The 137715-nt window shown below is 37.3% G+C and overlaps 8 protein-coding genes and 2 pseudogenes across 17 annotated transcripts; 6 read left to right on the forward strand and 4 right to left on the reverse strand.

The window, feature by feature from the left end:
• Positions 1 to 5530: 5530 nt before the first annotated feature.
• LOC116305314 (frizzled-4) lies at positions 5531 to 8242 on the reverse strand. Its single transcript, XM_031715202.2, has one exon. The coding sequence runs from the start codon at positions 7964 to 7966 to the stop codon at positions 6350 to 6352; it is 1617 nt and encodes a 538-aa protein (XP_031571062.1). The 5' UTR covers positions 7967 to 8242; the 3' UTR covers positions 5531 to 6349.
• A 4069-nt stretch (positions 8243 to 12311) lies between these two features.
• LOC116305321 (transmembrane protein 135) lies at positions 12312 to 22345 on the forward strand. Of its 2 annotated transcripts, XM_031715209.2 has the most exons (15): positions 12312 to 12577; positions 13443 to 13570; positions 13695 to 13821; positions 14228 to 14293; positions 14912 to 14958; positions 15241 to 15285; positions 16021 to 16128; positions 16207 to 16289; positions 17266 to 17345; positions 18200 to 18263; positions 19363 to 19439; positions 19849 to 19947; positions 20221 to 20288; positions 20663 to 20733; positions 21662 to 22345. In XM_031715209.2, the coding sequence occupies exons 1-14, from the start codon at positions 12401 to 12403 to the stop codon at positions 20727 to 20729; spliced, it is 1236 nt and encodes a 411-aa protein (XP_031571069.1). In that variant the 5' UTR covers positions 12312 to 12400; the 3' UTR covers positions 20730 to 20733; positions 21662 to 22345. The 2 variants fall into 2 exon arrangements, with proteins under 2 accessions (XP_031571069.1, XP_031571068.1); XM_031715208.2 differs by lacking the exon at positions 20663 to 20733.
• Positions 22346 to 29573: 7228 nt separating this feature from the next.
• Positions 29574 to 33352, reverse strand: LOC116305302 (frizzled-10-B). The gene has a single exon (XM_031715182.2). It carries the CDS (start codon positions 32757 to 32759, stop codon positions 30786 to 30788), a length of 1974 nt encoding a protein of 657 aa, XP_031571042.1. The 5' UTR covers positions 32760 to 33352; the 3' UTR covers positions 29574 to 30785.
• A 9748-nt stretch (positions 33353 to 43100) lies between these two features.
• Positions 43101 to 49376, forward strand: LOC116305301 (uncharacterized; annotated as a pseudogene). Its single transcript, XR_016121268.1, has 3 exons — positions 43101 to 43854; positions 45219 to 46689; positions 47125 to 49376. The product of XR_016121268.1 is annotated as an uncharacterized LOC116305301 (transcript).
• An 871-nt stretch (positions 49377 to 50247) lies between these two features.
• Positions 50248 to 53495, reverse strand: LOC116305300 (alpha-N-acetylgalactosaminidase pseudogene; annotated as a pseudogene).
• Positions 53496 to 54704: 1209 nt separating this feature from the next.
• Positions 54705 to 94580, forward strand: LOC116305294 (uncharacterized). 2 transcript variants are annotated; one of them, XM_031715175.2, is made up of 15 exons: positions 54705 to 54860; positions 56640 to 56843; positions 57508 to 57606; positions 71737 to 71835; positions 72395 to 72493; positions 72845 to 72943; positions 73428 to 73526; positions 73947 to 74045; positions 74425 to 74508; positions 75031 to 75159; positions 79245 to 79466; positions 80315 to 80421; positions 88924 to 90463; positions 91067 to 91628; positions 92628 to 94580. In XM_031715175.2, the coding sequence occupies exons 2-15, from the start codon at positions 56730 to 56732 to the stop codon at positions 93080 to 93082; spliced, it is 3807 nt and encodes a 1268-aa protein (XP_031571035.2). In that variant the 5' UTR covers positions 54705 to 54860; positions 56640 to 56729; the 3' UTR covers positions 93083 to 94580. The 2 variants fall into 2 exon arrangements, with proteins under 2 accessions (XP_031571035.2, XP_088893667.1); XM_089037541.1 differs by lacking the exons at positions 54705 to 54860; positions 56640 to 56843; positions 57508 to 57606 and having other exon boundaries at positions 71780 to 72128.
• On the reverse strand, positions 60371 to 68590 carry LOC148906825 (uncharacterized). Its single transcript, XM_089037667.1, has 8 exons — positions 68501 to 68590; positions 67982 to 68043; positions 66871 to 66976; positions 66620 to 66737; positions 66098 to 66378; positions 65835 to 66056; positions 63311 to 63713; positions 60371 to 62656 (listed from the first exon to the last, which is right to left on the reverse strand). Exons 1-8 carry the CDS (start codon positions 68588 to 68590, stop codon positions 62454 to 62456), a joined length of 1485 nt encoding a protein of 494 aa, XP_088893793.1. The 3' UTR covers positions 60371 to 62453.
• On the forward strand, positions 75862 to 78435 carry LOC116305295 (uncharacterized). Its single transcript, XM_031715178.2, has 2 exons — positions 75862 to 76635; positions 77134 to 78435. Exons 1-2 carry the CDS (start codon positions 76086 to 76088, stop codon positions 77193 to 77195), a joined length of 612 nt encoding a protein of 203 aa, XP_031571038.2. The 5' UTR covers positions 75862 to 76085; the 3' UTR covers positions 77196 to 78435.
• A 1818-nt stretch (positions 94581 to 96398) lies between the features above and the next one.
• On the forward strand, positions 96399 to 100288 carry LOC116305329 (pyrroline-5-carboxylate reductase 3). Its single transcript, XM_031715226.2, has 5 exons — positions 96399 to 96554; positions 97518 to 97694; positions 98276 to 98414; positions 98716 to 98924; positions 99728 to 100288. Exons 1-5 carry the CDS (start codon positions 96405 to 96407, stop codon positions 99860 to 99862), a joined length of 810 nt encoding a protein of 269 aa, XP_031571086.1. The 5' UTR covers positions 96399 to 96404; the 3' UTR covers positions 99863 to 100288.
• Positions 100289 to 100397: 109 nt separating this feature from the next.
• LOC116305328 (D(1)-like dopamine receptor) lies at positions 100398 to 121394 on the forward strand. Of its 7 annotated transcripts, XM_031715218.2 has the most exons (5): positions 100398 to 100436; positions 102990 to 103094; positions 109708 to 109777; positions 118253 to 118492; positions 120002 to 121394. In XM_031715218.2, exons 4-5 carry the CDS (start codon positions 118308 to 118310, stop codon positions 120891 to 120893), a joined length of 1077 nt encoding a protein of 358 aa, XP_031571078.1. In that variant the 5' UTR covers positions 100398 to 100436; positions 102990 to 103094; positions 109708 to 109777; positions 118253 to 118307; the 3' UTR covers positions 120894 to 121394. The 7 variants fall into 7 exon arrangements, with proteins under 7 accessions (XP_031571078.1, XP_031571076.1, XP_031571075.1 ...); XM_031715216.2 differs by lacking the exons at positions 100398 to 100436; positions 102990 to 103094 and adding an exon at positions 104035 to 104103; XM_031715215.2 differs by lacking the exons at positions 100398 to 100436; positions 102990 to 103094; positions 109708 to 109777 and adding an exon at positions 112095 to 112760.
• The last annotated feature ends 16321 nt before the right edge of the window (positions 121395 to 137715 follow it).

The raw sequence follows: 137715 nt of genomic DNA on the forward strand, positions 1-137715 counted from the left end.
CAATTTAAAATATTCACGTGCATTTCCCATTCACGAGAAATTTCCTCTGCAATTAAAAAAAAAAGTGAATTTTGAGCTGGTTTTTACGTCGAAATGCGAGAGGGTCAATTGGATTAAAATATCTTGCCGTTCTCGAGAGATTTCCGAATCGTAATGAAGTCTGATCCCCTTTAGGCTTATCCCTCTTGAATAATCCCGTAAGTACAAATCCTCTTGTGGATTTTTTTGTCTGATTTGGATCAATGTTCTGTTGAAGCCGACAAAAACGATATCCGGGAATCAACTAAGGCTCTAGAAAACATGATAACACTACATATATATATTATATATATATATATTTCATAATTAGTAACGCTTCGAGTTTTTATCTTGTGTAACTTTTCTTGAATTTTCGCTAAACGAGAAGTTTCAGTCGACATGACTCATTTTCAAACTGACTACATCTTTTTTCTCTAAACTTTTTTAATCAAAAAAAGTGACTTTTTGCCGCCTTTTTATAAGACAACTCTACGTCCCATCAGTCTACAGCTTGACCTTCTGATTTTAGCACAGTAATATGGGAATATTTTTTAAAAGCTTTATTGCTAAGTGATAGACATATTCATCGATTAAGCAAATGTCCATTGCTTGAATATTGAAACCGGAGCAATATGAAACTCACAGCCATTCATAGAACACACCTTACCGAACTTGTCGTATTCACTTTATTATTGCGTGCATTAACGAGTAGTAACGACGAAAAAGCTGAGCAAACTTCAATGTCAATATGAATGTTGAGTAACCAACGCTTCTTTGTTCTAGTCTGGTGTGAACGAAAAAGGGTTGGGAATTGTTTGACAGACAGGGATTTGTTAGTTTTACGACCTTTTAGACCGAATCACGAGTTTTTGTCTCGTGTTTGGACTACGTTTGATAAAAAAATTCTTAAATTACGCGTCGTTTGCTTAGCCTCCTAAAGTATACATTCTCAAAGATCTTTACGGCCGCCTTTAGTTGTGGCTTTCCACTACGCCCTCGCACTCTTTCGTCTTTTTCCATTTTTTTTTTTCCATTTTTTTTTTCCATTTTTTTTCCCCCACAAGTCCACGGCCTTGTCTTTTCCCTTGCATTCTCACTCAGTTTTCTTTATATATTCATTTTATTTGTTTCATTTCCACCGTCCTCTCAACACTGTTAGTTCCAACTGTCCACACTTTATTAGATTCGTAAAACCAGGCAAACATGATTGGCGTCGGCTGTCACAACGTTGTCAGTGGCTCTTTTCATTAGTCCACAATTCAAAGACTTACTAACATCTACCAAATTATTTGTACAAAATAATCCATGACGTGATTGAAATCATTTTTTGAAAGTCTGCGTCTTTTGAAAAAAATTATAGAATCAATCACAGTGCTGAACGACATGTCAAACGTCCCAAGAATATTTCATTCCATAACGATTATACTTTATATCCACCCAAATTCGAAGCAGAGTACGTAAATAATTATCAAAAAAGAGCACCGTGTCAATCAAACAAAAATTCTGTTTATCAGAGGTAAAAAAGATTTCAAACAAAGACGGGTTCTGTAACAGACAGTTCCTGCACCACTAAATGAAAACTTACAACAGTGTCGGAAACCATTTGAAGGCAGGTTGCTGACGTGACATGCAGGAACCCATTCATTTGCCCTTGTCAAGTGGCATACCTTTATCTGCAAGAACAACTTCCTCCGATTGTAGCTTGAATTGGAGAAAACTGATATTAGAAATTTGTTTAGTTTTTTGACTTTTGTCTTTCAAAGAGAAAATTGGAAAGCTTAATTCGTTAAGGACATTTATGAAATGTTTCCTGTGGAGCTATTTATGACATCAATAGGAGAAAAAACTACGTTTCGAACTGAATAAGAAAGTTCTAGTAACTTTCAGGCGGAAACCACTTCAATGCTGAAGCCATTGCACTGCAGACTGAAAACCCTTCTAAAGCATTTCAAAACTTTCATCTATCATTTTAACACCCTTTCCATAGTTCACTTTCAGGAAAACCACTTAAATGCTGATTGGAAGCCATTTCGCTGCAGACTGAAAACACTTCTAAAACAGGTCTAAACATTCACCTATCACTTGAACTACTAAGAAAACCATTTGAATGCCATTTGCGTGGACATTTTCAGACGGAAAGCCATTTTGATGCTGAAAGGACGCCTGAAGGGACGCCTTTGAAAGCTCTTTTAATTTCAAATCAGGGAAGCCATTTCTCTATAAAAGCCATTCATCAGTCAACAGTTGTGAAATGATTGTAGATCAAGCTAACTTAAAAATTAAGGAACCCCTAGTTTCACTAAGGAAAGCCATTGGACTGCAAGTAAAGCTATTATAGAGCACATTTAGAATTCGTCTCTACACATATCATTACCAGCTATTCTCTAGACTTATTTGACAAACTTTGACGAATTACTTCTCAAATCGATCTCCATTTTCTCCAAAGCGGTCTAATTTTCGAAGAGCACCATAAGCACCTCTCTACTTCATAAATTAATTTCACTGTTATCATGTGTTTTTTCCTTGCCATATGCGAGTCATTCTCTCCATGCTCAAGGCAATCAGTGAACAGTAATAAATAATCTTGTGGAAAATGAGGGTCCACTTTTAGATTGAGGGCGTGGCTAATTCTTAGTGAAGGGGGAAAGGGGTTTTTAAAGGTGTAAATCTAGTTCCTTGTATGCCATAGAAGAGTTTGTCTAAAGGTCGTGGGTCGTGGGTACAAAGTCGTGGGTCGTGGGTAAAAAGTCGTGGGTCGTGGGTAAAAAGTCGTGGGTCGTGGGTAAAAAGTCGTGGGTCGTGGGTACGAAGTCGTGGGTACGAAGTCGTGGGTTCCAATTTTTTTCCAAATTTCACAAATAAAGTCCAGCCGATCAGACCCATGATCCTGGGGAGAGATGTGATGTTTGATTTATAGTCAATTAACATAATTGCTATAAATTAACGTTGTTGTTGAAATTCTAAGTACTGTTTATATTATAGGTTTAAATATCGACTCTACTATGCAAAGTGGTTCTCAGTAAGGTGGTTCTCAAAACTGTGCAAGCTCCCCGCGTTATAACTCAGGGTTTTTCCTTTTTTTTGAAAAGGCAAACCAAGCTCTGAACCAGGATTAACCGGAAACGTCTATAAAATCCCCAAACTTTGCTGTCCTCAAAATTAGCTAGTCACGCAAATCTTGACCTCTTGGGTCATATATTTCTTGTTTGTCATTGGTAGTTGTTAAAAGCAAATATTTTGAGAAAACGAAAGGAGCATCTTATCAGATAATTTCCATAAACTTTACACCAACAAATAGAAGCAAAAATAGAAGCAAAAATAGAAGCAAAAATAGACTATGTGGAAAGCGCTCGAATTAGAAGTGTGTTGAGAATGATTCGAAATTCATAAAAGTTTTTGTAGTGTCCACACAGCGTGAGCCATGCAGAGTAAAATATTTCAATCTATGGCATAGCTAGGCTCTTTCTAGTCGCACCCAATTCTTGGTTTTCACCTACGTCATCATAAATTTCAAAAGCGTAAATTCGCACTATAATGAAATAGAAGTTTTATATTCTTGTAAAGCGGTCCAAACTACATATACTGGCCAAATTTTAAGGCTGTAAAGCATTTCGTTACGGAACTATAGGCGAGTAAACATGACGCAATTTTTGGTTAAAATGTATGGGGCGGCCATCTTGGTGTTCCAAGTTGGTACACCATCATGGCGCACGAAACTCCAAAGGCTTAAAGTAATGGAATAGTTAATATGTTTGACTACATTTCACTTAAATATACTTTAAATAGATATTTTGAACGTGTCTAACGAAAAATCTTTCAACTAAAGTAAATTGTTTTAATATTTTCATCGCTATTTAGATAGACGTGACGGTATTGTGTGAAACAAACTCAACCTTCATAACTCGGGAACCAAACATCGAAATGACTCGAGATTTTTTCTTGTGACTTATAAAACTGACTTCTAAAACATACTTTAGAAATGTCTTTATACGATCTATAGTTTAGATTTTCATGTTTTGATGACGTCATGTGAAAACCGGCAATACGAAAAGATACTAGATCTTTCGTATACATTAAGACATAAAATTAAAATTTGGTTCCAATAAAACTGAATAATAGGTTTGAGACTGGTGATGAAGATGAAGATGGAGACACGTGTTGGAATCTCCTAAACCGGCGATTATTCATCATTCCATGTAGTTGGTGGACATGATTTTTTAAAGAGCTGACTCTGTTCGAATTTCTACTTTCCTTATAATTTAGGTATGGACCCGCAAAGTCAAGAATAAAACATCGTTTTGATTATACTTACATCAAATCGGTTCTTTTCCAAGAAACTGAATATAACTGCTTTGACCTTCTTGGTACTTAAGCCCAACTGGTACGCTGCCGCTGCATAAAAGCAGTCCCTATCAATCTTGGAGTCGTGGGTAATGGTAAACCCCGCACTTTCAAGTCGTTTACTCAGAATTTCCATACTAACACGGAGAACTGCTAAGCAATAATGAAACAAGCTTTTTCGCAACGACAAAACACATAGAAGGAGGAGAAACGCGATGCCGAAAACGCGAATTTGCTGTCCATCAACTTCACACGTTTGCAGCGGCTTGTCGCTCCAGTTTCTAGGTAACATCTTGATAAAGTCCAAGACTCCATTGAAGACTCCTCGTTGAAGCGAGACAAAGTAGAAGACTAGTTGTCGTTGTTGTTGTTTTCTTTTCCTTTTTTTCTTTTTCTTTTTTTTCGCCAAATTTATGTTTCAACAGCAAGGCCAATATAAATGAAATGTAAGAAAGTGCTAAAAGGTTTCCCAGGCCACCAATTTTGGTGTATTTTTATAACACTGTCGCGCAAAACAGACACAGACTACCTTGCACAACCCACAATTACGCCGAATTTACAGGAAGAAAGCCACACAATCTCGTTTTAGAAGTATAGTGAAGAAATGATGAATTTGGAAATTTTGGAAAAAAATTGGAACCCACGACTTCGTACCCACGACTTCGTACCCACGACCCACGACTTTTTACCCACGACCCACGACTTTTTACCCACGACCCACGACTTTGTACCCACGACCCACGACCATTAGGCAAACTCGTCATAGAATACATCTCGAATCTGTTCTTACATAGCTCATGTCGCCAGAGATGCTTCTACCTGTCTAAGGTGAGGTTGCTCTTCATACGAAAATAAAAATTTGTTCGCCATAAAAACCCAATTCCAAAACTCAACTTCCTTTCATCAAATTTTTGCATTCAAGCCGCTTGCCTAAATGTCTTGTTGAAACTACAAGGCGTAATGAACACGAGCCACTCTGCGCTAGTATAAAGCGGTACCTTTGAACTTCAGACAAGGTTCTTGACGTTACCCTAAGGCTAGCAGAATAATTAAAACCAACCTTTTAGATTAACCATTTTTCGACAGCAATGACCAAAAACCTACCATAAATCTATGTCTCGAAAGGGCAGCATGGCAGACAGCTAGGACAAAACCAATTTTCAATAAAATATTTTCTCAAATATAATTTGTTTAATTTTCGATTTTGATGAAAGATAGATGAAAGCCTTCTATCAGGTCTTGAAATCTTACGACAGAATAACAATATCTGCCCAAGGGGCAATAAATACCAAGGCTTGCTACGAACGTCAACACTAGGGTATCTAGAGCTTCTAATAAAACCACTTGTCACTCGAGTTGTCAAACACAGAGAAAGCTAGCTACAAGCTTACCCTGATAACGAGATTTAGGAAAGGACAGGCAATGCTTTTCTAGAGTAATACGACCGCGACCAACACAATAGGCACGGCTTTTCTCTGATTGAACCAAATTAATTCCATTTGGTAAACTAACAATACGAGAGCTAAAAGACACGAGCCGCCAGAAGGGTCAAGACCACAAATTCTTTCGTAAAATTTATAACTGTTTATTTATAGGAATTTTAAACTACAATTATGTCCGGTTTTGGACTTGTAAACTAAGCTGTGATTTCAGCACTAATTTCAACGACCTTAAACATACTGTAGGTTCAATACGAACAATTTGGAGTCAGTCGCTTTTTTTCTCGTAGTTAATCCTAAATCAAGCGATAATTAGCCGATGGCAGCTGTCTTGTGTCTATACACTTCTTCGTGGACGCGTCTCTCGCTCTATTCTTTTCTTTCTTGAACGTAAACATGTCAAACTCTCGTCTCGTAAATCTGTGTTCTCCAGTACTTCGCAATATCTCTAGTCAAAGTAGTGTTTTTAGGATCTAAAACGATACGTTGTTTAGTTTAGCTCGGCTTAGTGAATTAAAGCTCTTAGAATGACCTTACTCTTTTAAGACGTATTATACCGTTGTCTCGTTTGGATTAGCGGGTTTTGGAGCTCGTCTCGGAGGCCTTTTCCCCCTCATTTTGTAATAAAATTTCTTCCACGATTTGACAGTCTTTGGTGTCCATACCCACATGCCTGAGATAATGCCAACAAACAAAGACATGAAGAGTTTGATAACAAAAATACTGAAATTAGGCTCAGCAACAGCCTCGTCTCTCTTCCCATAATACCAGTATTCTTTGTTTGCATATTCGTAAAAATAACAAGCGATTACTGCTGTGGCCGGGATCGTCGAAAGGACTGAAAATATTCCTATTCGTACGATAAGTCTCTCTAGTTTATCTGTCTTGGCCTGATTTGTTCTTTGTACCGTAGAACGGACCCGAAATAGGGCAACAAAGCCTGCGATCAAAAACAGAGTCCCTATAATAAGATATGTAAACTGCGGTCCAAGGACAAACGCGGCCAGTGCTATCAAGTCTTGGTTACCTACATAACAAACACCAGTAAGTTCATCCCCGTCGACTTTCCTCGTTATGAGGATAAAAATGGTCTTGATACACGGAAGAATCCAAGCGATAACGTGAAAAAGGTTGGCATATGATCCAATGGCTTCGTAGCCCCACTTCATGCCCGCCGCGAGAAACCAAATAAGAGCCAGAACGACCCACCAAATCGTAGCTGCCATGTTGAAAAAGTATTGAATTAAGAAGATTACAGCACATCCTGTGTTTCTGAGCCCATCTTGGATATGAAATCTGACATTGGTCGCCGGATCGACATCGCATGATACAGCGCTTCTTCCAGCAGCCAGACGAATGATGAATGATATGGAGTAGAAGTTGTAGCACAAAGCGAGCCAGATGATGGCTCGTTCGGGGTACTTAAACCTGGTTGTATCGATAATAAAGGTAGAAAGCGTCACTAAAGTCGAAAGGAAGCACAATATAGACCAGATTGTCATCCATAACTCAATAGTCTTTTTATCCGAGTTCTTAAAAATCCCTTCTTCATTACATCGCACAGCACACGATTCAGTGCTACGAACATAATAATAATTCTCGCTGTTTTTAAACCTTCGACATTGTTCCGAACCTTTCTTCTTTAAATCCGGTGAATTTGCAGTATCGTTGGGCAGCACTCGACCAGGGTCTACAGACGTTGGCTGCTCTGTAAAGTTTGGTCCTGGCATACACATATGTTTCTCGTTGTTTGTCGGCAAGAAGCGCGAGCAGTTGAGAGGATGAGGCCATGGAATCCCAAATTCAGTTAACACAGGGAGGCACGAAGTTCGTACATACTCACAAAGCGGTCGACAAGACGTTATCACCACGTCGAGTTTTTCCGTACAAAGAGGAGCGTACGCCGAGCAAAGAAAAAAAGTCAAATGTTGTTTAGCACAGCCATACTGAATAAGAGGAAGAAACTGTTTGAGTTGGGCTTCTGCTTCTCTTTGAGACTCGTGTCCGATCAGATTAGGCATCCGTGTAACATTGTAGCCCATGTTTCGACATAATTCAATTGATACTTTCTCACATTGCCAAGTTCTTCTTGATTGAGCTGAACTAAGTGCAATAGAGGCTGCCAATATTAGCAAACCAAGACACAAAGGTCTTCTTCGTCTTGACATGATGTCCACAAAGTTTTAGTCAAGGGTTACTGACTGCGATCGTATTCCTGAGACGTGAGTGCGAATAGTGCTGGCGATTTAGCGCTTATAATTCTAACTCACTCAACCCACATCTGTTATAGAGGACTTCTCGTGGATTCAATCTAACTGAGCTCGTTTCACGAATGGTAGCATTTGAAAAACACGAGTTATTTTGGCCAAAAGCTTACACTTAGTTTTCTTACTTCGTGATCCGCGACCATCAACAGAATTGTAATACACTTCATCTGCATATGAATGCGTTTCTGTGTGTTTTCAAAGTCTATTTGATCCACAGCCAATCAGCGACGACCAGACTAATAATAACCACGCCTACCGCAAGCTCTATCACTGGCACCTGTCAGTTAACCTAATTCAAGGCCAAGTTCCATTGGCTAATGAAATAAGTAAAGTAAACTTGCAAAATTCGTCTCTGTTGTTTTTTAATGCATGATCCCGAGATATTTACATAGCATTTGTTTTTTGACAAGTCGGTCTTTTCTTAGCTTTATTGACGAAAATAGGCTAAAACTGAACGAGTCATTTCGGATCTCTTATCCAAAGTCTAAAATGATGGACATTTTTTTGATTATTTTGGAGAACTCTCGCGCTGAAAATTACGAGTCACACATTTTTTGAACCACGCGTACGTGGGAGAAGTCAATTTGTAGGCCATGTTTTGAATGACAGAAATATGATCGCTGATCGAGGCGCAATCATTTCAACACAGCATTTGTCGGCATCGACTGTGCTTTTTCGCGCGCAACCTTGTTTATGTAATTTTAACGCTAAATTGCTCAAGTGCATCGATATGGATAAGCCGTTTGGAAAACTGCTAGACAAAACAACAAGAAACGAACCAACTTTACCGAAAATTGTTTCTTTTCCGTTACATACAACGATGGGGTCATGATGTGATGGCATGGTGGTGGCTTCGTGACCAAGCTGTTTTATTTTTCACGATTGCCGCGAGCGGTGGCTTTTATCAAAGGAGCCGCTTCACACTCCCTTATTTATACTGACACACTTAGCTAAGAAATGAATTGTACGCTTCGCTTCTGAGTACGCTCTCAACACTACACTTTTTTTGTCCTTAATCATTTTTTTCGGGGTTTGTATGTTTTTGGAGGAAATCTTTGTCTATCGAATCGAAGGCGCCTTGTTCCTAATCATCGTAAAAGTGATCAGTTGATTACATGGGTCATAAAAGACGCCGCAGACAGTGGTCCACCAGGCCACGCTACAATTCAAAAATAACAGCTCCTAATTTTAAGACAAGACTTCCATCTGTGCCGTCCGCAGGGGATCCAGTCTGAGCAATTCAATCCTAAAACGAGTCTGTTACACGAATATTAGCTCTAGAAGTAATAACATGGTAGTTATCTGGAAGTATTGCTCGCGGTGTGTTGATTAGCGGCGAGGAAAATGCCCGTTTTTACCTCGTCAAGTTGTCGTGTTACAATTTGACAGACAATTTTTCTGCTAATGAATCTTTATTCTCTTAGTGTGCGTCTCGGAAATATTCGTTGTTAATAAGTCTAAATTTGCTTTCAATATTGACGACTGGATCATTCTGAGGGCTTATTTGCGGGCGTAAAATTTCACTGTCAAAGTCTGGGGCGCTTGAACCCTTTTAACTTCAAAGCCTCCGAGGACGGTGCTGACAACTTGCGCTGTAATGCTTTTTGTTATCTTATAAAAAACAGAATCTCCTGATCTTAAACTAAATGAATTACAAACGAAGTATTCACTTCCGGTTTGATGTATGTTGAACTTTATCTGTTTATCGATTTTTGGGGAAAAGCCAGAAGTTCGGGCGGATGAAAAAAACAAAAATATGTAATTTCACGAATTTGGTAATGACAATGATGCGCAAAGTCATGTAAATGAGTGATAACACTATTTGCATCGATTTTTTTCTAAGCAGCGCGCATCCGAAAGTCTTCTACTTTGTTCGGAATGACGGTAGGGTGTTGCTGGGCAATGGAATTCTGAAATGCCATTCACTCATTTTTTACATGTCATGGTTTGAACGCGGGTGTTAAAGTTTGTTGTGAAGCGTGATCGTTCGGGTGAGTGTAGTTTTAAGAAACTGTAAAGAAAGGATGTAAAATAACTGCACTCAGCACTCACCCGGACGAGCACACATCACAAAGTAGCAAAAAAACTTATTTATTTGAAGTTGAGAGAGTTTCCTTCAACCAGCTGGCGAGCACTACGTATTTAAAATGTAGTTCCAAAAAAGCGAGAAAAATCTCTATTATATTTAACCTTACCGATAACACTGTCTTTTCTAGATCTTTTGATTTTGCGCACTGGCTTAGTAATACTGAAATGACACGCGCATCAGACACATTTATCGTTCCATCTGAGATCGGCTCGTCTGGGAATGGATAAGTCTTCAAAGTGGTCAGCAAAAACCCTTTTGTTAAAACAATCAGAAACTGGGTTATCAAGGCAGCTGACCATGCTAGTACTGCTGTTTTGTATGTCGTCTATTTGCTGTGCTGTGATTTGCGAAATTAAGGGCGGGCCCTGTATATGAAGGAATGAGATACTACTGAGTCGACGATGAAGGATGACGTCAAAAGAGGCTAGTTCGGGAATGATAGAACTCTGGCGGGATTCCTGTGGATTTGGCGGGAAAATGGGACATTGCCCCTTTCGAGACCTCGCTACGTTATGCTAGCCTGCCTTACTCGCACAGAGAGGCTGGGAGTGAAATTCTATCATTTTCTAGCGGTTAATGCATGAAGGTATCGCCTCAATCTAACCCTCGATAAAAAGTTAACTTCAATGACTCAACCATAAACGACTTGAAGACAAGTAAACTGAGGCGCTTCCCCCTCCAGCCACCACCTCTGTCATGCGACACTCAATGGGCTATACATGATTTTAAAAAAAGCTGAGACTGGTGAAGGCAGCTCGTGGCATACCAAGCCCGAAACTGACACTATGAGCCGTGTGAATCCAATCTGCTAAAGGTCACAACGATATGAAATTTTCCTAATCTTTGTCTGCATGTTTATCTGGTATTTCTTCTGTGCCGGCATTATCAGAAACATCAATGATAACAGTGAGCAAAATGCAGCAAAATTTTCACCAACCTTTTTTGAAATAGCTGTATCTTTTTTTTTTTTTTTTTTTTTCATTTCCCGTTTCTTCACCGATTACGTGTTCAAATGTGTACTGTACTATATTGTTCTGCTCTCGCAACGACTGCTGCAATTGAGCAATCAATCATTCCATCGCCGATGATGTCACTTCGTCAATCATTATGACAAACTTTCAACCTGAAAGAGAGCGAAAGGAAACTTAACACCCAGAGCAAGTGAACCGCAGTCCCGCCACACACTTCAAGGTGGTCCGTTAAGGATACTAAATGGGCCGATAGTAAGTTTCGTTGTTTTTTTTAGTATTTAATAATACTTTATTCAAAAAAAATGCAGATTACATATTTTGAAAAGGAAGACATTGAGGTTAGCCCTATATAAGTCCCCTAATTTAAAATAAATAAATAATTTTAAGAACTAATAATATATATATATATATATATATATGTACAATACTAACTTCAAAAAATGTTCATGTGTTTCTTAAGTCTTGTTTTAAATTTATTTACGTTGGGTTCATCTGTATGATTTACTACGTTATTAGGAAGATCATTCCAAGATTTGATTATTCGCACAAAAAAAGAATATTTGTAACAATTTACTCTAGCAGATTTGGTCTGTATTTTAAATTGGTGATTAGCTCTCGTTTTCGTACTTTTACAAAGTATATGGTCATATCCTTGGGGTCAGATTTGGAAGAGCTCCGATGTGTCAAAGAGTTCAAAATTGTTCAAAATTAAGACAAAGCGAAATAGAAAACTCGGTGCTACTGAAAAAGGGAAGTTGTTCGAGCCAAATCAAAGCAACCGGCGGATCTGAGCTACACGGATGATGCTGCTGCTGCTGCTGTTGTTGTTGTTCATCATCATCTTCTTTTTCTTCTTCTTTTTCTTCTTCTTCTTCTTCTTCTTCTTCTTCTTCTTCTTCCTCCTCCTCCTTCCCGTTCGTCCTTTTGTTCCGCTTCCTTCCTTCCTTCCTCAGTTTCTTTCTGTGTGTGCTCAAGGACGAGAAATTCCTGAAACCCAAAGCAACGTTTTTACCAAATTTACGGCTAATAGAGTTGTAATGATGGGACCTTCGCACCCAAAAGCCCTAAATGGAGTTAAAAAATTGAGTAGATTGCGGGTTTCCTGTGTTACGGATAGCGTGACCAACACGTGACGGATGTTGTCACAGAAGACCCCTAGAACCCATTCTTCTTATAAACCCATGAATTAGGCCTTGCATAATGACTTAGCTTGCTTCAAAGAAAGATTTCTCCAGCTTATTATAAGGTTTTAGCAAGTCCTCCCTCTTAGAAAAGATGTCAGATATTCCATTGAGCTTAGAAGCTATCCGTCAGCTTCTGACGCCTTTGTCTTGTACAGATACTTGTTATGAGATCGCGCACACTTGGACGCCATCTTGTTTTGAGGGTTGCTTCTCTATCTTCAGGTCGATCATGAGAGAATCTCTGAAGATTTATCCGCCATTGTACTTGGTAAGTACTAACGAAAAAAAGATAATTTTGTGCAGGAAAATTTTCTTTCAAAACTTTCTTTAATCTTAGGAATTAAATTTAATGACACTGCTGAACTGAGCTGACTGCACATATACATGTATGAAGTTTAATAATACAGAATTTTTCTGACCAACATTATCTCGAGACGTACTGCATTTACTAAAATGATCCACAACTTCTAAGTTTTTGGCTATAATGTAATGTTTTTGTATGGTAGAAGTTTTTCTGTTAATGGTTCTCTCTCCCCTCCCTCCCCCCTTAGTTTAACTTTGCCTTTTGTGTTATTTACCCGCGACTTTGGGAGCAATTTGCATTACCGTCATTTGCATTGCTACGCGGCCACCCCAGACAAAAATCGTGACATGCACTTTGCAATAGACAGCCGTCAATCAAACACTTTGACATCATTTACACGCATTTGGATCAGCCCGGTGAGCGTGGCTCATACTGGAAATACTTGTAAATGTAAACAATCAACAAGTTTTGGCGCGTTTTGAATCACACATGTGTGTAAATGACATCAACGTGTTTGATTGACGGCAGTCTATTGCAAAGTGCATGTCGCGATTTTTGTCTGGGGTGGCCGCGTAGCAATGCAAACGAAGGTAATATAATAACTCTTTATCCTCGAAAATTACTGTCCCCTCTGTGGGGGAGGTATGGATATTTCTGGAACTGCACAATATACCCTCCTCAGACCCTCCCCACACCTTGGAAATCCCAATCCCCAAAAGGTATGGAAATTTCTGGAACCACACTACATACCCTCCCCATATCTCTCCCCACCCTCCCTCTGTGGGGGAGGTATGGATGCTGTAACTTTTTATCCCTTTATTTGTCTTAGGTTGCAGCCATCCTTAGAAAAGAGAAATTTGAATACTTTACACAACGTTTCTTCCTAGACGTTTTACAGTCTGCACTTGCTATAGCTGTCAATGGTAGTTTCTTTGTTGGATGGGTTTGTGTAGTTAGGTAAGGAAAGAAAATTTATTTTAAAAAAATTCAAAATGGTCATTTTGGAAGTTACAGACTAAGACCCAAGAAACTGTGGGACAAGATATTGATGTTAATTAATCATATTTCTTTGTTTTTAAAGAAAATGTTTAGGGAAATTCTATTTCCTGTCAATGGGTTTGTTGCCAGGCTTCCTGGCCTCTGTGATGGGAATAAATGTTGAGAGAAAGGAAAGACGAGGGATCCTATCATTATACATGTTTAATCTGGTATGTCTTTGATGTATGTATTTATCTTGCGCGAAATGTTTTCCTTTTTCAGCTGCAAAAGGGGTGGGACAGGGCAGAAGGGCGTCTCTTATAATTTTATTCTTAGCCCCCCACGCCCCCAACACACACACTTTTTAGGGTGCTTCACAGCCCCTGGTTGGTGAGAGGTAGTTGCTCTCACTGTGCTCACGACGCTGGTGACAACCATCTCCAGTGGCCATGCTAACAATACAGAGCCCACAGTAATTGGCTATGCTGTGGTGCTGACCCTGCCCTCACAGAAAAAACAAAATACAAAAATAAGATACAAAAATAAAATACTAAAACAAAATACGAAAATAGAAATAAAGATGAATAGGTTATATTAGTTGTATGATAATGTTTTGTTTATTTTCAACACTATCAGGCAATTGAGATGATATACAATGTTCTTAAAAAGCGTGGTTACATTATTCCTGTTCCTTATGGAGAGGTAAGATTATGGGCTGACCATCTATAGTTGCCGTGCCATGCATGTCTGAAAAAATTTAGTGAAGAAATAAAGGAAATTGTTGAGGTGAATGGGATTGGTAAATTTTGATAATTCAAAATCTTGCAGCATTGAGACCTGTTCATCCTGACTGATTCATTGAGTAAAAAAACACACGAAAGAAGTGTAAGGAGAAACACGAGCCGTAGGGGAGTGCTTCTCACACTCCTTGTGCTTACGTGCTTTATTACTAAATGGACCACGGAAAAAGCTGTTTTATTTGTTTTATTATATAGTTACCAATTTTTTTCAACATTAAATTTATTTATGGAAAAAAAGACAGTGGCAGGATCTAGCAGCGCTGTGCTCCATTCACTAATAAAGCACAGTTTTGGACCAATCAGAGCGTGCATGCTATCCTAACTATATAATAATTTGTAGTAAATAGTGTAGAGATTTTTTAAACAAATGTTTCTAGACCTGTGTCCCTTCCTCAGTGTAAAATGATCAACTTGAATAAAACCCATCTTATCACTAGAGGCAATGAAGTAAAACAATAAAAACATAACTGATGCAAGGGTAGATAAAGCCAGCTGCTCAGCACATTTCTTGTTTTCATAGGTGTGGATATTGTGTGTAACAAGTGCCATTATGATGTATTTATACAGGTAAACAATAATGAAAAGGTCAAGGCCTTAAAGTAATGGCCAATCAGTTGCCGGTCATGATCACAGGCTAAATTAGTTTTAGCTTAGTCATACCTTATTTCTGGCTTAACCTTACTGGTCAAAATGACCAGCAAGGCAAAGATTTGGCCAGAGAAGCCCCAGTTCTGGACGGACATTGTCAGATGTCCATCCATTATTTTAAGCCCTGAGGTCATAATAAACTTTAATGAAAGTCACACTCTATCTTTGCTTTTCTTATTTCCTGTGTATAATACTTTTCAGGAGTGAAGATGGATTAAGAAGAGGAGCCCTGAAGTCACTAATTAGGTCAGTTGACTTTTTCTTTAAAATACGGAAATCTAAAATTGTGTTACTGGCTGGGAACATTGGACATAGTTCACCTAGGCAGAATATTTTTGCCATTTCAAACCATGTAGTATTCTTTTGAGGATAAGATTCTTTGTAAAAGTAAATGGTTTGAACCCAGGTGTTGAAGTTTGTTGTGAAGTGTGATCCTCTGGGTCAGTGTAGTCTTGAGAAAGACTGTTGTTGGTAGTGACTGTCGTTTTAACAGCCTGAGTGGAGTCCAGAAAACAAGAGAAATCTTTCTTTTAGTCATATCCATATTCGTGTCTTCTCATGCACAACCATTAAACAAAGAAATAATACTCTTGGGAATGACACATGGTCTGAAATGGGAAAAATCTTATTGTACCAAGGCGAACAAGGTCTATTATTATGTACTTATTGACTGAGTGGGAAAGCTGGATGGGAAAAATATTTTGTTTGAGGTCATGCTGTAGGGACAGAGTGCAGCGAATCATATGTTGCAAAAGAGGCTGAAAATTCCTGCAAAAAGTAATAAATACAGCATACATAAACCAAGGAGGGAGGGCTGGACGGGTTTTTCTAGCCCGCTTACATCAACCTGTCCGGCCCCTAACATGTGGCTTTTTAAAAAAGTTTTAGTAGAGTGTGCAAGCAGGGCCATGTGGGTCATATGATAAATACCAGTATAATTTCCATTTTTTTATTCAACGTCTGTACCTTGTCATCCCACAGGTTTTTTGTTGGCTCACAAGGGCCAGAAAATGTCAAAGGAATCAAGAATAATCAGAATGTACCTCCACAAATTTGTAATAGGATTCAGTATCAGCTGTCTTTAGACTGGTAAGAAAGGGATCAGTGGAGTTTGTCAATGTATTGATGAATTTATTGAATGATTTCTTTTTTTCCCCTCAATTCCAGTATAAAACAAAGTTTGAAAGCTTTCACTGTAGGATTCGTGCTGCAGCTTCTTCCTCAATTACCGAAAGCTTTCCGAACGCCAAGTAAGCAACACATAAATCTTAAAACTTTGTCATGAAGAAATAGAAAATGTGAGTGTGCTGCGTGTAGTGTGCGGTGTGCAGTGCTGGGGGAGAGGGCCTTCAAGAGCTAGAGCTTGATTCTAAGATTAAATGTCGTGCTGACTCCTAGCACTTCTCTCTTGTACTGCCAAACCCCGTTTGCTTTATAACGGCACACAACAAAACACACCTTTTTTATATCTGTGTTACAGATTATTAGTGAAAATAACACACTATTAGTGAAAATTCTTAGGCATCTCATTAAATAGTAAAAAAATCCACAAAATACATGCATGTGCTGACAGTGTGCTCTTATGATTCACACATGCCATTCAATAAGAACGCAAGATTTATAATTTTGCAGTTAACATTATTCTATGGGGTTTTTTTTGGCAGCTACATGCATGATTGTATACCTAATAACTATTATTATTATCTGACCTTAAATCTACCAATAGACCGTTTTCTCAAGGTTACATGCTCATCCAAATTTAAGGAACTTGACATGACAAGATACCAGAACAGGAGCTTCATAATGAGAATAAGCCTGAAACAAGATGACGTTTTACCCCCATCTCTAGACCATAATCCTTTTCACATTGCTTTTGTTCTTTAATTATGACTATTGTTCCTGTATTCTCTAAGGAAACAAAAATTTTAATAATAAAGGATTTTAAAAACTATTATGGTATAGAGTCGGGGGTAAAACGTCATCTCGCTTCAGGCTTATTATCATTTATTTCTATGTGATTTTTTGATAAGAATTCATTAAATCGATTATTTTCCTCTTTAAATATAAAGCTGGCTTTTCAATTTTACTGAATTTGCATTTTTCAATTTTGTTAACCATCAAGTTGGATGCGCATGCAACCTTTAGAAAACAGTTTATTGGTATATTTTTAACTGCTCCAAAACTTTGATAAGAATGTGTTTCAAAGATAAGAATGTTGTTCTTTAGGTAATTTCCCACAGAGCTTGTATAGTCCAGACAATTTCAAATGTGGTCTGTTTTTAGGAAGTTATGTTGGGATATTTAAGGTAAGTGAAACTAGATAATATTGTTTTTATGCTTTAGAACCCTAGTTTTTGAAAGGGTGGACTGTCTTGTGAAAGTTTATTTGGATATTTCAAAAATCAAACAGAGTACAACTATTTCAAAAAAGGTGGAATACTGAAAACTGCATACTGAATAGTGCATTCCAAGACCAAAGGGCATTGTGGGTCTTGTTAATTTGAAATAAAATTAAGCAAATATACAGCAATTAACTCTCTACATGTAGTAAGTATATAGTTTCAGATATAATAAACTAAAAAAAGAATAGTAATGATGAAAAGGTAAATTATACACTGTGAAAAAGATGAAAAAACGATGAAGGACTAGCGTCCGAAATGTCAGTAAGTTTTTTCATCTTTTTCACGGTGTATAATTTACCTTTTCATCATTACTGTTTCATTAGAAACACAGACGCAGCTCACACTAGTTTTTAGCTAGTTATATCTTCTTAAAAATAGAATAAATAATAATTATTAATTCTACTTTAGACAATGTCGCTGACCCTCAATGCGCTTAGGTCTTGGAATGCACTATTCGCTAATGCAGTATTCAGTATTCAACCTTTTTGAAATAGCTGTATGCCAGTTTAAACAAAAAAAGTAGTAAAAATCAACAGGTGAGTTAAGTGTTGTAATTTGTAAATATAAAACGTAAGATAGTAAGTGTATAAGAGCCCTTTACGGGGAGTAATGGATGTAAAATATAAGTTTTAAAAAAGTTTTTTGGTCTTGTAGCATTGACCAATTATCACCGAATATTGGAATACACTTTTTCATATGTTAGCTCAACATTTAGTTTCTTATTTTCACTGATTGTAATATTTGTAATGATGTTTCAGGTTGTAGAGTATTTACTGGCTGTATATCGTAAAAGACAAGATAATTTAAATGCATTAATTGCTGGTAATTTCATTTTATTTCATAACGATATTGTGTGATCAATTAATCTCCATTATCGAGTCTTCAGCAATCACAATCAGTAATTTGGTCTTTTTTAGGGTGTTAAAATGATTGAAATTTAGAAGCTCAGCATTTCTTGGAATCTTTTGGGGGTATACAGTAGAGCATTTTCACGTGACGTCACAGTGGCCATTATGGGGTACCAAAACAATACATTTTCTATCCTCCAGGAATTGAACTCTATTTTTATGCAAATACTGTGCAGAAAGTTTCTATTGTTTATGGCTGCCTTCTCACGTGAGTGAAAACGCTCTATCTCTTAGGGGTGTTCTGGTTGTCCAACCATGCCCTTTGTTATCTTTTAGGGGTATTTTTGAAAATGCCCAAAGGGCATACCCCATACTTTTACCCCGGAGTCCCCACCCCAATTCCAGCCTCAATTTGGAGCCATTGTTGTGTGGTCACTAAAGTGAATTCAGGAACAGCATATAATTAACTAATATTGTCATCAACCAGTCATCAAACATCAACTTAACGATTGCCACAAATCAATCATTTACATGTACCACTCATTATGATCAATGCTTTATTATAAACCAATCATTGTCATCATCAGACCAATTATCATCATTATCATCTTCATCAGCCAATAATCAATCAGACCAATTATCATCATCGTCATCATCAGCCGATAATCAATCAGACCACTCATCATTGTCAGCCAAAAATCAAATCAATCATCATCATTGTCATCATCAGCCAACAATCAATCAGACCTATCATCATCATCATCTTCAGCCAATAATCAATCAGAGCAATTATCAACATCGTCATCATCAGCCAACGATCAATCAGAGCACTCATCATCATCGTCAGCCAACAATCAGATCAATCATCAATTGTTATCATCAGCCAATAATCATTCAGACCAATCATCATCATCATCATCTTTTTCATCAGCCAATATTCAATCAGACAAATTATTACCATCTTCATCATCAGCCAATAATCAATCAGATCAACCATCATCATCAACAACAATATTAATAATCAATCAGACCACATTTTGTTAGCATTCAATAACCATCTTTTTATCTCATAGGTGGTCTGTCAGGTCTATCTATGATGTTTTATCGTAGCTCAACTATTGCTTTATATTTAGCATCCAAAATAGGAGAGGTAAGAAAATAATGGAGAACCAGAAAAAGACAGTGCTATATATTCTATAACTAAAATGTATTAAAACGTTGAAGGGGAAATTGTGAGGCTTGTTATTCATTGACAGACATAGAGATATAGAGGTTATTTACCAGTCCAGGTAGTCCAGATAGGGTAAAACTTTGCCAAGGGCACAGTTTTTTCCTATCTAGACCGACTGTAGGATGGTAAATAACTTATTTACTTTTTTACCATTTCTTTTGCAATGTTTTTTTAGCAAATCTTAATCTTACGTACACTCTTGAATGACGTAAGCAACCAGGATACCAGATTGAAGGCAGAGAAAGGAAACAGAAATCAGAACACATAATATTTTTAAAATATCAGGCCTGGAAAAAAAAGCTTAATTATTTGTTTTATCTTTCTATAGATTATGTACAAAAGAGGAGTAAGGCAAGGTATTTTGCCAACCATTCCTCATGCGACAATCTGGGTGTACAGCATCAGTACTGCATTGATATTTCATTCTGTGAGTCACATTTATTGTCTAGCTAAAACTATGATTCCTGTATCTACTGTACATGTTCTGCTCTACTCTTTGGCTCCTCTCTTCCTCTCTCCTCTCTCCTCTCTCCTCTCTCCTCTCTCTCTTCTCTCCTCTCTCTTCTTCTCTCCTCTCTCTTCTCCTCTCCTCTCCTATCCTCTCCTCCCATCTTGCTATTCTCTCTTCTTCTTTGATCTCTTCTCCCATCCTGTTCTACGGCATGTTAACTACCTTAAACATGACATCATATTTTTGTAGGCTTCCTTTGAAGTAGATACTGTACGCCCCTCTTACTGGAAGTACCTCAATCAAGTAACTGGAAAAAGGTTTGTATAAAGTATCTTTTACAGTACTTTTTGAACACAAGTATTTCATTGCTACTGTATAACAACCATACCTCCACCACAAAGGGGGGGATGGATATTTCTAAGGGGTGGGGTGGGGAGGGTCTGAAGAGCTTATACCTACCCCACCAAGGGGGATTAAAGAATAACTGCGAATATCATCATATTGGCAGCAGCTTATCAAACTTAATAATCATTGGCATCTCAAAGGATGTTTGATTTCAAAGAAAAGAAACTTTCTTGTAGCCTTTAGGGATAAGGATAGAAGGAGACAGTGATAGTAAAAGGAATGTAGCATATCGAGCTGAGGTCCCTTGCGTTTAACCCAGTAAGATCAAACCTTCTTTTTTCTGTAGATTTTTCAAGATGAACAGACAGCGCCTTGCTCAGGTTTTTGGAGCAAAAAGCCTCAAAATTTATTGAAAAAGCAAGTCTAAATTTATGATGACTAAGATAACTAATTCTAGCACTAAAAATAAATCAGCAAGGACGGGGACTAATCATTGTCTTTCTTTCTCTGTAATATTTCATCCTTGACAAAATTTTCACCTCTATTCTTTTCCTCTTAAAGTTGGGTTACCTGTGGTAAGGTTACTGAGAAAGACTGGGGCAGTCAGAGCCAGTCTTCACTCTACATTGCCATCAATCTCATACCCAGAGTCCTCCAGGAACTTCCTGTTTTGTGTTATTGGCACCAACCCGCTGACAAAAATGCCAGAGGACTCAGGGCTCGAGATTGACTTTGCCATATGAAACCCATCATGTCCACGAGCACGAATGTCTAGCACAAAGCATGATGGGAAACCGAGTACTAACGGTTTTTCAGCTCCTCTAATGAAAATCCCTTAGACAATCTTTTCTTCAACATTTTCTATGGAAATGTGAGCATTTCAACAGAAGAAAATAACAGTATTTTTCCTCTGATAATTCTATTGCTTTCCTCGTTCTGTTTAGTGTAGTACTCAGTTTCCCATCATGCTCTGGGCTAGAGATTCGTGGTCGTGCACATTGGCTATTAGCCATTCTGAGGTTGAGGAAAAAACAGGGTAGCGTTGGCATAACAGTGCATTAGTGGTGCTGTTTTAGGGGACATGTTTGTAAGATGGCATCAAATTCTTCCTCAATAAACACCTCAAAATGCACTCCACTGCCAACTCAACCCAGTTTTTTTCTCAACCTCAGAATGGCAAGTAGCACATATCTGCTATTTGCACACCTTTTTCGCCCGTTTTACTGCACTTTTATATATTTTTTATTTATAATTTTAGTCTCGTATTCCACTCCACCATTGTGACGCGAAAATACCTTCCTTTTGTTCTTTGCAGTTTCTCAATTTATACCAATTTTTGTTTTAGATTCTGCGAAATCAACCGACAGAGACTAGGTGATATCTTTGGGCTCGACTCTGCCAAGTTGTTCCCTCCTGATGATCTGTACATGTCTTTAAGAAGATAATGATTTAGAGAGGAAGAGAATATCATCTTTAGCAGGTGAAGATTTGACAGTTAAAATGGACTAATTTTCAAATTGGGGTAAGATAGGGGTTCTGGACCACGCCAAGTCCTAAGCAAGATATTTTAAGCAAATCGGCAACAGTGGATTGGTATTTAGGCCACACTCGTTTACTAATGATAATTATCCAATTGATTAGAGTGTCATTTCTAACTGGGAACTTTCGTAGTACACGAGCTAATTTTATAATTATAGAAGTTGAAAGCGAAACGGTCTTAATGAAGTAATACCTCATCCCTTCATTATCAGCCATAATTATCTAAATTAATCATGTTATTTCTAACTGGAAACTATCGTAAGACAAGCTAATTTTATACACTAGTAGATCAATTGTAGAGGTTGTTTGCACAGCAACCACAGAGGAGTTATACCTTGATCATACACAGTTACTCAACATAATTAGCCAAATTATTCATGTCATTTCTAACTGGGAACTATCGTAAGACAAGCTAATTTTGTACGCTAGTAGGACTAATTGTAGAGGTTGTAACCTTGATCAAATCAGTCACTAAACGTAATTATCCAAATCATTCATGTCATTTCTAATTGGGAAATAACGTAACACACAAGCTAATTTTCTACATTTTTTCAAGAGAACATACACAAAATATCCTCATTGAAATGATATACTCTGCAAAGATGTTACATCCAGTGCTAGTCATCATCGAGTTTTCATCTCATACCACGCATTTGCTGTGGAAGTCCTCCAGATATTGACTTCTCAGTACAAAATGATGAGGATTACTTGAATTAAGCTGCAAGGCTCTTACAAAACCCAATGTTAACGAGGTGATTTTATATAATCAAAAAGATTGACAATTCTTGATTCGATTTTTCAATGCTTTACTATGTGAAATCCGCATGTCATGAACTGTCTTGATATCTATCAATATTTATAATAATTTATTAATATTCTTATAATAAAGGGAAAATCAATAATTAAAAATCGGATCGAGAAAACTCCTCTGTACCACTCTCCACTCTTGGTAGCAAACAGAGGTCTCGTTTGAGTTTCCTTTTTATTAATTTCGTTATTTTTATTAATTTGCGTCTAGCAGCTCCTAGCAAATTGACGTTAACTTTAAACCATCACCGCATTGATTTCATTTTCGCTGCCTGCTTTTGCCATGACAACGGCATATGTATTACTATGGTAACCATTGCCATGATGACCACTTCCATAACTTTAGTGACAAATACCATCACCGTGGATGTTCCATAACCAATGGTTGTTTCCGAGGAAAACTTAAGTTTCTTGAAAGACTCTTGAATGTTAGCCTTAATAGAAATTATATGAGAGCGCTTCACTGAGTCTGAAAATGTAATGATAAAAGTGTAAATTTTTCACCGTGAAAAGATGAAAAAGATGAAAAAACTTACTGACGTTTCGGACGCTAGTCCTTCGTCGGAGTAAAAGAGAGTTTGAAAATGGTTTGGAAGAGTTGAATTGATTTTTTTAATGCTTCGCATTCTTGAATGCACAAAAACAATTTAGACGTTGGAGATTTCTGAGACCGCTTCCACATCTTATGCAACATTGCTCACGTTAAAAATGTTGAATGCTAGTTTCATCCTAGATATGCAGCTTACGTGTTTTCACAACTCGTTTTTCAAAGAGATTCAAAATTAAAACAATTACTTTACACTGAACACTCATTCTCTTCCCGAATATATTGTGAAATCTTTTCTTCTTTTCCAATGTTCAATTTTTCGAAATAGTCTTTCCTCTGGACCTGCAAAGGCTATTTTCCTTCTAACTTTTTCAAAAAATGACATTTACCTCTCTTCGTGGGACTCGGTGAACGAGAACTAATAGCAAAATGACTACTACTGGAAAAGAGGTATCTTCTTCAAAGTTACCCTCTCTTGATGCCTCTACTGACTTACCGTAACAAGTTGCATGCTGGTCTAGCTGGGGTACAAACATCTTTTTTCCATCATTAGTTCATCATGACTTATATAGTGTTGGTTTCTACTAAATATAGACCACAATGCACTTCTCGTGTAAATGAAAACATCCTTTGAAATGATTGTTATATTACAGTCGTTGCCTCCGGGATTTTTATAAGTAACTTCATTTCTACCAAATTAACTAACTATCTAAGCCAATTTAGGTATTATATCAAAGCTTAGAAAGAGTCTCCAATCTTATAAGGTCACAACCTTTCCAGTCTACTTCAATCTTCTCACGTTTTTGTACCCTAAAACGTTTCTGGCTTGTCTCACTTAAACGAAGGCTTGTATGGATTCTTCCGGTTTCTAAAACAATTTTTAGTTGCGTAGTCTTCATTTCACCCTATAATTTGCTGAAACAAGACTATCTGGTTTGTTTTTCCGTTTAAACTAGAAATAAAGTTGCCGAAAACCGGTGGACTTTTCGGATGTCGTAACATTTTCTCGTCCCACTTTAGCTGCGTTGAATCTTTCGATTCATTGACGCACGTGTTTTCTGTGACACGATTCGTGCACGCAATCGACTCCAGTTCAGTGCTTTCTGACCTGAACTCCTCTGTTTTGCCCTAAAAATGGCTAAAAATTGTTCAGAAATAAACTTAGCCTAATCCCTCGAATCCACAGGAAGAAACTATGCACCAGAATGCTGAAACACGCCAGCTAATATTGTCGCCTACGGCAGGGATCTCTCAACGAGTACCTACTAACCGGCTCTCCTCTACTTCTAGTCGGTGCGGTGAAACTGTAGAATAATCACGAATAATCCTTTTTTGTTTAATTTCTCTGCTGAAGAGGTTTATAGAACGAGACCGATTCAATTCTTAACTATTCATAACTTTGCCAAGTTGGTGTCTGTCTTTTGAATGAGAGCTTAAGACCGCCATTTTGTTTTAGTATGATATTTCATATAGTTTTTTTTTTTTAATTTTAAATTTTAAATTTTTCGATAGCATGCTGAATTGTTCGTCTAAATTATGTTTCCCAAACTCTATTTTGTGCTTTGTATTGAACTAGGTTTTATTTTTCGTTTTATTATCATTTACTAAAAGACTTTTCATCTTTCAACTTTAACAAAACTATAAATATAGTTTGGTTTTCACGTTCTCAGCGTCCAAAATTACCTTCAAGTAACTCAAGTCTTGTCCGTTTTTTTTTTTTAGGAATTTTCACACGAACTAATCCTTGAAAGATGTTTTTCATTTTCATGTCAAAATGTGTTTTTAATCTATTCATACTAAAGGCAATAGAAATCTAATTAATGTAGTTATAATTCAATTCATATTTAGCCCTTCATGTCTAGTAATTTCGTGTTGAAGGATGTGTGTGTTGTAAATCCGATAAATCCATCTCATGTGTGAAAATAATTGCAATTCCACTCGGATAGTACAGTTAAATTTGATTTAAAATGGCTTTAAATCGGGGTCAAAGCTTCTCTACTATTATGTTCCTTCGAGCTCTAGTAGAATAGTTTTAAAATCAACTTCATGTTCGTTTTTGGCCAAAATTGGTGTTTTTCGCTTTAACCTTTTTTGAAAGACTTCGATTTTGAGTTCCCATTCTGCCGGCTTCTGAAGTGTGACAGATTTTTTTTTTTTTTTTTTTCTTTCTACAGTGTGCTAAAGATGTTCCACGTTATTTAGGACAAAGCTTATTTTTTCAGATGCCTTTCCGGCCAAGGGTTAATGTGGTCCATTTAGTCGATCCCACCATATCTTTTCAAAACGTTCGTAAGAATTCCATTAAGGAAATCTTACCCCTCGTTCAAAAGCTATTTCAAATACACCTCAAACCTATTAAACATGCCCTCTGTGGCACCGAGAGGAAATGCTTGAATCATTTGTAAACACATCGGTAATTTCTAAGGTCTTGAGGAAGGAAAGTAGTCTTTTTGGTACAAAATTTCCGAGGACGTTGGTGGTTGTTAAACCGGCGTCAGTCAATTTAAAGCTAAACTATACCGAAAGGGAAAATATGGTTGAAATGAGGTTAGATAACTTGTTGAAAAACATACAGTTTAAGAAATACTTACTTTAGGAACTACGGAGAAAACTGAATTTAGATGAAGCTTAAAATTAGTTCAGCATTTTCAATTCACCCTCAACATTATTTTCTTTTTCATTCTTTCTTTCTTTCTTTTTTTCTCCAGTTTTCTTTTCTATTTCTATATAGACATAGATATAAATTAAGAGAAGTTCGACAAGCTCTTTTGGGTCCGACATGACAAATATCTTCGCTTCCCACGTTGTCAAATCACCAAGATTTTCATTAAAAATTCTAGTTTTCATTTGGAGATGTGTTTAGACACATGGCTTTGTTCATTGATAAACTTTGTCGTTATACAAATGAATCCAATCTGTCATTATCATCTAATGCCCTCATCTTGACACAAACGCAGCCTATAAAGCTAACAAAAATAAAGCTCAATGCTTTTACTCCTGTCTCGAGAAAAACCATTCTGACGTAGTTGAATGTCTATGTCAATAAAGTCTTAACTCCCCTAAAAGAATTCCCTTTATTAAGCTAAACACTTATTGGTTTTTCAACGCTAATTTTAAAGGGAGTTGGCTGGAATCATCGAATAAAAACAGATGGTTGTCCATGGATTATTTTGAGGTCAGTCTAGGATTCATTGCATTGGCGCGCGCGTATCTGAAATGCTTTCCCGCGGGAAATTTTAGCTTCGGGACATGCTGCACTGAAAGATTTATGTAGGTCTAGTTCTATCAGTTACAATCAATCTTGTTCAAAAATTCAAAAGTCCGATTTTTATCTATGAAGTTCTAGGCCATCAAATTGTTGACTTGATCCGACGCCTTTAGATTCATTTGGTGGCTCCCATCTTCGTAATTTTGACAGATCTTTCCCTCGAAGCTAACAAGATCTATATTTCCTATTTGCTCTCTGACTTTATCATTCGAGAACTTGATCTCAATTCTCACTCTTATCGAGTGATTTCCCCCATAATTTATCTTAGGAGCTTTCTCTTTGTTCATTAACAGATCCCTTCAAGTGTGCCTAAATTGACATAAGTTTAAAAGAGAAAACATTAAAATCCAACATCATTAATGAGCCTTCTTCCCTTTGTTGTCTGCTTATCATTTTTGACGTATTTAAGGTTGTATCTATTCACGAATTATCGCTATTCCCTTCCTTGGGCTGCGCCACATCATTTACAAATGTCTACTATGTCTCCTTTCTGTAGCGTGGTCCAAACACTATTAAAAAACTTGTCTTACTGTCAACCAACTTAATTTAGAAACCCCCTTCTTTTGGCATGTGTCAGACACTCCTATTTCATTAGTAGACTGGAAATTCACTCTCAAACCTTATGTTATTACTTCATGACAACTCTTTTTCCTTTCGATGCCAAATTCATTTCGACTGGGCGTTTTGAAAAATGACTGAGACTTCGTATCGATTCAATTCTCCCGCTATATCGATTCTCTTTTCGCGAACGCGAGAAACCTAATTTAGTTCTTGACCGGCCTGGACTTGAAGAGTCAAAACGCGTGTACGATATCTATAACAGGTCTTATTCAATCTCTCTTTCGTTTAATTCTCGAATCCAAACAAATTTAGAGTGAAATAGAACGTTTTTAACGAGACCTCTTTGAAAAGACCCGAATAGGCTAATGCAATTATCTTTGCGGTAGCAATCGTTTCCTCCACCATTATCATTCATCTAAGACACATTAGTTTTGAGGCTCGTAGATGAATTCATTTTCATTTGGGTGGGATTTTATTTCTGTTTATTGGTTTTTGTGTAATTGAAAGTATATTTGATGTTTACGATGTTTATTCTCCTTTCTTATTGTTCCTAAATATAGCTTGGGTACTTGAACGGCGCGCGTCTTTTTTCCCGCCAAAACAAAATGGCGGAGAAACAAGTTTTTTCATTCCCAATTTTTTGCTTTAAATCTAATTTCATGGTTTTTTCCCTCGGCATTTTAGCAAATTATAGAGGCTTACAAACACGCAAAGATGTAGTCTGAATGTCGTCTGAAAGGTTTTGAGGATTTGATTTTGTGTGATGAAGATAAATAATTAGTTTAGAAGTTTGCCGACAAGATAACATTAGTGAATACTTTTTTTACAGCAGTTTACAAGTATGGGATGGTAAAATTTGAAAAATCCACGGAATTGCTTCGAAAATTAAAAGAAATTCCAATCGCAAATCCTTTGCCAAATATCATTTTCTTTGTAAATAAATCCAAATGGAGATAACATTGTTTTCCTTAATTTCTTTGATTCAAAAGACCATGTTTTATTTGTCATATTTACGACGCCATTGTGGCGCCAAGGACCGGCTGTGTTCCAACAAACCTCAATTTCTTATCCATAATTTCCTAACTATTTTCCTTAAAAGAAATTTATTTTTCAAGGAAGTTGTGGCAGGATCCGGCCCCAAGCGCCTTTTCTCTGTCGATGAAACATCATTTCCTACGAGAATAATAAACAAAATATACAACCATTTTTCCACACGAAAAAAAATTCCTCACGCAATAAGCTTAAGCTGGCTTTGATTTCTTCAGATGTTTTGAGCAGTAATAACTTAGAGCTATGAATTATTTTTTTCACCAGAAACAATTAGGAAACATTGCTAAAGGTCTAATTGTTTTGTATTACTTTAGTAGCTCTCTGTAGCGTGAATACACCAGGACTCTTTTGTTTGCTTTTCTCGTTATGTCGTCCCATGGTCACGGCACCTCATGTAAAAATCCAATACCAATGATTATACCTAGTCCTTGTACATCCATAAATTTGGTCTCAGAAGATTAATTTTCACAATTAACTCAAACTTTTGAGCTGAATATGATGTCATCTTGTCTTAAATTACTGTACGAAATTTTAAGTAATCAGTTATATGACAAGGATTCCTATTTCAAATGAATAACTTTCTATTCCTTCGGCGTCCAATATAACTAAATTTGTCCCTTGAATTTACTACAAAGAACCTAAATCGTCTTCTTTTTGTATTAATAATTCGGACTAAATAGCAGCTGTTCGGCTATCGATGTACTGATCAAATTCTGAGAAAGTTTCTAAGAAGCAGTTGACATATTTACTGACCCGCCATCTTTGAAAAAACTATCATCGCTTTAATCAATATGAGTATCTTCCATATCTGCAGTAGACTTTTTCTGCTTCTCTTAGAAATCTTTTCGACTCCTTTTGTGTGTTTTTGAGGTCAAAGGTAGTTGTTTTTCTTTCGGTTTGTATCAATTATGGGCTCCTTACATTTCACACAAGTGTTTTTAAGTTTGAGGTACATAAAAAGCATAAAGGCATGCGAAAAAGTAGTCGGGACTTTGAAGTCTTTATACCATCTGTTATCAAAACAAAAAAGAGTGCACGAATTCGAATTTTCGCCGATGAGGGATCAGATTCCTCCTTGGGCCTGACAGACATTATTGCTTTCGTTCAGCAATTATTTCTTGTCGTTGAGCATATATCATCCCTCGCTTGATCCACATTGTCGATACGACAAAAATTGAATGAATCTTAACCACAACACTTTTTCCAAATTAAATTCACTTAGCAAAGCATGTCGCATTTAATTAAAAACATTAGATTTCTTCAAGATATATGCATCGAGTATTATTATCTCGTATTTTCCTTTAATTTCTAGCGATAAACCAAGAAATTTTATACTCCTAGGATTCTGCGATGGTCAAAGTTCGAGTGATCAGCTCCCTGAAAAAATATCTCTCAAAAACACAATTTCCCCTTGAAGTTCGATGTCAAAGCAATTTGTCAAAAAGTAAACGAGTCTTATTTTTATATGATGAACTTTTGAACTAATAAGAGATATCAGTGTTTAATGTCCAAGTAAAATGTCTATAAAACTAAATCACTTTAGCGTAGGAAGTATTTCATTTACTATAGAATAACATTTTTATGAGATTGTTATCGCCATCTTTGTCTCGAAAGACTACTTCAATAAAACGTTTTTTTCTCTCTCTCTCTCGTAAAAAGTTTGTTTTTTGAAGCTATGAATAACTCAATCTTCTGATTGACCTAGCAACTTCATTATATTATTTTACGTTTCTTTTATAAATATGACCAAGCCACGAGCGAAATGAAATGTCATTGTGGAAGTTGTTGTCTAGTGGTGTTTTTCCGGCCGGATTAACTGCAAATATCATTCGTATGACCAAACCTCATAATATATACTATATTTCACATTTTTACATTTATTCAAACTGTATTCAAAGATAATATTTTTAAGACGATCTAAAAAATTATGTTCATGGAAAAAAAATTGGCTCTTTTTACAAGAATTAATGAAATATCAGAGCGTTTTTGATGACTTAGTTCTACAACAGACAAAGAGTGTCATTTTACTTGCAAATGAATACGTCTGTAGGGAAGAACACTCCCAACTAAAAGAATGAGTTCATGTAATCAAATGATTTGTTATGGAAAACATTGACTATAAATTCACAACAGGAGATTGAATGGTGTTGGTTTTGGAACTGGGAAAAGTAACAAACACTGACTTGAAATAAGTAGTTTTCATTCGCATTATCAAGTGTTTGGAAAAATCAACCAGTGAAAAGAAAAATTAGCATTATTCTCTACAAAGCCTGGAAAAAACAACAAAAGTCTTAGTCACAATAGGGATTGGATTACGTTCAACAATGGTTGTATTCGTATGCTGTCCAACGCAAAACTTTGAGTTATCTTAAATAAGTGCTTTCATGGTTTTCGACAATGTGAAGTCATCTTAGTACCAAACAATGGGCTTCTTGGAACACTTTAATGAAGTCAAATTCGTATTTCAAGTTTTTTTCTATATTTCTCGGATATTTCATTCGTTTTTCATAATATTGTGGAGAGTTCACTCGAGTTGGAACTCTGGTGGCTTTGTTAAACGTTGCTTTTAGCTTCACTGGAGTTGATTTAGTGTCCTAATACATGTCTTCGTCAATGACCCAAATCGTTAGCGGTCATTCTTTGACAAATCTGATAGCGAAATAGCTCGCCTAAAGGCCTTGTTGGACTGAACAGCTGTCAAACAGTAGCCATCGGCGACAGTCCACTTGCTTTGCTTTGCTGAAATGACGGGTTGTTAGCAGCGGAGCTTGATATTGAAAGCGGAGTTGGTGGAATTAAAGTAGAATATTGATTATTGATAGTTTGTGGTTGCGGTTGAATTACTGGAGGTGGCTTACGAATCTCGCTCGCTGCAGCAAAGTCCATTTTCTTCTTCTTATGCTTCTTGCCCGTTTTCTTTATATAAAACATCCGCCACGATTTGAAAGTCTTCGTTGACCATATCCACATGTTAGAAGTGATTCCAATGATTAACAACATGAAATACTTTACTACGAAGACTTCTGTGTTCGGACCGTAGCTCTCTAAACACGCGCTGTCGTCCCGGCACATGAGAACGTAAAGAGGAGCCATAATCTCCCACGTTTTCATATTATTATGTTCATAGAAATAACAAACAACCACACAAGTCACAGGAATGATGTACAGCACGGAAAATACCCCGATTCGTACGATTAATTTTTCCAGTTTGTCCGTGTTGGTTTCCTTATTTTTCAACACTGTTCTAATGCGGAAAAGGGAAAAAAATCCCGCGAAGAGGAAGATTGTTCCGGCAACGAGGTACAAGACGAGTGGAACGATGACATAGTGTGCTAAATTTTTAGGATCAGTGTTGCCCACGTAGCAGAGCCCTGTGAGTTCGTCCGAGTCAACCTTCCGCATTATGAGAGCGAGGATAGTTTGTATGGCGGGAATCGTCCAAGCTATCACATGGAAGTACGTCGCTTTTCTCTCTATTGCCTCTTGACCCCACTTTCTCCCAGCAGCAAGAAACCAAGCTAAGGTTAAGACTACCCACCATAGAGCAGATGCCATCCCGAAGTAGTACAAAAGTAGAAACACCACAGAACAGCACGCGTGGTCGGCAACATTCATCCCAGACCTGATCAAATAGGTTTTCGTTGAATCACAAATCACAGCCTCCCGACCTGCGGCCATCCTGACTATATATCCCAGTGAATACAGATTATAGCAAACCGATAGAAATATGATCGGCCTTTCGGGGTATTTAAACCTAGTGGTGTCAATGGCAAATGTTAACACGGTGATGGCCGTGGATATGAAGCACAACACGGCCCAAACGCTTATCCAGATGTTCGCAAATCGTTTGTTTTCTTTAGAAAAGAGCAACTCACCCGGACACTTGGGAATGCACTGATCGTACTTAGACACATGAGTGTATTTGGTCTTCAAAGGTCCTGTATTGTTCGTGCAGGCCAGAGAAGCGTAAGTGTACGCAAGAGTCGCGTTCGGCCTGCTATAATACCCCCCATCTAGAGAATCAGTGGGGTTTACTTTGTCTTTATCATCTTTGGGCTCCGTGGGGATCTTTCCCGCTAGATTCTTAAAAATCTCTTTGAACTCCGGGCCCAAATTATCGATCGCGTTCAAAATAGTGCTATCGTTGACGGGCGTGTGTTTCATGTTCGGCGCTGCCATACAAAGTCGTTCAGGTTCACTTTTCGCTCTCGGGTCGTTCTTCTGGGAAAGACGGCTGCAGTCTAATGTATCTGGCCAGTCAAAGCCAAATCGACGCATCATCGGAGTACAACCACTGCGTGCTGCTTCGCACATCGAACGACACGCGTAGATCGGTGCTTTCACCTCTTTGGTGCACATCGGCGCGAACACCGAACAGAGAAAAAATCTTAATTGCGGGGCACAGTTCACGGCTATCAAAGGTTTGAACTCGTGGATCTTACTTTCCGCTTCTTTTTGATTATCTTGGCCAAGAAAATTCGGATACTGGGTATAATTGTATCCAATACCAGTGCACAATGGAATCGTGATCTTCTCGCATTTTGGTTGCGATTGCTTGGCGGTCTTGGTTTGTTGGGCGGCTGTGTTGAGACTACATCCAAACGAAGTCAGCCATATAATCATAAAAAGAAAAGTGTAGCGACGTAACTTGATTTTCCAAGCGAGCGCCATGTCGGCCTTCAAGCTGTGCTCTAAGAACAACAATATTCTGGAAACTTTGAAGTCCTGTATTCACTGGTGGTTGAACCAATCGTATCTACCTCCCCATCATATAGTGCGGTCTGCACTTCTACAGCTCGGCAGCTTTTTATCTAGTGGAGTTATTATTCCATGTATTTCATAAATGTCAAGCATTGATCCTACGTATCTGTCACTGTTGTCAATTACGCTATTCAACCAGGCGCAATTCTGATTGGTACATTAAGAAGAGTTAATCCCTCCGCCAATCCGAACAAAGCGACAGAGATTAAAGGAAACCGTCCGATGCTCGAGATGAGCCCTAATTGAAAGCGTGATGACATAAGATGGGATCATTGTTCTACAGTCTCTACTTAAAAACCAACTCACACCTAACCAAAAGACCAAGCCATATTTTGCCATCTATCATTTCAGGAAGATCACCCAGAAAATATTTCACCAAGCTATTAAAATGCGCTTAGACTATGTCTTATAATTATCGCTCGGTCTTAACCTACGCTTGATTGGAAAGGCTTATGCTCGACCAATTTAAACGATCACTTGTGGTGATAATTCAAGCATAAGAGCTCTTAGTGTGAACGACGGACTTCTTTAGCTAACAATCCTCGTTTCGCTGCTTATTCCCTTCTTAAATTCATGCTGGGGGAAAAAGTTCGTGACCTCAGAGAATCGAATTTCGGTGTATTTTGGTTTCTTTCGTCGTGTGCCTAAAACAACAAATCCATAGAGTCAATGTATTCCGCGCAAGCCTCATTAGCGTCGCTAAAACTCTCTAATCAAATAAGAGATCTCGCGCTCAGTTCTCAAGCAAAATTATCGCGGAAGCTTGTCAATGAAGATTACCGCGAATTACGATACCGCTGCATTGTTGGTATTAATAAGAGAATACGATGAAATTCGAGGTAATATTTCAATCCTGTATTCAAAATAAAGCTTTACGGCTTTATAGGTGCTTTTACGCCAAGCCTTCATACATGCTACGGTATTTTGTGGTGTGTTTGTTTGGGAATAGTGAATTTGTTCCGAAGTCACGTCCGAGTTTCGGCTTCAATGAGAAATAGGAAACAGAGGTATGACAACTTGGAATACCTACTTGTGTATTATTTACCCAGAGGCCTGATGAAAAATGCTTCGAGCAGAACGACTCTCGACTTCTGGTCCTAAAAACTTGAATTTAGAAACGGCGATGGTTGAAAAAGTGTTTTGAAAAAGGAACTCTTTGTTCCGATTCAATTCAATGAATCAATCTCACAGTACGATGGCTGCATAACAACATAGCGTTCGTTGTTCGTCTACAAAGACATATTATTTGTTAGTTATAACCCCTAAGGATATTTATCCAAAACAGAAGTGCAATTAGGAAATAAATGGCTCATTTGAGAATTACTCGAACAAATTTGTGTTATATTTTAACAAGAATAGATAATGGAGTTGATTATTGTCAGCTTAGGGTAGTTGGAGATTATATCGCTCGCTTCCTTTAGCGTTTACATTGTGTAAAAATGACGATTAACTTTGTTTCTTAGAAACCGAAATGATTTCAATTTGTTACTTATTTAGTTTTCTTATCTTTATTTATTTATTTATTATTATTCTTTCTTTCTTGCTTGCTTGCTTTCTTTCTTTCTTCTTTCTTTCTTTCTTTCTTTCTTTCTTTCTTCCTTCCTTCCTTCCTTCCTTCCTTCCTTCCTTCCTTCCTTTCTTTTTATTAATACTAATACTCTTCCTTCCCTTCCTTTCCCTTCCCTTTCCTTTCCTTTCCTTTCCTTCCCTTTTCTTTCCTTCCCTTTCCTTCCCTTCCCTTCCTGTTCCTCCCCATACAAACTTTCTAATCCAACTTCAAATTTCAAATCTTCGTCAACTGCTCACGACACACACATTCCATTCCTCCAGACTTCAAAAGGTTAAACGACCAGTGAGGGATCTCCCACCAGGAGACTACAACCACAACGATTTCACTAGGAATTTTATGAGCTAATAAGTAGCGACTTGTTTGTTTTCATGCCGTATCATCTATATCATTTCCGTGTGTCGGTTCCAACATCGCATTTCTGTGGTGTATATATTTGCCTTTTGTTTAGTGGGGTAGGGTGGGTCACTTTTTGTCGCTATTCCGGAATTGCTTTGTGTGGGTATATGTATTTTTAGCCAAATTATGTGACGGGATTTTACCTAATTAACCTTTTTTTTTTTTTTTTTTTTTTTTTTTAGCTAATAAACTTACAATTTAAATTTGAACCAAAGGGGGTAAAGAAGTAAATTGAACGTAGAGTTTCTTTTAGCAGTGCTTGCCGTGTTCTAAGGGTCATTGGTGTGTACTTGACCTCATCCCCCCCCCATCTCTGTCAGGGTAAACACGTATACGTTTGAGATAGAGAGTTGTAAACATCGCAAGAGAATATGAAGACCTTCAGAAACATCACTACGTAATGATATTACAAAAATGCATTTTTTTCCTTTGTGGTTTTTTTAAATTCATCAAATTCCTTGTCTTGTACAATAGGCAACAGCTGAAACTTCCCTGCAGCTCCAAATTTTTTACACACAAAAAAAAAATGGCCGAAAGAGATTATAATCTTCGTTCATTGATCCTCCTCGAATCCAACAAAACTTAATTCCAATTTCAACCGCCCAGAAGACAGCCGTTCCTTGACTCAAATAATCTTCGTGTACAACAAGGATTTCATGGGGTTAACCAAATAAATATCAAACCTGCAGGACCCTGTTTTCAGTGGATAGATTCCTGTGTACCCGCAAATGTTTTACTGGAATTCTCTACTTAATAATAGACCGATCCTGGCTATGCTTGAGTGCCCACCCAAACAAAAGGTATTTTTTCCAATGCAACACAGAATGTCCAACCAACAAACTCGAATTCATAAGATTTTTTAGTAGTTAGTGATTATTTTCTTAATGTACCTCGGCTTTAGAAAGCATTGATTCTAAAGGCCGGTTTAGACGGTACGATTTTAGCCTACATCTATCGTATACAACACACTCGTGTCTGTCGTAGGCGAGTTGTAGGCTTGATTTACACGCTACGACTCAAGTTGTAGGATGGCGCGAGCGTGTTGTATACGATAGTTGTAGGCTAAAATCGTACCGTCTAAACCGACCTTAAGACAGACATTTACAAATTTAGCAATCGGTGTCAGATCCATACTGTATATCTGTATTTTGTGTCCTCAATTAGCTTTATAGCTAAATATTTTGACTGTTAATTAAATTTATTATTATTATCATTATCATTATCATTATTATAATTATCATTATTATTATTATTATCATTATTGTTTATATCAAAACACATTTTAGCTTTCCCGACGTAGCAACAGTAACTAGGAAGGTAGAACAATGAATAGGGGATCGATGTTTTTCTGCCACATCCATCCACTCTTTTTTCAACAACGGAATGTGGGTGGCTGAAACTTCACCGCCGCGTGGTTATGGGATTAATTGAGGGTCAACAGACATAAACAAAAAGTATTTTTAAAAATCAAATTAACCTTGAAAGCATTTGGTAAAACGAAGTACCAATTTAGATAACTGATATCAGTTGGTTTCAGTAGCTCTATTGCTTTGTTTAGTCTAGAGATGGTAATCATTCTCTGATAACCGGCGCCCTAGACGATAGCGGGGAATGAAAGAGGATAGGAAATGTTGTTGTTGCTATCGGCATTGGTGTGTAGCCATTATTGGAGTTGTCTTTTGGCGGTATTTTCGATGACAGGTTCAATGCTTTTGCAGACTGTATTAGTATCATCATTTTCATCATCATTACCATCGACTTTATCAACGCGCAGTCATCGTCATCTTCATCTTTCTTATCGTCATTACCGCCACCACCATCGTCATTGCTACCATCATCGTCGTCATCATCACCGGCCATCATCAGCAAAAAGAAAAAAAATGGGGGACATATAAAAGAACCTGTTGAATTGTTCATATAAGAGCAGGGTCTCCCGGTTCAATAGCCTATACCAATTTGGAGGCATAATACTAATCTACTAACGATTCACACTCATGATTGTAAGCTGCATGGCTGCTAATAGCGCCTTAATATGCAGCCCGTAAAGTCCTCCACTGCTCATAAATGTAAAGCGCATTGAGATATTTGAAATGGGCTATATAAGAAACTCCCATTATTATTATTATTATTATTATTATTATTATTATTATTATTATTATCATCATTATTATTATTATTATTATTATTAGCATGATCATTCCCATCATGATCAATATCAGCATCATTATCAACATTGTCATTATCATCATTGGCGTATAACAATCTATTCTGTATTAGCATACTTCTCAATCCCAAACAGCTTGGTCTATACCAATTCCCACAAGAGGAACCATCATAATAGATTACGCTATCCTCTTTATGCTCCAACATTTCCTCTAGTATCTCTGTTTAACCGGTTGTCGGTTGAAATCTAACCCATCACCACAACACAACAAACAGTATATCCATAACCATTACCGCTATCGAGCTATGTTTTTGGATTCTTTCAAACCTTTTAGCAAGGCTTGTGATGACTCCTCGATGCGCGAGGAGGACCACGACACATCCTCACCGACAACGCGTGGGTGGAATATGGATAAAACCGTGCGTATCGTCACGTATATTTACAAAAGGAAAGAGTATCCAAATGGGAGCTTAACTGACGGATGTTAGCGGTGTGCTAAAGAAAGAAGAGAAAACAGAAAAAGACTTTCTGGTTGGAGAAATTTCCTGGGGCTTTGATTCCGCGGCATTCAGACAAACTTAACTCCGCTTAGCCAAAGCTTGGAAACAAGAAGATTTGCTAAATACTCTGCGCTTTAAGTCTGATGATTTCCAGATTTTTTTTCAATCGAAATATATTTGAGTAGCAATCATATTAGTACATCTTTTATAGCATTATCAGTAAACAAAGAAATGATACAAAAGAGAATGACAAATGTTTTTTTTCTGTATGATAGTCTGAGAAATAAGATTCTTTGAGTAACATACCACCAATTCAATTCAATTTAATTTCAATTTATTAACACTGTTTTTTCAATTTTACATAGTAGGATTACAAGAATATATATAACTTGAATAATATTTAGAAATTTTAATATAATTAACAATATAATAGGTGTAAGTGTACGACAGCCAAAGGAGCTAAAGCTTTCTCTTTGGCTGTCGTAATTTTCATTTAGGGTCAAAATCACCAATACGAAGGGATCTTATCTGGCAATATTCGCTGATAGACTGATATTATTCTCATGAGCATCATCAGTAAACAAAGGAATGATACTAAAGAGAATGACGAATGGTTTCTTTGTCTTAGAAATAAGATTCTTTGAGTAACATACACCCGTCGAAGGAAACTTATCTTGCATCTGAAGTCAGGTTCTTTGGTCTACAGCGCCTGGGGCAAATGGATGCGGTAGTACAAAGCCTTAGGCTAGGATTAATAAAAAAATATTTGGACCTTGTGATCAGAGCACAAGAATTAATAGGCCAGGAATCTAGGAAAGAGCTTATAAGTGAGATTGATCATGAGTCAATCCATTCTGGTTACGTCAGAGCCAGCCAGTTGAAACTATTGCTTACTATGAATCACGTGACTTTTTTGAGTTTGCTGGGGGGCAAACAAGCGGTTGACCGAGGGGCAACTAGCGGATGCTAAGTCAAAACATGTCGAAATAAGTCGTCAAACTATTGTATTTGACTATTTTCACGACATCAAACCAGAAAACAAGAGATATCAAAACAACCTCCAGGATTCTACAAGCCATCAAAAAAGAGCTATTACCGGAAGTGACGTCTATTGATAGCAAACTATTCGTGCTATCTAATCCCCAGTTTCGTTAATTTGATGGTTAGGCTGCGTTCATAATGTATGGCAGAGGGGGGGGCAGGTGAAAATTTGAAATGTCCAGAATAATTCTTAACACCCCCCTTAAAGTCATGCAAAAAAATACGATCCCCCCTAAGCAAGACTTGTAGCTTCTTCCAACAATCGTGCATCCACCCCATTTTTCTGATAAAAATTTGCCCATCCCCCCTTTTTCCTATCCCCCCTCAATTTTACCTGTTCCCCCTTCTACCATACATTGTGAACGCAGCCTTATTACACTAATATAGGATTAGCCTATAGAGTTAATTTCAACTATTAACTTCTATTAACGCATAACAATGTGTTATAGTACACTCAACAAAATTACTCGATTCTGATTGGTCGAGAGGAGTATAATTATAGCGTTAATTGTACTCGGTAATAGTACCGAATTAAGTCGCTATGGAAACACGGCCAAAACAATGTCAACAGCGGAAAAAGAAAAAAAGCCGTAAAAACTAATAAGAACTAATCTTTTTTATGCATTTCAGTTGCGCGATGGACTGAAGATCGGACACCAAATAGACAAAGATGAACGGCGTCGCTTCGCATTTTTTACTGAAATTTTGTTGAGTGAACTATAATTTCCTATACTAATAGCGCGGTTATTAGAGAGACAATTAAAGTATTCATGCAGTGAAAGTTTATTGGCTGTGTTCCATTACTTCATTGTTTAAAGTCTAATGAGTAATAACTCAACTAGTTTGTGTTAATGATTATTAAAAGGTCCTAAAATTAGTAATTAACAGTTGACTGATATTTCATTATTTGGTTAATGATAGAGTGGTTTTCATAAACTCGCAAAACAGATATCACTAGTTAGTGTGTAATAGTGAAAATAACAACAAAAGAACGCAATGGAATTAGGGTCTGCTCATTTGTATTAGGCTGGTGTGTAACGGGTTTATGAAAACCACTCTAGGAATAAGAATAGACATGAATTGGATTTAAGAGCTTTGACTGCATGCAAACACAGTTGTCAGAGAAGTCCATTGTCTTCCATATCGATTTTTCCAAGTCCACGCGGACCAAGATTGAAAAACATTAAATTAAATTCCATCATGAGTGATGTAACATTTCCGGCTCGATAAATTATAGATAGCCGTGTATCAGTAACATCTCGATAACTTTAGTGATTTTTGCGAGTTTGGCGTCCGTACAAATAACAATGGCTCCAGCGCTACTTGTATGTTGATGGTTTTATCTCGTTTTAGAACTCCTAAATTCGTTATCAGCGGGATTCCAAGGCAAACGAATAAAATCACGCCCGGTGCAATCACTTACGGCTGACACACCGATCCCCTATTCATTGTTCTACCTAGCTCCCTAGTTACTGTTGCTACGACGGACAAGTTAAGATGTGTTTTTATATACATCATGGAACACATACCGATTGCTGGAAATTGTAAATGTCTTAGAATCAATGCTTTCTAAAGGTACATTAAGAAAAAAATTGATAGCTACTAAAAAATCTCATCAATTCGAGTTTGTTGGTAGGATATTCTGCGTGCCATTGGGAAAACTTCCCATCCGTTAGGTGCAAACTCAAGAATAGCCAGATCGGTCTAATACAGCGGAGGGATTTTCACGTTGACTGTGCCGTTGCATTGAAATTTTTGGTGCTTGATCAGTTATCGTCTCGCAAGCCGAAAAAAGAAGCTGTTATCTTATGAAAACATACATTCTTTTCCAGTGGTCCCCAGTCTGCCCGAGATATCGATAAACCTAATCGACTTGTGCTAATTAAATCACTTTTTTGAACAAAAAAAGATAAGACAACCGTTTAAACGGTGTGAAAACATTTTGTTATTGATATCATCAAATTGGCTCTGAAGTAATCTAGTGATTGACGATCAGCATTATGGTACCCAGCAGGGAGCCCGGGGAGAGCAACTTTTTAAAAAACTCAAAAAGCGACCTTTCCGAAGAAAACTGGTACCGAGTAGGGCGCGCTCTGAATCATGGGTCGGTTTTTGGGGACACCCGACCATGTGGAAAGCTAGCTTGGCAAACTCTCATGAAAAAGCCGGACCTACAACCAAAGATATGATCAATCAATACACCCAGTATATCGCTTACAAAGCGCGACAATTCTTTAACAGTCAAACCAGCTCATGCGTTCCCATCGAGGTTCAAACATTCAGCTTGTTATTCGAAGTTTGATTTCCATCTTGTTTTAAAAATTGCATTAATGAAACGAATGTTGTAAGTTTAAAATCTGGGATTGGATTAAGAGTTTATTTAGTTCTTCACAGATTCGTGCAAAGCCAAAAAGATATCCACAGTTGTGGCTACCCTTTTAAAGTAATTTATTTGGTGTGATTTTTTGTTCGAAAAATCCTTTCACAAATGAACATTCTGCTGTTTTGAGGTAAAGGCCGGGATTGAAATTTATAACGTTCGTTTCATTAATGCAAGCTCCAAAGCGAGATGGGAATCAAACTTTCAAAATTAAAATAAATCTTTGAACGTCGATAGGAACGCATGAGCTGGTTTGACAGTATGTACGTGATTATGTCATATTAAAAATATTGCCTGACCTCTTCACTCTAATAATATATAACTGGTAATGATGATCAAATTTAGAAAAACCTATTTCTCGCACCAGTAACGCCATTCCATGCTATATTTAATACCCACTGACGCATATAGTATTTTTAACGCATGGTCACCGTTATATATACACGAACACAACAGCAACGCTGTAATTTATTATCGTATTTAAATAAAAGCCATTAATAATTATTATTATTACTATTACTATTACTAGAGTGCAAACAATTAATCCGTGAAACACTAATTACTAAATAGTACAAAATAGCGCTAATTAAACCATAGAAAACAATGGAATTTGTATGAAATTGTGCTATTTAGTATTACCAAAGTTTCACGGTTATATTGTTTGCACTCTATTTCTATTACCATTACCATTACCATCACCATCATCATCATCATCATCACCATTACCATCACCATCATCATCATCATCACCATCATCATCATCACCATCACCATTACCATCACTATCATCATCATCATCATCATCATCACCATTACCATCCCCATCACCATCATCATCATCATCACCATTACCATCCCCATCACCACCACCATCGCCATCAACATCACCATCACCATTACTATTACTATTATTATAATTATGGACATTTTTATTTAATCTGTGAGATAATTTACACTTTACAACTTTGCGGGATAACCTAGGCTAAGTTGCTATCAGTGTCTTTCGTGATATCTTATTGTCATTCCTTATCATTCTAACAATTACACAAGTTCTCTTTTCCATTGTTCTCTCTTGCAAGAGTGTTTTTAATAGCGATAAAATTGGTTGATTTCTTGAGGGTAGGCGGCTTCTAGTGTTGCAGTAAACAAAAGCCTGTGTTTTTGTCGCTTTTCGTGTCCTAAAACGAGGCATTAAAGGAAGCATGGTTATCGCGTGGGCATGCATGGTTACGAGCTAAAAATAGCATCAATGATTCTAAAAATAGCATCAAAGTGTGCACATGATGGGGCACGGGGATTCCTTCTCTTAGTTCATTTTCTCTTGGTCATGAGCTATTTACAATTACCATCAATTTAAAATACACCTACTTACAAGAAGGTATTGTCATACAAGAATAGAACATTACTATTCTAATGAGAAAGGAATACATTAAAAGACAAAAGAAAAAGTTCAGCTTCAGTGATCTTCTTTTGTTTCTTAACATAATTCCTATCCCACTAAATCATTAATGTTCTATTTTCGTATGACAACGTTCTTGCAAGTAGGTGTATTTATATATGTACATGTATAAAATGAATCTCTGATTAGTAATTTCAAAAGAAATAAATAAATAAAACAATTCTGTTTAAGAAACTTAACGACAATTTGTAAATGAATTCATTCAATATGTCTCTAAAATGTTAATAAATATCTAATATCCCTTAATTATTTTTATTATTATTACTATTATCTTCGTTTATTTAAACTTTCAGTATGGGTAATACTTTACAAGAATAAAGCGGAACTAGTTCTAGGCTATATCCTTAGTGTGTCACTAACTAATGTCTATTCAAAGGTGTAGAATTATTATTATTATTATTATTATTATTATCCCTTCATTGCATAGCAAAATAAGAATGTTATTTTTATTTTTATTATTTTTATTTTTATGGCAGTAAATACTTCTGGATGCCCAGACCTAAGGTAGTTGGGCGGAAGTCGTAGCCAACACGTGAGCAGTATGATAAAACCTAAAAACTCCTAAAAATAAAGTGCACTTAAAATGATTCACTGTTCATAATTATACACTGGCAGTCCAATATAACACTTCACTTCTAAAAAGTTATGGCCGTTTTACGTAATTGTACATCATTTTATATTTCCGGTACAAAAACTGCCCCCTTGAAACAATCTTTCGTTCGGATAAATACTCCTCCCTATGCGTTCCTTGCCATTCAGTCTGTTTTACAAAGCAACAAATATTTTCCGCGCAAAGCTATCAGATCATGGCCGAAAACAATCTTGGTTTTTCCGAGGACAACGAAAGTCCTCTTAACTTACACAGCTTGTTTTCACAACAGGCGAAAAAGTTCCCAGCTAACGTTGCAGTCGAGTACCAAAACGTTGAATACAGTTATTCCTATCTCGATGAACGAAGCACTCGATTAGCGAGGTTTCTTTTGGAAAAGTTTCCAGTACGGCTTGAGAGTGTTGTAGCAATTTTGCTCCCTCGTTCTGCAGAGTTATACATCAGTATGCTTGGCGTGCTGAAAACTGGAGCAGCGTATGTGTGCATTGATCCACAGCACCAGAGAAGTCGTCTTGATTTTATTTTGAAAGACACCAAAGCAGTTTTGCTCGTTACAACACATGGTGTCCAAAAAGAACTAGGCGTAGAGCCTGAGGATACAAGTGTCAGTTGACATCAAGAGTGCTTTGGTTAACAAAGAGATCAAGTCGTTTAGTGCCGATCCGCTAAACGTCACAGTACAACCTTCAAATCTCTGTTACATCATCTATACATCTGGATCAACGGGAAACCCAAAAGGCGTGGAGATTGAACACAGAACCGTGTTGAACTTTATTGACGCGGAGTTAGAGATCTATCCTGTTGGTGTACGGGACAGAGTTCTGCAGGGATTTTCTCCGAGTTTTGATGCTGCAGTGGAAGAAATCTGGCTCGCCTTCAGCACAGGTAATCATTAGAACTATCAGACATAGTATCAATAGCTCGTATCTACTGGCAATAAATACGATCCCAAGAATGAAAAGGAATGAATGGATGAAAGGAAGGAGGGGAAAGGTAGAAAGTAAATCATTGCGCATAGCTGTGTTCCAGTGTCAGACGGGACTGGCTAACAGAGGCGCCTCATTGCTTTCCGTCCCTCCGCGTTGAGCTGCCCCACTGCTGTATACTTGAGGTGGTGAATATGAAAAGCCGGATAACGCGTTTTTATACTTCATGTTTTTCACGACAAGATACTGCAGACTCGAAAAATATCCACCCTTACTGTACCCTAACATGTCTAATAAGATATATATACACATTCGATTGCAGAAAGGTTGTAGCATAAATATATATATGCATCCTTCAGTGATACATTATGTAATAGGCAAGAATAGGTACATAAATCAGACACTCATAGATAAAGTTGAAGGAACTTAAAGTGCTTATAAGCCTTTGCACAATATTTTCAGAATTGATTCTTTAGATAGCGGATAGTTGATTGTGAAGATATTTCGTCATTTGAATGTTGGGTCTTTGAGATTACGAAGGTTTATATTCCCAATATGTTAATGACCATGACGTAACATAAGGGATCATTTAATATACAGCATTGCACTCGTTCTGGAATACAGTATTTTAAAAGCATCACCCTTTTACTCATGACTCACGTAAAGGTTCTTACAAATTTGTTTTCAAAAAATGTCCAGTATTCAATACTAAAAGTTGCCACAAAATAACTCAAATCCCTTATGTTACGTCATAGCCATTAACATATCGGAAATATAAACCTTCGTATCTCAAAGACTCAACATTCAAATGACGAATTATTTTCACAATCAAATATTCACTATTTAAAGAATCAATTCTGAAAATATTGTGTAAAGGCTTATAAGCACTTTAAGAACTTTTCATTGACCTATATTGGCATGACATACGAATTGGCAGTGGACGATTCAAGGCAAGTGATTGTTACCCAAAAAGGCATCACATAGTGTCCTTTTAAGGACTTGTAAACCTTACCCTTATTCTTATCATTTTTCAACTCCAAAGGGGGGGAGGGGGGGTGGTGCTAGTCATGCACCAATCCACCGTAACCCCTTGGTTCCGTATATCAGATTCAGTTCAGCTGTCATGCATATAGCTTCATTAATTAGTTTACGATTAACGTGACTTCTTTAGTGACAATAATGACCCTTGAAGTAACAAATCATTCATTGAAGGGTAGAGCACGCGCTCGAGTTTTCTATTTCTTCAATAGTTATGTGGGCATGACACTAGCGCTAGCTAGCCGTACTTGCTCAATCTTGTCTGACGCTGTATGTTGTCTATAGGTGCCACACTTGTTGCTGCCACACCGGAGGTAATGCAGTCAGGACCAGACCTTCCAGCCAATCTAGAGAGACTAAACATCACAGTGTTCTCGACTGTGCCTACCCTACTGAGGACTCTAGACATCACGAGTGTAAATCTGCCTCTTTTGAAGCTTTTGATTGTGGGAGGAGAGGCTTGTGGAGAAGATCTGATCCCGTGGGGGGAGGGAAGAATGTTTGTGAATTCGTACGGTCCAACGGAAACGACAGTGGTAGCTACGGCGTGTGTTGTCGCGAAGGGAAAGACGATTACCATCGGGAAACCGCTGAAGAACTACGAGGTTTGTGTGCTGGATGACAAGCTAGAAGAAGTGCCAAAAGGACAAAACGGAGAACTGTGTATCGGTGGAAGATGTTTAGCAAGGGGATACAGGAACCTGCCTGACAAGACAAGCCAACAGTTTATCCTGCACCCGGTACACGGGAAAATATACCGTACCGGGGACTTGGTACGGTACACTGAAGATGATGAGTTGGAGTACCTTGGAAGAATCGATGACCAGGTCAAAATAAGAGGTTTCCGGGTTGAAGTCAGTAGCATTGAGTCGCACGTACAAAGACAAGACAATGTCAAGATAGCGGCAGTAGTAGTGACGTCACCATCACCAGGGCAACAGTCTGTCATAGCACACATCACCCTAGAGGATAAAGCTAAAGGATTTGATGCACTCGCTGCTGTCACCAACATAAAGGCATCGCTACCAGACTACATGGTACCTAATGGTTACGTCATCCATGACGTCATGCCCACACTGGCCAGCGGTAAAGTAGACAAGAAGAAGCTGAAAGACCTGAAAGCTGAAATACAACCTTTCAAAGCAAGCAGCACTTACATTGCTCCTCGTAACGACACGGAAAGGATGATATCTGATGTCTGGCAAGCGAGTCTTGGCTGCCAAAATATTTCTATTAAGGAGGACTTCTTTGATCTGGGAGGGCATTCGGTCATTGCAGCTATGGTTGTAAGTGAGCTGAGACGACGAGGCAGTGATATATCTGTACGAGATCTCTATCTTCATCCAACCATGGAGTCACTATCGAAGTCCATCACCTCAAAAGCCTCAGGAAATAAGTCAGATGACGTGTCGGTTCACATCCCTACCACACCAAGAATTGGACAGCCGCGCTATTACTTGTGTGGAATACTTCAAGGCTTATGGCTACTTCTGATGCTCAGCACGTCAATCACCTTTGTAATGTTCTTGTTTTTAACGTTCCTCGACGTATACGAGTTAGTCTACACGAGTGCTGGAATCCAAGGAATCACGTGGTTGTTGCTAGGTCTTCTGTTGCTATCAATACCGCTGTACATTACCTACACTATTTTGCAGGCCTTTATTATCAAGAAAATATTTCTTGGTTGCGTGGAGCCTGGGATCTATGCGCTGTGGAGCATGTATTATCTGAGATGGTGGATTGTCACGTGGACGATGTAAGTATACAGGAAGCCCAGTACGAGGCAATTGATTTCAGTTTCTTGTGTCGCGAGCGTTCAGAGACATCTGAACGTAAAACACTGAATTGGGCCCCGCGTGATGCAATACATTATATCTTTACCGCCACTTGGTTGGCTCAGTTGGTAGAGCGTCGCACCGTAAGTTCTACGGGAGGTCGTGGGTGCGGTGACCTTGCAATGATAGAGTGGTATGTGAATAATTGTCCAAGGTGTTAAAAAAGGTTTGTTGTATGTAATTGCAAGGTCACTGCTGTTCTTGCTTCGGTGCGCAAGCACGGTTACCTTAATTTCGAGATGACGAATGGAACTGTGAAGGGGACTATATCGTAAAGCGTATTGAGAGGCAAGTATAATGCGCTATCTAGCTTTCAATCATCATTGTCATATCGTTTTTTGTTGTTGTTGATGCAGGTCGTGGGTACCTACTCATCTGTTCTCTGGTACGCCATTGATGACCATGTACATCAGACTGATGGGTGGACGGATAGGTTCTGGGGTCTACTATAACACCTATTCTATCTGTGATTTTGACCTGCTGAGCATTGGATCCAGCGTATGTATCGAGTCTAATGCATCGCTTGACACTCACCGGGTCGACCAAGGGACGTTGTTTCTTGGACGCATCATCATTGAAGATCACTGCTCCATTGGAACGAGATCAGCCATTGCATTCAATAGTATCATCAGGAGAAACACACGCGTAGAACCGCTAACCTTAGTGACTGATAACAGTGTGATTGAGGAGAATTCACACGTTCATGGTTCGCCGGCGACGATCATCAGTAACTGCAGTGATGCCAATGAACAGATTAGTCAACCAAAACCATGGTCTTGGTCAATATGGGTTGCCTGCGGTCAAGTAGGGTTCATGGCCTTGTATGGACTCGTGTTTGCAGTCCCGTATGTACTGGTCGTCATGGTAATCGTGATGGTGCCGTATCTTAAAGATGCCTTCTATGAGCTTAAGATGGATATCATTGCTATGGTGATTCCTGTCATTGCAGTCTTCAGTCAAACAATGCATCTTCTACTTACCGCTGCCTTAAAATGGCTGCTGGTCCGTCGCCTTGATCAAGGTACTTTTTTCATTAATTCTTCAACGTTCGTTCGCTACTGGATACTGGAAAGAATCATTATTATAGTCCTAGAGTCAAGTAAAGAGCTCTTTGCAACTCTCTACACCAATCTATGGTTAAAAGCTTTAGGAGTGAAAGTCGGGCCACATGTAGAAGTATCAACAGCCTTCAATTTTGTGCCCGATTTGCTGGAGCTTAAAGAAGGAAGTTTTGTCGCTGATCACGTGTCATTAGGCGGCGCTGTCTTCAAAAACGGTCACTTTTCCCTCACAAAGGCCGTCATTGGTCAGCGGACGTTCCTAGGCAACAACAGTGTAGTTCAAGCCCAGTCCTTCGTCAGTGATAATGCATTGATTGGCGTTCTGAGTATCACACCTGATATTGTTGAAAGCAAGACTTTCTGGTTGGGTTCACCGGCTTTCCGTCTTCCAGCACGAGCTCAAGCCAACAAAATCCATTCTTCATCACGTACCTTCAACCCACCTTGGTACTTGTATGTTAGTCGACTGATATGGGAATTCTTCAAGCTTTTTTCCCCGCCATTAGTTCGACTGTATGCACTGTTTGGGTTCTGGATGCTTGTTGCCAAAGTATCTTATCCTGTGTTCCAAAGAGGCACGCCACTCTTCTGGTTATCAGCTTCCTTTTGGTCCCTAGGAATCGTAATCTGTGTCTTATCACTGGTCATCCTGATGAAGTGGATTCTGATTGGTCGATTCCGTCCCGGTGAAAGACCATTATGGAGTAGCTTCGTGTGGCGGTCAGAGCTGATAGCTTCATTGGAGGAAAACATCGCGATGCCCTTTGGAGTATCAGGCTTGCTCGGCACACCGATGGCCGCGTATTGGTACCGAGCGATGGGAGCTAAGATAGGATCACGTGTCTACATGGCCAGTGAATACCTGACAGAAGCAGACCTGATTGAGATAGGAGATGATTCTTGTATAGCTGGTGGCTCTACTATCCAATCACATCTCTTTGAAGATCGAGTCATGAAGATGGACAGACTGATCATTGGTAATGAGTGCACTGTCTGTAGTGACTCTATCGTACTCTATGGCGCCAAAATGGAAGACCGCTGTACGCTCCTGCCTTTATCGCTTTGCATGAAGTCAGAGCACCTTAAACACACCGCAGTGTATTGTGGGATACCTGCCAGGGAAGTTGCTGCCGAGTTGCATCATGGGTATCACATTAATTGGCAGCTGTCATTAAAGCTGAAAGAAAAATATTTAGGGAAAAGCATAAGCAATATTGAGCTGACTGGCTTTAAAAAGCTGGACGAGGAGTCTTAAACTACGTTTCCTGGCTCATATTGGTACTAATGGTAACCCGTGAAAACGTCAGGACATAGTTTTTGAATAGTGTTAAGAAGTCAATAAATTGAAAAATAAGCCATACAAAAGGAATGTGTCTCCAGTTTCGATTTCACCTTATGTAAAATGGAAGAGAGTTCCATAATTTTTGTCCAGAAACTCGCTGAAAGCACGGTCCCCCTCAAGTAATATAAGGATGATTCGGCTTTTCAGTCGATAAACTTAATTTTATGATCTTGAATATAGAGTTTCTCGAGCTGTGATTGGTCGAGCAGCCGGTGATTCTGAGACGATTATCACCGCTTGAGCGGTGATTATGAGTTTTTTCAAAGAGTTTTCCTGATCGGAAACTATTAAAAACGTTTTTATCCTAAATTTCGACTTTTCTTTGATATTCAAGTCGAAAATTATAATAAAACAATTATTATGACTTTCACAAGAGGGGTGTCTATTAAACAGGTTCTACCAGAAAAGCGAGGAAATGGAGGTTGGCTTACTAAGGATAAAACTGAGAAATTTTAGCAAAAGGGGGATGTCTAGCCACCTCCCTTCACCACCCTGGATCCGTCTCTGAAAGAGTCTATTTAACGATTTGAATCTATGAATGAACAGATAAATTAGAAACATGTTGCATCGAGCAGCCCCCCTCAAAAATTGGATTAAAAAAGTTTCCTCTTTATTTTTCATTTTATGGAAGATAAGTCTATTTTCTTATAGTTTTAGATAGCTTTCTTTAGTCTCGTACCTCGGCGCCCAACTTTCATTCATTCGAGTGGGATTCCTGTGGACATGGCGGGAAACTTTAATTATGAAACGCGTACGTGTTTTTTGGCGGGAAAATGGAACACTTATCAAATTTGCCCCCACCCCACCCCCCATGGTCGAGATCTCGCTTCAAATGATTTGAAGTCCATTTGAAGGAGTTTGAAGTAGAATTTTAGCTGGAAAATGCGATACTTGAATGAAGATATGAGTCAAAATCTTGCAGTAGACATGGTGGGAAAGTATCATTGGACTCATTACAGCATTGAACTGATGCAAGAGGTCAAATATTCAACTAGAATTCACATCTTAACGTAAGTTCGTTCAATTTGTATAATGCTCAGCTCTAAATGCAAACCAGGACACGATAATAACCTGAATCGGTTTTTTCCACAGTCTTTATAAGTTTTGCTCCATTCATTTACATTTTCTATCTTTCCTTGCCCTCCCTCATCTATAAAACTCTGCTATTTAAAGTGATTTTATTTTTATCTAATAATTACTAAGTTATATATATTTAAGTAAAATCACTTAACCACCACCACAACCATATTTTTTAGCTTCATTCTAATGTTTAATTTGTTTGTTGTTGTTGTTGTTGTTGTTGTTTCTATGGAATTACGTAAACTGTGTCCAGTACCAATTGAAATATTATTTTTGGGTTCAAAAAAAAAAACCATAATATGTATATAGATGAGACCCAAAATGGTACATGGGAAGTATGTTAATTAGATGTATCTAGTGATAGAACTAAGTGGAATATTCAAAAATTGTTGCACTGACAGAAAGTATGGAGGCTTTTAAAACATGATTCATATCGGCTGTGTATTTCAAATGAATACATCAGAGGATAAATTATGTCATTTTCCAGCATACCTTTGAGTCTCGGCTTATGTGTTATATGTTTTGACCCGATGATACGCAGATTCCACATTCATTGTTCTATATCCCTAGTTACAGTTGCTACATCAAACAAGTTAAAATGTGTTTTTGAAATGCAGAATTGATCAGAACTGGTCGCTGAAAATTGCAAATGTCTGTCTTAGAATAAATGCATCCTGAAGGCATTAAGAAAAAAATTGATAGCTACTAGAAATTCTTATGGACTCGAGATTGTTGGCTGGACATTCAACAACCCATTGTTTGGGTGTACACTCCAGCATAGCTGGGATGCGTTTATTGAGTATATACAACAAATAGTAACATAAATGATTATTCAATGAACTACTTTGTTTAAAACCTAATCCTCTATTTAGGATTAAATACTCTTCGTATATATATGCATGCAAAAGATCAAATCTATTGCTTCCTTTTCCAGGCCTAGTGACACATAGATCCCTTGCAGTCACGCAATCCACAAGGGGGTGACTAGCCACTTAATCTACCCCCTGGATCTGCCTCTGAGACCACATGCCATTACCTTTAGTATTGTCACTTTGTTTGTCACAATTCAACTAACTTTGCTATGTATTTTATGCATTGATAAATTATATTTAATTTAAGCTATATTAAGTATTATTTTTCATTTTGTTCCTAAAATACTTTAATATTTATTTTTGACATGAAAACATGTCATAGAGTGGTTTCATGGCATGTTATGTTGTAGAGAGAAGCAGCAGACATATTCTCCACTGGGAAAATGAAATCTCTTGTCATGTAAAAACAGTACATTGTTCTTGCTCTCCAACAAGGCTGTCATAAAACTACTCTATAGTCTTGATTAAATCAAAAACCATGCCTGTAAATTCTGGGATTCCAATCACAAATTTATTCAGAGGATTGGTGATACTGTGTCCCAAGCTGCTTTATGGTTCTTTGGATCCCTCCTAGGTCCCTGTGGGAATTCCTATGTGGGAGGTATAGATGTTTTCTTGACATACACAATACACCCTTCTCTGACTCTCCCTACCCCATGGAAATATCAATTCCCCTCTGTGGGGGAGGTATGGATATTTTCTGGAACTACTCGATATACCCTCCTCAGACTCTCCCCACCCCTTGCAAATCCCAGTCCTTCTCTGTTAGGGAGTTGTGGATATCTTCTGGAACTACACAATATACCTTCCTCAGTGACTGTCCCTCCTCAACCCTTTAAAAACATAATTTGCTAATTAAGTTACTTTAAAATACTTTTCTTTTATATTTTAATTTATACACGTTTGAGATACTGCAGTACTCGTTATCTACTTATAGTTCTTTCTTACCAACTGGACTAATTTTTACCATGACTACCCCACTGGGGTTAACTTTAGCCTGGTAAGTATTTTCAAATTCTCCCCTCTCTTCATGTGCGAATAAGTCTCTGATTTTACCTTTAGGGTGCGTAAAACCAACCATAGCAAAAGTAGCTGTTATTCGAACTGGTTGATCAAACCGCTTATTGAACAACACAACAGCCACAGACCCATCAAACAGATGCCGAGCCCAGACTTCTGTATATTTCTGCCGATGCTTTGTACCCCTCCACACACGACGACCTTGTTTTCCAAGCTTGTCTTGGTTAACAGCGATAACTTCTTTATTCAAGAGAATTTCTTTAGCCCAGGGTGCAATTTTACGAAGGTCATTGGACATAAACAGAGGGGCAGCAAGAATAGCCCAAATAGCAAATTGCGCCTTGGACTGTTCCAGGCTTAACCCAAAGTTACCAATAATCAACTGATCGGGATCGTTCCAGTGCCCTGGTCCTGCAATTTCTATAAGCTCCTCCTGCTGGTCTCCGTAGTGATCAATAATTTGAGCAACAGTTTGCCAAGAATCATTGATATCCACATAATTACGCCACAAATTACAATATTTCAAAATTTCTTTATAATTTGGTTTCATTCCTCGGAATATATGATAAAATGGCCAACTACAGGAATACATAATCTTTCGTCCAGTAGCATTTAGGAGTCTGGCAGCCTCTGGGTACCCCTTGTCGGTTTGGTCTGGGAGTGAATAACACCCGTCCATTTTCAGATAATCAACTCCCCAATCTGCAAAAGTTTGAAGGTCTTTTTTAAGGAAATCCAAACTCCCAGGATATCCCTCACAAGTGTATTTACCATAGTTGTTATAGATACCTAGTTTAAGTCCTTTTGAGTTGACATATTTGACCAATTTTTTAATACCGTTGGGGAATCTCTTAGGGTCTGCTACTAGCTCGCCATCAGGACCTCTAGTTTTGGTCATCCAGCAATCATCAATACAGACGTGATCGTACCCAGCGTCTAGGTAACCCTCGCACATCATGAGGTCAGCCATTTCCATGAATAAAGTCTCTTGAATGCAATCTTCGGGATCTAGCTTGCAGTCTACGTTACAACGAAACCTTTCCCAGGCCATCCAGCCCATTGGAGGCGTTAGAGCCATTCCATTGTTCAAACTGTTCACATCTTTTATAAGTTTACTCGAGAGGCAAATAACAATGAGAAAAAATGTGAACCAGGTAGTTCCTGTTGTTGATGGCCTTTGATTTTCCACGATTAGACTTATGAAAAACATCACTGTTCTTATTGATCACTCGATATAAAGTTAAGTTTCAGTCGACGTTGATATAAGTGCTTATCTCGATGAAAATGGGTAATCTTTCAGATTCCGTTAAATCAGCTGTTAAGCTTCGTTAAAATGTTTTCACAGACCACCAAATAATAAACTATGTAATGTCTACAGCTAGTGCATTCTGGGATAGGTGTTTTTCATCTTCCTGTGGGAGAGAAGGGTTGGGGTTTTTTTTATCTTTATTTTTTTTCTGTCACACTTGTCATGCTTTCTCAAAGTTTCAATCTTATATCTCTTTTGTGAGAGTAATAAGTACACAAATGCATTTTAGATAGATTGCATACCATAAATCCGTAAAAAACTTCGTAAAAAATTGCATAAATTTGCACAAATTAGTAAAAGTTTAAAAGTCCTTAGTAGAGTAGCCTCCGGTGGGGGGGGGGGGGGGGTACTCTTGTCCGTTTAGGGTAGGGATGTGCCGCTGAGCCCACTGAACCTTGACCCTGTTCCAGAGTAAAATCACTGAAATTCATACCCTGTTCTAGAGCAAGATCGCTGAAAACCATTACCTGAAAATGGATACCCTGTTCCAGAGAGGAGATTTCATATACCCTGTCCCAGAGCGAGCGCGATTTTATACACCCGGTTCCAGAGTAGAATCGCTGAAAACCATACCCTGTTTGGCGGCACGTACCCTTGTAGAAAATATAGGGGAGTACCCCCTCTCTCCGGGAGTAGCCTGCATTCATCAGGATGATTCAGCTGAACGCAGGCTAAGTAGACCGTAGACCTACAAAACTTTGCCCTAATTTGTGCAATTTTGTTAAAGTTTTTGCGGATATATGGTCTCATTTAAAATGCCTTTTCGACCAATTAGAGCGCGCGTTATAAGCTCTCATTCATTTTATGAAATTTATCGTATTTTTGTCATATTACAAAATATAAGATTTCCTTTAAAATTGCATTTTTTGTTTGTTTGTAGCTCGAGTTCATACTAATGAGGAAAGCATGTAGACAATGGCTTCCCTACATCTTCGGGATCTTCAAATTTCATTTAATTTGGCTTTTAATTTTCTGATTTTTTTCCCTTCGTTTGTTTCTTTTCTGTGAAATTTCTCTCATTAATCATTTTGTTTGGCAATTTTCTTTTCATTTTTTCGTTCATCTTTTACATTTTCCTTTGTCTGCTTTAGAAGTTTCAGTCCGTCGTTTCTTCAAAGATTTCATTTTATCTTTACCACCTTGACGCATTTTTAATTATAATCCAGAAAATCTACATTTCCTTGATAATGCCCTCTGACAAGCACTCGAGGTCATGTACAATGCTTGGTGACTCAAACCTCAAGTCCCTCAATCGCAACCAACGCAGTCCAGTCACATTGCTGAACTTCTCAGTCTCCATCTTCTCCCGCCTCTTCAACTCCTACATACCCAAGAACCCAGAACTGAAAAGCTCCCTACATAACACTACATCTTTTGACTTCGAAATTTTTCAGCACTCGACGAAATTGTAAGTAGAGTTCATGATGAATTGATGTTTTAAAGTACAAATACAACTTATCAAAACTTAACTTTCAAGTTGGATCGTTTCAATATGTCACCTATAGACTCGTCATAAATAATATTTCCAGACTGTAAAATTCACCATTAATATTGAGAATCGAGTTTCTTAAGATAAATTAGGAGTAAAGTTAGTGCATTGACTAATTACTTTTTAATGGAGCTAACTGATATTCATGTTTTTCTTCTCTGTAACCGAATCGCCTCGTCGTATTTGCCCTTTGCCAAAACAATTTTCGGTAAAAACTCCTATGTCTTGACTTACATAAAGCTTATTTCTCCATTATACAGGCCTTAATGAGAAATTTAAATTGTTTAGTTCCAATTAAATTGAATTTCAGCATCAGTTTTTACGACAAAGTTTATCTCTTTGTTGGGTGGCCTCTCAAAAATCTTTACGAGATCATTTTACCAATTCTAGTATATTTTTTTGCTCAGTTGAACTTTACTTCCAAGTGAAATTAACACCCGGATGAAATTATATATCAAAATATGAAATCAATTTCTTAAGTATGAATACAATTTTCAATATCCAGAATCCAAGGATTTTTTAAACTCTAAAAGCTGATCCTCGCCTCGCTGGACGAAAAGGAAATGGCTTCAGAAATTATAATAACATTCCCAGGTTTACTTAAGTAATTTCACCAATTATCTTCTTAGAAAATATAATCCCTGCGCCTGACACTTTGACGAGAACATAGTAAGCCCTAATCTTGTATTTTGTGGGTCATTCAATACCTAATCTAAAACATGGTAAAACTGTCTTGACCTTACAAGAAATTCGTGTTGATGGCCATCTTTGATTATCTGTTGCTGACAGTTGGTCAAATACCAAGCGTGGGTTCGTAATGATTCTAGCAATGTGTTTTCATGCTTTACGTCTCTGATATAAACCAGGGGTGAATCTAGGGGGTGGGGGGGTCCTGCTGTTCTCCGGACACCCCCCCCCCCCCCCCCCACAACGCCGCTATTGATCTTACGCTTTTTTGAAAAGTGACTCGTGAAAGGCCTGTTAAAAGAAATATTTACTGACGATGCATAACATTTTTGTGTACATTTCTTTCAAGTTGGGAGACCCCACCCTAACAAATTCCTAGATCCACCCTAGAGAGCGGGTTCGCAGGCTAGTTCCATCCCTGATAACAAAACAAAAAACAAAACAAAACAAACAAAACAAAAAAATGGTGGGGAAGATAGGAAAACATTACGTTACAACTTTAAATGAGCTTGTTAAAAGATAGTCATTTTCGGGGCTCTATATCTCCACTTCTAAGAATCTCTACGCCCCCACCACTATCACTACGATCTCCACCTACACCATCATCGTTACGGACTGGAGGTTTAAAGCGAGTGAAAAACAAAATTCTAAAAGAAAAACGCATTTGAAAAAATTTTTTAATTTCTTATAACAAACCTTCAACTATTAAATGGCTTCTCTAACCACAGATGAAAATACTAGGCATTGAATACAATACAATACAATACAACCTTTATTTATGGGCAGTAAATATTTATTGGTATTAACCCAGGTCTTAACCCAAGGGCGGATCCAGGGGGAGGGTCGGGGGGTCGCGACCCCCCTGTCATTCCTGAGGTCAAATGGGCTTCCTGTGGTAAAAATGCGACTGGGATTCCTTTGCCCACAAAATTTACCCCTGAGACCCCCCTTCAAAAAAACCCTGGATCCGCCCTTGAATTCACTGTAGAATGCACTGTTTGTTCCACTTAGAATTTTAACGCCGTCTGTTGTCTGGTAAGCCTGAAATGATTGGTCGGGTTCCCTGTGTTCCTCGATGACGTAATCTGTGGTCTCAAACCAATGTTCAAGGCCAGCGGTGCACAACAGTTTTTGATCGCAATCAAATTCAACAAGTCTGCTGAGATATCAAGATTGGTTTCCCTGGGTGTTGATGTTAACGCATGCGTAGATGCGGTAAGTTGCATAAATATCTTTGAGTTCTACTCTAGACGTACCTTAAGTTTCCTTTCAAATCACGCGGGTGGTTTAGCCGCGAGGACCCCGGAGCACTAAGAAGTGGAGAAGTGGGGAGGGGGACCTTAGATCAAAAGACAGAGCAGACCAGTATGTATAAGAGCATGTGGGACTTGAAAATGTAGTGATTTAGTGGATATTAACCACCCCCCCCCCCGAACACACACTTCCAACTTCCGTTAGTTAGCCGTGCCCTGACTTAGATCAGCCCAGAGGTTGTTTCAGGTTTCAATCTGGGAGTTAGCCGTGCCCTGACTTAGATTAGCCCAGAGGTTGTTTCAGGTTTCAATCTGTGAGTTAGCCGTGCCCTGACTTAGATCAGCCCAGAGGTTGTTTCAGGTTTCAATCTGGGAGTTAGCCGTGCCCTGACTTAGATCAGCCCAGAGGTTGTTTCAGGGTTCGATCTGTGAGTTATCCGGCGTACAGTAACTTAGATCAGCCCAGAGGTTGTTTCAGATTTTGACAAATTGCACAGCTAGAATACAATAGATTTTAGTTAGCAAAAGTATGTAACTATAAACTAATCTAAATTTAACTGAATTTAACCATTGCACTAAAATCTTTACGACAACGATTGCTTATTTGTTTTCATCCTTTTTGTCAGACCGGGAAAAAAGCCATTCATTTTGCCGTCCTCAAGAATCAGTTATCATGCGTTAAAGCTTTGATAACAGCCGGAAGTGACGTCGATGCTCAAGACGAGGTAAAAGACATATTAAATTATATATGAAATCACTGTTATAAATCTGACGTTCCGAATGGTTAGGAGCGCGTGCTTTATGGGAGCACACATCACGTGCGCAAAATTTCAGTTGCTGTCATTCGATCCTATTTTCTAAAATAGCAGTTATTGTAAGTTGCAATTTATTTTAAAAAAACTTGCTTTCTTGGAAAAACACTCGAGAAGTGTCGCGCAGCACTCCGCTACGCTTCGTGCTTCTCCTAACACTTCTCTCGTGTTCTGCAAACCGGCGCGTGCTTTATAACTGCACACTATCTTTATTCATTTCTCGTCTATTTCTTCATTACTCTCAACCACTTGCCTAAGCACGATATTTTTAATAAATTAGAAATTTAATAGCGTATTATATTTCATGTATATTTTCCTTTTTCGATCTCGTTTTCAATCTCGTTGATATAGCCCAATAATACGATATAGCCCAATAAGATGATATAGCTCAATGAGATGATACATAGCCCAATGAGACGATACATAGCCCAATAAGACGATACATAGCCCAATAAGATGATACATACATCTTATTGGGCTATTCATCATCTTATTGGGCTATTCGTCATCTTATTGGGCTATTCGTCATCTTATTGGGCTATTCGTCATCTTCATTGGGCTATTCGTCATCTCATTGGGCTATTCGTCATCTTATTGGGCTATTCGTCATCTTATTGGGCTATTCGTCATCTTATTGGGCTATTCATCATCTTATTGTGCTATTCATCATCTTATTGGGCTATTCGTCATCTTATTGGGCTATTCGTCATCTTATTGGGCTATTCATCATCTTATTGAGCTATTCATCATCTTATTGGGCTATTCAGTCATCTTATTGGGCTATTCGTCATCTTATTGGGCTATTCATCATCTTATTGGGCTATTCATCATCTTATTGGGCTATTCGTCATCTTATTGGGCTATTCGTCATCTTATTGGGCTATTCGTCATCTTATTGGGCTATTCGTCATCTTATTGGGCTATTCGTCATCTTATTGGGCTATTCGTCATCTTATTGGGCTATTCGTCATCTTATTGGGCTATTCATCATCTTATTGGGCTATTCATCATCTTATTGGGCTATTCATCATCTTATTGGGCTATTCGTCATCTTATTGGGCTATTCAGTCATCTTATTGGGCTATTCATCATCTTATTGGGCTATTCATCATCTTATTGGGCTATTCGTCATCTTATTGGGCTATTCGTCATCTTATTGGGCTATTCGTCATCTTATTGGGCTATTCGTCATCTTATTGGGCTATTCATCATCTTATTGGGCTATTCATCATCTTATTGGGCTATTCAGTCATCTTATTGGGCTATTCGTCATCTTATTGGGCTATTCAGTCATCTTATTGGGCTATTCATCATCTTATTGGGCTATTCGTCATCTTATTGGGCTATTCATCATCTTATTGGGCTATTCATCATCTTATTGGGCTATTCGTCATCTTATTGGGCTATTCGTCATCTTATTGGGCTATTCATCATCTTATTGGGCTATTCATCATCTTATTGGGCTATTCATCATCTTATTGGGCTATTCATCATCTTATTGGGCTATTCATCATCTTATTGGGCTATTCATCATCTTATTGGGCTATTGATCATCTTATTGGGCTATTGATCATCTTATTGGGCTATTGATCATCTTATTGGGCTATTGATCATCTTATTGGGCTATTCATCATCTTATTGGGATATTCGTCATCTTATTGGGCTATTCGTCATCCGTTGGGCTATTCGTCTTATTGGGCTATTCGTCTTATTGGGCTATTCGTCTTACTGGGCTATTCATCTTATTGGGCTATTCCATCTTATTGGGCTATTCGTCTTATTGGGCTATTCCATCTTATTGGGCTATTCCATCTTATTGGCCTATTCGTCTTATTGGGCAAATCGTCTTTCATTCGGTTTCACTTCGTGAGCGGGCTGTGTCCGGTCTGCGGTATTACACACGAAAATAGTAACCAGGCTCAACGCGTTCGAAATAGTCACATTCGAAGAGCGCGACATTTTCCAATACCGTATACAGTATATTAGGTTATAATTTTTCAAGAAACAAGACGAAAAAAATAGTCAAATGCCTGTGTGCCCGGTGAACTTCTTGAGCACATTTTAAAATATCATTATTCTACAAAAAAATTTGAAATCCTTCGAGTACAGCTCGATTTGCAACGGCCACTAGCTCTTATCATCAACACGGTAACAGCACATGAGAGCTGATAAAAAATATATCAGATGTGATGACTCTATATCAAGGATGACTGGCTTAGCTTATAGGGATACTGTACATGTATATGCAGAAAAAGCCTGTATATTAAAGGAATCTGTGCAATGGCAGGCTGGATCTTCTTGGTGTGTTGCTTTGGTCCTACAACTTACATCCATTTCCAAAAAGTCATGATCTAAACCCACTGCTTGTTGTCTGGCACATAGACGACAAAGAAATTTTGATAAGGTATATAGCACAAAGACAACTATTTTATACTTTTGAAAGTTTCTATTCCTCTTTGAAAGGAAATGAAGTGAAATGCAATGAAATTTAATGTGTAAAATGAATGTAAATAAGTGATTTAAATATTTCAATAATTTAACTTTGTTACGAAATTCACCACACAAACTATAACAATAAAGGCAAACAAACTACAACAATGTAGATTTCACATAAGCGCTCTTAAAAAAGCACTTATGTGAAATCGGTCTAAAATACAATATTAACCTTCAATAAATGTTAGCATGCAAATCTTTTTATTTAGTTGAGAGCTTATTATTTCAGTTAATTACTTTAAATACTAAAACTTTCCCAAGTCTGATCCAAGCAAAAAAGATATAGATTTAGTATTTATTTATTTCGACTTACCGGCGTTTGCATTGCTACACTGCCACCCCAGACAAAAATCGCAACGTGCACTTTGCAATAGACTGCCGTCAATCAAACACGTTGATGCCATTTACATGCAAGTGTGATTCAAAAGGTGCCAAAACTTTGGTCAATTGTTTACAAGCATTATGAGCCACACTCACCGGGCCTATCCAGGCCGATCCAAACGCGTGTAAATGACGTCAACATGTTTGATTGACGGCAGTCTATTGCAAAGTGCACGTCACAATTTTTGTCTGGAGTGGCCACATAATGACTTTATATTGCACAGGTGAAAATTTGTAATAGCGTTTTTGACAGATGTCTTGATTATGCATCATTGAATTGAAATGCAGACAAGCCTATGCAAGTTGTTTGATGGAAAAACTTTTTTTTTTTTGGACTAATATTTATCATTTTTCCAATCTAACCAGAGCTAACTGTGAAAAATGCTATTAATTGTTGTGTACTTACTAGAGCAAAATAAGCTTTCTCAAGTGTTTTTTTCCTAGTCTTCGATCTATTACAGACTACGTAGATTTGCTATGGCCGACAATATTTCCATTGATAATGCCTGTAATATATACTCACCAGGATTTCCTTTGTTCCTTGGTTCATTTATATACATGTACAGTATGCATGTGATTCAAATGCAGTGGCACATTAAGAAAAATAGCAAACTAAGAGATAATTGCAACAAGCATAAACAACAGCTTAATCTTGAAATTCTGAAGAAATATGCATAAAAGTTTTGCATGCTGGAAAACAATACAATGTCATAGTAGGCATTTGGGTTTATTTGTCATCATTTTAAAATCAAAACACTGATTACTATGAGGAAACAAATTTGCAATAACCTTTCTATAAACCCTGAGTAAGATAATATTATGTTTTATACAGGATATTTTACTAACCCAGTAAATTTTCGTATATTTAATAATGCCTACTATGACACCACACTCATTAGCATACTGGAAGTATAAACCTTGATATCTTGAAGATGCATCACTCAAATCATATAAAAATATTTTACTATTTAACTTTTAACTTCATGTAGAATCAATGCTGAAAACATCGAGTTAGGTGTCATAGGCACTTTACTATCAAAATTTGTTTATTATATTTTTGTCTGAAGTCAAACTTGCTGAAATGGCCTGATAATAGAACAAACAAAGCCCTACTAGATCCAGATTCAAAATTGCTTACCAGGGGTTAAAATGACGGCCAGACATTGAACAATGTCTGCCCAGAATTGGAATTGGAACAAATCTTTGCTTTGCTGGTCATTTTGACCAGAACAAGGTATATATGACCAAGCTAAAATGAATTTGGCCTGTATTCATGACTGGCGACTTACTTGTCATTATTTTAAGCCCTGGTTGGGTACTACTAATTGCCCTATTTCACTATGATGTCACATCAAAACAATCTATTGTTTAAATGCAAAGGATCATGGTCGTCGGAGGGGGTCAAATCAACGCAAATTCACCAAAAATTGTTCTAAAACCCGTATCAATCCATGAAGAGAAGTAGAATAGCCAGCAAACTCTCAGAATATTTTTAGTACATATTAACACATGATATCTGAAAACCAGGCTATTTTAGATTAAACTGTTTCGCTAGGAGCAAATTTTGTTGAATTTTCTATTGGATTTAGCGATTCTATCCCCCACATAAACGAGAAGTGATGTCATAGTGAAATAGGGCAATTCTCTCCCTTCCTGTCAGTGCAACAGTTTATGGCAGATTTTAAAAACAAGCAGACATCAAAACATAAGAAACAGCTTGTCTATAACTTTTACCTGGTTCTCTTTTGTGTATTTGTTGTCTGCAGTGAATGTATTATGAAATAATAATGTTGATTTTATTCATGGATTTTAGGGTTTGCCTTCAAGAAAAAAATTAACCACTCGTTTTTAAAATCTACCATAACCTGTTGCTTGTGCAGACAAAGTTATATCCATTTTATGTTGAATTCTTTAAACTTTGTTGCATCAACTGGAAGGGACAGGATACCCAAGCATGCTTCTGGGTCTGGTAGGGCTTTGTCTATCCTATTAAATCTTATGTATATAGGTTGTTCTGGGTATTCTGGGCTGCCCAGCACAAATTGAAGAAATCTTCCAGTGGTTGGGGCATATTTGTCATCTGCGCTCACTAAGAAATAATAAGTATAAATGTTATCCTTCAAGACAATCAATGTAACTGAACAAAATAATGGAATGTACTGTTTACAATACCCGGGGGGTACTCTTGCCCGTTTAGGGTAGGGATGTGCCGCTGAGCCCTCTGAACCCTGACCCTGTTCCAGAGTAAAATCGCTGAAATTCATACCCTGTTTCAGAGCAAGATCGCTGAAAACCATAACCTTTTCCAGTAGTGTGAAAATAGATACCCTGTTCCAGAGAGGAGAGTGCATGATTTCATATATCCTGTCCCAGAGCGAGCGTGATTTTATATACCCTGTTCCAGAATAGAATTGCTGAAAACCATACCCTGTTTGGTGGCACCTACCCTTATAGCAAATATAGGGGAGTACCCCCTGGGTTACAATATCAAGCCGTTGTAAATCCTATACTGCAGATCAGATGTAAATACAGTGTATATATTACTTATCAAAAGTCTTGGTGTATAATTACATGTCTTAATTACTAATTGCTTTGTGATTGGAGTATTGTTGTATATTGGAGTTTGATCAAGAAAATTGAATGCAAAGGAAGACAATTCTGTACCCAACTTACAGTCTCCTGGGTGACTAATTTCTTTTCCTCATAATTTTCTAAAAGAAATTATACCAGATGATAAACATACCTGGCAGGCTATGGATGTATTCCTTACACCAATCAAAAGCCAACTTCTGACTGGCATCCAACTCTGTATGCTTGACACTCGAGTGCAGTACGATTTTGTGGACAATATCCTTAGCTGTTACCTTAACTTCATCTGACCTTGGAAATATGTATTTTGAATCCCACAAGTATTTTCGTTTCTGAAGGAATGAGGTCATTGACACGATTTCCATACCACGTCTAATATCCTGTAATTCCATTCTTCTTACAAGAAGGGAAAAATGAATCATGGCTGTTTCCAGTGCTCCATCTCTGTTTTGTTTTGAAAGGAGCTTGTTCACAAAGCCAGCTGTCGTGAGTATATTTACTACTGCCTCATCTGTATTTAGTGTGATGAAGTCATCTTCTGTGTTGGCATCTCTTACCTTCCACACAAGACATTAATTTTAGTGAAGATTTATATTTCCTTTCATTTCGTATTAAGGCTATCAGTATACAAGTGAAGGGCATTTAAGATATTTAAGCATCATTATATACAAGGATGGCTAGGAAGCTACTGTATTATTATTATTTATTTATTTATTTTTTGTTTTTCTTGCTTTGTTTTTTTTGTTTGTTTGTTTTTGTTTTTGACATCAATGATAATCAAATGCTTATAAATTAATATAAGTTTCAAATATTTTATAAAGTGTTATGATGCTAGAAAATTATCATTGGTATCACATTAGAAATTGAACATCTCCCACTGGAACATGCACAACAGAAATATTAAATTATTAATAATTACAAGTCCATGATATAGATTTAATTAAAATAATAATAATAATTTGTAAAAAATCCAATTGCCCTACAACACTATGACGTCACATCAAAACAATCTATTGTTTTAACGCTAAGGATCATGGTCGCCAAAGGGGGCAAAATAGCAGCAAAATGAATTAAATCGCAATAAAAAATGGTTAATAGGACGTTTGCATGATGGCGTCATTTGACTCCCACTAACAAGATACTTCGCGAATTTTCTTTCTCATTTAAATTTGTATTCCCTCATGAGAATAGTAAGACAATTGGTACTAATTCACTGAACAAAAGAAAGTGTGCAAGGGAGTCTGGTAGTAGAGGTCAATGATGCCATTGTGCAAACGTCCTATTAGACGGGAAAAGGTGATAACAGATAAATGTTGTACTAAATATCCCAAACGAACAAAAATTTCGCCTAAATTCCTATCATTCTTGCCCATGTAAACAAGCTGTGATGTCATGATGTTATAGGTCAATTAAGGAAACAACCTTTTGATGACAGTGTAGCAGCTTGGGGTCACCCTTGCTGCCAACTAGACCCGTGGTTACATGGGGAGATAAAGGCTTAAATACTGTAATCCACACTCGATTCTTTATTGTAATGTTGGATCATGTAAAAACTAAAACAATTAATACAAAGGACAAATATCTATAATCGACTATAATCGGGTTACTAAGCTAGAATCACATGCGTAAACTTTGGTAACATTGTATAAGTTTGGTTCTTTAAATCATAACAAATTTGTATATGTTGAAGTGTGAATCGATCTAAAGATATTGATAGGTTTCTTCCGTAATCAGGTATAGGTGATTGTAAATGATCATCGTAACACTATATATTTGATATAAAAAGGGGGAAAATAAGAATGATAACATAGTACATTTAACCTCTTTCCTCCCGTACAGTATTCAATCTAAAGCCACAAGGCTGTAACATTACACTACGCTAATAGTAATTGACGAAGTGACGTAATCAAATAAACAACAAATCATTTACAGACAGCCTGAAAGAATATCAATTTAAGTCGAAGGGAATCATTTTCAGCTAGCAATTGGCTTGTATCTTATTAAATAAATGACTTATCCAAGGTTAATTTGGGAGCAAAAATTTAGTGCTATCTTGTCACTTAGTTTTTGTTATTACATTTGGACAAGATGATGGATGGGTTGATCAATTAGTATATGTAATAGGACTCTATGCTGCCCAATTAAGAAATAATTGGACCTGGAAAATTCCGAGGACTAACAAAATTGGATGAGTCCAATTTGGCAGTCAGGAATTTTTCGAGTCTAATTATTTCTTGATTGGGGTCATGGAATCCCATTACCTATTAATAAATTATATAGCTGCCTAATTAATCCCATATCAACAAGACCTGTCCAATTAAGAAAATAATTGGACAGTTACCTATATGGGATTAATGAGAAGCTGTATAATTAAAATGTTTATGCCCAGGGAGAAGGGGGAGACTCCCATATATAGAAAGGGCAGGAATGCTTGCCGGAAATTTTGAAAAGGACCCCTAAAAGGTACCAAGGATTTCTTTCTTGTAGTCATATCAGCTCACCCCTCATTACAATCAAATGACCTAATTTTACAGCATTTTAATTAGCTTTTCATTTAATTAAACATTGTAAAAGGTACCAAATAGAGAAAATTAACCCCTTAAAGGTATGACGAGCATCCCCACCGTTCTATGGGAGCCCCCTCCTCCCCCCGGGTTACACATATGCTAGCTACTTACCCTTTTCAGGATTTCTTGTATTTCATAATCTGGAATGTCTTGCATAGTAAGGTAGGGTATAGCCTCATAAGTAGAACCAGTTACTATGTATGCCACTGCGGCTTTTGAAAGTCCAACAAAGGGGTAACCACCATGCAGAAAAGATGGCTGATCATCAGTCCGGTGTAGTAGAACAACAGGGAATCCAGTGACTCTACGCAGTGGATGGGCATTAGGTGGTTTCTTTGGCCCACAAAAAGATTGATGGAACAGTCACCACTGACGAGTAGGGTCATGGATGTAAAAAAATACTCTCTTGTGGGTCCAGAGGCATCTGCACCTCCTTCCCCTTGAAATTCAATTTCAGGAATAGCCCTGATGTTGATCCCTTTTTTATAGAGCTTGAAGATCTCGTGCAAGGGCTTAGGAGAAAGGCGGTCAATAACAATCTGCTGTTGCATACCAGAATTCTGCCAGCATCTTCTAAAACTAGCCAAAATTGAAGGAACAGATGGTGGTAAATCAAACACTGACAATGAAAGATCCTTATCCTCCTCATCTTCATCTAGGAGTAAAACAAAAAGTATATTTTTTTATGAAGTCAGCTGAACATTTCAGAAAAAATAGTCAGTGGTTAACAAAAAAAATTGCTTGGCCATTTGCTGGCTAACACTGGACACTTTCATATAAAAAGTCTTTTAATTGATGAATTGATAGAAACACTTGGCAGGAAAGGAGTCAACGACATGAGTAAAATATGAAGTTGGGTGGCCATGGTTAGGCACATCACACTTTGATATATATACCTAGGAAAGCTGTAACTGTTGCCTCCACTGAGCCTGCTACCGCAAACTTTTTCTGCACCTCCCTATAGCTTTTGTCAGGAAACATGTCCATGATGTAAGCCAGTGAGCTATCTGTGCTCTATAAGAAATATCAAAAATATGTTGAGATTGAGTGAGTTGTGGGCTATACTAGGACCTAGCTCTGCATAGAGTCAGTACTGTGTTGAATGGGAACTTGATGGAGTAACACTGGAAATAAATAGTAAGCTTACCATGTCATCTCTATCTGCTTTATCCCGAAACTGGTCAACCAAATTGTCAGTGCTAGCTACTGGTGCATTATTATTTGTTTTGTCTTCTTGCTCACAGGTCACATTTCTAGAGAATATAAAGATATTTAAAAATCCTCAGTCAATAAGGAATAAAAGGGCTGGTATAACAATTATTAAACAGTGCATTCACCAAGCTACATGCGTACAGTAGTTGCATGCATGCCCAGGTGGGGGGGGGGGGGGGGGTACTACCTCTCCAACTTGGGTAGGGGTGTGCCGCCAGGACCTCAAAACCCTGACCCTATCCCAGACCTAAAATTTTGATTTTACATACCCTACCCCAGACTAAAACTAAGAATTGTACACCCTATCCCAGACTAAACCCAGTTAGTCAATTAGATTGCAATCAATATTTGCTAACGTTTTTATTGTTCTTGTGCTGTCAGAAAGCATAGTCTATTCGCCACACAAAAACGACCAAATTGTAACCCTATCCCAGACAAAAAGGACACCCTATCCCAGACAAAATGCCAAAAAATGATACTCTACCCCAGACCCAAAAGCCGAAAAACCATACCCTATAGGGCGGCACATACCCGTATAGCAAATGTAGGGGAGTACCCCCCCAGGCATGCATGGGAGACCACTCGGTTGATGTAATGTATTCCGAAAATCTGTTGTACTCTACTGTTGTTCTATCTGTTGTATCAGATGTGGTTCATTGTATTTTTAAGAATACATTACATCGACTGCTTGCTATCTAGGCTTTCCCTAAGCTGCACGATCTCTGGTTTGAATCCTGTAATATATGAATAGTTGTTTATCTACAGTTTAGTTTGCAATAAGATATTCTATTGTTTTAAGAATCATATGAGTGAGGCTCGGTACAATGCTTGTTGTCTCATTTGCATGCACCCATAAGGCTGCGTTCATAATGTATTGCAGAGGGGGGCGAGGGGCTGGGGCAGGTGAAATTGAGGGGGGATCAGGATCACATTATGAACGCAGCCTAACATCTGCTATTAAGTCAGTCTGTAATAGTTCCCTTGATTTGAGGGTTTTCTTTTTTCACCCATTACAGTAGTTTATTTTTGTGATATCAAGTGCTTACCTTTCATCAATGACATCATTCTCGTCACTTGAAATGACAATTGCAGTCTCTGAAGCCTCAACCTGCACAAGATAATTTAAGAGACCAGACTTTTAAAGACATGCTTAATAGTTCATCTGCTTGTAGCTTTCTCCTCTTTAATCATTAATTTGTTTTAGTATTGTATGATTGTAACATCTAATTTGCATAATTGTAAATGGTAATAATTGGACAGACCTTATAGAGAGTTTTCACGTGACATCACAGCGGCCATGTTGGTGTACCAAAACAATACAATTTTTGTCCTCTGGGAATTGAAAAAATTCTACTACAAATTTTTATGCAAAAACTGTGCAGAAAGTTTCTATCTTTTGGTACACTAAATTGAATACACCAGAGTGAATACGCTCTATAATTTCTATTCAGTTAAAATACTAACACAATCATTAGAATCGAAGTAGTCATTAAGTACAATGGAAAGCCAAACTCTCCATCCAAAAGATAGAACATAATTGCATATTAAATGCATTTGAATTTTACCTTTTGGTGACAAGTTTTTATATGGTGTTTCAGTTGGCCATATACAACTTCTTTGCCACAAGTGAGACATTCGATTTTAGGATCCAACATCTTGATCAAATTCCTGTGAAAATATTTAAATCAATTTTATCATACATTAATTAATTAATTACTTGAATACTTGCCATAATATACCTTATCAAATAACTGTTTTAAATCTCGCGTTCTGATTGGTTTGGAGAGCGTGCTTTATGAAAGCAAACAGCACGGGCCTCACTTTCAGTTGCGTTATTCCTATCTAAAATAATGGTTATCGTAATTTGTATTTTATAAAAGCTGTGCTGTGCTGTGTGAAGTTATAAAGCACTTGGGGATTGGCAGAATTGGATTGGCTATGCGTCGTGCTTCTCCTATAACACTTGTCTCGTGTTCTGCCTACCCCCGCGTTCTCTATAACTGCACACAGCACGTGCGTGCGTTTTCTATTTCTTCATTAATTATAATTTACTGCACGAATATAAATTAGTGTGATGCTAGAAATTTCAGATATTGAATATACAGCTAGTAATAATAAATGATAATAGGGTACATAATCAGCATTACTAATTTTTTCCTTGGAGTTTGCATTCATTTACTTTATAATCAGTCTGATTGTTTTGTTACATTGATATTGATTTTTACTCACACTGATGTTTGGAGGACTGTCAATGTCTAGATTTTTTTGTAAGGGATGCACATAAGTTATTGCCTGGCCAACACACACGGTATCTCGTAGATAAGGTAATGAATAACCTCTGGGACCACATTCTATCACCTTCAGTTTTCTTCTTCGATTCCTGCTCCACCTGCAAATGCTTGAAGCAATTCTATACCTCCACCATCTCTGACCTTTGTGCATTCTTTTTGAAGAGTGTCAATGAACTCTCCATGGTTTGCATTTCTATTAGGAAAAACTATCTTTCTTCTGCCCAGTCCTGCTGTCTGCAGATGAAACAATTCATCTTTTAATGGGGTATATTCATCTGAAACTTTCGAAAGAAAACAAAAGGTATGTGTCCAGGTTTGTCTGGACGGAATGTTGGATGGCACGGTTTTGACTTTCTTGGATGCTTTGCCTTCACTGCTTTCATCTACTGTATTGCGTTTTGGGGTTCTTCCAGAAAGCCAAGGAGATGCAGTACTGAAAATAAAACAAGAAATTAACAAAATGGATATCCTACAATTCATTCCGCAATTTAAACTGCCATTCCGGCTTCTTTTATGCACATTCTTTCCTCCTTCCAATGACATCGATAGCGTCCGTGACCCGCCCACACGCGCAACGCGTACACATACGCCTACTTGGGTATTTGGCGGGAACGTCACGCTAAAACGCGTGTACACTCGCCTCTCCAACTCTGATACCCTCCCTGTGCCACTGCATCTGAATGTACCGCGTTCTACTCCGCGTTCTTTTTTTCTTACTTAGTTGCGTACCAAAAACGTATTATTTCTATGTGTTCTGTAAAGTTACTGAAAATATGTTACTGTATATGTATTCTCGAATTAAAACATTCACTAATTACTGAACAGCAGCTTTATAGCAGTGATTCTAAAACCATTTATTTTACTTTCATTGCATCTATCAAGCAAACAAAAAATAAATCAAGTTTAACAGTCAAAATATGGTTCACAATATTATATTTCTTACTGGAGATTTTCCTGAGGCCGCGTGGTTTGGGTAGCTTGGCAAGTTGAGGACGTTTGAGAGAATTCATCTTCTAGGTTTTGGGAAGTAGTTGTGTTATCCGTGGTTGTTGTTGAACTTAAAGTCCCTAAGGTGGAGATGGCAGACATGGCCGTTTGTTGCGTCTCCGTCGCGGATTCCGCCGTAGTACCAAGACGGACGAGCTCATCGATGGCTGTCCTTTTCTTCATTCTATTCTTCTACTACAGTACCTTCCTTGTGTTCCTGGCAATGATAACTATCAAGAGAATATTCTCTTGTACCCATCCTTTCGATATCGCTCGGCTTTGGCTTTAAAGATTCGGACAGACCTCACATGTGGCTTTCACACGGTCAGACATACCCATGGCATTTGGAGAAGCGAGCACACGCGTTTTAGCGCGAAAACTCCAGACAAAACAGTAACATTTACGACTTTTTTCAAACGTTTTTGCGGGCGTGTTGAGATCGTTCGTAATACGGCAGAGCGCACTAATCAACCCAATGAAAAGATTGATGAAAAGCTCTAGAGTGCTCACACTAAATCCGTGAAACAAATACTAATTTTTAGCACTAATTAGTGATAATTAAACAATAGAAAACAATAAAAAATGTTCACGGTTTTAGTGCGTGCACTCTAACAGTTCCAACAAGATAAATTACAATATAGCCCAATGAGATAACACCGGATATATTTGGCTGTGGTCCCGTCCACGCTCATCGGCTTCAATAATAATTATAACAATGATGATTTATATGTCTATTTACTTATTTATTATTTACAAAAAGTACATTAAAATTACGAGTACAATTAACGGTATCAAAATCAGCACCCTAGAGTGGCTTTCTAAAACCCTTGAAACAAATAATTAAAGCGTATTTAAAAGAAATACATTTTATTAACACAAATAAACATTCGAACTCGCTAGCTGGGAGCGGCACCCTGAAATTTGGTTTTTCGCTGCCGCCAGTCAAAATATGAACCTACGGATTAGGTTTTACAGCCGTGCCACAAACCACAGGCAGCCCAAACAAGGTTCCTGTGTATAGTTTATAAGGGGATGTATGGGAGTTATGATAAAGTTATGAAAATAAAACGTTTCAATCAACAATTGTTGCTTTTACTTTGTTCAATCTTCTGGCGAACTTTCAGCGCGATTTGAGGCCGTTTAGTGGGTTTTCTCAAAATCCGCTTTTCAACTGCAGCAAGTTTTGAGGCAAATCGTTGAGTGAAACATTTTATTTTCGTAACTTTATCATAACTCCCATACATTCCCTTATAAACCATACACAGGAACCTTGTTTGGGCTGCCTGTGCACAAACTAATAAACTTACTAATAAAAGTAAATGGAAGAATGGATTTTGATTCGTGACCGCACTTCACACGGCCACGGTACGAAATTCATTATATGCATCTGTTGAACCGCGCGGTTATCATATTTTAGAAAATGCGTTGCGTACCCTGACTTTCAAGCCCAATACTGCCCAACGGCTGATATTATGGTTTTTGAGGTTTTTTCTCAATCAATTTATTTATTTATTTATCGTTAGAATGGCCTTACGCCTCTTCACCGTGCTGTCGTGGACGGACACCCATTCATCGTGAGGACACTCGTTGATGCTGGGTGTCAGGTGGACAAACAAGACGAGGTACGGTATGAGTCAGACACTATTCTGTATGCGTACTTAATGCATGTATAGACTAGGTTTCCATAGGGGAGGTACTAAGCCTGTAGGGGAGAAAGTAATTGGAGAAATGAAGGAGAAGACAGGACAGGATGGACAGAGAAGAGAAAATGGACGGAGAAGGAGAGGCGAAAAGGAGAGCAGGGAAGGAGGAGAGGAAAGGAGAGACATGGAAAGAGAGGAGAGAAGAGGCCATGGAAAGAGAGGAGAGAACAGAAGAAGGCGGAGAGGAGGAAAATAGAGCAGGATAAGGAAAGGTAAACGCTGCTTCGCTTTTCCTGATTTTCCCTACCCCACAACAAGCAATCCGCGCGCATTCCTCACGAGTCTCTTACGTAACAAAGGATATTAGAAGTCTGCAGATAATTTATTACGTAGTATGTTGGACATGTGCTAGGTAAAAACCCATTCAGCTAGGAAGTCGCTATTGTATTTCCCTGATCAGTTTATTCGCTCCCCAGTTTGTGAAGGAACAACAATTTTATTTTATTTATTTTTTGTTGTTTTTCCTCTGGTTCCAAAGAATAAAAATACAGCGCTACACGAAGCGTGTTGGAATGGACACATTAACTGCGTACGTATCCTACTGGAAGCAAATGCTAATGCAAATATTCACAATAAGGTAATGCGTGTATTGCTTATTCCTTAATCTATCACTAAGACTCAGGTCAAAAGGCCAACTTTACATGGGCGTAACCTAATTGAAACAATAGATATCAAGGGGGTCAAGGGGGTTTGATGTCATTAGGTTCGGCGCATGTGAAGTTCAACGCTTGACATAAGCCTAAGAATTAAGATCAAACGTCGAACTTCAGATAAGCCTAACCTAATGACATCGAGGAAGACCGCCTTGTTATCCAGTTGTTTCAATTAGGTTCGGCTCATGTGAAGTTCAACGTTTGACCTGAGCCTAATATTCTGTATATAAGAATGCTTTTGCAATAATATTTTTTTTATTATCGTTTTTTTGTAGAACGGTTTTACTCCACTGCACCTTGCGTCTCAAAATGGCCACCGTCCAACTGTCCAGGTTCTTTTGGACCATGGTGCATACTCCATGTCCAAGAATAACGTGAGTATTTTATCGAGTACTGCAGTATCATTCTATGTTTTTGGGTACACATTCATGTAGGGAAGGAAACACGAGGGTGAGCGAACATCATCCATTCTCCTAACCCCTACCCCGAAAAATTCAGTTTTTCAGTTCATGTAATTTGCCCACAAAAAGTAGTTGTACATTTGGCGGGAAATTTTGCGCTAAAACCGGCGCGCGCTCCCTCTTCTCCTCACAGGGAGCCCAAGCAATAATTATTATTACTAGAGAGGGATTTTTAAAAATCTTTTCTAAAGTTAAGAAAAAAATATTTAAAATAATTTTAAAATTTTGAAATTTTCTTTTCACATTTTTTATATAAAACTTGATCGACAAATGCATTGCTTGGGCTCCCTGTGTTCCCCTCCCTCAACTCTGGAACCCTCATTACCCACTGTATTTTCCCCTATAAACTCATTGTAAAGTAGTAAGAGAAAATGTTGTTGTTTTTAATTTTCTTTAGTATGGCGACACACCTCTTCACCTGGCTGCTCGCTACGGACATGATCAAGTGTGTGTGACTTTACTAGCTGCAGGGGCCATTGATTCGCTACAAAACAACGTGAGTACAGTAGTCATCTCGTTTTGGAATTCATTCAACTTTAAGGTATTCACTAACCTATAATGCATGTTCAACCACGTCAGTACCTATGGATCGTACACTCTCGTTCCTTGGTGGCGCGGAACAGGACAGATTGGGCAAATAATGTCACGGCCTTATGCGCCTTCTGGGCGTGAAGAGCGATGATGAAGACTTTAGTTTTTAGCTCAGCTTACCCGGGCCCCTCGCGTCCACAGAGCCTTGACATCAGAGTGAGGGAATGGTAGTTTTGCGATATTCAAAATGCATGGCGTAATGGCCATATTTGGAGCAGAGGAGGAAACCAAAGCTTTTTCGTAGTGTATCAGCTTCACCAACGTCAGATTTTGGAATAACTTTTTCTCATAGTCATATAATATTACATCTACTCCGTTGTGACAGGTTGGAGACACACCTTTACACGACGCAGCACGTGTTGGTCATGCTGAAGTAGCTGCGGTACTTCTCGACAGCGGAAAACTTATTGCCGTTAAAAATAATGTAAGAGTATTGTGTTAACGAACAGCTTTGTTAAGAATTCTTAAATGGAAATTATACTATGAACGTTTCACTCCCACGCAAACATATATATTTCCCAAAAACATAACTCAGTGCGTAAAAGGCGTATCTAGAACGTCCTACGACCTGTGACCTCCCTTTGGACAGTTTAGGAATGTGAGGTGAGGAACGGATAAGATACACCAATGATGAATAAATTTAATTACTTTTAATTGGACGGGTGTCGTGTGATTTATGTGGAGAGAAGAGGAAGACAAATTTATAGAGATTTCGGAGAAGTGAACTCTACTTCCTCCCTCCATCCTCGTGCTCCACACCGCAAATGTAAAGATTCAACTCGCAGTCATTTATGTTTATTTAGGTTGGAGAAACAGCACGTGATGTAGCTACGCGCCTTGGACACACAAACGTTTCCAAACTGATACCAACCAACAGCTTACCGAGGGTAAGTCACGTGTTCAAGCCAAGTTTCAAATCTGTTATTTCATTCTCGAGCCAGCGTTTCTCTTGGATAGTTCCTTGTTACTGACCAAGAGAAACGCAGACTCTGGGGACGAGATTGCTTTTATTTTAAATCAGTGCGCATGAATTACTGAAGTAGCGCTGCTGGCCTATGATTATATTTTAGTTTCTAGCAATAGACTCATTTACGCAGGCTGAACCTCGATTTTGTGAAGAATATTCACGTGTTCCAGTCATGGAAGTTGTGGATTCTTTACTTTACTGTTGGTGTTTGTGAATATTTAGATATTGATATGAGACTAAGCCTGAGTAAATGAGTCTGTAATCAAGAAACACAGCGGTAATTTGGAACTCGAAAAGGGTCTATAGGAGAAGTCACGTGTTAATGTCGTGTCATACATGATCTGGTCACGTTCATACGCGTTTGGCATACATACCCAGTCGTTTATTAATCCATTTCACTTCTTATTCTTAACATTGTTTTCCCTTTCTTATAATATTTAAGCCTCTAAGAAGACAACGTCCCAAAAGTGCCGATGTAACGCAACTATATGACAGCACAACCACCCTAGCTACTAGACCAACTTCAATGCTTTTTGTACCAATCCCCGTTCCTGGGAACCCTGTGCCTAAGGTAAGAAATCCTAGTTAATTAACCTCTAGGGTTTGGGCGTCTATGTGACGTCATGGCAGCCATCTTGGATGAATATGAAATGTGCCGTTGGAATAATGATATTAACACCAGAGTCTAAAATATCCAGCCAAAATGGTTATATCGGATCCAAAGTTATCAACGGGCTCATTTTTATAATTGAATCTCAGAAACCTACTCATTTTGCAAGGAAATCCCAGTTTTAAAGGACTTTGATCTTACCATATGTTCCACATGCAAAAAAGTGACGCACTTGATTTGCGTGTTTGAAATTGTTTGCCTTAGCTCAATTCACCGTCGTTTTGCTTGCTTTACCGTCTATACTGTCTTATACTATCACCTGTTTGGTCTTTCTTAATACAGGCAAATTCCTATATATTTCAAGATCTTCTCGCTAAGTAGAAAAATAAGAATGGGATATAAGCATATTTTGCTCCAGGTTTTTCTCTTATTCTTTGATTTTCTTTCAAATTCCAATATGAACTAATTGTTAAACTTTGGACCGCATTCTTTCACCAGGGAGAGAGGGCAGTGATTCTCTTCAAATCCTATGCCAAAACTAATTTTCTACATATCTCAAAGGGGAGTGGGGCATAAGGGAAATAAGGGAATGTCATGCGAGATGGCGACGACCCCGGACATCCGCTCTCTTTGGTCAGCGGTGACATAGTAAAGAATAGAACCTTTGTTTACAATATAATAGTTGTAGAAATAAATAACAATTGGTTCCAATCGTTCCTAACTTAGCGTGGTATGTGGTTTCAAACCACAAAATTCTCTTCTTTAAGAGTCATTGGGGCCTACCTACTTTATTCCTGACTCATTCGGGATCAAAAACGAGAGATTCTTGCGTAGTAGCTAGACTTTATGTAAACTACAGTTATTACAACTGTGTCAATAGAAACATCATGAAGAATAATCGTCGACCACACGTTTTTCCGTGGCTATTTCTCTTCGGTTTATTCAGTTTTGCAACAGTTTTTGGAAAAGAAAGTCAAGATCTTCCAAACCAAGCTCAAAGTCATTTCAATATACGAAGAAATGTTATAAACTACATCGAAGTTAGTGGAAGAATCACTTTCAAAGGCAAAGCACCTGAGACTATCCCTCCTAATTCACAACTGAACGTGAAACTTATCGATATTAGAACAGCAGACGCTTCTCATATAGAGTTGGCGAGCATTCTAGTCGATCTTTCGAGTTACGAGAACGATTCACCTGTGTTTTATAATCTTACAAGTAAAAAACCTTCAGATCTACACGACATGCATAGCATTACAGCAGTTCTCAACATGGGATGGACCCCCAAGGGTGGAGAAAATGATGAGTGGCTTCGACATGGAGACTTCCATACTACTTATAGCTTCATGGTTAATGTGACGTCAGGAACGGATAAATTTGTTCGAGATATTGAGATGGAGGTATTCACACGTTTAACATCAGCCTCAGTACTATGGGGTGAGTATTATGCATCAGTCATTTGAAAGCCCCAGATCCCCCATTGGGGGATACCCAGATCATTCACTTCTACAGCCCCCACTTTTTCACTTTTCCCATACTAGCCTCTTATATTTTCTAATCTTATCCCCCTATGTTTCCCTTAAATTTCTCATATTTTCCATTCTCCCCCCAGTTTTTAGGGTGCTCAGCGGCCCTGTTAATTGCATTGAAACTAATCAATTACAAAATATCAACTATAAAATCTTTGGTGTAGGGAGGGGATTAATCTGAACACTGGCCCTCGAGCTCTGTATGGAGTGGCCGAGTGGCCCTTAAAAGAAGGGGGTAGGCCACAGTAACCCTAAACAGGGGGCTGCAACACAGGTTAGGAGTGTTTGTATTTCCACAATTTACAACCAATGCCTCATTGTAAACATGATGCCTACATACCCACCATTCCCCTATTTGTTTGTACTAATGCTAGACCATAATTCATTTTAATATTTCTTTTCACAGGTAACAATATCACTTCAGTTGCAACACTGTTGCTGCTCGTGGCACTGTTTCTTCTTGGTTAACCCCACTCTACCAGCCAACCCTAAAGTTTTGACAAAAATGCTGAGAATTATAAACAATATAAGAAACAACTACATGCATTTTTCTTTCTTACCCTGTCATAAAAGTCCTACCCAAAGTGAAGTTACCACCATTTGCATTACTATGCAGCCACCCCAGACACAAATTGCGTTGTGCAGTTTGCAATGGACTGCCGTCAATCAAACACCTCATTCTACTTGGATGTACTCAAACTCTTTGCAAACGATTTCGGAACTTTCCTTCGTGATATCTGACTGAGAAAGTTTGATAGAAAAGCCAACTCACTGATCCAAACGTGTATAAATGGCGTCAACATGAATGATTGACTGTAGTCTATCAAAACTACACGACTCAATTTGTGTCTGGGGTGACTGCATAGCAATGAAAACGGTGGTAAGATCTGAAGATTGTAAGGATTGGGATAGCAAAATAGTGCTAAATATTTTCCTAGCCTCATATCCATACATACTTTATTGTAATTTTTGTTATTGTTGAAAGGTTTTGTTTAACAATGATGTAAGCATGCAAAGATCACTCTATTTTGTTTCTCTTCAAATTTTATTGATACTTTGAAACAACCTTTAGGCTGATTTACGTCAGGGCATGGCTAACTCACAGATCAAACCCTGAAACAACCTCTGGGCTGATCCTAGTCAGGGCATGGCTAACTCCCAGATTGAACCCTGAAACAACTTTTGGGCTGATCTAAGTCAGCAGGTCACAGCTAACTCACAGATTGAACCCTGAAACAACCTTTGGGCTGATCAAAGTCAGGACAGGGCTAACTCACAGATAGAACCCTGAAACAACCTCTGGCCTGATCTAAGTCAGCAGGGCACAGCTAACTCACAGATTGAACCCTGAAACAACCTCTGGGCTGATGTAAATCAATGCATGGCTAACTCACAGATCAAACCCTGAAACAACCTCTAGGTTGATCTAAGTCAGGGCATGGCTAACTCACAGATTGAACCCTGAAACAACCTCTGGGCTGATCTAAGTCAGGGAATGGCTTATTCATGGATGGAATTGGAATTTAGTGTGTTAAGGGGGAAGGAAACTGGGGAACCCAGAGAAAAACCCTTGCATCAAGGGAGAGACTTTACAGACTCAACGTAACCCACTTAATGCAACCCTATTTTCAGAACAATAGTAAGTAGCATGAATGTTTTAAAAATTGAATAATATATTAAAGTAATATATTAAAGTATTGAGAACTTATCATGTGACTACTTGGGTGTTTAGGTTTCTACAGCATAAAGATTGGGGGAGGCCCCCTCCTGGCCTCCTTTCGTCCACCCCAACAGTTGGAGGGTGGGGGACAGTACATAATGAGGACCCAAACAGTGGGAATTTAGATGGACATTGCAGTGACCCAAACAGTGAGGGGGGTTGGGTGGGGGCAGTACATAGGGATGACCCAAACAGTGGTAATGTAGGTGGACAGTGCAGTGACCCAAACAGTGGAAGGGTTGGGTGTACAGTGCATAGGGAGACCCAAACAGTGGGAGGTGCACAGGTGCATAATGATGTACATTATTAGAATAGGTAACATCCATTTATGAATCCTGGTAACATTTCAGCTTGCTCCGACCATTTCCTACATTGCACCTTTGTGTCCAGTTTGATGCAGAATTTTCCTTGTCATTCATGCTTTTTCCATTTTTTACCTTTTCTTTGATATTTGTTGTAAAACACTCCACCCTTTGTCTCCTATCTACTTCTGGAAGGACTTAATTTGGTACTTTCCAGTTGCCAATCCTTCCCATTCTTACCTACTTTTCCATTTCCCTCAGCAGACTCTATAGACTGCGAGCAGCCCCTCTATTTTCCTTTCGTCCCTCCCTCCCCAGCCCCCTCCCCCAGGGACTTTTGACTCGCAACAAATTTTCCTCAGCCAATCGACACTTACAGACAGACGGACAGTGACCAAGGGAAATAGAGGGACTGCTCACAGTCTGCAGACCGGCTCTACATCCCTTTTCTCTTCACAACTAACACAATCATATCCTTGAATCCCGTTTCCATAGAAACCATGGCAAAGGAAGAACTACCTTAAATACATCAATTGGAGGAACCAAAAGGAAGAAGATGACAAGAATGAAAAGAGGCGCAGTTGTATCTTGACAAATGAGCTGCCTCTAAAGTTTGAGGAGATGTGTTCCATTGAGAAGCAATACAGTATGGCAAATGGCAAACACAGGCCCACTCTGGACCATATGAACGAGAAGAAAACTGGACGAAAGCTTGCGGTAAGTAATTGGGCTAATGATCCACGAGTCAATAGCCCGTGAGGCCGAATTGCGGGCTGAATTGGCTATATCTATTTAGTTTACTCTCAGAGGTTTATCGCTTAATAATGGTGTAAATGAGTGCAAGACTTTTCAACGGAACAATAAGGACTTTGACGACTAGCTGTTAAATGGAAGTTAGCCGCATAAACTTTCTTTAGGTCGATTTTGACAACTGGTTACTAAAACAGATATTGGAATAAATTACTGAATGAAAAAAACTTTTAAAGACTTTTATGACCGGTCACTAGACTCTTTGGTCGCTTGATAGATGGTCGCATAACAGGTTATACTTTAGTCTACTTATATTTATTACGGTTTACTGCTGAATTAACTCTGCGAAAGGTTACAGGATGGAAATGAGAGTTACTCGCCTGATTATGTGCTCGTGAATACAAAGTGAGAGGTACACTATCACTTTTGCAACTGAGGGAATTCGTTGAGGGAAAAGAGTACTAGAGGAACTCCCAGTTATCCATCTCTTCACTCTTGTCTTTTCAATCACAGTCTAGGGAGTGTGGATGAGGGTACCCGATATTGTCAGTTAACTACTAATTTTTTAGGCCGCTTGACAAGCGCTGGCCATATAATGAAATATCAGTTCTGTTAAATACTAATTTTAGGTTATTTGTCAGTTAACTACAAATTCTTAGACCAATTGTCAATTAACTCGTTAAACCCCATCCACGCCCTCGTCAGTCTAGGGCCAACTAACCTCTCCCTTAGCGGCCTGGTTAGGTTTCGGCCGGGTTTCCTGATCTATCAGTTTCTATTGCTATTTCTATTTCTATTACTGCCTATATTTTCAGGAATCTTACGAAAAGACTTCTTTATCGTCAACCTCGAGTTTCTCAAGTTTCTCGAGTTTCTCAAGCTTTGGTTCTGGATTACTGAGACGATTCAGCTTCCGTAAACGGTAAGAAACCATAGTAACTTAACTATTTGATAACTTCCTGCTTGTGTTTGCAGGCAATGAATTGTAGAGACAATAACAAATGTAAATACCTTTGCTTGTGGTTCAGGCTGTCATTTATTTTCCATGATATTTATGATATTTGTTTATTTCATTTTTTCGCTTTGAGCATGAAAATTTAAAATCAAATTTGTCGATATTATTTAATTTAAAACTCATCCTTGTGAACTGAAATAATCTAGAAAGTATTACAAGTATTATAATACACTTTACAAAATTACTCGATTCTGAGGGACAAGAGGAGTACAATTAAATCCCAAATTGTACTCTGTAGAGTCCCAATTAAGTTGCTCAGTAGTTTCGTTGAGTGTATTATAAACAAAAAATGGCACAATCTTCTCGTACAATTCGGAATTTATAGATACTCGTGATGTTTTGAAAGTTCTCAAATTGAACTCGCCTAAAGGCTCGCCCAATTTTGAACTTTCAAAACATCACGAGTATCTATAAATTCCAGATAAATTCCGAATTGTACTCGAGATCGTGCGATTCCCTGTACTTATTCTACTTTGATAGATCATTTTGCATTCATCTCATTCCACATGATTTGTTTTTAACTTTGCAAAGTTTCAATTTTCTCACTATGTTCTAATTCATTTCTTCATCATTTTTATACAAATATTCAAAACTTTTACTCCAAAATATTTCTTATCGAAGGAATTCAAAACGTTTATATCTTGTTTACCTAGAAATAAAAGCGGCCTTGCTTTGCAGTTCAAGAATTGTAAGGTCATTTTAAAATTCCATACGATTTCTAGATTGCTATCAGAATTTGCAAACGATTCTGGACACACTTCAGAGATAACCTTGATAAAAATGGAATTGTACGAAGTCCGGGTTAATATTTTTATATGTATTTTCTAGTTATTGGTTTTTCTGACCTTCATTGGTTTTTTCTATAAGTTCAGCATTTTCCTTTTTTTGTTGAGTGACTTTTTGTATCTTTATAGTTAAGTACATAAAGTTTTTTAAAGTGGTTTAGTTTATAATTTGAAAATAGAATTATTTTCGTTGGGTGTAATACTTTTCTCTTATTCAGTCAGTTGTTTACTAAGTTAAGTAACTCTTCATCTTCTATCAGCATTCCAGCTCTTTAACTAGTTGTGTTAATGTACTGATAATGGATATTTTAAATAATTGCCATGTAAATCTTTCACGGCTATATTGTTTACTAGAGTGTGAATGTTCCTTCGCGTTCCCCGCCTCCTTTTATAAAACAATTAGTGCTAAAAGCTCGCTTAATTTTCGCCATCTTTTCGCGACTCTGCCGAACATTCTTCGGCCACTCCAAGCTAAACAAACTAGTAAAGCATTTCAAATGTTTGTTTACCTAAAATAAACTCTGTCATGTTATTTTGCCGACATTTATTACATTTGGTAATTACTGCATCTGCATTAAGTATGTCATTACTTTCGTATTTGTCATTAAGTCCTTGCAAAGAAATAATTAGTGATGTGTGACTAAACACGCTCCAAAATCTCTTTTCAAACAAGAAGATAGTACGTGCAATTCCAGAGCTCACTTTCCATGTGTTTGGCTTTGGATAAAAGCAAAAGGTTGGTTTTGTTTCTCTACGAAGAAGAAGAATTAGAACCGAAGAAAACGAGTGAAGATGTTCTTCTGTACACACAGGTATTTTGTACCAGCAAGTACAATTGTACTAATTGAATTTTGAAGTTTTCTGGATGAATTATTTTAAGCTCTAAAACACAACCATCTCATAACTAACTTTAGAGGTGCTTTTGAAATTCGATTCGGCAAGTTCTAAGTATTCTATAGGTCATGGCTTAACTTGCCTACCTATCATGGGAAGGCGAGTTTTCATCAGGTTCGCAGGTCGCGAGGAAAAAAAAACATTCTCTTAGCTCAAGTTCTAACTTAATTCTCAGCAAAAACAGAGGAAGGAAATAAGAATTAGAGGTGTTCAGCCGATTTTAAAACATAAAACATCCTAAAGAACCAAAGAAAAAGCTTATTTTGACTGAACTTCATGCGGTGACACAAAGGTCGGGTGCAACATCCTTTATCGACATCATCACTTCAAGATCTTCGTACTATCTTGTTTTACCGACAACTTAGAGTTTCATGTCGAATTCAATTATACAGGAACCACAAATATTTATTTATAGTTTTATCTTCCTATGCGGTCCTTAAAGTTTCCGAATTTTATTATAAACACTCAATGAAAACCACGATAAATTAGACGTATAGTTACTGGTACAGTTAACAGGCTTTCAGCTTGCTGGTATTACATTTTTAGTGGTCTGGAACACTGCTATGCTATTGGCGAGACCAACTTCAGCTAAAGTGAAGAGCCGTTTAAAATCATGTAATTCAAACACTCACAGGACAGAAATGCGAACGAGTGAGAGATTTTCAACACGAGAAGATAAATTTCGTATCTCCAAGCGCCCATGTAATATTCTGTTTATTATATAATTATCAATGAAGTATGTTTTGGCTTTTTCAGGCAATTCTATTCGTGTATTTTTGAATAGCCATCGCAATGGTGTTATTTTAACGTGTGAAGATATCAATTTTTCGAAATAGAGAAAAATAGATACGACTACTTGCAAGAACGTTGACATACGAAAATAGAACATTAGTAATTTAGTGAGAAAGGAATACATTGAAAGACAAAAGAAAAAGTTCAGCTTCAGTGATCTTCTTTTGTTTTTTAATATAATTCCTATCCCACTAAATCACTAATGTTCTATTTTCGTATGTCAACGTTCTTGCAAGTTGGTCTATTTCATTGGTAATTATATAATAAGAATAATTATCATAGCTGGAAAGACCTTGTTAAAATTAGTAAACCTGTGAAGTTTGAAGGAAGTAAGTTCAAAACTCACGATGATAGGAATTTTCAAAAATGAAAAAATTTTGTATGAAAACATTCGTTGGTAGGCAAGAGCTGGAGTCGAGTCTTGCAAAATGCACACTTTTCAAATAACACATCTTCGCGAGTTTTGAACTTCAAACTTCACCGCTATACCTATTTTAACATTCTATTTCCAGTGATTATTTTTTAGTTTTACTAATCCAAAAATACCTGATATATAAAAGCTCATTCGTCCGTTAAGAATAACAACAACAACAAGAAGAACAAAATTAAGAGATTTAGAAGGACTTATATTATGGTTTCTCATAAAATATTTCTAATTTTTTAAACATGTATTTTTAATTAGGAGAAAGTTGATCGAAGGAAAACAAGTACTCTATTATCAAAACACCCGAGGAAAAACAACTTCGTACATTTTAAAAGTACAAAAATATCTACTTTATAATTAAAATTTTAACAAGAAAATATATTTTCTTATGGTTCTATAATAACATTTATTTCTGTACTCGTGGAGTTTTTAGTGATATTTTTTTGCATGAGTTGTGACTAGTTAAGACTTAATTGAGTTAACCATGACGGATTTGAGTCGAGTAACTTGATAACGGACGACCCGATAGATCACTTACCTTAAGAGAGACGTAATCTTTTTACTTACAGGATATGGTAATTTTAAGCTGTAAAGATTATATTGGAAAGGCGATTTCTTTTGGCGCTTGTTGGTGATTGCTTGATGGGGATGTGTCGTTGAGAGTTCTTGTAATTTTATTCATTCGTTTGTTTATTTGTTTAGTTTGTCGTCTTGTTTGCCTGTATATTTTTCTGTTTTCTTTTTGTTTATTCCTTCATCTCTGCTTTGTTGTCTGTCTACGTTTTTTTCTTTCTTTGTATGTTTGTTTATTTGTTTCGTTGGATTATCTTATGTTCCTTATGTTTGCAATATGTATGTTTGTTAGTACTTCTTGATCTGCCTATTTAATCATTTTTGAATCAGGATTTTTCTTAATTGATGGATTGCAAGCATTCCCAAGAGAGTCAAAAGACAAAAGCATGGCGGCCATTGTGGTGCCGTTAACAATGGGTGCTAATCAGAAATCTTTTGTTGAATGGCACCATCATGGCCGCGATGACGTAACGTGCAACCGAAGAATAGACATTCTATTACCACGATTCGGTCATTCTCTTAATTTCCTTTAATTTTTTTTTTTAAAGGTTTTGTTCGATTGTCTGTACTGAAGGTTCCTTAATTTGCTTCTTCTTTTTAGTCTTTTTTCCCTTCTTGTTCCGTGCTTGTGTTGGTTCGCAAGAGCCGGAGGCCGAAGCCCTAAGCGAGATTAATGTAATCCTTATCGATGGCTATTTTAAAGAATTTTCTTGTTCCGTTATCTGCCTTTTATTGCCTCACCTTCTTTCATGTGTCATGGGATCAAGTGGATCAACAATACGTCCCTTCGCTCCCTTCCCTTCTCCTCTTTCTCCACACTGGAATCTCCGTTCAAGTTCTTATCTCTTTTCTGCTCTGTTGGCCCAACAGAGTGACTCGTTTTCTTTAAAGTCAAAATATTTATATCGACGTGGTTTTTTTTCCCTGACATTTTTTATTAAATACCCGCGTCGTTTTATCGATGTAGGCTTTAAAGCTAGTCTCCTTTACAGCCGTTCTTAGTTGCAAAGGAGACTACTTCAAATCTGATAAACTTCGATGTTTTGAACATTGTTTGAGGAAAAACAAAGCGAGAGGGGTAAGGGAAGAGAATGAGAAAAGTAACAAAAGAAATGGATAAGGGGAAAGAAGAAAGAAGAAAGAGCAAAGGACAGTAAAGAAAAATAGAAGTGAAAAAAAGAGAAGAGAAGAGAAGAGAAGAGAAGAGAAGATATCTAATATTCAAACTACTAGAATTTTGTATAACACAATTTATTCAACCGTACAAACGCCGCAGCCTACTACCCCCAAGAGTTTTCGCTACACGGTTCACGGCTTTGTTTATAATCCATGTATTGTTTACAGGTCACAAAACCACGTTATAAATCAACAAATATGACAATGTACCCATAATCCCCTGCTGTCATACTGTCTGAAAACCTTGCAAATTTGTACAAACCACTCCAATCTCTGTCAAGTATTCTGCCAATCTATCGATCAAAGTTTTTCCCTGTTTAGATTTGAAAGGTTTTGGTGTGTGACGTATCTCGTATGCAAATAAGAGTTGGCGAGTTCGGGATAGCTTAGTTAAGAGGTTACCAATGTTCGAAAAAAGAATGGCTTGACAATGAAAACTCGTTGGAATTTTCGCCTGAAATTGGCTCTTAAAGAGGAACATACTGTTTGGTCGTTATAAAGAGTTTTTGTGAGGAAAATCTAGCGAAAAGTGGCAACAATGTTCAGGAAAATTCGTTTTGTTCTAGTGAAAAGGTTAGTATCTCTGACTCATCTCTAAGCGCCATGTTGTTTGAGTTTATTTGTTGTCTGCTTTCAAACTCTGCCGAATCTTTCACATATAAACAAAAAGCTATAATCCGTATTAGTATACAAATATAAAATCTGGGTTTTGCGGTTTTAGGGCCAGCATTGTCCTTAACATTACTGAATTTCTATCTTTAGTGTTATTAAGCTACGATGCACGTATGGCGTGACCTTCATAAAATATTCTGCTCTTCGTTCAACCAACTCTGCGCCACTTGTACATCCATAAACTGCTCACTTGAATCTGAGTGAATTCTAATTAATGAATGCCCTAATTCTTAAAAACAGAGAACTTTTTAAAGCGTGGTTTGATGACTTCCTTTAGCGAAACTTCGCCAAAATGGGCCAAATTGATTGCAAATTGTTTTGTTTTGTAATATATTCATTATATTTATAGCAAATGTTTTTTCGGCTCGTTAGACACGATTCCTAAGTAGTTTAATGTTTTCTTAACTCTAATTAACAGAAGTAAAGACGATTTTTAGTGGTGAATTCTGTTAGAAATATACAGAAAGATATATACGGTAAATACTTCAACATATAACGTCATGATCAGACTGATAGATAGATAGACAAAAGACTGGGATTAGCAGAAAAGATTATAATATACAAACCTCTGGTGGTGAGTCGGGTAATATTGATTAAATGAGTGGTCAGTGATGGACAGATCCCGGAATCTTGCGACCATGTTTAAAAACGCTACGATACGAGTCAGACAAAATAATTTCTAGTGATAATAGATTTTTGTTACTTCTACGATTTTGATCAAAGAAATTCGTTTATCTTTTACGAAAAAAAAATATTATCTCAATAAGTTTTAAAAGTTAAAGTGTAAGCATTTTTGAATTTCATGAGTTTCGTTTCCAAACTATTTTTTGTAGAATCACTGAGAGCGGTGAAAACATTTTTTCTTAACGAATTTTTTCTAAGAAAATTACTGTTGACATTTCTTAAGGCTTTGGGTCAACAGAAACACTCTCAAGTTTCGCTTCAAAGGACGTGTTTTGAATCATGGACGCGGAAGAAAAGGAAAAAGATAACCTTGTGATATAATTATTGAGTTTTTTCACTGAATATGGAAACTTTATCAAAGGTATTTTGTTAAGAGAAAGCATTCCTTCCTATCAAGTCTCGCGACTCACTTCAACACTAGTATTAAATGAAGCAGCTTTCGTACGAGAATCGCGTGCCTTGACATTGAAATGGAATTCCCGTATTGCTTCCACAGAATGCGGGTTTTCGTATGAGTGTTGAAATGGCTTTCCATAAGAATAGTTATCGTATGAGTGGGAAACGTACAGTACTGACTTACAGCATGTAAACGGTACGACATGCAGCAACATTAAAATAAGTGGCTTTCGTTAATAATTGTTTTCGAATGAGTGGGAAACATACGGTACTGACTTACCGCACGATCAGTGCAAAATGCTGTAACATTGAAATGGCTTTCCAAAGGAAGGTTTTCGTAAGAGTGGGAAATTTGAATTATACAGTACTGACTTCTTAGAATGGCTAGCATATAGTAGTGACTTACTGCACTTTACACGGCACAACACGGCTATAACACTGAAAGGGCTTCTTATAAGAATGGTTATCATATGAGTGGGAAACATAAGGTACTAGCCTGAGTATCAGGCCTTCTGGGGCGCTTGGGCTTTCCGAGACGGACTGGGGAGAGGGGGAGAGAGAGGGGAAGGAAGGCTCTCCTCCTCCCCCCTCTCTCTCTCTTTCACCTCCTCCTCTCCCCCTCCCCGGAGAGAGCCTGACACTCAGGCTAATAGGGTTCTATACTGACTAACAGCATGGTACGACATGTCGTAACATTGAAATGGCTTCCCATTATTTTCAAGTAAATTAAATATTCACAATACAAAAAGTAGTCACAGCTACTGTAAGATACAGTAAGGCATAAAGTACTCACATAAAGTAGTTTACCCCCTTTCCCTGGTAAAAATAAAAAATAAACGCCTCTTACTACAGTTGCGGGAAAAATCTTAATGTAATTAGTTTTCAAGACCGTCAATATTAAAGTATTCTTAGAATAGACTGTTATATAAATATTTGTCCTCGGATATTTCTGTGTACCTGCCTAGGGGGTGAGAAATGTAGCCTCGTAGATCATTTAGAACAAGTATAATGCTCTATTTACACTTATTTCAATAAAGTTAGTCACCAAAAACCTAGAAAGCTGAGATCACTGAGCATCATGGGAAACTTTTCATATCAAAAAAGCATATATATATACAAAGCTTTTTTAATACAAACTGCAGCTCGATGATGCTCAGAAGAGGTAAGACTGTAACCGGTAAAAGATTGGCAAGTCCATGAACAGTTATCAAGCGGTTGAACGTGAAAAATGAATCTACCCATAATCCTTGTCGGCCTCAGCTTTATAGCTTTTCTGGTGACTAACTTTATTGAAATAAGTGTATATACCTTGTAATAAAAAGGATAGCGATAGAAAACGAACAGCGTTTCGGTACCCACTTAGTGACACCGTTAAGGTTGTTAATGGTGTCAAGTGGGTATTGAATTGTTCTTTGTTTTCTATCCGTTTTATTACAATGTCAAAAATTCAATTACTTATAATTACCTTACCGTATATTTCAATCATCATTCCTTTCGTTTCTCTCAGTCTATTCCTTAATTATACTTTATTTAAGTTTAATTTTCCCATTTATTTCAATTTTTGTTGCTTTTCCTTACCTTTCATTTTTTTAGTTTTATTTTCCAATTTCGTCTAATTTTGTTGCTTGTTTTCAACTCTTCATTCATTCTGTTCTGGTTTTTTTTCCTTTTTCTAATCTTTCCCTTCCATTTGTGTACCACCTCTTACAGACTTTGTCTACCAATCCTATCACACCCTTGAAGCCCTCTTGCACCGTAGTTTTGCATCCTTCTATTCGTATTACTTTAGTTGCATAAGCCTTTTCGGAATTCGAATAAACGGGATGCATTGTGGTCTAGCTTGGGTACAAACACCATATGAGTCATGGCGAAAAAATTTTTGTACCCAAGCTAGACCAGAATGCACCATGTTCGCCATCTCACAAAAGGTCTATGTACCCAAGCTAGACCAGAATGCACCACATTCTTTATCTCTATGCTATCAATTTTCTAATCCCCATTTTCCATCTGTAGTGCACACAGCAAGGAAGGGCTGGACGAAAAGACCCCAGACCAACCAAAACTGGAAAAATCCAAAAGCAAGAACAAATTTCTTGGATTATTTCACAGTTCGAGCGACCCAGACCTCAATCCAAAACAAAAAACGCGAAAATCGTTTTTAAGACGCAAAAAGAACAACGAAAAAGAAGCCAAAGATTCTCCGGATGAAGCTTCAAGTGAAATCTTGACTAATCATACAGAAAGACTTCCGGATAATTTACTTCCGGATGGACCACTTTCGGACAAATCACTTCCGGATGGACCACTTCCGGATGGACCACTTCCGGATAAATCGTTTCCGGATAATTTGGTTCAAGATAATGTGGTAGTGGAGAATAATGTTGTGGATAATTTCGAAAATGCATCACAAAAACACTCGCTTTTGGGCGAAACTTTACCTTTGGATCCTTTAAAATCTATGTCAGTGTCTACACTTGGATCTATGCATCGGGTTGATAGAATTGACATTGACCCATTTCCTCCGGACGGCGAGGCATGGAAACGAGCTAAGGACGTATGGGAGAAAAATGAAATCGAGGAAACAAAAGAGAAAGAGAAGGAAAAGAGAAAAACGAAAGGGAAAAAGGAGCATCATGATAAAAAACGGGAAGGAAAGGAAGAAAGGGATGGGAAATCTCGGCAGAGATCGAAGAGTCGAGAGAAGGACAAAGAGCATGCTGGGAAGGAACGGTCTGATAGTAAAAATAGATCAAAGGAGAAAAAGAGACACGAGAAACTTGAACACGATGAAGGTAAATACGAGGAGAAGAGAAGTAAAGAGGACAAACATAAGAAACACAAGTCACGAACCGAGAAACATGGCGGTGGACACAAGCGTGATACGCGCGATAGTGATAGTGAACTTGATAATAAACATGATCGCAAAACAGATCGTAGACATAAGCATAAGCCAAGATGCGAGGAAGATGGCGGTGGGCACAAGCGTGATATGTCTCGTGATTATGATAGTGACAGTGAACTTGATAATAAACACCTTCGCAAAACAGATCGTAAACATAAACATGAGCACAGGCATAAAGATTCGGATCACGATCGTACTCACGATGACGCTCACGAACACGCACACGTTCGCACACTTGATCGCGTTCACGCGAAGGAACACAAGCATCAGCCAACGCACAAAGACGATAAACATACTAAAAATAACGAAGAACTCCACAAACACTCCAAACACAAAGAACTAAAATCCGAACACAAACACACCAAGAACCTCAATCCTTACGCAGAAGACAAAAGAAAAATCGAACTTGATAAAGTTTGGCGAGAATATGAATCTGGCAAGCGTTACCACTCGCAGGAGAAAGATATGAAGAAAATCATCGACCGTCTTGACGGTGTCGAGCGGTTCAGGAGGGAGGAGCGAAATCGCATGAGTGACAGGTCACATGATCGGTCCAGTGATACGTCACATGAGGCGGCCCACAGGAGTCGGAGTAGAGAGAGAAGGCGGAGGTCGAGGAGTAGAGAAAAACATCGACATGAATCTGATCAGGTTAGCAGCTGTAAAATGACTATCAATGAAGTGTTCAGGGCTATTAGTTATCCCGAGGTGCGTTGAGGAAAAAACTGTGTCGAGTTGGCATTACTAAGCAATGTAGAGCTGTTTAAGGGGACGTATTTCCAAGATGGCGGCTTTTTAGTCCCCTTAAAACAACTCACAATGCACTGCAATGCCAACTCGACCCAGTTTTATCCTCAAACTTGGAATGGCGATTACGAATAGTCCTCTTTAGCTTGGGTGCAATTTTCTATTTCAGACCTCCCTGTCATTACGGACAGTGATGTGCATCTATTCTTACATTAACCTGCATAATACGGTCACCCTGTTATCACAGACACTTGTTGTTGTCCCAGTAATATGCATCTACTCTTACATGAACCTGCTTAATACGAGCACCCTGTTATTACGGACACTTTTACTGACCTCATAGTGTCCGTATTTTCGGGTTCCATTGTATCGGTTTTACAAGTTAACTATGTCGTGCCGTATCGTGATTGGATCAACTGTCGTCAATACCGTGGCCCGTGCCGTTCCTCTTTACACTCACAAAAAATACTGTAGTCCATTATCAAATGTATCGATATTTTTTTCAAGGATTCCAATCACTCAAGCACTTGGCAGTACTCTCTTAGTAGAATAGAAGCGAGACAAGAACAGTGCAAAGCTGAAATCGACACAGCTCGACGATCCATCGAGCACCGCATCAAACAGCTCGAAACGCGCTTCGAGAAACACTACTCCTCGTCCGAGAGACTCCCCGACCAACCGCGGGAAAAATCCAGCGCAGAAGAACCACCTGCCTACAAAAAAATAATCGACCAAGTCGCAGACGAATGCAGAGAGGTAACGCGGACCTTAGAAGTCAGGACCGAGGAGATGAAATCCGAGATTGCGTCGGTGGTTCGAGAAGAGTTGACACACTTAGACGAAAGCCTGCACAGTCCTAACACTACTCCTTCTTCACCTGGACCATTCTTTGGTGTGCGCGTGGTGGGGAACTTCCGATGTGAGGAAACAACGACCGTAAATCCTGGTAAAGTGATTCAAGATCATGATGATGACAAGTCAAAGTTGACTAGTGTGACGTCAGTGGAACCTATATCATCAGCAGACGAGAGTATGGTTACGGTTATAGAAGAGAACAGCAGAATAACAAGTGAGTATTTATTTTTATTTCATCTGTACACCTATTTCAAAAACATTGTCGGTGGGAGATCTGAATATTGGCGATCAGATTTTAGATCTTCGACCGACAACGTTTATTGAAATAGGTGTATACGTTTTTCGTTCATAAGCGCACTCGCCTCTTACCTGTGAGGTCTCGGGTGCCATTAGTATAGTTTATTTTTCAAGTTTAAACTTTTTGCTTTCCCGATTGATGAAGAAATAGAAAACGCGCGCGCGTGCTGTGTACAGTTATAAAGCACGCGGGAGTTGGCAGAACACAAGAGAAGTGTTAGGAGAAGCACGACGCGTAGCGGAGTACTTCTCGACACTTCTCGAGTGTTCTGCCAATCCCCAAGTGCTTTATAACTGCACACAGCACAGCAAGTTTTTTATTTCTTTTATAAAATACAAATTACATGAATGACGAAACTGAAAGTGCGCGCGCGTGATGTGTGCTCTCATAAACCACGCGCTGCCAACCAATCAGAACGCGAGATTTAGAGCAGTTATTTTATAATTCATTTTACTGCTTAAGGGACATATAGGATTATGATGCCAAGCTAGTATAAAGTGAGATTCGCTTTTCTGAAGGTTTATTGACATGGATTTAATTAAGGTAGCTTGTAATCTGAAATTCAATAAACGAATGATCAACATTCAATACACCTCCTTCGCTTTGTCATAATGTTTTCCCATGTCAGACCACGTGTCATTCTCTTGAGAATTAGATTCTTTGTTTGAGTCGTATCCATATTCATGTGTCTTCTAATGCGCAACTGTTAATCAAAGAAATGATACTCTAGGGAATGATACGTGGTCTGAAATGGGAAGATATTGCGCCCAAGCTAAAGAAGTGTTTCATAATATAGTGTTGTTTGAATTCATTTTGGATGAGGGGAGGGAGGGATGATTTGTTAAGGTTCGTGTGTGAAGAGTGGAGTGAAGATGAAAGTTCATTCAACCAACGTTCTTTTTTCTACTTTCCAAGAAACGACACCAAAGGACTGCGCAGACGCGGAATCCCATTCAACTCTCTCATCACGTGATTTCCAAGTACGTGTCAGCCAATCAGGTGCCTTAGACACGCTGAACGAACCTTCAGGGCAGAAACATAGTGTTTCATCGACATGTGATTCAGGAATCTCAGCAGACCATCCCACGTCACCTATACATCTAAGATCGCCGGGGATAGAGAACCTCCACGAGTTGTCCCTAGAGAATTTTGAAGATGAGGCTCATTGTGACGAAACTCATGAGGAAGAGGGACACGATTGCAATGGTACACCGGAGTCCCTACAAGAAGTGTACCGCCGTAAGATCAAGGAGACAGAGGCTCGTTGTCAGGAGAGGGCTCTCGAAGAGAAAGAAATATTGTACCGACGAATTAATGAGCTGGAATCGATGTTACTGGCCTCGCGTGAGGGGAAGGGTCAGTATGTGTGAATAAATCATGACGTAGTCAAATCGAATAATGACGTCGATCTACATATGCCTTACCAGTACATATCGCACCAATATGTTGACATGACCAAGGATGATGACGTAAGGTAGATGTATCACATATTACATCGTGACCTAGACATGACGTAATTACGACGTATATCACAGAACATCGCGGCTTACATATGACGTAATATATGTATATTCGTCTATCTTCATCAAATTTAAGTCGCTATGGCAACTATGAGGTATGCATGAGTGATGTCATCATACAATAGAAGTAAAGACGCCGCTTTTAAATGGTGAATGAGGTTATACGTATCTTTATAACAGGTTGTTAAAGTGATAGGGGGTAAGGGTGTTAGCTGTTTTGAACCTAGTTGGAATGACACGGATGAAAAACGTCTGCGCATGCTCTGAATCGATATGAAAACTAGTCAAAGTATATGTAAATTAGACTTTCAAGCATGTCTAATAAATTGGACTTCACAAATGCCAAAACTTAGTGTCCATGCTTGAAACTTAAGACTAATTCTTTCATCTTGTATTTTTTTAATACGGTATCTTGGTCTGACAAAAGTAAACTCCCGAAAATGTTATGTATACTCGGAGAAAACAAACATTTATTTTCTCACTCAAACTACTCTTCAAAATTCTTAGAAAACGTGTTGAAATGCACGCATGCGCAAACGTTTTTCTCTAGTGTCAGTTGGGATTCATTATTGGTATTCATTAGAATCCAGAGTAAAGCAGAATGAGGCGTAAAGTATTTTGAAAACATATACTATACTAGACCAGACTTCCTTTGAGCTCCCTTACATACAGTTGTACCATAGCTGTTCCTCTTAGTCTAAAGGACCTTCCATTCTTTGTTGCCTTTCGGGGGGTAGGGGTCGGGTTGGAATTTTTGTTGAAATATCCTAAAGATAAACTGACCAGCCCAAATGGCAATATCTTTTTATGACTCCTTCCCCCCCCCCCCCCCCCCTCAATAGTGGGGTCGTTACTCTCATGTTTGTGTGATCCCCCTAGTAGTTTGATTCTCAGATTCCACCCAAAATCTGCAAACCCCGAAAGCCTCGTTATATTGACAATGATAGGTTTTTGATAGGTTTGAAACAGCAGTGATATAACTGATCCCCATTCAATTGTCTAAAATATTTGCGTTCCCAACACCCTAAATCCTCGTAGCCCCCTCCCCCTCAGGCGATAGACGTCTACCCCCTACCCCTCTAGGTGATAGATGGTATTAAGTAATTAAACAGATGTGTGAATAGAAAAATTGACCACGATAAAAAATGCATATGATCATGTACATATAATGATGATTATTCTTGATGTTTTTGATATAGAAACATAGAATATTTACGCCCAAAAGAATACAACAGTATTTAAGAGGAAATAATTGATATAACAAGTGTTTTTGAGCAAGTAAATTTTTAGAAAAATTTATCATTAAAAAAGCAAAAATTCTTCAATAAAAATTTCCATAGAACATTCATTATCTTACCCCTATCTACGAAGTGACTTTTTCATACTCCAATAATAGAGGGTGTTCAACGAGACCAAGGGAGCAGGGTACACTGGGATACCTGGGGGGGGGGGGGAAGTTTACCAGAGTTCTTCATTTAGAAATATTCAAATCAAAAGAATTTATCATTGTAAAAAACGTACTTCAAACGAATATCCTCAGCTGAATTGATTTCCATTTTGATGTGTTTGTCTTTCACTTTGCACTTTGCACGGATTAAATGCCCAGCATAGCAGTTCTTTTTTTTTTTTTTTTTTTGAGTTTGGGTTAGGAATTGGGTTAGGGTTTTTAAAGTGCTACTATGACGAAAATCGCTCAAACTTGGATTCAGCTGAAACTTCCTAAGAATACTCTTTAAAGGTCCAATAATCACTGTATGAAGTGTTTTCTCGATATTCAGGACGAAAATATGATATCTTTACGATTATTTTTTGGAGTCTGTGACGTCATACACTCAACATCGAACATCACTCCATACATTTCTTTGTAGTTTATGATCAAAATATCAGTAGTAAAGGGAGAAAGAAATACCCAAACACCCCCAAAATAAAAATTATAGTCACAAGTAATGTGAAATAAGCACATTAGCCACCCTTTGGGCTTCATAGGAATAAAATAAATTAAGGATTTATATACAAAGGAATATATGTAGCAATGTTTGATGTTGAGTGTATGACGTCACAGACTCCAAAAACTAATCGTAAAAATATCATACTTTCGTCCTGAATATCGAGAAAACACTTCATACAGTGATTATTGGACCTTTAAAGAGTATTCTTAGGAAGTTTCAGCTGAATCCAAGTTTGAGCGATTTTCGTCATAGTAGCACTTTAAGGACGGTAAAATCAATATCAATAATTAATAATCGAATAGTGCCATTTCATGTAGTATTCCATAAAGTACTAACCTCGATATTCAATGATCTCTCAAATAAAATATGATTCTAATTGCATCGAAGGAATCTATCCTTGTAGAGAAACTACAAAAATATTAACAAATTCTTTTATTTTCAAGTCGAAAAAGAAAAACCAATAAAAAATCATGAGAAAATCTTGAGTAGGTTTAATGTTTCGGCCACCCATCCAGGTAATGACCCTCTTGACTCAGTGTTTTTCAATTGACCCCACGCCCACGTTTTTTCCACTGGACCACGTTTCCAGGTGAATCAGCATAACAATAGCCGTGAAAACAATGCACCGAATACACTAGACTTTTTAACATCAATTTTTCAACCGATTCCGTGCGTGGCAGAGATGCAAGGGATTAGCCGATATGGTCTGGGGGCCGGCTGGTCTCTCCCCTGATGCTTCGGCTAGAACATTTTCTTGCGTAATTCGTACACCCAAGGGCAGAAGGATTTAATCGCCGTCAGGTCCGAAGTCCATACGCCGCCTCAGCTCTGCGGATGTCTCGGGGGTATGGCAAATTAGAATCGAGTTTTTTGATTTTTTGTCTTAGGTTTTCAAATTCCACCTCATAGATTCATAGAGAGAAGTTTTTTTCTTTTCTTTCTTTCTTTACTTTTTTTGTATTGTTTTTGTATTGTTTTTTGTTTTTTTATTTTTTGTTTTTGTTTTGTTTTTTTTTCGTTTTGTTTTGTTTTGTTTTTTGTTTGCTTGTTTGTATTTTTGTTTTCTTTTTAATCTTTTTTCTTCTTCTTTCCCTTCAGTAAATCGTATATTGAATTCAAACACGTGCTCTCGTTTCGCACCCTCCCCTCCCCTTTCCTCTTATTACCTCGATCTATGTACCCACAATGCTCCATGTATCACCACGTTTGATTCTTGATTCAAAATGGCGGACCAAAAAGAGCTTCGTATCGGTTTTGTTGGAGGAGGAAACATGGCTTTTGCCATGGCTAGAGGCTTTATTAAATCAGAATTAGTGAAGCCTGAGAACATCATTATCAGTACTTTGAGTGACAGAGGCGTCGGGAAATGGAAGGTAAAGAAATTATCAAAAAATAATGACAACATTTCATTCCTGGAAGAAAGTTCTATAATTGGCTTAGCTAGGGTAGTAAAGCTTGAATCTGATAGCCGATGGAAAATTATGAAAAAATGAAATTATGAAAAATATATAAGTATCAAAGTCTTACAGTTATTTTATTTCATAAATTAAGATACTATTTAAGGTATATTTTTCTGGGAAAACAATGGACTTCTTGTAGCTTATTGGCTTATTTGAATTCGTTGAGGGTCGGGTCGCGAGGTGAATGCCTTGGAAAAAGGTAGCCTTTGACAGTGGAAAAAGAGATCAGAACCATAATTATATTAGAGTAAGAAAGAGAGAGATGGGTAAGGGTGAATAAACTCTCCTAAATGAAAAGTTTTTGGCTTGGGCTTTTTTTGTTTTTAGCCACCAATAATTGTAACCCCCAGATCCTGGGATATGGCGGGAAATTTGACATTCACATAGCGTGAACTTTTAATAGCACTTTTCCCCAGTCCCCTGGGAACTGTTTCCTGTTAAAACTGTTAAATTGTTACATGTTAAATCCCCCATGTACCTAGCCTCTAAAGTAGGCGGGACGTGTCCTGGTGGGGGAAATGCCAAAAATCAAAAATTCACAAAAGCATATAAAAAATCAAAATGTTAAAAATCTGCACTTCTTGATGAAACCTTTAAAAAGATGTCTGAAAAATCGAGCAATCGTACAATACAGCTTTCCTGAATTCGCTTGGATGATCATGAAACAATGGTTTAAAGGTGAGACTGAACTTGATTCTTTTATTCATCAAGTTCTACCTCGACTTGAAACCATTGTTGAGTGACCAGTCAAGCGAATTCGGGAAAGCTCTATTGGCTAAATTTGAAAATCCCCACTTTCTACCTATCCTACAGCTCATCTTTATATCTTTCACTTTGAAAAGGAATTTTAAAACTGTTAGGTGTCCGTTATTCCAGGAAATGAATTGTAGAGCAACAAAAATAAATCACGAAGTCGTCAAGAATTCCGAAATAGTTTTTATTGGCGTCAAACCGCACATTGTGAGGACAGTGATGAAAGAGTTGCAGAATGATTTCACCAAGGACCATCTGGTGGTGTCTATTGCAGCAGGCGTAACACTTGCAACATTTGAGGTATAGTGTTTAATTAATTAATAAGTTTATAAATAATTTATTAAATTAAAAATAAATAAATAAAATAGATATTTTAAACATTTAGTAAATAGGATAAAGTAATAAATAAATAAACTTGTCCTTGTTTTATGAGGTAACACTTAACAGCCAGTGGCTAACAAAATGGTGGTCCAAATTCCATCATCGAATTTGAATATAGAAGTAGATTTTTGATAAGGGAGGAGAACTGGAGAACCAGGACAAAAACCCTTGAAGCACAGGAGAGAACCAAATAGAAACTCTAGTCATACAGTATGTATGTGTTACTAAGTCCTGGAATCGAACCCAGGTTGCTGACATGTGCTTCTTAACGCCAAGTGATAAGAAAAAATTGGTAATGATGATGATGATGATTGATTGATTGATGATGATGATGATAGTAATTATGATTGATGCTGGTGATGATAATGATGATAATAATATTAATAATAATAATAACGGTTTATTGATGACATATCTAGGGTAGCTCTACATTCATCATGATTGATGTAAAATAGTTGTTAAAATCATTCATCTACTAATTTTTCATTCTTTGTAACAAGAGTTTTGGTGTCAGAAGAATGGTTCGTGTCATGCCAAGCCTTCCATGCGCAGTACAACAGGGTGCATCAGCCTTTTCATGCGGTAGTAATGTAACAAGAGAAGATGCTGCATTAGTCCATCGCTTGATGTCATCTGTTGGTAAGTCCCTAGAGCACCGGTATGCACTATATACTGATTCACACACAAGATTATCAGAGCAGGATTTATTCTGTGAGTTTGCCATTCCCAGCCTACATGTGAAGTTGTTTCAGGGTTTGTTCTGTGAGTTAGCCATGCCCTGATTTTGATCAGCCCAGAGGTTGTTTCAGGGTTTGTTCTGTTAGTTAGCCATGCCCTGACTTAGATCAGCCCAGAGGTTGTTTCAGGGTTTGTTCTGTGACTTAGATCAGCATGTAGGTTGATAATTATTTAAAATACTTCCATTCAATGTTTTCTTCAGGCTATGTAGAAGAAGTAAAGGAGTCCCTAATAGATGTTGTTGCTTCAATCAGTGGCAGTGGGTCTGCATTCCTTTACCTTGTCACTGAAGCTCTTGCCGATGGAGCTGTGAAGGCAGGCCTACCTAGGCCTTCTGCTATGGCATTTGCTGCTCATACTGTGCAAGGTGCTGGAGCTGTCGTCAATCAAACTGGGAAACACCCAGCACAAGTAAGGCTTTTTAAATATTAAATAGAGGTTTTGCAGCAACACGTGATGGCAGCCATTTTGGATGGCAGGAATAATATACAGTACATGTAAAAGAATTCAATTCCTGAAAGCAAAGGGATTTTATTCTTCTGCCATCTAACCACAGGCATTCCAAGCTGTATTGTTGGCACTGGCACGTGATGGTGTAAAACCTCTATAGTAATTCTGCAAAGAGTGAGGGTGTTTTCTCAGGGGAGTGGTGAGGCTATTACATTAATATTGCATAAAGTATATACTTTATATCTCAGGGATGGTGGAGCTGGGAAGAATGAAACGAGAATGAAACCTATTTTTGTCTTAGTTTGAGTGTTGTATGAAAAAAATTTTTCTAGCTCCATCACTTAAAATGTGCTCCAAGAAAAAAAACATTTCTAGCCTCATCACTTAAACTGTGTCCTGCCATCCAAATGTGTATATATGCTGTACTCATCATAGCATGATCGTGGTAATCATGATGAGGAGGAGGAAGAGGAGGAAACTAATAACGTTAACAATAATAGCAATAATAATTTTGAAATTACTTGACAGTATATCTTAGTAGGAGAAAATATATAAATCCAAGCTAAATATTTTCCTTATGTAAGACAAAACCAATTCAAATTCTTTATACTAAGGATGATGGTGATGATGATGATGGAGATGATGAAGATAACGGTGGAAATAATAATACAGGTGGTGATGATGATGATGATGATGATTTCATGGTTGTTTGTAAAACATGTCTAACAAGGTCCTTTTTGCCTGTTTTTTTTTTTTTTTAATAGTTGAAGGACGAGACATGTTCTGCTGGCGGTTCGACTATTGTAGGCATCCATGAGCTTGAGAAGGTCGGGGTTCGTGGGGCTTTCATCAGTGCTGTTGAATGTGCCACCAAACGTGCCAAAGAACTGGGCAATTAACAGCTAAATAAAATTAAAATAGTGTAGATTTCATATTACTGTGACAAATGTACAGACGTGCCCTAGTATCATGTTCAAGAAATTTCATTGGACGAACTGGATGTCACTTGCTGTGATTGGTTGAAAAAAACATCAATTCCATGCCGTGCCGTTTCGTGTCAAAGTCATAAGAAATTCACTTAAAATAAGAAAAATAGGATGTAATAAAATAAGACCATTAAACCCTAAATAAATCCCTAAAAAACAAAAACAAAAAAACAAAAAAACCTTAAACTCAAAGTTATTTTCCTAGGAAACTAAAGACACAATGCTGAAATTATAAATGCGTTACAAGGCTCGTAATTTACCTATTACGCATGTTCTTTTACGTTATAACTAGTGTCTTTAAATGTGGTATTTTTTGAAATAAAAATGGGGAAGATTTCATCAAGTGTTTGTGTGAATGACCTGATATTAATGACAATGATTTATATATAATAAGCGCCCTTCCTACATATATATAATCAAAGGCGCTTACCTTTCAGTCTCCACAGTGCACAGACCATGCCCATGTGTAAGAGTAGTAACACCGAAGGTACGTTGCAGTCAAAACTAGAGAAAATTAAAATGCAGCTTGGACCTAAAGCAAACAACCAAATAACAATAGACCGTTTTGATTTGGGCGCAATGTTTTCCCATTTCAGACCACGTGTCATTCCCTTGAGAATAAGATTCTATGTTTGTTGTATCCATATTCATGTGTCTTCTCGTGCGCAATCGTTAAAGTAATGATACTCTAGGTAATGAGTCGTGGTCTGAAATGGGAAAAGATTACACCCAACGTAAAGAGGTATATTGTAGTCAGTAGGGTGGGGACGCATCCCCACACACCTCGCCAAGCTCTCGGCCTTCACCCACTCTTTGAGTCCAACGATGTCAACCAATACCGCGTACTTCTGTAGTGGACGTGAACAAGTGTGGATAACACGTTAATATCACGGTAACGACATGTTCACAGATCACATCACCCTCACCACACGATCACACACGTTAACATCACGGTCACGACATGTTCACAGATCACATCACCCTCACCATACGATCACACACGTTAACATCACGGTCACGACATGTTCACAGATCACATCACCCTCACCATACGATCACACACGTTAACATCACGGTCACGACATGTTCACAGATCATGCACATCACCCTCACCATACGATCACACACGTTAACATCACGGTCACGACATGTTCACAGATCATGCACATCACCCTCACCATACGATCACACACGTTAACATCACGGTCACGACATATTCACAGATCATGCACATCACCCTCACCATACGATCACACACGTTAACATCACGGTCACGACATGTTCACAGATCACATCACCCTCACCATACGATCACACACGTTAACATCACGGTCACGACATGTTCACAGATCACATCACCCTCACCATACGATCACACACGTTAACATCACGGTCACGACATGTTCACAGATCACATCACCCACGAACACACACACTTACACGTTCTCAACACGACCATAACACGCATCTAAAACTTTAGTTGAAACAGTTTTAAAAAACTTAATAGCTAGAAGCTTGCATATTTTCTAATCTTTAGACTTTTCTTTGTCATCTTTTAAATTTTTCCTCCGGCGAACGGCCATCCCTTTGATCGATATGCAAATGAGTGGCAGCCAGTTTTTAATCATTCAACACACCTGTAAGTTAAACTAATAAATACCTTCTATATTTCAACGAACCACCTGTGCTTTGCGTAATTACCAAAAAAAAAATTCCTTTAAAGTAATGTGCGCATGCTCAAACGAATTAGGTCGAACCACTGAGAATGCAGTTTGAACGCGGACGGCGCCGCTAAAAATTCCTAGGAAATAGCTACTCCGAGGTTAAGAAAAAAGGTGGCATTGTTTTGCAGTGGAACTATTTACGGGGACATTTTTCCAAGCTGGTTTAAAACAGTCCCACAATGCACTTTGATGTCCACTCGACCCAGTTTTTCTCTCAACTTGGGAATGGCGAGTACTATTTGTATTCTAAGCTTTTTTTTGTAGAAATTTTCGATCAGAATTTGGAATAAATTTTTAAACAGGTGCGGGCAAACTAATTCGCAAAAGATAACAAGGTAATAATCGTTTTCTTTGGACTTAAAATTAAAAATGAAATTGGATTGGATTTTCGAATTTAACCTAAACAGAAACACAGATTACTCATAATCATCTTAAACAAATTACACTGAAGTCTAAGACATCTAAATAAACACTAAATCACTCAGTTTTTGAGAGCGTCAGGGTGTGGCGTTGCTCCAGGTTTGGTCTGATGGTCGATGGCTCAAAATTTTTTTCCTTCTTAATTATTTCAGAAACATAATTCTCTGGCATTGAGTTTTTTCTTTTTAAACCCTATTTGCATAGATGTATCTCTTACCGATAAAGAATATAATAATACTAAAGGAAAAGGCTCGCGAATTAAAATTGAAAAATACGTGCCAAAAAATTGAATTCCTGTACTCCTCTTTCTAGTCTCCACTCCACTCCACTCAACCCCACCTCCCACCCCCTACGAAAGAGATTTTTTCTCTCAAGCTATACTTTAATATGAGCATGTTTACTTTTTGACAAAAATCACGTCTTACGTTAAAAATTATTTTCAAAACAACAACATAATCAAATATCTTATCGGACCCTTTTTTTTTTTCCAGAGAAATTTTTGTGTGTGTTTTATTAAGATTTCATTAAATTTTTATAAAGCTAAATATTATTTTTCTTTTGGGTTTTCCGCTCATACAATCTATATACTGCTTTAGTATGTACTTCCAAGATATTGTTAGTTATGTTTTTCCATAAGTGCTTAAATAATATATTTGAAGATATTTGAGAAAGTGAGAGTGTGTGATTATGCAAATCTCATTCTCAGTCGAGTAATTAAGAATCGGAAAAAAAAGCGTAGCAAATAGATGTTAAATCCAGTACAGAAGCCTTGTCTGAAAGCCAGGAAAAAATTGAATTGGAGAAAAATATCTGTGACAAAATGGCTTCCATTAAAGATTAGTAATGTTGACAAGGAAGTTGGTTCATTGAGTTACTGATCTCTCGCTTTCTGACAGGTGTAAAAAACACGTAAACAGTGATCAATCACGGCGAGTGTACTTTTGGAATTTACGGCACTGCACAATTTCATCAGTCCCACCAGTTTCAGCTTTGTTTTACCGGTAAGAATTCATTTATTCTCATTTCAATTATGTTGTAGTGAATTCATAAAGTTCCGACATTTTGCAACTGTCAAGCAGAAGTACGGCAGTACTTCAGTGGTACTAGCAAAATATTTGCCCGCGAATTTTATAATTTATCAACTAAATCATAGAAAACTAATACTAAAAAAATCTGAAATGGGAAGCTGTATGATTTAAGGAATACATAGTTCTTATGTATATATAACTCAGCTTTTTAAATATTGAACGAATTTAAAGTACTTATAAGATAAAAGGGGTCGTTTGAGAATTCACAATTCCTACGTGGCGTTTAGAGCGATTCGGTTGATAAAGTCTTCACTTCAAGTAGTTTACAGACTTCGAAAGGTTCCCAGCGCTTCTTGACTGAGATTTCAATCAAAAAAAGCTTTTTACAGCCAGGAACTCGTGGAATACCCAAAGCAATTCATATCTATGCTAGTTCGTGATGCGATGGACAATACACAAACAACAGTTTCCTTTGGCGCTATTTTTAAGACAAAGCGACTGCAAATCGTGAAAAACTAGCTGAAAAAACCTCAGGTTATTCTCTTATTTATAAAATCTCAACATTTGAAAGGACGTAAGTTATATCTAGTATCTTTTTAGATGCGTTTCTTCGATATTTTTAATACTAATATTCTTGTGTATACTAACTGTTACATTGATTGTTATAAGATCAACGTTTTTCAACAAGATATTTTAGCTGCACTATTTGTAAGATTTTTTTTGTGAGAATATTTTTGAATCTGAGCCTGATTTTGATCACTTTTATTATCGTGAACACCTTTGAGTCATTTACTTATTCATTATCATTGCATTTGCCTCTAAAATCATATTTTTTATGAGATCGCGGACACCTAGCAAAGACACTGTTTCGGTAATGCGGATGACAATTTTGTTTCATTGCAGAAGAGTTTCAGCACTGATTTCCTGCTTGCTTTGTGTTCTGTGTTTTTAGCAATATATTTTGAAGACAAGTGGCAAAAAGGTAAGAAAACCTTGTGTTTGTTTTTCGAATTCCTTTTCTAGCTGTACTCCTTTTAGTATAGCTAATTCTTACTTGAACAACTACTGAACAAAGGTTTCTCTTACATGTTTACGCCGGTATGAAACGCGTTTCAGAACGGCTTCCAACAAGAGCGATATTAGATCAAATATGCATTGCCTTTCTTCATTTCTCTATCGACACTACCTAACATATTTTTGGCGCCTTTTTTCTTTTTTCGTTTTACTTATTCAGTTTCTTAAATATTAAGAATTAAAGATATCTTTACTTAAAATATTCAAACTGTTTTGGAACAAAACAATCTATTTAACCAATCACGTAACAACGTATTCGATTGTCCAAAAAAAAAAAAAACAACAAAAAAACAAAAACAAAAACAAAAACAAAAAAAAAACGGAAAAAAAGTACCCAAAAAAGTACCCAAGAAAAAAACCTAAAATTTCGTGTTGAAAAAAAACACTTAACTAGTATGAGTCATCTATTTGAAGACCATAAATCCGGGTGACTCTCTTAAAGTGACGATATTGGTTTCTAAGATTAGCCCCAATATTCATAGGTAGAAACGAGTGTAAAACCACCAATATTACTATATAATACATACATATTCTTAGGATAGTTTTACCAAAATAAAGCTAGATTTAAAAATAATAATAAATTTCCGGTAAAACAGTGGCTTGTGTCTAGCTAAAAATATTGGCATCCATTCCACGTAAATTATATGTTCAGGTTATGTAAGTCAATGATCAAAATGTTTTGCTTGGAATTCAAAGATCATTCACTCTGAGGTCAGTATTTATTACTGAAAAAATGTTTGAGAGTTTAGATCGCTAAAAACACTCAAAACCAAAAGGGATTAGAAAGAATCCTGATTAATGTCTAAAATGAGAAATATGCTTTTAGTTCTTACGTATTTGGTGCTTCAGCGTATATAAATTAGAAAACACTCAAAGGGATTTTCATTCAGACTTCCTTTGGATTTTATTTGATCCCAGTATCGATTCTCCTGGCCTTTCTCATTAAAACTCTTGCGAATTAATAGTCGCCGGAATCTTATTTACACATTTAAAGTAAGAAAGTCTAAACGCATGCTGTAAGATCTGCACTTTTGATTTATTCATATATTTTCTTAAATTGTTTTTGATATATCTTGGCTTCTGATTGGACGTCTTCATATATTGCAATATTGTTTACATTTTGATCGTTTATATTTTTAAAGTGCATCTTTCTAATAAATATTTATCATTATAAAATACGAAGCCATAAGAAGCAAGGGCAATAAGTGAAGGAATTATTTTTGGAATATTATTTATTTCTTTAAAGTTTTTAAAGTGATAACTTATATTTTAAGTTATTTTAAAAAAATCAGTTCAAAAGGAAGGGCAGTAAATTGATGATAATCCGGTAATGCGGAATAGTTTATATTTCACAATATGGGATAAACCAAGTAGATATAGGTCTTAAATATTATCCTTGAATGAGTAAGTAAGTTATGTAAGTTGTTATGTACTAATTGGTTTATGTATTTATATATGTTTTGTGTCATTTATCATTATATTGTATTTTACTGCGGTATTTTCATAGAGAAAATCATTATATTGATTTGATAATCATTGTTATTTGAAATCGGCATTCTCATTTGAAAATGTCAAATGAGTAACAAACACGTGACACGTGACTTACAAAAACGTGACTTACAAAAACTTTTTCTTTTTTTGAGAAGAGTCGAAAATTAGACTAAAAATAATCCATATTTCGATTCTAAATATTTAAGATTTAAATCAAAGTGAATCTTTTTGAGAGTATTTTCGAGTCGAACAGTCTACTGAGTACAATGACAATGACTTTTTTAACTTTCAGTAAGTTGGGGATCAATAAAGAAAGCTTTCTTATAAACAATATCTAAATCACTTCTAAAACAGGATGAACGAAGAGTGATTTTTAGACATTTTTTGTGTAGAGTCTTTAATCTACGCGTTCGAAGTGCTCAGAAATTAAGAAAATTTTGCCTGCTGATTCTGACTACGAAGTGGGAGATAACTACTGATGTTATTTACGTGTAGTTTTTAAAAGATTATTGCACAATATTTCTGTCGAACATAAAGAGACAATAGCGAAGAAAAGATGTCATGCTGGTATTTATGTAATTGTGAAAAAATATTATTAAAACGAATGTTTTTTATTTGGAATGACAATCGCAAAGTCAAACACGATAAATAATTCAGGAACTCGTAGAAAGTGTTGCCAGTTCTCGGTTAGATCGTTAACTGATATGGAAGGTTTGAAGTCCGGCTCTGGATGGCATGACGCAATCATTCCTAAGGAATGAAAGTAGTTTCCATAAAAACGATTTTCACTATAGGGGGTTTGTAATGAATAAAACAAAAGATGTAATAAAAGTGGCAGCCATGTTGGATGGTGTTCACTATAGATGGTTTGTAATCATTCCTAAGGGAATATCACTATAGGTCGTGTGATTTATAATCATTCCTAAGGGAATAAAAGTGGCAGCCATGTTGGATGGTGTTCACTATAGATGGTTTGTAATCATTCCTAAGGGAATAAAAGTGGCAGCCATGTTGGATGGTGTTCACTATAGATGGTTTGTAATTCCTAAGGGAATATCACTATAGGTCTTGTGGTTTATGATGATTCCTAAGAGAATAAAAGTGGCAGCCATGTTGGATGGTGTTCACTATAGATGGTTTGTAATCATTCCTAAGGGAATATCACTATAGGTCGTGTGATTTATAATCATTCCTAAGGGAATAAAAGTGGCAGCCATGTTGGATGATAGGTAAGACATTGCAATCAAATATTTCGCAGAATTGCTCCAACATTGCATCTGTGACGTTACAACGAGGTAGGATATTAATTTATATCATTTACCGAGTTTGTTATTTTCATCCAAATTTTTACATCGGTCAGCTTTGTGGCTTGCTTTTGTTTTATACATAGTGGAAAACTCGAGCTATATTTATGGATTTAGCATGAATTTGGACAGTAAAACAGTACCTCTACTTAGCGGATACCTTCCGCATTTTGCCTGGTGTTCACTCATGTAAAAGAGTTTAGGTATTGCTGTGAAGAAAATTTCCCTGCAGTGGTCGTTTTATAAAGGGTGTCCGCTTTATGGAGGTTTATTTTGCTATGAATATGGGCAGAATATTTCGAGACCCGAGTAGTGGTCGTTTTATAAAGGGTGTCCGCTTTATAGAGGCTTATTTTGCTATGAATATGGGCAGAATATTTCGAGACCCGAGTAGTGGTCGTTTCATAAAGGGTGTCCGCTTTATGGAGGTTTATTTTGCTATGAATATGGGCAGAATATTTCGAGACCCGAGTAGTGGTCGTTTCGTAAAGGATGTTCGCTTAATACAAGTATAACTGTACTAGCAATATTTTTTACTCAAAGAAATGCTTAAATCCTCTGTTGCACTTCAAAAAATATATATTGTCAGTCGGCCTAGTAATATATAATGCACTAAACGTGCAATATTTGTAAAGTCTCCCACCAAAATTATTGACAGATGATCTTCTGGCATCACTGATTGCGTGGTACTGGGAGATGTACTCGTGCGTATGACATGACAAATGAAATCAATGTCAAAGTTATTGGTGTGAACACATTTAAGACCCATTAAACCCGATCACGTAACTTCTTAATATTCCCGTTGTTATAATACAAAGCATATTTGATCTCTCATCGCATTTAGGTTACAAAAAACTGTCCAGTTTAGATTGAGAATCGTGTTGTGAAGTCGCGGGCTTTGTGTTAACCTAGCTTTCGCGGGAGTTTCTAACGACATAGACTACACGAAGGAAACTATTTGTTTAAATATAGACATAGTTTCATTACTCTATCTAACAACAACGTTTCAGGTGAGTAGGTAAACTGAAAAATAAGGTTGTCTCTGACTATAAATGCTTTAGAACATTGGACGTTTCGGTTTTCAAACTGAAAACTTTCGCTCTGCATGAAAAAAGCTGCAATAATGGTGTCCAGATTCAATAGTAGAATTGCGACTAAAGCCTCGTAAATATAAGGCTCGTGAATATGTCCATTGATAGAAATATTTTCTTCTTTTTTCATTTTTGTTCGTTTTTTCCCGAGTTTTTTCTTTTTCAATTATCTTTTTCTCTCCTACGTTGCCTTTCAACTTTTCTTGATTCTTTTTCTTTTTTACGTTCATTATCTCAAGGGCGGATCCGGGGGGGGGGGGCAAAGGGGGGCTGAAGCCCCCCCTTCAGCAGAAAAAACGATGCTTTTTTATATTGTTTTCCGTTGAGTTGACGGAAGAAACTCAATTAGCCCCCCCCCCCTAAACTCGATAAGCCCCCCCCTAAAATTTTTTCTGGATCCGCCCTTTTATCTCCAGGTTGTTTACTTTTCTGTTGTTTTTTTATTATTATATTTCGTGGCCCCGAGCTAATTAATAGGTATAGTTTAACTAGCAATTGTCGCTTATTTTAAAAATATTTGGAAAAAAAGTCGAGCATACTAGAAGGAACTTTCCCTTAGACAGATGGCCTGCATGCTAACACTTCCCCCTTACTTACCAAATAAAGTCAAGTTCACAGTTTGTTTCTTGAGTGACTGGGAAGTATTAGTTGGCGGCGTTTTCATGTCATGCTGCGCGCAAGTAAGCTAAAAAGCCGGCTCTAACAAGGTATTGTTATTATTTCCCTAAAAAAATACATAATAAATGGATGGATGGATGGATGGATGGATGGATGGATGGGTGGATGGATGGAAGGATGGATGGATGGATGGATGGTGGATGGATGATGGGTGGGTGGGTGGGTGGGTGGGTGGGTGGATGGATGGATGGGTGGATGGGTGGATGGTTGGATGGTTGGATGGTTGGGTGGATGGATGGATGGATGGATAAATAAATATATGGATAGAACTCGATCAAACAAATCGTATTCTCAAGTTAGTGATACGTGATATGAAATGGGAAATGCGAAAAGAGGTATAATAAAATAGTCAAATGTATTTATTAAAGTCACTGAAAGACAGCGAAGTTTTAACCTGTCGAAACAAGTTCTACCTTGAAATCCACTCTCGATATAATTTCAAAATCCGAACGAAAATTGTCGATCCTGTAAAATAGAATTTAAGGTATTTAGAACATCTTTGTATGTGCATTGTTTTAGGCCTAAGATTTTTTTATCTTTAATAGGCAATTTATCTGTAGGAAAAAGATAAAGAGTGCTTTTTCGCTTTTTTGACTCATGCCCGAAGACACGATATGGTCGAAGATTATCTTTTGATTTACTGACCTCCACATTTAATCTTTTGAATTATTTTAATTAAAAAAATAAATGAAAATCAGCCCAGAAGTTGTTTCAGAACTCGAGGATTCCGAAGGATTTTTTTTAAAAAGTTTTTTCACTAATTTAAAAAATTCCACTCTTTTACTCGGGCTACTTGTTACTCCCAAGTACAAAACTTGTATAAACCTCTATAAAATTAGTCGTAGCTCTTTTTGTTGTTGCGTCCCTGATTACGTAGCCCGAGTAAACGTTCAGTATTTCGAGTCAAATCACGTCGGAATAAAATTGTTTGTTAATTTCTCATTCCAGGTGAAAAACGGGCTGACTAGACGTCGATAAGCTGATAAATTTAATGTCAAGACTTTTATGACGTCTTAAGGTAAGATAAACTCATTTTGCCCCGATATTAATCCCTGTGCCTTCCAATATCGAGATATTGTATTAGACTAGATTGTTGCAAGCGATTTCGAAAGCCTTTTTAATTCATAAAAGCTATGCATACTCAAATTGAGGTGCTTTTACGTACTCTCAAAGATCAATTATTATCCTACCCAATCAGAAAGCACCATTTTTAGAATCATCACGTGTGAGCCAAAAGTGGCGGGAAATGCCATAGCGCGTTAACCACAAAAAATTGGCGCGAAATTCTGTCTGGGATTCTTCTGGCTATCTGATTTACGAAGAAAAGTCTCCTCATTTTCTTATCCGATGTTTTCAAAAGACGGGGAAAAATGATTTACTAGATAATCCGAGAGCCAACTGTACAATGAATATTCAAAAGGCTTGCAAATTCCTCTGCTTGCTGGACGTTCTAAAAGTTAATTAATGTGTAACTGATTGTCAATCTTTGGCACTAATGTCGTTCCTAAATAGAGATAATGGAATTGAATGGAATATTTTAAACGAAAGGGAAAAGATGCCAGATAAGGTCATTAAGAAACTTTTATCATTGTTTTTTTTAAGATTTAGAACGGCCGATTTGAAGCTGATTTTTTTCCTTTCTTTTTTTTTCTTTCTTTCTTTTTTCTTTCTTTCTTTCTTTTTTTTTAATTTCCCTAATTCTTTACTCATTGGAATCGTGCCTGAAATTCTGGGCTTATTGGTATCATTGCATTGTTAACCCCGGTATTCGGTATCTTCGACGTATGTGTGTGAAGAAGAGAAGAAGATCTCGTGAAATTCTTGGTATATTGGTATCATAGATGGGGGAGGGGGAGGGGGGTGGAATCGGGAATCTCTGCACCCTCTTTATCCCCCCCACCATACCAAATCCCCGGCCGGGTCTTAATTGGATTATGAAAGTAACTTCCGTGATGGTTCTGTTTCATCGCGAAACATACATTATCCAATATGGCCGCAATTCGGTTCGCGGTTTTCAATTAAAGCTTTCGCTAAGTTCCTTTTTATAACGGAAACGTTAACAGTACAAAGAAACAGGATTTCCTAACGCGAAGCTTTTCAAAAACAATCATAAAAACCAGCAAACAGAGTTTTAATTTCACGATAACAGTTTTTGATCCATTAGTTGATACCAGTGATATCGGCATTTTCGGTGTATTAATAGGCATTTAATCTTTGATGGTTATAAAGCCGACAGTCCATTTCCAGACCAAACAAGCATATTATATCTTGGTAATAGCAAAACTAAAAAGCTATTTCGATATTTTTTCTAGTCATTTTGTAGTGTTGGTCGTGTGCGAAGAATCTCTGACCGCTGACCGCCGCCGGCCTCCCGCTGTTTCGGCGCGCGCTCTCTCTTTGAGTCTAAAACACTCACGATAGTCCGCCCGATGGCCTCTTATTTTAAGTAGTTCAACCTCTAATTGTTCTAAAGCCCAAGATTGTTTGTGCATATTTTTTAAACTTGTGGATACGCGAGCATAGAAACGAGTTATCGTGAGGAGTTTGAATATGCAAATGTATTACTCACTCACTATGGCGTTAGCAAAACCACAGGTAGCCCATGCTGCGTTTCTGTTAGGGTTTTACTTAGAGTTTGTAATATGGATTATTTTTAGATTACTGAAAAAAAATGCTACGACCTTTTCAAGATATCTTGACGTGTATTTGATCTTGGTCTGTACTAAATTCCCAATCTCTGAAAAGTGCAACTTGTATCTACGAGTTCGCCAAAGGGCGGTTTGATTAGATGCACATTATGAAATGAAATTTCCGCTACATGTTAATTTTGCGATTTAAAAAGTTGAGGGGAAAATGGGCCGAGCTGGCATTGCAGTGCATTTTGGGACTGTATTAGGGTACGTAATAGACGCCATCTGGAAAATATGTTACTTAAAAAAGACCCACAATGCACTGCAATGCCAACTCGACTAGAGGTGACTTGTTTATAGGAAATCAATGCAAGAGCCGATCTATACACCAAATCGAAATATGGCGACCAGTTTGAATAACTATTGTTCTGTACTGACTAGCGACTGACTAGCCTCTCCTACATGTGAAAACGCTTTTATGCCTCAACTTGAACACGAGGCTAGTCAGTCGTTAGTCAGTGCAGAATCGTACGTTGCCATATTTCGATTCCGTGTATATTTCATTTACTTATTAATTGTTTTTATGTTATTCAGACTCTTAAATCCACTATAAATAGATTTTCTAACAACTTCTAGAAACTTCAATATATTCTTCGCGTCATAATAACAATATTTTTTTCTAGAAAACTCAATCGTCCCTAATTACCAAAGCCATCTAGTCATTAACTCTTGTCAAAGCAACGGCCAACCGCGGTGCAGTTCAGCATTCTAATATTCAATTCGGTCCCCGTCCACACCGTCGTATCTTGGTCTTAATTCTGTTTTTTTTTTTTTTTTTTTAAATTATGGTCCACACGCCGAGCGTTTTCGAATCGTTTTCGAAAAGCTGCGTTTTTTAAAATGTGGCGTGGCACCGGAAACGTATGGTCATACGGAAGGTAAAAAGGCGTCCGGATACGTGTGGACGGGACCTTTTCAATCTTAACACTTTATATCTTGGAGAAAACCTTCGTTAAACGTAGCGCACATCTTCAAACGAGGACAGCCGTTTCTAAAACAAGGCCGACATCGTTTATCGAGGATCTCAGTTTGATAGCAAATCTACTTCACGACTGGGTTCCACTGGTGGTAACGCTAAATGTTATTGTTTGAGCTCAACACAATGATTCACGTAGACCCGAGGTCTTGCTGATAATGAAGGATTGACATGCCAGCCTTGGTTAGGAAGTGCTAATTATCGACTTCTGACTACCTTAAGATATTTCATATAGTCTCAGAAAGAACTCCTTATTTCTATCACTTCAGTGATTAGCGTTGTGTTGGTTGGGTCGTTGCCATTTGGAAACCAAATCACAAACAAATATAATCTAGGTAAGCTTCTAGTTCGCTATTAATTTTGTATCTGTTTGTGAAAAATATTAATCTTGCTGTCTTAAACTTAAAATTCTGTCAGTGGTATTTGGTATTAAACCGTTTGAAACGCTTTAAATTCGAATCGTTCGCTATTTTCCCGCCAAGACTTCAAGATATTTGAGAAGCTGAGTTTTTTTTCCCAGCATTAATATTAGTTTTTGGGTTCTATAAGAGTGGGCCATTTCTTTCTAAGTTGTTCGCCATTAAACATCGTAATTTGAATTGAAGCATGAAAACACTTTATGCTGCCAAACTCTGCCGTTTTGTTTCAAGGTAAGTCATAAGTATTCCACTTAAAAAGCCACTTGAACTCGATTTTTAAGAGTCTAGACATTTTTAAAAATAAATTACTAGGTCCTGATTCCATTTTATACAATTTTGTAGCTCGCTTTAAGGGTTATTTATGATTAAAAAAGACATTAGTTTTCGGGTTTTTTTGTTTTGTTTTGTTTCGAAAAATATCCCAATAGAGTTTATTAGAATTACTTCTTAATACTTCGCATCCTTTCCAAACAAGGAAACTCCATACAGAAACTCATTTTCAATGAGAATCATTCTAATAATTGATTTTTCTTTACTTCTTGTCTATTTTCTCAAATAGCAACAAAAGTCTTTTAAATGTTTCTCAGTCCTCATTAGAATTTAAAATTTACGGGTTTCTTGGCGGCGGGCAAAAAAGCGCCGGAAGTGAGATCCCTTTTATCATTTGAGTTTATTCAACTGCAATACCCTTACCACGCTTCCATATAAAATGATTGTTTTTACCATCTGCTCCAGAGTTCAAGAGCCAGGAACTGCTGAAAAGCTTCGTGGGTGACCTAATATTTCTTCCGCAATACTATCAAAACATAGTCCTAGAACTCAGCTGAAATTGGATTTCTAGATATTACGTTTATTTTCGGACTTAAAATCGCTCATAAAAAAATAGTTTTTCAAATTTATTGATCTGTCTTCTTCATGTTCACACAGAGCTTAAAAGGCTGCGGTTTGTGTGTTACAGAATAGTTAACACGGCACGCAATTTTCTTATTAAATTAGAGCAAATTTAGGTATTTTTCAAATAAGACCAAATATAGATCGTCTGGGTATCCAATTGGCACGCATGCGTGACCACAAGTATAATATCCTTTTTTAATTGGATTTGGCTTTGAAGATTTTTTAATTTAAGCAAGCTTTGCGAGTAATTGACCAAAATTTGTTCGAGTACTTTATAAAACACTTATAAATTATTTTTCAAATATCTCAGTCAGCTTGAAAATTCGATAGATTTTGATGTTGTTTTTATTTTTTATGCAAAATAATTAAGGTATCTCGATATTTTAGAAAAGTAAAAGAAAGTTATCAAGATTTGGAAGGATAAATCGCGGGTATCCTCCCAGCTTGGATCTCAAAAGATTTTGTTAGTTTCCTGATAACTAACGGGGTCCTAAACTCCCAGATCCAAGGAACTCTTAGGAAGCTAATTTCGTCTTTACTAGGGACCTTCTCCATCCTTATTAAGATAATTTAAAATGTTGATAAATTATTTCAAAATACGTTTAAAAAGATTGTTTAGGAGGCCCTCGATTTTTACTTGTTTTAGTCAGCGGTATGTATATGAGAGCATGAGCATGAGAGCATTTGTAACAATTTTGCGAACAATATTTTTTGGGTGTATTTTTTTTTTTTTTTTTTTTTTTACATCGGAAAAGAAAATATCTTCTTGACAAAGGCAATTTAAGATGATTTCCAGAATGTGTTTTTGAGTGAACCAAAATCTACGCAGATGGTCCCACACAGCTGTTGCTTTTCAAGGTAGATCGATATGCATCAAATTTCCAATCGATTTAAATGAACGGTGATAATGAATCAATAACTTGCCCTAGAGCTCTTTACACAACCCACATCGAGAACAATCTTGGTGTGGATCAGGTTTGATGCGGTATTAAAACCGCATTGTGCATGAGCCGTTCTGTCGGTCACGGAGCGCGCTAGCTGTGGCCGGTTTTCGACGCGGTAAAATTGGCCTAAACTCAGGTAAAAAATTAAGCAAAAGTAATATAGTTTTTCCCCCGTTTTTGGAGCCTTTATTTAAATAAGTTGAATAGTAGAAGGTTCTTGTAGGGTGGTGAGCTTGTGTTCTTGTCATCACACAGGGCTTGAATAACTGTGATGTAATTCAAGACGTACGATAGAAAAAAGCACAAGCGAAAAAGAAAGACATACATGATATGAGAAACTCTTCACCTCTTCAACGTTTTTGGGACAAATTTAATGAGGTAGATTACGCTAAATTTTTATCGAGTTTTATGGTGAAAACGAAGTCAGTGAAGAATGGCATGAAGTCCGCTCTCCGCGGGTAAACTTCCACTTTCACAGCACAAACAATTCGTGAATAGTGTTAGTTTGTCTTATTTACCTCGCCAGACACTTTTTAAACTCCCTACTTAACGGATATGTCACTTTTTACCAGTACGTTTAATGTGTTTTGAAATATATTTTAATGGCCGACAAATGTTCACTCTCACGCCATATGTTGTACGCTATTCTTTACAGTTTTCACATTTTCCTAGGGAATTAATGATACATACGCTACAGGAAAGACCAAGGACACTGATCCTTTCCCGTTACTTAAGACTCAGACAATTATATCTTAGCAACGAAAATAATCCGGCTTCATTTCCATTCATTTCGTGCAAAAAATTAGCACGATCTCTGAGCTTATTCGCATTACGCACGAAAAATTTAAACATATTCCTATTCAGATTTGTTTTCTTTTTCTCATACATACAACTTTGGATTATGATTCAATTTGAAATGATTAAGTCATAATATTATCATAACATGACAAAGAAGCAATAGTTTTTCATTGTTCTTTCCAAGACCCAAAAATAGATTAATCCTTACATTCATCTGGTTTTAGGAATTCGCATTTTTAGTTCGTTCATAGCCGGAGATAATTATGTCTGGTTCCAAGAGGATTTACTCAGCCTGATCTTAAAACCAAAGACCAGTGATCGAGTTGTCGTTGAAAAGCTTCAAAGTCGGTCAAATTTCCCTTGTTTTTGATACCGTTAAGATTGTAAAAGTCAAGTCAAAGATTTGAGATAAGGACTCGACTGATTTCAAAACGAGGTTTATACTCGAGAAAACAACTGACTGACCAGAGGATTTGCTAACAAACTCAAGAGGAATCGAAACGACATATTTACCAAGTAAGTAAGGAAATCTTTGATCGGTGGTATCTTATGGTGAAAACTTGCTAAAGCGAAGAGTTCACGTTTACTGAGCCTTTTTCAATAGCTTTTTGAAGCCTTTGAATAGCTTTTTGAGTGCTTCATATCTAGAGGAAGTAAGACGTCGTTTGAATGTTATCAAAACAAAGCCAAAATGTTAAGCTGAACTAAACCGAATGAGTAAACTGCTATTTTTTAAAAAGCCCAAGGAGTAAATAACCCATGAAAAGCATCTTGTAGGGAAAAAAAGAAAAATCTGTTTTACTTCCCAACCTTTTTACTTCTCTTTAAAATTTAAGGAAACACAGAATTCAAAGAAGATGATAAAGCAATATTGGAGTGGAATTACTTTCGAGTAGGTTATGTCTGCCGATATAAAAAAAACTTAAAAATAAACAAAAAGGAAAGATTAGTATATGAATGGTGTCAGAATTAGAACAATCTGTCATCCGAAGTACTCTTCCCACTCTCTATAATATCAGTTATATTTTGAATAATATTTCTCTAAGATAGCTAAATTTCAAAAAAACGTCGTCGCTATCGAACACAAAATTTTAACAAATTTTTATTTATTTATTTCAGAATTCCATTTTCGAAATGTTAATTTATGATTTTAAAAACCTCGAATATGAGTTAAAAATCAGTTTTGAAGAATGTCTTTTCATCAGAAAGGCCAGCCGATGTTGCCAGACGATCTGGACGTCAGCAAAATAATCATTGATTAGACATGAAAATATCTAATCAGAAAACACAAAACAAAATAAGATGGAATTATTATTTAGGAATATGTAACGACCTTTCTTTATTTTTCAAGAGTTTATTCTGTTGACATACGATGTTTCAGTATTTTTTCAGTATAAATTATTAGTACGATTGATTTGTGTGTGTGTGTGTGTGTTTTAATGGCTCGACTTCGCACGAGTAGAGGTGAAACAGTTTTATTTTATTTTTGAATTACATTTTCGGTCTGTTTAGATTTTTACTTAAACAGCTACTATAACATTTACATTTACATTTAAAAAGTAAAACTGAAAAAAATATGTCATTCAAAACCTCTTCCCCATTGACTGATTCGAAATATTCCTCAAAAAAAAAATTTTTCAAATCTTATGTCGAGTACCCAACTGACTTCCTTTCAAAAATGCTAAGCTAAATTCAGTTGTGTAAACATGCTCTGAATGTTAACTTGAAGTGAGCTTTGCAACTATTGCATGTCCTTATTAAATGGCTTTTTAATGTTAGTATAGTAATATTGTGCAAGCTATTCGTATAGACTTCGTAAGTAAACTATTTTTTGAACTAAGCTTCAAGTTCTCAAACTTTCTCAGAGTAATATTCTATAATATTCAGTCGTTTCGATATCTATAACTAAATTTTCTCACCACTTATAGAAGTAACTAAAGGAAGAATAAAAATAGAAGTGTAACTTTATGATCGAAAGTCAACATCGTAGTCATCAATATTTTTTCTGTTATCGTAAATTATATATGATCTTTGCTTGTCATTATGTCAAAAGTCGGCCTCTTTTATCCGTACTTTTAGGCTAACAGATTACAGTGTCGCTAGGAAACCCCGTCGATCAAGCAGTTAGCAACCCAAAAGCTAGCATAATTCTTCCCAAAAAGCGGATATTCTGAAGAATTATTTCCTTAGAAGTTTATAGGCTGTAGCCTTTACTTCGTTAGTCAAATTGCATGAGAATTACATGGTGTTGACGTTACAGGGATTAAAAACGTTGATGAATATATGTGACTTAATTTCTATTGTATTTGCTTTGAGTTTGCTTCGAGTTGGTTTTTCGAGTTAGTAGTGGATTGGCCATTGAGTATAAGTGGTTTGCTTGAAAAAATCCAGTGTAGGCAGACTGGTCGACGCTAGAAGGAAAATAGCGGTTTAAAAAAAGCCGAGCTAATCAAGTGAGCAGGACCTTGAGGCGAAACTGCAATAGTACTCGTTCAAAACTAATCAAGAAAAGTATTATTCCCGGGTTCAAAGGGAACGGTTCAATTTGTGAATATTGTCATTACAAATGAAAACGAGTCCAATCTATTTTCAGAACTAATTACGACAAGGTGATAATGAGATTAATAAATTGAAAAGCGAACATTGCGGACAGCTTTGTACCGGCCTTTCCCTTCATAAATCTTTCACTGATTGTTTTGACTACCTCCAAAACTTTATCATTCATACGACACGCAAAATTGACCTTCAATTTTCAATTATCTTTTTCTCCAGATTTCGATCCATCAACTCATGGTTACCAAGACAACGCCGTCAATAATACTGTCAGATGGATAATAACACAAGTTCGTTGAACGTTAACGAGTCAGCGGTCTTCCGGGATGGTCGGTCTGGTCTGAGCGTCGCACCTCAAGTGTCGTTTCTAGCGGTCGTAATATTCGTGGCTGTTACTGCTAATGGGTTGGTGTGTTACGTCATTCATCGGACACCTCATCTGCATAACGTCATCAACATGTGAGTATTATTAATAGCTATTAAAATTTATAAATATTCATCACAATAGATATTATTATAACAAAAGAACGTCCATGACCAAAACCCTATTGTCGTCATAAGTAACACGTGATACCTGTATTAAGTGGAAAACCTTGGCTCCTTGTCCGGTGTCAGTGCTAAATAGTGGTTGTTTTTTATCGGAAATATGGAAGGAAAATTTTGGATCCGTTTCTGATTTGAAATAGCGAAGATTCAATGGAAAAACCATCGAAATGCCTTCATAAACAGTCAATCAAAGCCAAACTAGAAAAGCCACTTAAATGTCATACACATAATTAACAGTCAATCGAGGCAAACACGAGATTTCTTAAGTAAAAGCCATTTAAATGTCATACAAACAATTAACAATCAATCAAGGCCAACGCTAGATTTCTTAAAAGCCATTTAAATGTCTCACAGCTAATAAACAGACAATTACCTGCAGTCCTATTATTGCTAGGTAAGGATTATCAGATAGGATAAAAAAGCTATTTCAATGTCCTTATATAATCTATTAACAATTAATGAAAGCCAAATCTAGACGGAGTAGATAAATGAAAAAGCCATTTAAATGCCATGTAGAACCAATTAACAGCCAATCAAGGTCATGACTAGTAGTAGGTAAGTAATCAAGGCCAAAGCGAGATCGAGTAAATGAATAGAAAAGCCATTCAAATGCCATGTAACCAATTAACAGTCAATCAAGCCCATGACTGGTAATGTTATGTCTAGATCATCGATCAGATGAGATAAAGAAGCCATTTAAATGTCATAATAATATACTAACAGTCAATCAAAGCTAAAACTAGATTTAGCAGATAGAAAAGCCATTTAAATTCCATGTAACCAATTAACCGTCAACCAAGACCATGACTGGTAATGTTATGTCTAGATTATCGATCACATGAGATACTGAAGAAGCCATTTCAACGTCATAATATCATACTAACAGTCAATCAAAGCTAAAACTAGATTTAGCAGATAGAAAAACCATATGCCATATCCAGTTCTTGAACCGGAGTCAATCAAGGCCATTGCTAGGAGATTTATGTGAAATAGATGAAATAGATAGGCTATGTCCAACCCCTCTTTATTAGCTTTACCAATCTCAAAGGATTAGTCAAATAACCTATGGCACAGTTTTTTTCCTTGAAATTCAAAACGCGTGAATAGGACGTTTGTATGTTGACGTCATTTTACTCTCACTACCATAATACTTCGTGAATAATTTTCTTTCTTATTCAAATTTGTATTCCCCCATGAGAACAGTAAGACAATTGGTGCTAATTAACTGAACGAAAGAAAGTGCGCAAGGAAGTCTGGTAGTAGAGGTCAATGACGCAATCATGCAAAAACCCTATTATGCAAACTAGATGATATGTGCCTTTTACGTAAGTGCATCAGCCAATCGAAGCGCGCCCCCACCATCCAATCAAAATGCTTTATTCCAAATTTTCATTAATACTTTGCATGTAATATTTATTTCAGTTTTCTAGTGAGTATGTCTATATCAGATCTTCTCCACGCCCTCCTCAAAATGTCTACCACTCTCGCCTCTACGATTCAAAGGGACTGGTACCCACACAGCGCTGTTTGCTACGTAACCACGCCGTTTGGAGTTCTCTTCGGTGCCGCGTCTGTCTTCAACCTTTGCGCCGTCGCACTGAACCAATACTTCGTAATCGTCAAGCCGTTTCATTATATGACTCTTATGACTCCTACGCATGCGCGAAGAGTAATCACTGGATTGTGGCTTGGCAGCATCGTAATCTCTTTACCACCAATCTTCTGGCGCACTCCAGACATCATATGCAAAAGTGGCGCCGTTGCTAAGGAATACTACTGGTCAGAGGTTTCTTACATCTGCGCGTTGTGGTTATTTGTCGTCATAATACCATCGATTATTATGGTCTGGAGTTACGGGAAGATTTTTTGCACGGCCAGAAAGCAGATTCAACGCATGCGCAATGAAAATACATTGTTTGATGAGTCGTGTTCTTCGAGCACTAGAAAGAAAGAGTTACGTGTTGTCGCGTTGCTCGCTCTGATTGGTGGAATTTTTCTAGTCTGTTGGGTCCCATTCTTCATAGTCATGACGCTACTCAAATTTTCTTCCATCAAAGTAGACGTTAAATACTTCCGTGGATTCTTGTTTCTAATGTATGCGAAATCGGCTATTAATCCTATACTATACACAATAATGAACCAGGACTTGAAGAAATATTGTAGAAAACTCTTATGTCCACGGACTTTGCTACACAAGGAGAACGCCATGCTAATGAAGGCGTATAAAAACGGTCATCAAAATCAACACAATGGCGGGAAAAACCTTGATGTTTCTCCTGAAACTGCTCTGACTTTAGAAACCAATAGGTTATGAAAAAAAGAATTTTTGGAATAACAAAATTGGCATGAAATACAAAAATACAAAAATATGATTTATACGAGATTGCCATTGAATCGGTATAAAATAATTTCAAGAAATATTTAAAGTGCAAATCAAGTCTATAGGATCTCTTTCTGATTTGAAAGCCCTTTAATATAAAACAAATAAGAATGGCCTTTACTTTCTTTTTGATATCTCTTTTCGTTTCTGTCATGCTCAGAATAAAGCCATCACGAAATGATGACGTTAATCCAGGACCCTCGTAAAAAGTCGAATCATCACATAGAAAGTATCCCTGTGAGAATTAGCTCAAAACTACACTTGAATTTTTTGTTGGTTACAGTGCGCTATCACCACCAAACGTTTCAAAAATCAGAGAGATATCCTGTAGGCTTGATACGCACTTGAATATAAATGATATGGTTGCAGATCACGTGACAACTTCATTACGTGACATCAGTATCGACGGATAATAAAAATACCTTTACCTCAAAACCAGTATAACCATGGTGACCTTATATCCCTATCTCGGTTTTTCGAGACCGAAAAAAAAAAAAAATTACCTGCCATAACAAATGGTTTAAAATGGTGAAAATATAAAAACATAAATACATCGGGTATTAAAAACCCCATCAGACTATCAAATCGATCAAAACCATAGACTATAGTCCATTCTTTTTAGCTGAAAATGGCCAAAAATGACCTATTTTGCATCCTTCATGAATAATGCATATTTTTCTAAAAGGTGTGAAAATGGGCCAAAATCAATCAAAACCATGTCCTATAGTCCATGCTTTTTGCCTGAAAATGGCCAAAAATGACCTATTTTGCATCCTTCATAAATAATGCATATTTTTCTAAAAGGTGTGAAAATAGGCCAAAATCGATAAAAACCATGGTCTATAGTCCATACTTTTTGGCTGGAAATGGCCAAAAATGACCTATTTTGCAAGCGTCATAAGTAATGCATATTTTTTTAAAAGGTGTGAAAATGGGCTAAAATCAATCAAAACCATGGGCTATAGTCCATGTTTTTTGCCCATAAATGGCCAAAAATGACCTGTTTTGCATCCTTCATAAATAATGCAGATTTTTCTAAAAGGTGTGAAAATGGGCCAAAATCGATCAAAACCATGGGCTATAGTCCATGCTTTATGGCTGAAAATGGCCAAAAATGACCTATTTTGCATCCTTCATAAATAATGCATATTTTTTGAAAAGGTGTGAAAATGTGCCAAAATAGATCACAACCATGGCCTATAGTCCATGCTTTTAAGCTGAAAATGGCCAAAAATGACCTATTTTGCATGTTTCAAAAATAATGCATATTTTTCTAAAAGGTGTGAAAATGCACCAAAACCATAGACTATAGTCCATGCTTTTTGCCCATAAATGGCCAAAAATGACCTGTTTTGCATCCTTCATAAATAATGCATATTTTTCTAAAAGGTGTGAAAATGGGCCAAAATAGATCAAGACCATGGGCTATAGTCCATGCTTTTTGGCTGAAAATGGCAAAAAGTGACCTATTTTGCATCACTCATCAATAATGCATATTTCTTGAAAAGGTGTGAAAATGGACCAAAACCATGTGCTATAGATCCATGTGTTTTGCCCAAAAATGGCCAAAAATGACCTGTTTTAAATCCTTCATAAATAATGCATATTTTTGAAAAGGTGTGAAAATGGACCAAAGCCATGGGCTATAGTCCATGTATTTTAGCTGAAAATGGCCAAAAATGACCTATCTTGCAACCTTCATAAATAATGCATATTTTTTGAAAAGGTGTCAAAATGGACCAAAACCATGGGCTATAGTCCATGCTTTTTAGCTGAAAATGGCCAAAAATGACCTATTTTGCATCTTTCATAAATAATGCATGTTTTTCTAAAAGGTGTGAAAATGGGCCAAAATAGATCAAAACCATGGGCTATAGTCCATGCTTTTTGGCTGAGTATGGCCCAAAATAAATTATTTTCCAACCTTCTTAAATAATGCATATTTTTTGAAAAGGTGTGAAAATGGACCAAAACCATGGGCTATAGTCCATGCTTTTTGACCAAAAATGGCCAAAAATGACCTGTTTTGCATCCTTCATAAATAATGCATATTTTTGAAAAGGTGTAAAAATGGACCAAAACCATGGTCTATAGTCCATGTATTTTGGCTGAAATTGGCCAAAAATGACCTATTTTGCATCTTTCATAAATAATGCATATTTTTCTAAAAGGTGTGAAAATAGGCCAAAATCGATCAAAACCATGGGCTATAGTCCATGCTGTTTGGCTTAGTATGGCCAAAAAAAAGATATTTTGCAAGCGTCATAAGTAATGCATATTTTTTTGAAAAGGTGTGAAAATGGACCAAAACCATGGCCTATAGATCTATGTGTTTTGCCCAAAAATGGCCAAAAATGACCTGTTTTGCATCCTTCATCAATAATGCATATTTTTCCAAAAGGTGTGAAAATGGCCTAAAATAGATCACAACCATGGGCTATAGTCCATGCTTTTTGCCGAAAAATGGCCAAAAATGACCTGTTTTGCATACTTCATAAATAATGCATATTTTTTGAAAAGGTGTGAAAATGGGCAAAAATCGATCAAAACCATGGGCTATAGTCCATGATTTTTGGCTGAAAATGGCCAAAAATGACCTATTTTGCAACCCTCATAAATAATGCATATTTTTTGAAAAGGTGTGAAAATGGACCAAAACCATGAGCTATAGTCCATGCTTTTTGCCCATAAATGGCCAAAAATGACCTATTTTGCATGTTTCATAAATAATGCATGTTTTTCTAAAAGATGTGAAAATAGTCATAGATCGATCAAAACCATGGGCTATAGTCCATGCTTTTTGGCTGAGTATGGCCCAAAATAAATTATTTTCCAACCTTATTAAATAATGCATATTTTTTGAAAAGGTGTGAAAATGGACCAAAACCATGGGCTATAGTCCATGCTTTTTGACCAAAAATGGCCAAAAATGACCTGTTTTGCATCCTTCATAAATAATGCATATTTTTGAAAAGGTGTGAAAATGGACCAAAACCATGGGCTATAGTCCATGCTTTTTAGCTGAAAATGGCCAAAAATGACCTATTTTGCATCTTTCATAAATAATGCATGTTTTTCTAAAAGGTGTGAAAATGGGCCAAAATAGATCAAAACCATGGGCTATAGTCCATGCTTTTTGGCTGAGTATGGCCCAAAATAAATTATTTTCCAACCTTCTTAAATAATGCATATTTTTTGAAAAGGTGTGAAAATGGACCAAAACCATGGGCTATAGTCCATGCTTTTTGACCAAAAATGGCCAAAAATGACCTGTTTTGCATCCTTCATAAATAATGCATATTTTTGAAAAGGTGTAAAAATGGACCAAAACCATGGTCTATAGTCCATGTATTTTGGCTGAAATTGGCCAAAAATGACCTATTTTGCATCTTTCATAAATAATGCATATTTTTCTAAAAGGTGTGAAAATAGGCCAAAATCGATCAAAACCATGGGCTATAGTCCATGCTGTTTGGCTTAGTATGGCCAAAAAAAAAAAAATTTGGCAAGCGTCATAAGTAATGCATATTTTTTTGAAAAGGTGTGAAAATGGACCAAAACCATGGCCTATAGATCTATGTGTTTTGCCCAAAAATGGCCAAAAATGACCTGTTTTGCATCCTTCATAAATAATGCATATTTTTCTAAAAGGTGTGAAAATGGCCAAAAATAGATCACAACCATGGGCTATAGTCCATGCTTTTTGCCGAAAAATGGCCAAAAATGACCTGTTTTGCATACTTCATAAATAATGCATATTTTTTGAAAAGGTGTGAAAATGGGCAAAAATCGATCAAAACCATGGGCTATAGTCCATGATTTTTGGCTGAAAATGGCCAAAAATGACCTATTTTGCAACCTTCATAAATAATGCATATTTTTTGAAAAGGTGTGAAAATGGACCAAAACCATGAGCTATAGTCCATGCTTTTTGCCCATAAATGGCCAAAAATGACCTATTTTGCATGTTTCATAAATAATGCATGTTTTTCTAAAAGATGTGAAAATAGTCATAGATCGATCAAAACCATGGGCTATAGTCCATGCTTTTTGGCTGAGTATGGCCCAAAATAAATTATTTTCCAACCTTATTAAATAATGCATATTTTTTGAAAAGGTGTGAAAATGGACCAAAACCATGGGCTATAGTCCATGCTTTTTGACCAAAAATGGCCAAAAATGACCTGTTTTGCATCCTTCATAAATAATGCATATTTTTGAAAAGGTGTGAAAATGGACCAAAACCATGGTCTATAGTCCATGTATTTTGGCTGAAAATGGCCAAAAATGACCTATTTTCCAACCTTCATAAAAAATGCATATTTTTGAAAAGGTGTGAAAATGGACCAAAACCATGGGCTATAGTCCATGCTTTTTAGCTGAAAATGGCCAAAAATGACCTATTTTGCATCTTTCATAAATAATGCATATTTTTCTAAAAGGTGTGAAAGTGGGCCAAAATAGATCAAAGCCATGGGGTATAATCCATTCCTTTTTACTGAGTATGGCCAAAAATGAATTATTTTCCAACCTTCATAAATAATGCATATTTTTGAAAAGGTGTGAAAATGGACCAAAACCATGGGCTATAGTCCATGTGTCTTGGCTGAAAATGGCCAAAAATGACCTGTTTTGCATCCTTCATAAATAATACATATTTTTCTAAAAGGTGTAAAAATAGGCCAAAATCGATCACAACCATGGGCTATAGTCCGTGCTTTTTAGCTGAAAATGGCCAAAAATGACCTGTTTTGCATCCTTCATCAATAATGCATATTTTTCCAAAAGGTGTGAAAATGGCCTAAAATAGATCACAACCATGGGCTATAGTCCATGCTTTTTAGCTGAAAATGGCCAAAAATGACCTATTTTGCATCTTTCATAAATATTGCATATTTTTCTAAAAGGTGTGAAAATAGGCCAAAATCGATCAAAACCATGGGCTATAGTCCATGCTTTTTGGCTGAGTATGGCCAAAAATAAGATATTTTGCAAGCGTCATAAGCAATGCATATTTTTTTGAAAAGGTGTGAAAATGGACCAAAACCATGGCCTATAGATCCATGTGTTTTGCCCAAAAATGGCCAAAAATGACCCGTTTTGCATCCTTCATAAATAATGCATATTTTTGAAAAGGTGTGAAAATGGACTAAAACCATGGGCCATAGTCCATGCTTTTTTGCTGAAAATGGCCAAAAATAACCTATTTTGCAACCTTCATAAATAATGCATTTTTTTGAAAAGGTGTGAAAATGGACCAAAACCATGGGCTATAGTCCATGCTTTTTGGCTGAAAATGGCCAAAAATGACCTATTTTGCACTTCCTACTAACATGCCCAAATTACTATAATGAAAGAAAATATCTTGTTGATAAGATTGAAAATATAACACAATTACGAATAGAAAATTGGTTAAAAAACGAAGAAAAATTTGCTTTTATTATAAATCCAAAGAAATCAATACAAAAAATAGTAGCAAAATATATATATGATTGTTTCAGCAAAAGAAATAACAGTATTTGAATGAATATCTAGTTAATATAAAGAATAGAACCACCGTTATATTAAGATGTGCCTAAGTATTCCTCATCTACACATATTACATTTTCTTCTTTTTCTAATAATTTGATATAACTTATGAAATATTGTAAATGTATTGTAAATTTATATTTGTGTGATTGTAATGTATTAATAATTATTAGCATTAATTCTTAAACACTTGTAACAGATATATACACGCTAATAATGTAAATAAACTAAACTAAACTAAACTAAAAACATCTTTCATAAATAATGCATATTTTTTGAAAAGGTGTGAAAATCGACCACAACCATGGTCTATAGTCCATGCTTTTTGCCGAAAAATGGCCAAAGATGACCTGTTTTGCATACTTCATAAATAATGCATATATTTTGAAAAGGTGTGAAAATAGGCCAAAATCGATCAAAACCATGGGCTATAGTCCATGCTTTTTGGCTGAAAATAGCCAAAAATGACCTATTTTGCAACCTTCATAAATAATGCATATTTTTTGAAAAGGTGTGAAAATGGACCAAAACCATGGGCTATAGTCCATGCTTTTTGCCCATAAATGGCCAAAATGACCTGCTTTGCATACTTCATAAATAATGCATATTTTTCCAAAATGTGTGAAAATGGGCAAAAATCGATCAAAACCATGGTCTATAGTCCATGCTTTTTACCTGAAAATGGCCAAAAATGACCTATTTTGCATCTTTCATAAATAATGCATATTTTTAAAAAGGTGTGAAAATGGACTAAAACCATGGGCTATAGTCCATGCTTTTTGGCTGAAAATTGCCAAAAATAAATTATTTTCCAACCTTCATAAATAATGCATATTTTTTGAAAAGGTGTGAAAATGCGCTAAAGTAGATCAAAACCATAGTCTATAGTCCCTGGTTTTTATCTGAAAATGGTCAAAAATGACCTATTTTGCATCCCTCATCAATAATGCATATTTTTCCAAAAGGTGTGAAAATGGGCTAAAATCGATCAAAACCATGGGTTATAGTCCATGCTTTTTGGCTGAAAATGGCCAAAAATGACCTGTTTGGCATCCTTCATAAATAATACATACTTTTCTAAAAGGTGTGAAAATAGGCCAAAATCGATCAAAACCATGGGATATAGTACATGCTTTTTGCCCAAAAATAGCCAAAAATGAACTGTTTTGCTTACTTCATAAATAATGCATATTTTTCCAAAAGGTGTGAAAATGAGCTAAAATCGATTAAAACCATGGGCTATAGTCCATGCTTTTTGGCTGAAAATGGCCAAAAATGACCTATTTTGCAAGCGTCATAAGTAATGCATATTTTTTGAAAAGGTGTGAAAATGGGCTAAAATCAATCAAAACCATGGGCTATAGTCCATGCTTTTTTCCCAAAAATGGCCAAAAATGACCTATTTGGCATCCTTCATAAATAATGCATATTTTTACAAAAAGTGTTAAAATGTGCCAAAATAGATCACAACCATGGGCTATAGTACATGCTTTTTAGCTGAAAATGGCCAAAAGTGACCTATTTTGCATGTTTCAAAAATAATGCATATTTTTCTAAAAGGTGTGAAAATAGTCCAAAATCGATCAAAACCATGGGCTATAGTCCATGCTTTTTGGCTGAGTATGGCCAAAAATGAATTATTTTGCAACCTTCATAAATAATGCATAATTTTTGAAAAGGTGTGAAAATGGACCAAAACCATGGGATATAGTCTATGCTTTTTGCCCAAAAATGGCCAAAAATGACCTATTTTGCATCCTTCATAAATAATGCATATTTTTACAAAAGGTGTGAAAATGAGCTAAAATCGATTAAAAGCATGGGCTATAGTCCATGCTTTTTGTCTGAAAATGGCCAAAAATGACCATTTTTGCAACCTTCATAAAAAATGCATATTTTTTGAAAAGGTGTGAAAATGGAACAAAACCATGAGCTATATATAGTCCATGCTTTTTGGCTGAAAATGGCCAAAAATGACCTATTTTGCGTCCTTCATAAATAATGCATATTTTTACAAAAGGTTTGAAAATGTGCCAAAATAGATCACAACCATGGCCTATAGTCCAAGCTTTTTAGCTGAAAATGGACAAAAATGACCTATTTTGCATCTTTCATAAATAATGCTTATTTTTTAAAAGGTGTGAAAATAGGCCAAAATCTATCAAAACCATGGGTTATAGTTCATGCTTTTTGGCTGAGTATGGCCAAAAATTAATTATTTTGCAACCTTCATGAATAATGCATATTTTTTGAAAAGGTGTGAAAATGGACCAAAACCATGGGATATAGTCTATGCTTTTTGCCCAAAAATGGCCAAAAATGACCTATTTTGCATCCTTCATAAATAATGCATATTTTTCCAAAATGTGTGAAAATGGGCCAAAATCGATCAAAACCATTGGCTATAGTCCATGCTTTATGGCTCAAAATGTCCAAAAATGACCTCTTTTGCCACCCTCATCAATAATGCATACTTTTTGAAAAGGTGTGAAAATGGACCAAAACCATGGGCTATAGTCCATGCTTTTTGGCTGAAAATAGCCAAAAATGACCTATTTTCCAACCTTTATAAATAATGCATATTTTTGAAAAGCTGTGAAGATGGACTAAAACCATGGGCTATAGTCCATGCTTTTTTCCCATAAATGGCCAAAAATAAGTTATTTTGCAACCTTCATAAATAATGCATATTTTTGAAAAGGTGTGAAAATAGGCCAAAGTCGATCAAAAGCATGAGCTATAGTCTATGCTTTTTGTCTGAAAATGGCAAGAAGTGACCTATTTTGCATCACTCATCAATAATGCATATTTTTTTTAAAGGTGTGAAAATGGACCAAAACCATGGGCTATAGATCCATGTGTTTTGCCCAAAAATGGCCAAAAATGACCTATTTTGCATCTTTCATAAATAATGCATATTTTTCTAAAAGGTGTGAAAGTGGGCCAAAATAGATCAAAGCCATGGGGTATAATCCATTCCTTTTTACTGAGTATGGCCAAAAATGAATTATTTTGCAACCTTCATAAATAATGCATATTTTTGAAAAGGTGTGAAAATGGACCAAAACCATGAGCTATAGTCCATGTGTTTTGGCTGAAAATGGCCAAAAATGACCTGTTTTGCATCCTTCATAAATAATACATATTTTTCTAAAAGGTGTGAAAATAGGCCAAAATCGATCAAAACCATGGGCTATAGTCCATGGTTTTTGGCTGAAAATGGCCAAAAATGACCAATGTTGCATCGTTTATGAATAATGTATATTTTTCCAAAAGGTGTGAAAATGGGCTAAAATCGATAAAAACCATGGGCTATAGTCCATGCTTTATGGCTGAAATTGGCCAAAAATGACCTATTTTGCATCTTTCATAAATAATGCATATTTTTCTAAAAGGAGTGAAAATAGGCCAAAATCGATCAAAACCATGGGCTATAGTCCATGCTTTTTGGCTGAGTATGGCCAAAAATAAATTATTTTCCAACCTTCATAAATAATGCATATTTTTTGAACAGGTGTGAAAATAGGCTAAAATCGATAAAAACCATGGGCTATAGTCCATGCTTTATGGCTGAAATTGGCCAAAAATGACCTATTTTGCATCTTTCATAAATAATGCATATTTTTCTAAAAGGAGTGAAAATAGGCCAAAATCGATCAACACCATGGGCTATAGTCCATGCTTTTTGGCTGAGTATGGCCAAAAATAAATTATTTTCCAACCTTCATAAATAATGCATATTTTTTGAACAGGTGTGAAAATAGGCCAAAATCGATCAAAACCATGGGCTATAGTCCATGCTTTTTGGCTGAAAATGGCCAAAAATGACCTATTTTGCAACCCTCATAAATAATGCATATTTTTGAAAAGGTGTGAAAATGGACCAAAACCATGGGCTATAGTCCATGCTTTTTTGCTGAAAATGGCCAAAAATGACCTATTTTGCATACTTCATAAATAATGCATATTTTTCTAAAAGGTGTGAAAATAGGCCAAAATCGATTAAAACCATGGGCTATAGTCCATGCTTTTTTCCCATAAATGGCCAAAAATGTCCTGTTTTGCATCCTTCATAAATAATACATATTTTTCTAAAAGGTGTGAAAATAGTCCAAAATCGATCAAAACCATGGGTTATAGTCCATGCTTTTTGGCTGAGTATGGCATAAAATGAATTATTTTGCAACCTTCAAAAATAATGCATATTTTTTGAAAAGGTGTGAAAATGGACCAAAACCATGGGCTATAGTCCATGCTTTTTTCCCAAAAATGGCCAAAAATGACCTATTTTGCATCCTTCATAAATAATGCATATTTTTCTAAAAGGTGTGAAAGTGGGCCAAAATAGATCAAAGCCATGGGGTATAATCCATTCCTTTTTACTGAGTATGGCCAAAAATGAATTATTTTGCAACCTTCATAAATAATGCATATTTTTGAAAAGGTGTGAAAATGGACCAAAACCATGGGCTATAGTCCATGTGTTTTGGCTGAAAATGGCCAAAAATGACCTGTTTTGCATCCTTCATAAATAATACATATTTTTCTAAAAGGTGTGAAAATAGGCCAAAATCGATCAAAACCATGGGCTATAGTCCATGGTTTTTGGCTGAAAATGGCCAAAAATGACCAATGTTGCATCGTTTATGAATAATGTATATTTTTCAAAAAGGTGTGAAAATGGGCTAAAATCGATAAAAACCATGGGCTATAGTCCATGCTTTATGGCTGAAATTGGCCAAAAATGACCTATTTTGCATCTTTCATAAATAATGCATATTTTTCTAATAGGAGTGAAAATAGGCCAAAATCGATCAACACCATGGGCTATAGTCCATGCTTTTTGGCTGAGTATGGCCAAAAATAAATCATTTTCCAACCTTCATAAATAATGCATATTTTTGAAAAGGTGTGAAAATGGACCAAAACCATGGGCTATAGTCCATGCTTTTTAGCTGAAAATGGCCAAAAATGACCTATTTTGCATCTTTCATAAATAATGCATATTTTTCTAAAAGGTGTGAAAATAGGCCAAAATCGATTAAAACCATGGGCTATAGTCCATGCTTTTTTCCCATAAATGGCCAAAAATGTCCTGTTTTGCATCCTTCATAAATAATACATATTTTTCTAAAAGGTGTGAAAATAGTCCAAAATCGATCAAAACCATGGGTTATAGTCCATGCTTTTTGGCTGAGTATGGCATAAAATGAATTATTTTGCAACCTTCAAAAATAATGCATATTTTTTGAAAAGGTGTGAAAATGGACCAAAACCATGGGCTATAGTCCATGCTTTTTTCCCAAAAATGGCCAAAAATGACCTATTTTGCATCCTTCATAAATAATGCATATTTTTCTAAAAGGTGTGAAAGTGGGCCAAAATAGATCAAAGCCATGGGGTATAATCCATTCCTTTTTACTGAGTATGGCCAAAAATGAATTATTTTCCAACCTTCATAAATAATGCATATTTTTGAAAAGGTGTGAAAATGGAACAAAACCATGGGCTATAGTCCATGTGTTTTGGATGAAAATGGCCAAAAATGACCTTTTTTGCATCCTTCATAAATAATACATATTTTTCTAAAAGGTGTGAAAATAGGCCAAAATCGATCAAAACCATGGGCTATAGTCCATGGTTTTTGGCTGAAAATGGCCAAAAATGACCAATGTTGCATCGTTTATGAATAATGTATATTTTTCCAAAAGGTGTGAAAATGGGCTAAAATCGATAAAAACCATGGGCTATAGTCCATGCTTTTTAGCTGAAAATGGCCAAAAATGACCTATTTTGCATCTTTCATAAATAATGCATATTTTTCTAAAAGGTGTGAAAATAGGCCAAAATCGATTAAAACCATGGGCTATAGTCCATGCTTTTTTCCCATAAATGGCCAAAAATGTCCTGTTTTGCATCCTTCATAAATAATACATATTTTTCTAAAAGGTGTGAAAATAGTCCAAAATCGATCAAAACCATGGGTTATAGTCCATGCTTTTTGGCTGAGTATGGCATAAAATGAATTATTTTGCAACCTTCAAAAATAATGCATATTTTTTGAAAAGGTGTGAAAATGGACCAAAACCATGGGCTATAGTCCATGCTTTTTTCCCAAAAATGGCCAAAAATGACCTATTTTGCATCCTTCATAAATAATGCATATTTTTCTAAAAGGTGTGAAAGTGGGCCAAAATAGATCAAAGCCATGGGGTATAATCCATTCCTTTTTACTGAGTATGGCCAAAAATGAATTATTTTGCAACCTTCATAAATAATGCATATTTTTGAAAAGGTGTGAAAATGGACCAAAACCATGGGCTATAGTCCATGTGTTTTGGCTGAAAATGGCCAAAAATGACCTGTTTTGCATCCTTCATAAATAATACATATTTTTCTAAAAGGTGTGAAAATAGGCCAAAATCGATCAAAACCATGGGCTATAGTCCATGGTTTTTGGCTGAAAATGGCCAAAAATGACCAATGTTGCATCGTTTATGAATAATGTATATTTTTCCAAAAGGTGTGAAAATGGGCTAAAATCGATAAAAACCATGGGCTATAGTCCATGCTTTTTAGCTGAAAATGGCCAAAAATGACCTATTTTGCATCATTCATAAATAATGCATATTTTTCTAAAAGGTGTGAAAATAGGCCAAAATCGATTAAAACCATGGGCTATAGTCCATGCTTTTTTCCCATAAATGGCCAAAAATGTCCTGTTTTGCATCCTTCATAAATAATACATATTTTTCTAAAAGGTGTGAAAATAGTCCAAAATCGATCAAAACCATGGGTTATAGTCCATGCTTTTTGGCTGAGTATGGCATAAAATGAATTATTTTGCAACCTTCAAAAATAATGCATATTTTTTGAAAAGGTGTGAAAATGGACCAAAACCATGGGCTATAGTCCATGCTTTTTTCCCAAAAATGGCCAAAAATGACCTATTTTGCATCCTTCATAAATAATGCATATTTTTCTAAAAGGTGTGAAAGTGGGCCAAAATAGATCAAAGCCATGGGGTATAATCCATTCCTTTTTACTGAGTATGGCCAAAAATGAATTATTTTGCAACCTTCATAAATAATGCATATTTTTGAAAAGGTGTGAAAATGGACCAAAACCATGGGCTATAGTCCATGTGTTTTGGCTGAAAATGGCCAAAAATAACCTGTTTTGCATCCTTCATAAATAATACATATTTTTCTAAAAGGTGTGAAAATAGGCCAAAATCGATCAAAACCATGGGCTATAGTCCATGGTTTTTGGCTTAAAATGGCCAAAAATGACCAATGTTGCATCGTTTATGAATAATGTATATTTTTCCAAAAGGTGTGAAAATGGGCTAAAATCGATAAAAACCATGGGCTATAGTCCATGCTTTATGGCTGAAATTGGCCAAAAATGACCTATTTTGCATCTTTCATAAATAATGCATATTTTTCTAATAGGAGTGAAAATAGGCCAAAATCGATCAACACCATGGGCTATAGTCCATGCTTTTTGGCTGAGTATGGCCAAAAATAAATCATTTTCCAACCTTCATAAATAATGCATATTTTTTGAACAGGTGTGAAAATAGGCCAAAATCGATCAAAACCATGGGCTATAGTCCATGCTTTTTGGCTGAAAATGGCCAAAAACGACCTATTTTGCAACCCTCATAAATAATGCATATTTTTGAAAAGGTGTGAAAATGGACCAAAACCATGGGCTATAGTCCATGCTTTTTAGCTGAAAATGGCCAAAAATGACCTATTTTGCATCTTTCATAAATAATGCATATTTTTCTAAAAGGAGTGAAAATAGGCCAAAATCGATCAAAACCATGGGCTATAGTCCATGCATTTTGGCTGAGTATGGCCAAAAATAAATTATTTTCCAACCTTCATAAATAATGCATATTTTTTGAACAGGTGTGAAAATAGGCCAAAATCGATCAAAACCATGGGCTATAGTCCATGCTTTTTGGCTGAAAATGGCCAAAAATGACCTATTTTGCAACCCTCATAAATAATGCATATTTTTGAAAAGGTGTGAAAATGGACCAAAACCATGGGCTATAGTCCATGCTTTTTAGCTTAAAATGGCCAAAAATGACCTATTTTGCATCTTTCATAAATAATGCATATTTTTCTAAAAGGAGTGAAAATAGGCCAAAATCGATCAAAACCATGGGCTATAGTCCATGCTTTTTGGCTGAGTATGGCCAAAAATAAATTATTTTCCAACCTTCATAAATAATGCATATTTTTTGAACAGGTGTGAAAATAGGCCAAAATCGATTAAAACCATGGCCTATAGTCCATGCTTTTTGGCTGAGTATGGCCAAAAATGACCTATTTTGCAACGTTCATAAATAATGCATATTTTTGAAAAGGTGTGAAAATGGACTAAAACCATGGGCTATAGTCCATGCTTTTTGGCTGAAAATGGCCAAAAATAAATTATTTTCCAACCTTCATAAATAATGCATATTTTTTGAAAAGGTGTGAAAATGCGCTAAAGTAGATCAAAACCATAGTCTATAGTCCCTGCTTTTTAGCTGAAAATGGTCAAAAATGACCTATTTTGCATCCCTCATCAATAATGCATATTTTTCCAAAAGGTGTGAAAATGGGCTAAAATCGATCAAAACCATGGGTTATAGTCCATGCTTTATGGCTGAAAATGGCCAAAAATGACCTATTTGGCAAGCGTCATAAGTAATGCATATTTTTTGAAAAGGTGTGAAAATGGGCTAAAATCGATCAAAACCATAGTCTATAGTAGCAGCAGGTAGGGGGACTCGCGATCGATGCCAAAGATATACGGGTTTAACTCGCGGATTTACGAAGACGGGTACAGCAGATTTACGGGTATTTTACCAAGACCTAAAGTTATTTTGGTATCGCAAACGGAGGTTAAAATATTCCTTAGATATACATGGCCACCATCAACGACATTCAAAACAAAACTGTGCGCAGGCTCGGAAATCAGGTGATGGATAACTCAGACGCTGACTTTGTCTTCGCTACATTTATGGAGGGAAAGACAGACAAAACTATGAATCACAAAATGGCTGAAAAGATAATCAACAGAATGCCGGCCGGTGACTACCGTTTGGAGTTGACATTCGTAAAGTACTTAGACGGTGAGTGGATAATAGAAAAGGGTCGTAATCCTATCAGAGCGTCTGGTAAGCAGAACCTGTTCGTTTTGAATAAGCACACACGACCGGGAGCACTTGAGGGAATAGACATGCTCTTCTACGAGGTCGCTTACCCGGTTACCGTGGTCATTTACGGTGCATACGAGATTAAGAAGCCGGACGTTAAGAAGTTGCGACCAATGCGACATCCTGGTAACTGTGTCGGGAAGCTGGTTAGGGAGTTTTTCGAAGATTCCTCTAGGGGCGGTAAGCTTACGCCAAAAAGAAGAGAAGCCATCAGGAAATGGGAGCATTCTACACGTAAAACTGGAGGCTCCATCGAAAACATCAAAAAGTTAGAAACTGCCTTAGAACGCCGCATACACGTGAAGGACATCACCGACGGTTTCATTTACGGAGGGACGAAAAAGTATGGAGGCCGGGGAGCGCCTATTGTTATCTATCAACACAACGCGCACGCATGGAGAGAACTTAGGTTTCCAAGAAAGAAGGAGACAAAGGTCTACAAGGGGTCACCACTCATAGATTTGATCCACGAGAATTCCATATGGCTAATGGATTCGGAAGGAAATCAATTCATGACGCAAGACGGCACTCTTTACCGGCCCGAGAGCGAACACCAGCGCATCCAAAGCGCCTGCGAAACCCTTGGTGAGGACTTTTCAGATGAGGTCCTTAGCTCCCGCAGTTTGGACTTCCTGGCCGCAAAGAAAAGAAACGGCTGAAAACCCACCCCAAAAGAATTCGGAGACATAGCCAAAGCCTGTGTAGAACACGGCCATGGAGGTCTGTGGAACATGGAGTACGACGAAGATCAATACGTATCCCTGGATATGAAACATTGCTACCCTGCCAGTTTTAAAGGTCTTGGGGATTGTAAGGAGTATTACGATAGATACGGGCATCCCGACTCACAATTCTTTCGTGTCGCGTTAGACTGTAAATACGACGCACCAGCAACAGGATTCGTCAGACTAACCACATGGGAGTTGGCAGAAGACTTACATCCAATAATTTACGCGTGGTACGGGAAACATCTACAGGAGAAAGAATGGATCCCCGTGCCCCTGCTGAAGTTTCTCGAAGAGCGTAAACTCCTCACATACACAGCGCATGAAGCCATACTTTGCCATAGCGCCTTCACACAATGGCTCCCAGAGCACAACCCCACAGCGCGGGTTGTCATAGGAAAGTTCACACAGGGCGCTAAGGAAGGAGAAAAACACATGCAACGGCGTTTGATAACAGACGACGGTGAGTTGAGCTTCTTAATAAAACGCGCGCATGAGCAAGGAACCATGGTGTCCGTAGAGAAGTGGAATTATTTCATAGAAGGCCAAGGGGAACGGCAATGGAATGCGCTGTGTTATTACCAAGATCATCGCCCGCAATATTACCATCTTCGGGCCAGCATGTTAGCATATGCGCACATTAATCTATTGTCAATGCTGTTGCGGTTTGACAAAGAGGATATCCCACGCGTGGCCACGGATTCTTTGTATGTAAAGCCAGAAGTGTTAGAAAAGATGCAGGAATTCTATACAGAGGACGAACTTGCAGAGAGCGGTCAATGGCGCGTCAAAGACGAAGAAATAAAGGCCTGGAGAGAACGCGTAGAATACCACGGGGAACACACACATGGTTCAATAACGCCCACTGTGGAGCCTTTACCGTCGGTTGCCAATCCAATATCTTACAAACGCTTCTCTTACCTCTACGGAACCGGTGGCAGTGGTAAAACTACGCGTGTCTTGAAACTGTTTCCAAAGATAAAGGTGTTAACACCAACGCATCGTCTGGAGCGAGAATTAACGGAGATGGGTTACGATGCGCAGACGTACCACAGCTTCTTCCGCTGGAATGGTCAAAAGTGGGTGCCGGAAGCAATCCACGACATACCGCCGGTAATACTTTGGGATGAGATTTGCACCGTTCCTTTAGAAATCCTGCAGGAGTTCGTAGAATTCCTCCGTGGAAAGTGTCAAGTGATATTCGCCGGCGACCCCTGCCAGCCACCGCCTATTTGCGGAGAGATGCCCCACGAATGTTGAAAGAAATGGTCGGACTATGCAA

Source organism: Actinia tenebrosa, unplaced genomic scaffold (genome assembly GCF_029948245.1).
Source record: "Actinia tenebrosa isolate PJP-AT-01 unplaced genomic scaffold, QUT_ActTen_1.0 PGA_scaffold5__44_contigs__length_20552954, whole genome shotgun sequence".
NCBI lineage: Eukaryota > Metazoa > Cnidaria > Anthozoa > Actiniaria > Actiniidae > Actinia > Actinia tenebrosa.

Bases quoted from the DNA above. Each gene is read 5' to 3' on its own strand.
- LOC116305314 (XM_031715202.2), bottom strand. From the start codon at position 7,966: ATGTCAAGACGAAGAAGACCTTTGTGTCTTGGTTTGCTAATATTGGCA.
- LOC116305295 (XM_031715178.2), top strand. From the start codon at position 76,086: ATGAAGAATAATCGTCGACCACACGTTTTTCCGTGGCTATTTCTCTTC. The intron at 76,636-77,133 runs GTGAGTATTATG...TTCTTTTCACAG, and splicing joins ATCAGCCTCAGTACTATGGG to GTAACAATATCACTTCAGTT.
- LOC116305329 (XM_031715226.2), top strand. From the start codon at position 96,405: ATGGCGGACCAAAAAGAGCTTCGTATCGGTTTTGTTGGAGGAGGAAAC. The intron at 98,415-98,715 runs GTAAGTCCCTAG...TGTTTTCTTCAG, and splicing joins TCGCTTGATGTCATCTGTTG to GCTATGTAGAAGAAGTAAAG. The intron at 98,925-99,727 runs GTAAGGCTTTTT...TTTTTTTAATAG, and splicing joins CTGGGAAACACCCAGCACAA to TTGAAGGACGAGACATGTTC.
- LOC116305321 (XM_031715208.2), top strand. From the start codon at position 12,401: ATGTCAGATATTCCATTGAGCTTAGAAGCTATCCGTCAGCTTCTGACG. The intron at 17,346-18,199 runs GTAAGTGAAACT...ATGATGTTTCAG, and splicing joins GTTATGTTGGGATATTTAAG to GTTGTAGAGTATTTACTGGC. The intron at 19,948-20,220 runs GTGAGTCACATT...ATATTTTTGTAG, and splicing joins CTGCATTGATATTTCATTCT to GCTTCCTTTGAAGTAGATAC.
- LOC148906825 (XM_089037667.1), bottom strand. From the start codon at position 68,590: ATGTTGGATCCTAAAATCGAATGTCTCACTTGTGGCAAAGAAGTTGTA. The intron at 66,057-66,097 runs GTCAGTGGTGAC...TGTGGGCCAAAG, and splicing joins TTACATCCATGACCCTACTC to AAACCACCTAATGCCCATCC. The intron at 62,657-63,310 runs GTATGTTTATCA...ATTATTTCTTAG, and splicing joins ATACATCCATAGCCTGCCAG to TGAGCGCAGATGACAAATAT.
- LOC116305294 (XM_031715175.2), top strand. From the start codon at position 56,730: ATGTTCAAGGCCAGCGGTGCACAACAGTTTTTGATCGCAATCAAATTC. The intron at 56,844-57,507 runs GTAAGTTGCATA...CCTTTTTGTCAG, and splicing joins TTAACGCATGCGTAGATGCG to ACCGGGAAAAAAGCCATTCA. The intron at 91,629-92,627 runs GTGAGTATTTAT...CTACTTTCCAAG, and splicing joins AGAGAACAGCAGAATAACAA to AAACGACACCAAAGGACTGC.
- LOC116305328 (XM_031715218.2), top strand. From the start codon at position 118,308: ATGGATAATAACACAAGTTCGTTGAACGTTAACGAGTCAGCGGTCTTC. The intron at 118,493-120,001 runs GTGAGTATTATT...TATTTATTTCAG, and splicing joins CTGCATAACGTCATCAACAT to TTTTCTAGTGAGTATGTCTA.
- LOC116305302 (XM_031715182.2), bottom strand. From the start codon at position 32,759: ATGGCGCTCGCTTGGAAAATCAAGTTACGTCGCTACACTTTTCTTTTT.